This window comes from Parasteatoda tepidariorum, chromosome 8 (assembly GCF_982258835.1).
Source record: "Parasteatoda tepidariorum strain Cologne lab strain chromosome 8, Ptep-v5.0, whole genome shotgun sequence".
Lineage (NCBI taxonomy): Eukaryota > Metazoa > Arthropoda > Arachnida > Araneae > Theridiidae > Parasteatoda > Parasteatoda tepidariorum.
Genome location: NC_141762.1, coordinates 9,890,661 through 10,034,839, shown reverse-complemented (window position 1 = coordinate 10,034,839; position 144,179 = coordinate 9,890,661). Strand labels below are relative to the sequence as shown.

The 144,179-nt window shown below is 29.9% G+C and overlaps 2 protein-coding genes and 5 long non-coding RNA genes across 12 annotated transcripts; 4 read left to right on the top strand and 3 right to left on the bottom strand.

Moving 5' to 3' along the window:
* Positions 1–24,517: 24,517 nt before the first annotated feature.
* LOC107436672 (uncharacterized) lies at positions 24,518–29,234 on the top strand. The gene is made up of 4 exons (XR_015428534.1): positions 24,518–24,646; positions 26,826–26,840; positions 26,941–26,964; positions 29,053–29,234. It is a non-coding gene; the product is annotated as an uncharacterized LOC107436672 (long non-coding RNA).
* A 9,743-nt stretch (positions 29,235–38,977) lies between these two features.
* Positions 38,978–43,542, top strand: LOC147805280 (uncharacterized). Its single transcript, XR_015428639.1, has 4 exons — positions 38,978–39,122; positions 42,119–42,133; positions 42,234–42,257; positions 43,365–43,542. It is a non-coding gene; the product is annotated as an uncharacterized LOC147805280 (long non-coding RNA).
* Positions 43,543–52,652: 9,110 nt separating this feature from the next.
* On the bottom strand, positions 52,653–53,507 carry LOC147805279 (uncharacterized). The gene has a single exon (XM_087149405.1). It carries the CDS (start codon positions 53,505–53,507, stop codon positions 52,653–52,655), a length of 855 nt encoding a protein of 284 aa, XP_087005531.1.
* A 6-nt stretch (positions 53,508–53,513) lies between these two features.
* On the bottom strand, positions 53,514–54,359 carry LOC147805278 (uncharacterized). Its single transcript, XM_087149404.1, has one exon. It carries the CDS (start codon positions 54,357–54,359, stop codon positions 53,514–53,516), a length of 846 nt encoding a protein of 281 aa, XP_087005530.1.
* Positions 54,360–55,920: 1,561 nt separating this feature from the next.
* Positions 55,921–67,712, top strand: LOC107447837 (uncharacterized). Its single transcript, XR_001584574.4, has 4 exons — positions 55,921–56,063; positions 64,097–64,111; positions 64,252–64,275; positions 67,524–67,712. It is a non-coding gene; the product is annotated as an uncharacterized LOC107447837 (long non-coding RNA).
* A 2,021-nt stretch (positions 67,713–69,733) lies between these two features.
* On the bottom strand, positions 69,734–132,452 carry LOC139425548 (uncharacterized). Its single transcript, XR_015428638.1, has 2 exons — positions 131,933–132,452; positions 69,734–70,094 (listed from the first exon to the last, which is right to left on the bottom strand). It is a non-coding gene; the product is annotated as an uncharacterized LOC139425548 (long non-coding RNA).
* LOC107436673 (uncharacterized) lies at positions 88,180–139,947 on the top strand. 6 transcript variants are annotated; one of them, XR_001583132.5, is made up of 3 exons: positions 88,180–88,336; positions 91,063–91,131; positions 93,000–93,294. It is a non-coding gene; the product is annotated as an uncharacterized LOC107436673 (long non-coding RNA). The 6 variants fall into 6 exon arrangements; XR_015428636.1 differs by lacking the exons at positions 91,063–91,131; positions 93,000–93,294 and adding exons at positions 106,428–106,496; positions 107,753–107,915 and having other exon boundaries at positions 88,211–88,336; XR_015428635.1 differs by lacking the exons at positions 91,063–91,131; positions 93,000–93,294 and adding exons at positions 136,738–136,815; positions 139,777–139,947 and having other exon boundaries at positions 88,255–88,336.
* Positions 139,948–144,179: the final 4,232 nt, after the last annotated feature.

The window sequence follows — 144,179 nt, the reverse complement described above, 5'->3', positions numbered from 1 at the left end:
GAAAACGTTTCTAGCGTAACAGAATCTGATGAATGTGAAAGCGGCCCTCAAAGTGTTACTTCCCACCCATATGACGTTGGACTTTTTTCAGAAGATAATACATGCGAGGATAAAAAACTGGATATACTTAAAAATGTTTGGGAACCCAATCCAGCATTTGTTTTTCCTGAAAAAGGAAAAAGAAAATTGAAATTTCAGTACAAATGGCTTTATCGCTGGAAATGGCTTGCATATTCAGAGGTTAAGGGTGGTGCTTTTTGCAAATTTTGTGTACTTTTCGCCCCAAGTGGTGCCGGTTCTGGAAAGCAACCTTTAGGCCAACTGTGCAATGTAAAATTTGACAACTGGAAAAATGCTGTAGAGCGATTTTCTGAACACGAGAAATGTCTTTATCACAAAAAATCGATCGAAACTGCTGGGACATTAAACGATATTTTACTTGGAAAGATGAAACCTGTGGATGAACAAGTTGACAGTGCAGCAAGCAGAAGAAAATTAGAAAATAGAAAAAACATTACTCCAATCATTGAAACCATCCTATTTTGTGGAAATCAAGGTCTCGCTCTAAGAGGACATAAGGATTCGGGAATAATTGCTGAACAACCAGGTGAAGAGAACGACGGAAATTTTCGGGCATTGCTTCGTTTCCGGAGTAAGAACGATTCGACTCTTAAGAACATTTTAGAGTCAAGCAGAAAAAATGCTCAGTATACCAGCCCTCGATTTCAGAACGAAGTTATTGAGGTTTGCAATATTTTAATCCTGCGAAAACTAGTCAGCAAGATTAATGATGCAACTTGCTTTTCCATTCTTGCAGATGAAACAACTGATATTGCAGGTATAGAGCAATTATCGTTATGCGTTCGATATGTCGATAAAGAAAATTTTAACATCACCGAACAGTTTTTGCAATTCATTCCGGTGCATGACTTAACCGGAAAAGCAATAGCAACAACAATATTAGACCAATTACAGTCTATGAAAGTTGATATAAAAAAGTTACGTGGACAGGGGTACGATGGTGCTGCATCAATGAGTGGAAAAATTAATGGTGTACAAGCCCACGTAAGAAGTATTGTCCCATCAGCACTCTATGTACATTGCTCTGCTCATAGCCTCAATTTGGCTGTATCAAATGCATGCGAAATAACTGGCATTAGAAATTGCTTAGGGACAATTAAAACATTATACGACTTTTTAAATATGCCAAAAAGACAGTATGTCCTATCTTCAGCAATAGAGGAGATGGAAACCAGCTCTAAGAGGGAGAAAATTAAACAGCTATGTGCAACCCGTTGGATGGAAAGATACGACTCAGTAACGGCTGTGGTGGATCTTTTCGAGCCTATCGCCGAAACACTACAAAAAATATCAGAATGGAAGGATAAGGAATCAGCTACCCAGGCTAATTCTTTACTGTGCACAGTATCTAATTGCCAGTTCGAAATTTCTCTTTTGTGCATTTACAAAGTTTTCACCATAACAATCCATCTCTGTAGATACCTACAAAAAACAAGCATAGATTGGATAGAGGCAGTCAGTCTTGCAGAAGATGTCATTAAAGATCTAAAATTAATGCGTGAAAATGCCACTGAAGCATTCTCTGAAATATTCAGCTCTTCTTCTCTTATGCTAACAAGCATTGGATCTTCCACTTCCATGCAAATCCCTAGAATAACAGGAAGACAGAAAAATCGCGATAATTTTCCCTCATCGACACCGGAAACATATTTCAGAGTTAGTGTTTTTATTCCATTTATAGAAAATTTTATAGCACAATTAAACTTAAGATTTGTATCGCATCGTGATATTTTGAAAGGATTTCAGTGTCTTCTACCTGCCGATCCTTTCATTTGCCAACCTTCAAACATAAAGTCTTTTGAAGCATTAGTGGAATTTTACGCTGGAGATTTGAATACCTGTAAAGAAAGCCTTAAGTCTGAACTAAAACTTTGGTATAAAAGATTAAAAAGGATTAGTGAAGACGGAGGTAGTGTTCCGAAAACTGCGGTGGATGCTCTTGGAATGTGCAATAAAGATATAACACCCAACATTTTCAAACTCCTAGAAATATTGGTCGTTCTACCTGTTTCAACGAGTGCAAACGAAAGATCCTTTTCGACTTTACGTCGTTTGAAGACTTATTTACGCAACTCAACGGGAAATAATAGAATGAATGGATTGGCGCTCTTAAGCATTCATAGAAAATTTACCCCAGCTGTAGAAGACATTTTAAACCAACTTGCAAAAAAACCCCGTCGTTTGGATATTACTGTATAAATCAATAAATTTTTAGCGTGTTTGTATACTGGTTTAATTCCCTATATGTTGGTAAGTTATTTTTTGGTTAAATTCATTGGTTTTCTATGGAATATTCACATTTATACGGTTATTATTTAGGTAGCTGTTACAATATGAGTAGTTTTTTCTGGCTTGATTTATTCCTACTTTTTAATAAAAATAAAATATTTTATCTCTTATTATAAAAAAAATTATATTCTTAAACTTAAAAAATAAAAACAAAATTTAACTAAACAATGTTGTCTAAATAAAAAGTCAAAATTGTCTAGCTGTCTAAATTAGGGAAATAATAGTGCTTTATTACATACTTGAATTTCTTTTAGTAATTTCTGAAAATTATGAAACCCCCTTGAAAAAATTCTGCGTACGCCACTGACTGCCCGGTAAATCTTCGCCCTGGTGTGGTGTTTATTTAGGTTAAGTGCCACTGTCCGGTATACCCTGCACTGTTTTTGCTAAATTAAGTGCCTCAAAAAAGCAAAAAAATTTAAAAAAAAAGAAGAAACGAAACTTTCTGACGCAAAGTATTCGTACAACAAATTAACAATACACACAAAGAGGGTGTCCAAAGTATATCAGAAACTATAATTGTCTATCTATATGCACTGGAAATTACCATTATGCATGAGTATAAAAAACGAGAGTGGAATTGAAAGAATTAATTTTAAGATTTAAAGTTTATTTAATGGAAATTTAAAAACTAATTAAAAATGTAATTTGTGCAAAACAAAGTAGTTTGCATAAAATAAGGAAATGCGGGGGCCTTAGACACAGAACAGTCAGGGGCCGAACACCTGTTGCTCCTTCTCCACAAACTAATGATTTTGAATAGAGTTACAAGTTAGGACTTTCCCCCTTTCCTGTCTCTTAACTGTGGACGAGTTCAAGTTAAAAAACGACATTCTGAAAAGTCCTGTAATGACAGGGAACAAATTCTACGATACTATCGGAATCATAGGGTTAAAAAGAGTATAACCATATATGGCAGTACTTTTACTATCATTACTTGTACCGCCGGTACAAGTAAAAAGTACGTACTTTTACTTGTACTTCGTTACTTTTTAAATTTAGTACTTTTACTTGTACTTTCGTTACTTTTTTAGGGAAAAAGTACAAGTATTTGTAACGGAAATGTCGAATGAAATCGTTACTTTTTTCTGAAACTCGGTAAGCTTTCTAAAAAAAATCCAATCGATATCCAATCGTAAAAAAATTATATGTGAAATATAATACTGCAGTACCTTCCAGTGCTCCCGTTGAGCGCTTATTCAGCGAGGCTAAGCATGATCTGAGAAATTCCCGCAGCAGACTCAGTGACACCACTTTCGAAATGCAATTATTTTGCAAAATGAATAAAAACATTAATTAGAAAGTTATTTTAATTCATTTTCGAGTTTTATGCATTTATTTAATACATTTTAAATAAAAAATGTTGGATTTTGTTATTACGTTTTTTAATTTTCTTTTTGAACTCACTAATAATAAATTTTTATCTTAATAAATTTTTTACTAAATAAATTTTTATCTAGTACATTTTTTACTAAAATTATGTTTATGCCCGACCTTGTCAAACAACGCCAGTCAAATCTCTAAGAACTTCAGAACTATTTGTGCTCTTGAAAAATATTATAATTAAATTACAATTTTAACTCTTGAAAACTCGAAGGTATTAATTTAGTCGCTGATACTAGTAGTAGATAGGGGGGGGGGGCTACAGGACACACCTAAATCACATCATTTACTATCATTTTATATACTTTTTTCAATTTTAACATCAAAAAATGACATAAAATCCTTAAAAATAACAACTTTTGAAAATCAAAAACACTAAGTGTTTTCTATTGAAAAACCTCTTATTTTAGGTTAAAAAACACTAAAAACTATTTATTTACAATCATTTTATACACTTTTTTCAATTTTAACATCAAAAAACAACATAAAATCATTGAAAATAATAACTTTTGAAAATCAAAAACAATAAAAATGTCTGTTTAGAATTAAAAAATAAGCATTGAAAGAGGTAGGGGAGAGTATTTCCCCCACTAATAATTTAACTAAAATAAGCATTGAAAGATGAAAAAATCATTGGATTAACGTCAATACGTATGTTTTTTAAAAATAAAAATTAAAAATACACAACACCAATACGTATGTTTTTTAAAGATCAAAATTAAGAGGTTCCTTTTCTAACTTATAATCGTAATATTTATTTTTAATCATTCCTTCAAAATTAAAAATATATTTACCACCATTAATTTTTCTTAAAGCCTCAGTCAGATAATTCACCTTGACATTTTGAGAGTCTTTCTCATCGTTATCTACTTCTAATTTTGCAATGACTGAATCACCATATTTCGTATTTATTTTTTTCAAAGATATCAAATTATATTTACATACATCAAGTTCACTTAATTTGTATGTTTCTGGAAATCTCTTGAGATTATTAAATTCTTCCATTTATTATATTTCATTTTTATAAACACATATTCATTTTCTCAAGATTATTTTTTTAATATATTTATTTATAATTTCATAAGATGCTTCCTTTACAATTTCTATAGCTTTCTCTTTTATTTCATCATTTTCGATTTTATTCACTAAATCTTCTAATATATCAATATAGGTCATGATCAAATCATCAATTCCAAATCTATCGTGTGTTTCATTCATTTCCATTAAATCACAAATCAAACATACTAAATCATATATTTCATCATTGGTTTCCAAGTACTTTAATTCTTCCATTTATTAAGAACTATTTTTTGAAATACAATTCTTATAGTACATACATTTACGTAATGAACATCCAGGACCTAAAATTTTTGCACATTTTGGTACTTCAATATCTAAATCTTTGGATGGTATATTTAATTCATTTAGAATCTCTTTTTCCATAATTCCTCCTTTATATGCAAACGTACCACCATATAAGTCATAAAGATTTTGAATATATAATTTTACATCATTATTACTAATCCAGAGCTCTTTGTTATTGGGAGTCCTTTTAAATCTTAGGCCATGTAACTCTGTAGCACATTTGCGTACTATACTCAGTTCTTGGTCATCGAGTTCACAGTCGGGTGTAAATACGCTAATTGTTTCACCAAAAGGTATTTTTAAATGCATCCATCCTATTTCTCTTGCTATCTTACGATTTGGAAGTACAAATCCTTGAATGTTGATAATCAGAGTAATGTCATCCATATTTAATAGAAAACGTTTTTTATAAATACTTTTTAACAGCATTTGTTATCTATATTTTATTAGAAAACTTTTTTTCATAAATGGATATAGAAGATATAAAAACAGAAGAGATAAAATATAGAAGATATAAAAACAAAAGAGATAAAATATAAAAGATGTAAAATATAGAAGATATAAAATTAATATCCAAAGGGTACAGTATCATAACTACCTAAAATTCTACGTTTATCAAATCCGAATGTATGCCTTTTATTTGTTTTAATACTTGAAATATTTCTATCTTTTTCGATTTTAAATTGATTGATTTCTACGTCTAAACAATCAGTTTCACCAGTTATTATTTTCATTCTATTATCAAAATCTAATACTGTTTCAGTTTGATATGACATTTTAAATCCTTTAACTTTTCCATGTACAGAATTATCATTCAATATATAGCCATAATCTTTACTAGCAATCCAAGATTTTATATATTTATCATTCTCTAATTCATCAGTCCATTCACCTAACATACAACCAGTTTCAATTTTATTGGTTCCATCATCTATATACACTATACTATCTGTATCATAATATAATACTTTATTATCTAATCTATCTAACATTTCATACAGTCTAATTCTAGCAGAACTTGTTGTAAAAGCTGCAATATATACATTTGTATTGAAGTTATTTTTCTCATATTTATCTTTCATTTTATAAGTCATTTCAACGCAGTCATCGTTTAAGAATACCATATTGAGATCCTTTATAGTATCATCCAAAATAACTCTATAAAAATCTTCAATTTCCATCACATATTCAGTTTGTTTCATATTATTTCTCTGACCAAATTTACCCCATAAAGAATTTAAACATATCTTGGCTATAAATCTTAAACCAGGATTTTCTTCAATTTTATCTAGTTTTATATCTAATTTTTCTTTAACTATTTGTATGTATTCTTCTTCATTTTTGAAATTGTTTTTCCATTTATCGCATGTTTCTAGTTTAATCTTTAAAAACGTTTTAACATATTCTTTAAACAATTCATTTGTTTTATTTTCAAAATTTTAAACCTCATGTTTATTTAATATCTTATATCCTTTTTTCAGAGTCAATTTCATCTCATCAGTTGTCCATGTACCAATTATACATCTATCAATATCATTATGTTTACATTCTGAATTTCTCCTATCATAACATATTTTAAATTTTTTCTTCTCTAAAGCTGTTTTGAAATGAATACATTTAATTGTTTTAGAACAAACTTTACATAGCGAAAATATCAATTTTTCTTCTTTATAAGGTAATACAGGATGATACAATTTTCTAGGTGGAATCACTTTACATTTGATTAATCCATACCATTTTTTATCATACTTTTTAGGATTATATATCTTTTCAGGATGACCAATTGAATAGTTATCAAAGTAATTGACTGTAGGATATAATGAACATACATCAATATATCTACCTTTTTCATTATCTTACATTTCATATTTCAATTTCGTAGGTTCACATCTTCCTCCATAAAATGCATCTCTAGGGTTCAAAGGTTCTACAAAATCTCTATTCCATTCTTTTTTCATGTATTTTTTCATATCCTTATTATTATCGAAATCACATTCCCAAACATTAATTAATTCATATCCTGCTTTAATTATCTTTTTATTTATCTTTTTAGTTCTTTTATATAAATCTTTCATAAGCATTTGATTCACAGTATTTATTTATGTTTTAGTGAAACATTTAGGACATCCATGCCAAAAACATCCTTGAAATTGAAATACTGTATTATCATAAAATCCATCAACCTTATAATATTTTTTACCTAATTTTAATTTTTTCTCTTTACCATTCAAAGCATGTTGTATATTAATATTTTCTTTTTGAGATATATAATCTAACCAAGCAATTGATTTTTTACTATATTGATCCTTTTGAATTACATCATCATCTATGGCAATTGTATTCCTTTTCAAGAATTTATCTCTAAAAATTGTCATACATAAACCAGCTAAAGTTACATATTTAAAAGGATCAACATTCAAAATTTGTAAAAATAATCTTCTCAATTCCAAACAACCTTTTCTCAAAATATCTACATCAGACCTGCAATATTTTATGAATTCTTTTTTAAAATCAAACGTTTCATCTTTCACAGATTCATACCATTTATCAAAGTTTTTCCTTTCTTCTTCAATCATATAATTATATCCATAGTAATATTTTTTTGGATATTTACCTACATATTTCTGATTTTTTTCTTTATTAAAAAGATGAGGAAAATAACCTTTTGCTAATTCATTTAAACCAAATGTTTTGGGAAATTTTTTAAGTGGACACATTGTAAAATTAATCGAATCAATAAATCTTATATTATAACCACCAGCTTTCATATATATTAGTTTATTTCCTTGGTAAATTGTAAATACTTTAATATGATTTTTGAAACAATTTTTAGCTAAAAATTGAAAATCAAATCCTTTTCCATAATGAGCTATAACTGTATATCCATAATGATTATCTCTAAATAACCATTCACAAAACTCATTTTCATTCTTGAATTTTGTTTCACATCCATTAAAATTATGACATACAACAAGATTAACTTCATGAATTCCTGTATCTTGCATAGTTTCAACATCAAAAAAATAAGTATTTTTCTGTATAATCATATTTACATTTATCACACCAATCCTTCTTATTACGAATCGTTTTAAACACAATTTTTTTCACACACACCTCCTCTACATTCTTGTTTTATCATAAAACATTCATGACCTTTTATGACCCATTTCACCCAACAATTTTTACAAAAATATTCACCACATATATGTTCATGACGTTTTCGTTCATAACTCTTAATATTTTTCTTACATTTTAAACATTTCCATAGAATATTACAAACACTTCTAAAACCTTTATTCTTATCTTTTTTATGATTTCTAAGACATTTTTGACCTTTAAATTTTCGATTGCAATATTTACAAAATATGTCATCTCCTTTACAATCAGATTCTTTAACAAAACATCTATCACATTTCAAAGGACATCGGTGTTCATTAGATCTTTTGTATCCAATTTTACAATAATTACAATAATTGTTTTTACCTAAAAATCCAGTCATAGATGTAATAACATCAAAATGATTTCTACTCTTATATATAAAAAGGCATGTAGATTTATATTCACCACTATATATAATTTCATTACCATTTTCTCGACAGACAATATTAATTTGAATACCTAAAAAATTTTCAAATATTTTAACCTCTTCCAAAGTATATACTTCTAATGGAATATTACATAATTCATGCAATTTTATAGCTAAAGGTTTTTGTAATACACGACCTTTTTTGATACATAATATTTCATTATCTGTTAACTTTTCAATCATTAATTTCTCACTTAATAATTCAATATTTTGAACAGTTAAAGCTACTACAATTGATCTAGCTAAACATATATTATCATTATTTTTTATTTGTAAAATACTTTTCTTTTTAACAGGATCTGTTTCAGAATACAATTTTAAAGCCTTATGTCTACCACCTTGAGGTAATTCAATAACATTAAAATCAAATATACACTCTGTTTTATCCAAATCTTTATATTCAATTTGGTCTGATAATTTATCAATATAATCCTCAAAAGCTGTTTTAGTTGACATCATTTTATCGTGAAAAGGTTTATTTAATTTAGGATTATATGTAATTACATCTACTTTACCTACAATATTTCCTATAGCTCTTTCAAATACATTTTTCAAAATATTATGATATTATTCAGGTAAAATTTTAGATCCAATAATTTTATGTTGTTTTCTATACACTTTATATTTTTTAATATATATACCTTTAGATTCAATAATTTTATAATCAGGTTTAAAAAAGTGTTTAAGATTTACCTCTCTTTTAATTTTATTTTTTTCTTCTTTAGGTATAAATTTACCATCTTTATATTTTAAATTATAAGAATCAAAAAGGTTTCTAATTTCATTTCTTTTAACAGGATATTTTTTTAATGTTTTAGTTTTTCTTTTCAAATATTTAGAAGCATCTAAGCCTAAATAATCAGTTAAAATTGGTTTATAATTTCCAGTTGTTCTGATATATGAAATGATAGAATCAATAATATTTGATTTTAATTTCTTATCAGAAACAGGAATTTTGAATTTTTTAATTAAATCTTTTAGCTTTTTCACATTAAAATTTGAAATTGCATCAACTAGGTGTTTAAACTCCGTAGTTGTGCTCATTTATAGGGAAACAAATTTTTAAATACAAAAATTTTAAGATATGAAAATATATTATGTAAAAGATAAAAAATATATAAGTGAAAAGATATAAAGTTATATTCAAGGATTAGATAAAATTTGTTTTCGTAATTCTAATTCTTTAATAGTTTTTATATGATAATTACTTTTAAAATGTCTCTGTTTATGTGTATAAGTATAATATACTCCACATTCACATTTATAATATATAAATTTTCTTTTAAGATCACAATCTATACACCTTTTAAACAAATATTTCTTAAATTTATAAAATTCTTCAGCTGGTTTTATAGTTTTACAATCACAGCAGCAATATTTCTCTTCCATTTATTAGATGGAGTTTTTATAAATTATTTTCCAATTGCTATCCATTGAAAATAATCTTCATGATTAGTGATTAAATTATCATCAGATTTTAAACATTTAAATCTAAATCCATATCTATCTACTTCTGAAATTTTTACAATAAACAACTCTCCATATTTTACAATCGGAGTTACAAAAATTGAAGGATGAATATTAAAAGGTTCATTAAATGAAACATTTGTTCTATTTGTAGAACAATTACCTTTCAATACTCTAGCTTGATTATTTCCCATTTATATAGATTCTAAAAATGAATTCCAGATAGTTTCATAGTTTTTATTTACTTTTTGAATTTTTAAATTATTTTCAATCTTAAAATAATCACATATTTTTTTAATAAAATATTTATATTTTATACTTTTTTTTATAATATAAAAAATCCAATAATTTATAAAACATTTCATCTGCTTCAGTTGTTAAATTTATATTATGTTTTCTTTTAAAATCATTAAAGAAAAAGATGCGAGAATTATAACGTTGCTTTAAATATTTAGGTATACTAATATCATAATAATATTCGTCTCCAGATGAGTCATAAATTATTTGTTTATTTTTAATAGAATTAAAAACTTGATTATATTCATCTGGTATTTTATTATATTCCTGAGATATTTCATCATCAGAAAAAGATAAATATTCAGCTTGAATATTGTTATCAGAAAATGGTTCCATTTATATACATTGATAATAATTCAAAGCAAAAATTTTTTTTCAGTCAATTCGTTCTTGAAAAAAGTTTGAGTTCCGAAAAATCTTTGAATTAGTGCTACCTGTTCGTACCGTTCTACCCGTCCGTCCGTTCCATTCTAATGTTCTAGAAAGGAGATAAGGACTAAAATATAAATATTATCAAGTCATTCTCTCTTCTAATTATTTTTTTCATTTTAAATATTTCTTTTAATCTATAAATCCATATATCTTTCAAGTCTGTATTTTCTTCAAATTCAGAAAATATTTCAGTAAAAATTACTTTTCTAAAATAGTGTAATTTTAATATTCTTTTAAAATGATTTTCTATTATTCTCATATTATCATACGATTCTAATTTAAAATCATCTCTTGCAAAAAATACAATATTGTGATGGGTTTTTCTTCTCAATGAATCATATTCTAATTCGATTCGATATGTAAATAGATTGATATTTAAATTTAAAACTTTAGCTATATTTTTTTCAAACATATTTATTTGTATTTATAAAAATGTTTTACTTTTAAATAATGAGTTCATTAAATGATATTTGTTATGAACAGATCGAAGGTAATTATTGGTATGGTTTATTTGGAGATTTTAAACTAATTATAGATAAAGAAACTGGATATTTCAATGCTACTAAGTTATGTAAATCTGGAGGTAAAAATTTCAAAGATTGGCTAAGAAATAAAGAATATAAAGCATTAATTAATTATTATTCTCGAAAAGTGGTTGGCGAGAATTCTCTCCAAGCATTTTTTCTATTTAAAACAGTTAAAGGTGAAAATCAATATACTGAAAATATATCAGGTACATATGTATGTAGAGATTTTATTACTTCAATTGCTTGTTGGATTTCACTTGAATTTACTTTTAAAGTTAACAGTATTGTATCTGATTATTATGTTAATAAATTCAATGAAAAATATAAAAATGATAACGATAAAATGAAAAAGAAATTAGACAAGATAAAAAATAAAATAAGAGAATTAAAAATTCAAAATGAACAATATAAAGATGATATAGCTCCAAAACTTCACAACCAAGAAGATTAAATATGTTTGTTATAATTCAAAAAAATAATGAAGATTCTAACTATCCATATTATGCAATTCGTTGTCAAAGAGGTATATATAATAAAACTGCAAAAGATTTAAAAATTAGATATCCTAATATGACAATAAAACTTGAGATTTCATATAATCCAAATACTATAAATCTGTTTAATAGAATGAAAGAAAATATTACATATATAGATACTTATTTTAATCATTTGAAATTAAAAGATTATGATATGGAAAGATTTAAAAATGATATAATTCAATTGATTCCTAAATTTGCATAATATTTTTTTCATCTATCCAACTATTAAATTCTTCAGGGTAACCTACCCATTTTACTAATACTTTATTTCCTTTTTTTCTTATTATTTTTTCAACCTTATATGTTTCATTTTTCTTATTATATTTTACTAATTCTTTTTCATAATAAGTTCCTTTAATTTCTTCACCATTTAAATCTTTTACTCTATAAGTAATAGGATCTGTTTTCAATATTTCAGATATGATAAAAATTTCTTCTGTAAAAGTAGGATGATAACCCCTTGTAAATGTTTCTTTATATTTTGAAATTTTAACTTTATCACCTATTTTAAATTTTGGTTTTTTTATATCTTTTTTAGTATATAAATCTTTATATACAATACTTTCATTTTCTTTCTGACTGGCTTCAAAAGGTGTCATTTTTATAGATCTATGATAAGAATGATTATAATTATAAACTAATTGATTTAATACATCTATATATTTTTTCGTATTATTTGCAGCCATATATTTTCTAATTTTACTATTAATTGTTCGATTAAATCTTTCAACTATAGAACATTTAATTTCAACATTTTCAGTTGTAAACCAATGTATATTATTATCTTTAAAAAATTTTTGAGTATCTTTATTTATAAATTCAGTACCTTTATCAGTTTGTAATTTTTCAGGAATTCGTTCTTTAAATATTAATTTGAAAGCATTTGAAACTTCTTGTCCTGTTTTTCTTTTTATTGGAATAGTCCAAGCATATTTACTAAACATATCAATCACAGTTAAAATATAATTAACTCCATTATTATATTTACTAAATGGTTTTATAAATAATAAATCTGCTTGAAATTGATCATCAATATGTGAAACATAACATCTTCTTCTTTTAAATTTTCGAGTAATTGGTTTATATCTTGTATACACATCTTGTTCATGTAAAAAATCAGTTATTTCTTTTTGGGATAATCCTGTTTTTCTTTTCAATTCATTAATTCCACAATATTCAGTTTCAGGATCATAATATATATTTTTCAAGTCTCTTTTTTCTCGTTTAGTTTTTTTGATGATAAAAAAGAAAACTTATTAGTTCCACAAATTTTACAAGTTCCTTTCATTGCAGGTTTATTATTATTAGTTGTTACCATTTGAATATTTTTTGTATCTGTTTTATTTTTACATTTTAAGCAATATATCAAATTAGAACATCCCATTCCAAATCTCTTTTTTGTTTTAATTATGGGTTTAATTATAGCTCTAGCTTGTCGTTCACCTAAAGGATATATACCATTTGTAAGATTTTCAATCGACTCTAATTCATTTAAAAATTCTTGATCTGCTACATGTCTTTGTTTTGTATCTTTAGTTTTACTATATTTTATATCGTGTGATTTGCAAGCTTTATCAACTCTATTAATTCCAGGATCTCCTCTTTTTAATCTTTTGTCTAATTTAGTAAAAGCTCCACAAAATTGATAACCTGGTATATGCATTTCAGGAGGATTTATTTTATCTTGTAAAAAAGAAACTATATCACCTCCACATTTACAATTCTTTTTATTACACATTTATTTACATTTAAAATTTAATTCACATATTTATAACCATTTAATTTTGATTTTTTAATATATTTTTCAAGAGGTAAATGTTTTAAATTTTCGATAACTTCAGCTTCTCGTTGATAAATTTCTTCTTCTGTTAATTTACCATCTTTATATAAATTTAATAAATGTTTGTAAAATTTATAACCCTGCTTATATTGTTCTTTTCTTTCTGATATATTTAAAGACTTGTCAATCACTTCGATAATTCCAGCTCCTAAACTTAGAGCTGATAAGGGTAAAAAAACGAAACCAGATAAGCCTGACGCACTAAATAGAAACTTACTTACAGATAAGAAAATGCTAATAATTTGAAATGTATTATGACTTTTTCTATGAATATAATTTCTTTTTTCTAAATACTCTTCCATTTATAAAGGTTGAAATTTACATCTATATCTCATTTCAGGATTTACTAAATCTAGCATAAAAAAATCATATAACTTTCTTATACAATTTTTATATATTTTTCTAAATTCATCTCTTGTTAATTGACCATCTATTTCACTTATAATTTGATCAATTTCTTTTTGTTTCATATTAAAAAATATAAAGTAATCACAGTTACTTCTTATTGTTATAGGTATTTTATAATAATATTGAGATAGATAAATAATCGATGCATTTTTCTTTCTACCTCGTATAAAAAATTCCTCAATGAAATGTTGATCTTTTTCAACTATACAATCGTCAAATACAACCAAATTTAAATAAGAAGGATCTAAATCATCAACAGTTATAAATTCTTCTAAACATGAAATAAAAACAACTTCATCTTTTTTAAATTTTTTATATTCTTTTATAATTTCTTTTTTATTTTTTAATCCTTTACAATTTTTAATATCTTCTAATTCTATATCATCAAACTGTGTATATTTTTCTCTTAATGTTTCTTATTTAGATTCAAAGATATCTTTAGCACATATATATAATCTATCGAAATTTAAATAATTATATATTAAATTAACTAATAGATTAGTTTTTCCTGACCTTGAAGCTCCATTAATTGCGAGTCTAAAAGGGTGAATAGGCATTAAAGAATGTTGGTTTGGATCTTGAAATTCATTAGGTTCATTATAATCATGAATTATAATTTTAGGATGCATTTATTTACTTTGAAATAATCTACTGCGAGTAGAAAATAATCTGCTGCGAGTAAAAAATAATCTACTCGGAGTAGAAAATAATCTACTCGGAGTAGAAAAGTTTTATTGCTTATAAATGAATACGATTGAAAAAGAGAGAAATAAAAAGTTAGGAGAGAAAATTCAAAATGATATAAAGCTTATTAAATTACGAAAAGAAATTCGTAAAAATAATGAAAAACAACTTGAAGAAGAATTAGGTATTAAACAAACTATGTATGAATTTCATAAACCTGTGATTGATACTATAAATAAAAATCAATTGAAAGCTATAAATGATATTATCATAGAGCCACAGCCTTTATTACCTCAGATTGAAGAGGATTACGGTATAAATAATATGATAGAGACAGCTGAAGGATTTTTAAAATATCATCTAAACAAAGATTTTGAAAATGAATCTGATAGAAAATCATTAAATCTTTTAGGTTTTGAATTACCTACAGAATTAGTAAATAAAGCTGAAGAAGAACTGGATGATATGATTGAAAGAGCAAAAAATCAAAGAGATAAATTTAAGAGAGAAAAAGGAACCGAAATCAAAAATCGAAATCTAACAAAAGATAAAGATATGAGAATAGTAAAGCAAAAAATTATTGATCAAGCTGACTATTTAATGAATTTAATGAAAAAATATGTAAAAGCTTTAAATTTGATAAAAGAGGGGGATTATTATCGTGGAAAAGGTTTAGAAAATAAATGAGATATTTTAGAAAAAATTACAGATAAGATTTGCAAAGGATCAAAATCTAAAAAAATTTCAAATCAAATAGTAATATTATTAGATTTACTTTTAAAAAATAAAACATTAACAAATGGGCAAGTAAAAGAGTACTATAAAAAATATTTCTAATGTAAATAAATGAGTAATTATTTTAAAAAGAAAGTTCACTTAAGTGATAATCAAATTTACAAATTGAAATCTGTTTATAAAAATGATGAAGAAATTTCATTACAAATTAATAAAAGTAAATCTCCTAACTATGATATGTTTTTAACTAAAACACAAATAAATAAAGTTGGTAAAGGAGAAAGAATTAAATTATCTTTCAATCAAGTAAAGAAAAATGATACAAAACATGGAGGGTTTTTTCCATTTTTAGCAGCAATAGTTCCTGCATTGATAGCTGGTGCAAAAGCTTTAGGAATTGGAGCAGCTACAGGTGCTGCAACTTGGGGAACTAAAAAAGTTTTAGATAAAATATCTGGCTCTGGATATCTTCCTGGTATGACTTTAAATGATATAGCAAATTATCATAAAAAGAAGAAAATATTTTGTGGCTCTGGTAAAAAAAAAAACCTCGTGGTTCTATCAACCATGGGAATATCCAACAAAATGATTGAAAATAATATGAAAAATGAAAAAGGATTTAGAGGTGTATTTACTTCAGATTTATTACCTAAAAAGATTAAAAAATTTGAAAATGGAATTATAAATTTAGATATATCTACAGGTCATGGAACTCATTGGGTTTGTTATTATAATGATCCAAAATATAATTTTGTTGAATATTTTGATCCTTTTGGTGAATACAAATATAAAGACATTGAATTTAAGAAAGATTATATTCCAAATAATATTGTTAAATATTTAAAATCATCTAATAAAGAAATTAGATATAATAATAATTTTTTACAAAATCCTTCCTCTGTAAAATGTGGATATTATTGTATGAAATATATAAGTGAACGAAATAAAAATAAATCACCTGTAGAAGTGTTATATTCATTTACTCAAGAACCTAGCGATTATAATGAAAAAATTGTTTTATCTAAATAAATGAAGTATTTAATATTAGATTCTAAAAATTCTGAAAAATCAGAAGATTTCACAATTGAATATTCAATTCCTTTTCAATGTAAAGAAATAGCTCTTCAATCATTTTCAATGTATATTTCTTGGAATAATATAACCGAAAAAAATAATACTTTTTCATTTAGTTCTGATAATGGAAAAACTTGGACTGATTAATTTATACCTGTAGGTAATTATAGTATTAGAGGTTTAAATCGTTATATGTTGAAATATTTTAAAAAAGATCCTCCTATACTTTTTGGAATTGTAGAAGAAAGACAAAGAACATCTATAAAATTAGCTGAAAATTATGAAATTGATTTAACTAAAAGTAAATTATATAAAATTTTAGGATTTGAAAAACATATACCGTAAACCGGGGCGAGTCTACCCATTTTTTCAGTTTGCCAACTTTCAAGTGGTCAAACTTTTTTAAATATTAAAGAAAAAAGGCTTTTAATAGGTGTTTCGGAATCGCTATTTATCCCTCTTTAAAGCTGTGAAATCGATTTTAGAAAATATCAACAGTTACGCTGTTACTGTATATTTTTATAGAACTGCTGACAAATCTCTCGTATGGGGCGAGTCTACCCATTCGACTAAAATGAATGTTAACATTGTAAATAATCAAATTTTACTATTAAATAGTTATTTTAGTTACTATATAGGATATTTATGAAGTAAAATTCATAACTTTATTATATATTACATTTTTTTATTCATAAAATAACACAAATTGAATATTTGATCGATTATCACATTTTGATCACAGTTTTGTTTTTATAATTATTAACATTATAAAATAACATTTTTTTCTGATTATTGTTGATAAAAATAAATTAAAATTAATATTGTTATTGTTTGGCTTTTATCCTTTGGAAAGCTTTTTCCATCTCAGGTGACATTTTTTTGTAACATTTAAATCCATTTGTTTTGCGAATATAATTTCGAACCATCTCTAATAATAAATAATAATTTATTTAACTTGCATTAAATAAAAAAAGTTAATTTTGTAATATAAAAATTGAAAAAAATAGGTATAATAAACATATTTTATATTTACATTTATATTTAACCTATAAATTTTCTTATTAATGATATATTTATCAATGCAGAATTAAAATAATATACTCAAATTCATTTAAAATGACTTAATTTTAATATAAACAAAGTTCTAAATTATATTATTATGCTTTATTAAAACTAAATACGAATGGGTAGACTCGCCCCGCGAATTCTGGCTTTTTGTTTACAACAGCAAAACTTACATTCTTTTTGTTTTTTTTTCATATAAAATTAATGTAATCTTAGTCTTAGATAAGTTTATCACTTAACCAAAGTGAAAATAGTAATAATAATAATATACTTACGGAGCACCAACTAAAAGTTTGCTGATTTTTAATACAAATCTCTCAAAAGACGTTTGAACAGGTCGGTTAAAAAGACACCAAATAAATAAAAACGGATCAAACTACTACAGCGCCATCATCCATAGAGTCAGAACTAAGTCCTCCGTCGGTAAAATTTTTTTTATTTGCAATTTAAAATAGTGAAAATTAAATAAAACTAAAATGGGTAGACTCGCCCCGATTTACGGTATATAAGAATGAAGAACAAGAAGGTAAATATATAGCAGATATAGCAAATGGAAATGATAATATTTATATTCATTGTAATGTAATATATGGTGCTTATATAAATGAATATCAATCTGAAGCTATTTATTCTTTTACGACTTCTAATCCTCCAGGTAGTCAAATTTCTAAAGAATTTGATGAACCTATTTTCTTCCCAACAAAGAATAATTTTATTCAACGAATAAGAATGAAAATTACAAATCATAGAGATGAATTAATTAACTTAAATAATCAAATAGTTCAATGTAGATTAATATTAAATGAATAAAATTTTTTTAAAGTAAATAAATGAATAAACACAGATTATATCGCAAATCCAAAAAAATGTATGAACGTGGATTTTTTCAAGATTTAATAAGTGCAATCGGTAAAGAAATAAAACCTATTGTTGAAGATAAATCGAAAGAATTTGTAAAAAATAAATTAGATAAAATATTTTCAAAAAAGAAACAAAATGGAAAAGGTTTGAAAATTTTTAGTTCTAAATAAATGGAAAGAATTTATGCGTTAAATGATGTTCCTTATTATTATAATGATGATATTGAAAGTTATGAAGAAAGAGAAATAAAATTAGAAAGTCAGGATAGAAATAACTCTAAAGAAAATGCAACTTTTAATTTCAGAATAGATGATACTAATGCAAATATCTTGTATTCTAGAGGATATTTAGTTCAAAAATTAAAAATTGTAAAACCTGATGGAACTGATATCATTGATGATAACGTTACTTTTGTTAATGGAGGAGGATTTATTGATTCTTGTAATGGAGGAGGATGGATTGATTATTGGAAGTACCGAAATTGAATCCACTTTGAATTATAAATCTCTTATGTCTATAGTTTTACAAATGATTAATTTTACACCTGATTATTCAACATCTGAAGCTACAAATATGTTTTTTTATATGGATACAACTAAATATGGAGATAAAAATAAAATAAAATATGATGGAACTTTAGCTGATACTACTAAATTGACAGAGTTTTTTAATAATTTAAAAGTAAATGAAAAATTTAATGAGGGATTTTTAAAAAGATGGGAATTTTCAAAAAATAGTAAAACTGTAACAATAAGATTGCCTTTAAGATATTTACTTGATTTTTTTAATGATTATAATCGTGTTATTACTGGATTTAAAGTTCAAATAGAAATTCAAAGGAATAAAAGTTCAGATATGTTATTTACAACCGAAAATAAAGAATATAAAGTAGTTGTAGATGATTTATCTTTATGGCTTCCTTATGTTAGATTTAAAAATAATGCAGCTGTAAGTTTTGATAATTTGAAATTATCTAACAGTATAATTGATATATATTTTAATAACTATAGAATTATAAAATCAAATATAATTAATAAACATTCGAGTGGTTCTAATACTATACCTTCTACATCTGATGAAGTTTTAAGTCTTTATGTCATTCCTCAATATATTAATAAAAGTGAAAATATAAAGAAAAATAATTTCCAATTTGATAATTTGGACATGATTGAATGTTGGTTAATTGTAAATAATATACCAGTACCATCTATAAGATATGAAATGGATTTTGAAAAAAAGGAATACAATAGAATATATTCAGCTCTATTAAATGAAGGATTAAATGATATAAATTCAGAAACAGGTTGTATGATAAATTATGATGATTTTGGAAAATTATATCCTATTTTTTGTTTCAACTTATCTCGTCATGAAGATTATACAACCGTACAGAATTTAAAAATTTAATTTAATTGGAAATTAAGAAATAATACTTCTCATGACTATGTATTTTATTTCATTTTGAAAGAAAGAAAATTATGTAAGATGAATTTAGAAACGAATGATATTAATATGATAAAAACTTTGAATAAATAAATGGCTGCATATTATCAATTACATGATGATAAAAATGAAGGACCTCCTGGACCTCCAGGTATCGGATTTAAATTAACAAATACAGGGGATTATGATATGGAAAGAAAACATTTAAAAAATGTAGCAGATCCTGATGATTTAACTGATTCAGCAACTAAAAATTATGTAGATAGTAATTATGATAAATTGAAAATTAATATTCGAACTTTAACAGATAAGAGTATGATTCATGATAAAGAATTTTTCAATGCTAAAGATAAATTTATAAAAAATGTTAAATCTCCTATTGAAGAATCTCATGCTGTAAATAAACAATATGTAGATGATAAATGTCTAACACATAATGAACTATTTTTTGATGCTAAAAATAAAAATATATCAAACGTAAAAGCTCCTGTAAATAAAACAGATGTTGTAAATAGAGAACATATTGAATATTATTGTATATTGTGGGATGTAAAAAATAGGCATTATAATGGACACAACGAAAGAATTTCGAATCTTAAAGCTCCTAATTTTAATATGGATGCTGCAAATAAATTTTATGTAGATAGTAAATTAAAAATTAATGATAAAAAAACTGATAATATTTTAGTAAGAGATGAAAATGGTTTATATGTTCCTTCTCTTAAAAAAAATGGTATGTATAATTTTGGAAATGAAAGAATTACAAATGTTGCAAATCCTATCATTTCTAAAGATGCAGCAACAAAAGAATATGTAGATTCTTTAAATTTTTATGCAACTGTAAAAGAAAGATATGTTGAATATACTCCTGCAAGTTTTAAGCCTGTTGTTTTTAATTTATTCAGTTCAAACCTTTTAGACAATACATTAAAATTATCTTCAAATATGTATTTAAAAATAGTTTTATATTTTTTTAGTGAATCTTTACGTTATTCGTTTAAAGTAAAATTAGTATTAAATAATACAGTTATTATTGAAAATTATTTACCTATTCAAGGTTCGCATACTTCTGAAATAATATTTGTACAAGGTAAAATAAATGATGTCTTAAAATTATCAATATATCCAGATGGAATAGTTAAACTGAAACCTTATATACATATTCAAAAAATAGAATTTTTATAATTAAATAAATGTTGACAAATGTTAGCAAAATCAAATCTGAATATGCTGAAGTTCATAAAAATTTAAATTTATTTAATAAAATTAATATCGATGTAACTTGTAATATAAAATGTGAAAACAATATAAAAATAAATGATAACATGATTGCAACTAATAATTATGTCAATGATAAAATATTACAATTGAAAGAAACAAGTTTAATCAATTATGATGCTAAAAATAAAATAATTTCTAATGTTGGATATCCTCAAAATAATAATGATGCTGTTAATAAAAAATATGCAGATGATAAAATACCTAATAGATTAGTTTATCAAACAATACCTACTTATGACGCAGTTTTGGATATTAGAAGGCTGAAACCAGATAGGAATTATAATATGTTAGTAATTTGTTTTCAAAATGATACAGATCATATCATTGGAACAGCTAATATTGTGTTAACTCTAATTGAAAAAAATAATTTAGGAATTAAAGAAGATATGGCATTTATCATGTTTCTTCAGAGAGAAGGGGTATTCATTGAATCTATTTTAAATTCCTATAAATCTAACAAAAAAATCATTTTTAGGGTTACAAATTCTAAGGTTGAACCTAATTGGGTTTTCATTGTTAATTAAATTTTAAATCTAAATAATAGGCTGAAATTAATTGGTACGAATTTTCAAAGAATAAACTTTCTGAACAGGTAATTAGAAGTGTATCTGATCATTTAATATGGAATTATGTATTTCAATATTCCGAATTATCTGAAGTTTTAATTGAAGAATTTGCAGAACCTGATGATTGGCCTACTATTTCTCATTTTCAAAAATTAGAGGAAGATTTTGTAGATATTCATCAGATGTAGACTGGGAAAAAATTTCTCAACATCAAAAATTAGAGGAAGAATTTATCGACAAACATTCCCTTAATGTAAATTGGGAAAAAATTTGCAGATATCAAACTTTGTCTTCTGATTTCATTAAAAGTCATTTAGATAAAGTAAGTTGGTATGAAATATCTAGATTTCAAAAATTAGATTTAGAATTTATTGAAACATACCATGATAAATTGATTATGCATATTGTATCTAAATATCAAATATTATCACTGGATTTAACTAGAAAATTACAAAATGAAGTATACTGGGATTATATGATTATGAAACAAGAATTTGATGAAGACTTCATATCAGAATTTAAAGATAAAATGAATTTTTGTCTCTTAATAGAACATAAAGGTCATACTTTATCCAGTTCATTTTATAAATTAAATTTTGAAAAAATAGCTTGTTTACTTTTAACAGATATTTGTAAAAATATAAAAGGACCATTTTATGAACCCTTGACAAATTAATTTTATATTATCTTTATATTTTATAATTTTTATTTTTAAAAAACATACGTATTGGCGTTAATCCAATGATTTTTTCATCTTTCAATGCTTATTTTTTAATTCTAAACAGACATTTTTATTGTTTTTGATTTTCAAAAGTTATTATTTTTAATGATTTTATGTTGTTTTTTGATGTTAAAATTGAAAAAAGTGTATAAAATGATTGTAAATAAGCAGTTTTTAGTGTTTTTTACCCTAAAATAAGAGGTTTTTCAATAGAAAATACTTAGTGTTTTTGATTTTCAAAAGTTGTTATTTTTAAAGATTTTATGTCATTTTTTGATGTTAAAATTGGCAAAAAGTGTTTAAAATGATGGTAAATGATGTGATTTAGGTGTGTCCTGTAGCCCCCCCTATATACTACTGATACTAAAATTCGTTTGCAAATTTTAATTATTCCGTTAGGCAGAAATGTTCGGAAAATTATTTTCTCGCATGACTTCAGCATTAGCTATTGTTACAAATAAAACTGTAGACTGTTCTGTTTCAACTTATACTGCACATTCACTTATTTTTTACTAGTTCAAAGACCACAAAGCTATCTGAAACCCCGTGTTTGCTTTGTTTATGTTTGTGCTTTTAAAACGCGTTTCTATAGAGTAAAACAATTTTAAATCAATGGTAACTTAAATAAATAAAAATAATAAACTAAAAATTAAAATCAATAGATAAAATTTCTTTTTCGTTCAAATCAATAAAAAAATTGATATTAAAATTATATTTGATTTTAAAATTATATTAGATTTTAAAATTATATTATACGATTATATTATAAAATTATATTATAATATTCTTCTGAATTTAAAAATAAATTAATGTCCATAACTTTCAAAATTAAAAATAATTAAATAAATAACAACAATTTTGCAAAAACATTAAAGAACATAAGAATATTATTCAATAAAATTTTAGGTTACTTTGAAATTTCGATTTCCTAGAAATGTACTTATAAATCGTTACTTTTTTTGTTAGTACTTGTACTTTTACTTGTACTTTTTACTCGTTACTTTTTAAAATAAAAACTTTTTACTTTTGACTTTACTTTTTTTAAAAATACTTGTACTTTTACTCGTTACTTTTTAAAAGTAACGTTGCCATATATGAGTATAACATATATACAAAGCTAGACTAAAAATCAATAGCGAACAAAGCAAACTTAAATTGTGATGGCGGAACAATCCAGCAGTATGAGGCTTGACTACCAAGTTTTAAGCAATATATGCTATCTCTTGAAAATACGTATTGTTTTGGGAAAAAAAATGCCTTATAAAATATACTACCACCCGAGTTCGCCATGCATTGGAGAAATTGTAATAAATTAAATATTAAATTATAATAAAATAATTATATTAAAAAATACATTATAGTTTTGTTTAATTATCGTATTAAACAAAATTTTATCTTCATAATTTTTTTTTAATTCTTTAAACTGAAGCTAAACTTCAAATTAATTTTACGCTTTGAAAAAAGGAAATAAAGTTTTAACAAATAACAAATCTTAGATTTGAGATTTATTTCATATGACTAAGATATTATAGATAAAAGAGAACATAAAAATTCTAATTCCTGGGAACGTCTAAATGTTTAATTATTTTTTATATTGTAATAAAAAATGAATAAATTCCTACTGTTACAGAATTGTTCTAGATTTAATTATGTGTTTTCAATTGATCATTACGTGCTTTTAATACCAACATAAAATATAATTTCTTTTTAGAAATATACAATAGTAGATAAAAAAGTTTTATGCTTTTAGCGTTGATGTAGAATCATAGCATATTTTTTTACAGCTGACAATAAAAAAATACGCTAACATAAAAAAAGAATATTAGAATAATTAACGTACAAAAATCAATTAGGTTTTATTATTTTTCTTTTAACAGTTTCAGTATAAATAGGCAGGTTTTTACTCGAAAAAAACACACTCGTTCAAATAGTAACGATATTAGCAAGATGAATTCTAAACTTTGCATTGTCCTTGTTGTATTTGCCCTTTTGGCAATATTGGGTAAGTTCATTCTTTTAAAAGATTATATCTAGTATTATACTGTCAATGTAAAATGCATTAATTTAATCAGTATGTACCAGTTATTTATAAAAAAAGCTGAATTCATAAAATAGATAATGTACCTAGTTATAAAAAAATTCTTCAATTTCTTATAATAATTGTTTTTTTCAATGGCGGGCACTTGGGACATTGACCCATTGGTCTCAGGAATGCCAGAACTGCTACTCTCTTCTCGTTACCCAGGGGGCACCTGTGGCGAGGCCAAGGCGGTGGAGCAGCGTCGCTCACGTCACACAACCACAAACCCCTTTATAGGGTGGGTCACATTCACACAATCACACACACAAAGGACATAGAACGCACAGAGAGAGAAAGAAACATCCATGCTCTGAGCGGGATTCGAACCCGCAACCATCGGCTCCGCCGTCAGGCACGCTAACCACTCGGCCACCTGGTCAGCTCTTATAGTAAACAATAACTTCATAAATTTTACTACTTTCGAAAATTACCAATATTCTCACATTAGCAGATAATATTTTAAAAGAAATATATTAACAACCAGTTTATTTTTTACTACTATGCTAACAATCACCCAGAAGTTATATCTCCTTCAAGACCTGATGTATACATTAAATAAGCACCGTCGAAGAAAAAACAATTGAATAGAGTTACTAATTTTTTAAGAAAAGAACATAACCTGGTGAGTACTAGGATGGTCATAAGCAACATAAGTTCGAATTTCTATGACGGCATCTCTAAACCGGCGCCATGAAACTAATATTCTGAAATTTACAGCCCAAAAAAAATTTTTTTAGATCCCTCCCCCAGAAAGTAAAGTTTTTGTAATAACTTATGTTGAACAGACGATCCAATTTTTGGGTTTACGACAACTAATCTTCAACTCCGTAGCACTGTAATTTTGAACCCAATCCAGAAGGCAAGGGAACTCCTGAATCAAGTATTGAGAAAAATCTGCTTTCATAGAGGACTTTTTGATGGAACTAACCCTCATTTGCGTTACATGGAGAGGAAAACAATGAGAACCTCCAGCGGCTGGCCGATGGCAAGGAGACTCTAACCCATAATCCGTCTACTACTGATGATATTTTACGTAAGCACCGTGTTTGGTGCGAGACGGGTGCCAAATTCGTCTCGACCAACCATCTCTGGGATTCGAACCCTGTTAACCAGGAGGTAAAGTTTGAAGAAATCGTGGTTTTTCTAAAATCAAGGGATTTTTGTCCACTATAAAATCTGAAGAGGTAGATGATGCTATCGGCTGAAACTTTCACAAATGAAACGTCTTTGTCAATGGAACAGATCAGAAGATAATTGGACAGATCAGGGGCTCAAGAAATAATCCTTGGACCCATACTATTTACTTTGTTCATCTACGACTTTCCTATGTACATACAGGAATTTAACAGTATTACTGCATTTTACGCTGATAAAACTGGAATCGTCTTCTTTTGGCATGATTAATTAAAAAATTTTTTTTGCATTATTCTTTTAGATTTTACACCGAAAGAAACTATTCGCTAATTAGGTATCTCAAGAAGACAGTAGCACTAATGTAAGCGTTTTTCAAAAGTTACAGCTACAGAAATTACTATACTGCCATTTGTCTTCATATGGAAATCAGAAATAATTTTCAAAATAAAATGAGGAAGAATACTCAAAAATTGGATCTGCCTTTCAACGAAGGATAAAAATAAGTATCAAATAATTTTTAAAGATAAAGTAACAAATTGTTTACTATTTATTTTACTTGAGAGATTTACGTTAGATAACAAATTGTACGAATTTGTTTCAACACTCTTTTAAAGAATTCATTTTACTGGGAAGATTATCAATAACTCCTTGTAGTTTTTAGTTTATTTGTATTAGAAACGGGGTTCAATTATAAAAGATGAAATTAAAATTATTGTCTGCAAAACGAGTCCAGACAAAACGACTTTAATTAAACAACAAACTTAGTATCGATTCCTGATATTTTATTGAATCATATATGTTTTAGGGAACAAGGAGTTAAATAAACGCTTAATGTGAATTCTTTTGAGATACTTGGCGAATTTTATTATACATAGGTGAATTTTATTATACATAGGTGAATTTTATTAAAACATAGAATAAGCTTTTTCTTTATTATGTGTAACCGGTAATTTTCTTTTTATCGTAGGTTCCGCAATGGCTGGTAAGAAATTCTAAATTATAAATATTCATTTCTTAATTTCTGAACATAATATTTATTATATATTAAATGATATTATGATGTATTAATGATTTTTTTTCAGATCCCCAATTGGGAGTTTTGGGACGTAAGTATAATTGTTGAAGAGCATTTTGATGAATAATTTATCAGTTTAATTACATCTTATTTATTTTATTAAGAATCTTAATTTGATTAATTTTTTAACATTTTACTTAAAGCAAGTTAATCTAATAATTAATTTATAATTCGTTTATAACAATAATACATTAAGTTTAATTTAACTAAATTCTTTTTTGAATTTTAACGAAGTTTTTAAAGCTCTATATTCAATATTCGGAGATGCGTGACTTTTAACAAATTCAATTTTAGAACGTGTTATTTTGCGTAAAAAATACTCAGGTACCAATACCTCACTTGTCTTGATAGCAAATTTATAGCATTGTCAAAAGTGCAAATACGCTCGAGCGGAAAGTAGTAAATTAAAACTTTCGATAAAGTGGAATCATAAAAGAATTTACTGAATTGCGACAATCAGAGGAAAAAATATGAAACTGGTAGTCAAAGTTTTTCTTAACAGTTTATTTGTGAGTTGGCTAATAATAGTTTGATTTTTTTAAGTCGCCACTGCGTAGTTGTTCAAAATACAAAATAGCTGTAGTTACATTTTGAACGAATATTTATTAGATATTCACTGCTACCAACTTGTTAGGCCGTTGAGAAATAATTTTCTAAGTGGTAGCAGCATTAGCGTTATGGTGTATTAAATCTTGAAGTTTAGAGTTTAAAAAACAATTTAAACAACCACGATGAATCAATAATTTAATTATATATATATATATATATTTATATATATATATATATATATATATATATATATATATATATATATATATATATATATATATATATATATATATATATATATATATATATATATATATATATATATATATATATATATATATATATATATATATATATATATATATATATATATATATATAATGGAAATATCGATTTGTTAACTGATTATACTTTTAAATGTCTTAATAGTTTTGTTTCTGCAAAATGCTTCCAAACGTAATTGTTGCTTTACTACCACTTTATAAAATTTCTTTCACTGACCATACAAGTTAGCAAGTACAAGAATACCACATGTGACTAAAAATGTAAAAAGTGGTAAAAATTCAATTCATTTTTGCTTATTAATAGTATCTTAAATTGATAAGACGCAACTACCACTATGACTTACATTTCAACTTATTCATATTTCAAGCATAAAAATTCTTTACATAAATTACAATCATGGCGTTCCCTCATGTTGATTCTTTACCATCATACACAATCAAAAATTTTTGAGTTTGAAATTTGATAATGGAATAAAACGGAACTATTTGCAGTCGCGGATGATTGCTTAAATCTTTTCTTAACTTGTAAACGAAATATAGACACATCAATGCAGTAAAACAATTATAGGAAGAAAAAAAATTACTGACTCCAGATGGAAGACTGCATCCCCACAAACGTTCCCAACATAATGACAGTTAGTTTTCAATATATAATAAGACGAAAGGACCCAAAATACCAGATGTAAGTTGTATAATCAAAATACTAAACCATCTAAAGGCGCCAAATACTTCTGTATTGCAATTACTTCTATCACAACTTGGAACACTCATATCAACCAATAGTATTAAAAAAGTCAATGGTGCCTACTGGACATTGAACTCAATTTTAAACACGAAAACACAACACGATCTTAGATGCAAAAGAACTGTATTGTATCTCATGGTAATAACGCCCTACATTAACTTATGGACTACGTTGATGATTCAGATATAACGTCTCTAGAAGAATTCCCAGAATAATAGAGTTTTCTATCCATTTATAAGAACAATCCTAACATACGTTTCCCCTGCCTGATGGTGCAATAGGTCAGCTGCTCTTCTTGAAAAACTAATAAGATGACAGAATAAGATTATACCAAATCTGACTAAAACCAAATAGCTTATGAATTATTAAATAAAAATATGACTTCCTAATTCTAAATTTTCCTATTATGAAATTTTTGTTAAGTAAAGTTTTCTAACTGAAATTATTACTTGAAAGTTGTTCACTTAAAACCAATAAATGTTATATTACAGACATCTTGATATTTTTTCTTTCAACAAATATGTATTGTTTATAATTACAGAGGTGAAAGAATTGGGTGACAAAATTCTCAGCACTGCCGGAGCACACAACAACGATGCTGAGGATGTACAAACACTCCACGCTCATCGTGGATAAGAACTGCTATTATGTTTGCATTATATTTGCTTTGTATTATTTTGAATCTCCAATTTAATGGCATTGCAATAAAAACTGTTTGTTGAAGTTCTTTAAAATTATTTTTATTACAATAACTTTTGCTTTTGTAGATTTAAGTCCATTTAATATTTCCCTCATATTTTAGATGACGGTAGGTGTCTGAAAAATATCAGTTAAGTTTATATATATACATTGACTTAACTGAGATTTTTAATTTATAAATATAGTGTTTCAGGCATAATCATAATTTTTTTTATCTCCAAGAGAAATGGAATTAATCAGGAATGCCACGCGTGCCCTAAAGTGTAAAAACATGGTTGCTAATTATTCTATAGTCTATTAAAATAAGTAATCTATTAAAATAAATAATCTATTGAAAGAGATTAAAGATAAAAACTTTTTCTATAATATTTATTTCAGCTCAGTTCAGAAAGGGAATATTAGGATTATGATAATAGGATTTCTCGGCTTATTGAATTTACTGACAGATTTCCGCTCTCAATTTAGGCTTAAATGCCCTTGTCGAATAGAAGGTAGGCACTATATATATATATATATATATATATATATATATATATATATATATATATATATATATATATATATATATATATATATATATATATATATACAGGGTGATTCTAAAAAGATGGGCAAAATTTTAGGAAGTGATAGTACACATCCAAGCAAACAATTTTTATCAACGAATGCATGGTCGAAAACAAAACGCAAAATCGCTAGAGGGCGTCAAAGTTTATATTCTTATATGAGGCAAAAACACACAAAGAACAATGAAGTTAAGTTATAAAAGCAAATTTAATGGCATGTGATTACAATGAGTGTTCAAAACAGTGGCCGGCAGCGGCTATGCACGCAGTACAACGGCGAAGAAAAGGTACGCGAACATTCTGAAACACACCAGGCATATCACGAACTTTCCCTGCAGCGGCCGAATGCTTGGCGACAAGTGACGCAGCGCAGTAACTCGCAACAGGAATGGAGCTTTCACGTTTGCTTCAAACAATTTTCCAAATGCGCGAGAACCTTGGCGTTTTGTTTTTGACCATGCATTTTTTGATTAAAATTGTTTGCTTGGGTGTGTACTTTTTAGAATCACCCTGCATATATATATACTAGAGGTCTCCGCCCCCTGCTCGCTACCGCTCGCTAACCCCGATAATTGCTACGCAATTACATTTTTGTTTGCTTCGCTGACAAAATTAAAGTAGTTTTCCTGGAGATTAGCTGGTAATTTTTCTGCACCAGCATCACATAGAGAGAATATGATAGGATTGTAAAATGTCAGAGGCGCTTATTATCAGCATTATAAACTTATATAAAGCAATTTTAATACAAACAATATTATAAACTTATATAAAGTTGAGCAAATTTGTGATTTTGATTATTATGAGGGATCAAGCTTGTTGTCGCGGTAACATTGACATCAACTTTAAAAGTAAGACAACTGGTCCCTTTAAAATAAATTTCATGAGATGGGCAAAAAGCTGCCATCGCAAATGCAGAGTTGTACAATCGAACATTCTATTTGAAGTTAATTGCATCAGAATGGCTGCCAAGTAAAAGATCTTTTAATACTTCTGGATATTCCAGAATGGCGAGCTCAACTTTGCCATGATGGCAGCAATTAAATTTCGTTCTGCCATGCTCTGCCGGAAACGAAAGAGCACCACAGTTTATACATTCATCACTAAATGTTCCAACGGAAAAAGGCGGTATAATGTCTGATAAAGACTCGCCAAGGTATTCGTTTTCATTTAAACGTCTTGACTCTTCAACATCTCTTTGCCGCGCATTCCGCCGTCGCGTATTGATAGCACTACGATTATTTTCCAGATAATTTTGTGCTGCTAAATTATGTTCAGCTCTATGTCGCTGTTGATATCGCCTAAGATATTCACAGCGATCCATTTTTTATAAAAGATATAAGTCTTTTAAAGTAAACTCTGTTCAATATATTTTGATAATTTGGAATGTAAAAAGTTTTTTGAGAGAGTGTTGATTCGTGCTTCCAATAACTAACTCTACCCGATTTATCAGAGCTATTAAAATATATTGGAATTCTAAAATAAATAACTGAGTTCTATCAAAACAAACATTTGATTATAAAACTTTAGAATAACTATGTTTTTATAATGCCACTCAAAATTATTAATAAACACTGGATAATATTGCGTTAATAACACTTTTATCTAATGACGTCATAAACAATCGTTTGCATAAAATTTATTTCGTAATAATCATATATAATCGTTTGCATAAATAATCGTTCAGTCTTTTTATAGCTTTACGTAACAAGAGTGAGATTTTTTTTTTTTTTTTTTTTTGGAATGGCGATGTTATAATTTTGTTGTTGAGTTAATAAATCTTCCTTTTTGTAATAGTAGAGTTTTCTTAATTCGCGATGGCAACGAACTATAGGGGGCGTTGTTGTATGTGACTAATACCAGCTATTTCTATGTGAACAGTCATTCAGTTACTCTAGAGACGCCGTTAATGTAGCACGCAGCATTGCAACGTTCCTTCTTTATTGTGGCTAATTAAATTTAAAAAAGAAAAATGCTTGATATTCTTTCTTATGCAAACGAAAACAAAATGGTATCTCTTTTTATTAGAGAAGGAATATCCAAAACACATCGGAAAAATATTTGTACATTAACAGAAAAAAATATGTATATTCTTATAAGAGTTAAAACCTAATGCCCGAGAAATAGTTTTACTAAATTTAATGATATAACATGAAAGGCTTATTTAAACTTTACATTCCATAGTTTTAAGAATCATATTACTTCAAAAATTAAAATGAACAAAAAGTATACATAAGCCTCATAATTTTATGAAATTTAATTTTGTAAACAAAGTTTTTTGACAAAAATTTTTATCAAAAAATTTCAAGTTTCAATAAAAATCATTATTTAGAAACTAAGAAACGTAAAATAAAGAATGCTGACGAAACAAAAAAAAAAAAAATAATTCTTTTTTGTCGCCATTTTTAGTGCTACGAAAATTCGTCTTTGGGATTCGCCAAAAACAAAACAAGATGCAATTTTATTTTTTCAGGAAGGAAATATTTTACCGAAAAAACGAAAATGTACCAATTCCCACAACATGAAACTTTATCTTGGTAAACGTACGTTTTGGAAATGTTATTTCATTTGGAATCTTATTTATCAGAGTTCATATGGCGATATGATTGTTTTGAATCTATGGTAAACTCTCTATCTCGGTTCATTTTCCAATGAAATCCGATTGACTATTTTGATTTTAAATAAAGTGTTTTATTTTATGAATTGTCGCAAAAATTTCAAGTGTAGATTGGCGGCACTTAAAAACCGCCAAATCTGTAGCGGCGGTGGCGTTAATACGTTAAGTACCGAATTTTTATTCCATACTTTTCTGAATCATATTACTTCAAACATTGGAATATACAAGAAGTATACATAAACACATAATGTTATACCATTTAATTTTTCAAAAAAAGTATTTTGAGAACAATTTTTATCAAAAAATTATAAACTTAAAAAACGGAAAATAAAGAATTCTTAGGATAAAAAAACGATTTTAAGAATTCTTTACATTGAAATAAAAACTTTCATATTGTTTCTTTTTTTATTATTCTTATAGTTCTTAATCAGACGTAAAAAACCATTCTGTAGAGAACCATCATCAAATGAAAAAAAAATATTTACAAACAAATTTTTTATTGTAAAAATCATTGCACTTACCTGATTTATAATTCCCGGAGAATTCCAAAATGATAAGTTCCTTGTTTGAAAACTTTATTCTCAAATAATAGATACATAGTTTATCCCTTCATTACTTTTAGATTACATACTACACAGCAAAATTTTATAATTGATATGAATTTGAATATGTAGCTAAAAACAGAATAGCTGAATTCTAGTTGAACTTATTCTTTCAAAACTAAAAAATACTTACCATTAAAACGATTAAAATTAATTAAGAATCAGCACAAATGGCACTATTTCAAGTAACTTGGATAATTTTTTATTGTTGTTTTCCGAATTATATGGATACAGAAATACGTATATACTATTCTATAACGAAGAAGAATATGCTATAACTATTACAATTCTGTATGTTCTGAATTCATATTTATTCACTGGAATGACGAAAGCAATGTTGACTTCACTTTAATTCGTAATGAATTGAAGACAGAAGAAATGCATTTTACCTCAATACACACATCTGTAACAGTATCCGATATCGGAAGTCATCAGTTGCAAGTTTGTTGATAATAGAAATTAAAAATTATTGAGGAACTTTTGTTCAAATGTTTGACGTGTTCTGTTCCTGAAAGATTTACTAATATTCTGGAGATTTTTTTCAAGTTCTTCGGCCTTTTCCTTAGGGAAATTTTGTTTCTTATTTGCTGCTAAAAAATGGCGTCTGATTCTGTCAACGATTTTGATGGAACTAAATGAAAACGTGATAAATTAATGTCTGATATTTACAGGCTCCCGCTAGACGGCGTACTCGAGCGTTGCGATCGCGAATTATTTGATTCGAAGTCCTCTGAATTTTATTTGAGGTCAGTTTGTATTTTGTATTTTTTGACAGCATTATTAAAAACTATTACCTTTTCACACACATGCGTTCTCAATTTTGATTGGCTGTTTTGTGCGTTACTAACCAGAAGTCTTCTGTGATTGGCTATGTGTTATCATTCCATTCTCTTCTTATATATATATATATATATATATATATATATATATATATATATATATATATATATATATATATATATATATATATATATATATATATATATATATATATATATATAGTGCCTAACTTCTATTTGACAAGGGCTTTTAAGCCTAAATTGAGAGCGGAAATCTATCAGTAAATTCCATAAGCTGAAGTCCCGCAGTGGACTGATCGTTAAGACACGGTTCCCAGCAGATCACCGAAGTTAAGCATCACTGGCTGCGGTCAGTGTGCGGGTGGGTGACCACTTGGATCAGTCTGTGTAGGGACCGAGGGTGTGCGGTATTGGTCCTCGTTAAACTGTGCTACCGTAAAGTGCTCGACTTCGCGTTCAGGTCGTTGGGCTACCGAAGCAGGGCTGCCATCCCCTCTGCTGAGGATCAAAATTGTGATGGCATGTCTTCGGATCATCCTCAGGGATGTTTCCCAGACCGTCGCCAATAGCCCATTGTGCAGCTCTAGTGCGACGTAAATGAACTACAACAACAACAATAAGCCGAAAAATGATATTATCATAATCCTAATATTCTTTTTCTGAACTGAGCTGAAATAAATATTATAGAAAAAGTTCTTATCTTTAATCTCTTTCAATAGATTATTTATTTTAATAGATTATTTATTTTAATAGACTATAGAATAACTAGCAACCACGTTTTTACACTTTAGGGCTGGCGTGGAATTCCTGATTAATTCCATGTCTCTTGGAGATAAAAAAAGTTATGATTATGCCTCAAATACTATATTTATAAATTAAAAATCTGTATAAGGAACCAAATCAATAACTTTAACCATTATAAGAAATATTTAGAATCTAGTTAAGAATTATTTTGATTAAACAGCAAATTGCGTGCCTTTTCGAAATCTACAAATTATTAGCAAAAATTCTGATAACGAAAACAGAATTTCTAATTATTTGGAAATATTAAAATTAATAATTTTATATGCAAACATGGAATTTTGGATTTCTCGATAGTTTCAACGTTTACAAGGCGAGCGCCAGCGAGTGGCGGTTGGCGAGCGCCAGCGAGCAGGGGGCGAAGCCTCCTAATATATATATATAAATGAATGTGTGTCTGTCTGTCTTTTATAGACTCCTAAGCCAACCTACCAAATACTATGAAACTTGACATACAGATAGTTCAAAGCACGAGGAAGGTCACTGTCGACATTAGAACATTCTGCGAAAAGCCGTTCCAGCGGCATAAGCGAAAATCGAAATGGAATTTTCTGATTGGTTAAAAGTTAGTCATTGTTTTAAATTTTGCTACGACGATTCAGTTTTCAATTATCTTGAAGATAACAACAGTTATATTTTCTATCCTTTTGTTTAAAATTTTATCATTTTTATATTTGAATTTTCGATTTAGCAAATTTGAGACCATTGTCAACTTTTACATTTCTTTTTGTTTGAGAGAGAATATTTGCAAAAATATGCCGCCTAAACGAATCGCTCTTAGTCGATCGACATCTCAAGCACGCAAAAAGAGAACTACCCGTGTTTCAGAAGAATCGGAGCAACGGGAAAAAAGACTTATTCACCGCAGGTGGCCAGCCGACCCGCGAAGCGGGTTTGAGGCTTTTCGCGGGCCCGACGTAATTCCATCCCCCTCACACTCTGGAGGTCGTCAGGACCGAGGCCCGTCGGACGCGGAAAGCACACAGCCGTCACCCAGAAGCGTCGTGTACGGACCCGCGCACCTAATGCCCAATCCTACAACCCTACAGACCCAATAAAGCCCGTCTGTCCAGGCTCCTGCAAGGGAAGGAGGTTAGTACATACACAATACAATTTTAAGTTTAAAAGTGCTATTTTGATTAAAATTAATGTTAAAATTACTCTTGAGAAACTAATTACAATTATGTTAATATTACTCTAACGACTCTTATACAAAGGATTACGAATTAATAGCACTTGGTTAAGTTCTAAAGATTAATAGTACTATTAAATAAGGATAATTATGCTAATTAAGTCATTAATAGGTTATGATTTAAAACAATTACGTAGAAATTAATGAGGTTAAAGTTACTTGTAAATTAAACTAATTAATGACACATTGTTGGGGTTACTATCGAGGGTTATGCATTATGTTTGAAACATTGACTGATCGTTTAAGTGCATTAGTTTCGGTTTAGATACTGAGCTTGTTTATGAAAGACGTTTATCCATCAGAAGATGGTGCTGCAATGGTACATTATTTAACATTAATTATGGTGAATTATAACCTTGCCCCTGCATCAGTATCATCCGGAAGAGACATAAAGACTAGCGGCATTACAAAAAAAACACTGTCACATCAAACACGTTACAATATTTACTAGCTAGTCACAACACATTTTTTTTTTTAAAATTTAAACACATTTAACATCAATGACCTCCACGGGTAGCTGAAGAGCTCCGGGCAAACTGCCTATATGGTCAGTGGTGAAGGCGTGTGTGGTGATCAACCACGTTGGCTGCTATTGTGAGCCAGTCCGTGGTTGATTGTGTGTGTTTGTGTGTGGTTAACATTTAGACTAGCGGTATTATTTAGACATTTATACAATAAGCACAATTATAAGCTAGTTACATCACAGTAATTATTTTTGTGGGAGTGGTATTTGGGTCAGCCTTGTTTAGTTTTGGTTTTAGCTTGCAATGCGGCTGGGGAAAAAAAAAAGAATCTTGTTAAGAAACGTGGTTTCCGGAAAAGCAAAGCAGCGCCTTACTTTCGTCTTCCCGCAGTACCGACGACCGGATCCATGAAAAATGGTCCATATCACCTCCAGGGTGGCATTGTACTAATGTTTCACCCAACTCTTGTCTCGCGGAGATTTGGTGATTCCGACACGAAAATATTTAAAAGTATAAAAAATTGAAAAGTTAGGTTGTTCTGAGTTGTGTGTTGAAAGGTTGATAGCACTTTGGAGGGGTGTCCTATGTGCCCTGGGGCAACTGACTGTCCTCCGGTGTGCTACCTTTTATCCAACGCACCCTCTTCCCTCCCTATTTGAAAACTGGCCCACCTCCTCCAGGAAGGTCCTGTCGGTTATTCCTTCCAACTCATTCGTGAAGTATTCGGAGGTGTTCACTAAATAATGAGAAAAGTATCTTTATTACCTGTTTTCCAGTTCCCATCGCTTTGGTCGGTGTTTAGCCTATTATTACTATTGTCTTTGGTATGTGAATTATTGCAATTAACTTAGGTTGGTAGTCATAAACCAGGGTATGGGGAGGGAAAAAAGACTTGAAACTAATCGAGAACTCAATGCTTTAGCCCGCTCCTTAGAGGCGTCTGAGCAGCAGGAAAGAAGACTGTTAACGAATCAACTACGCACAACTCAAGCCCGTTCGTTGGAAACATCAGAGCAACGGGAAGCAAGAATGAAAATCCTATTCAGACGCTCAGAAGAATACATTCATTTAAGGGATGCATTAATTAATGATGGTAACGTTAATCCTAATGATGTGGGGTAAATGATTATACTGCAGGCTACATTTACTGGGAGTCCAAGGCACATGTATGAATACTCACAGGATGCAATGACATATATTCGCGCATATGGGGGCCCGGATTTATTTATTACATTTGCATGCAATCTTTCTTGTGTTGAAATTAAAGAGTTTTTGTTACCAGGACAATCATCATCGGATCGTTATAATATTACCGCACGTGTGTTCAAACAAAAATTAAAATCTTTACATGATTTCATTGTGAAGCGTCATGTTTTTGGAGAGACACGGTGTTGGAATGGCAAAAAAGAGGATTGTCACATGCACACATTCTGATTTGGCTTATTGAAAAAATCACACCATGCCAAATTGGTCTGCTCTTATCAGCAGAAATATCAGATGTCGCCATTGATCCAGACTTATTTCAGATCATCATCCAAAATATGTTTCATGGTTCGTATGCATACATGTCTGTTTTAAAATGCACTAACGATATCATAGAGAATTAACTGCAGAGACTATCACTGGTTTTTTCACCATTAAATAAAATTCTCATTTCAAATCATAATCGCAAATCTCATTTACACACTTAAATACAAAATTAAAATACAAAATTAAAATTCAAACTGAAAGTGTTGCAACGTACGCGGGGTACAGCTAGTTAATTATATTGATACATTTCCTCTGTTAACATTAGGGAAGGTATTTTTTAAGGTAAATGACTATCTTTTTAAAGCCACTTTTGACCAAAATATATATTTTCTTTTTTTATATATTGCTTTTATTGATTTATATTGCTTTTATTGATTTTTTAAATAAATTGATTAAATTAAAAAAATCAATAATTGCCTCTTTATTGATTTATTTAATCTCATATTTATCATTGATTATTCCACTAATTAGAGCTAGGTTCTTGTCAAATTTTTTCTCTCCTCCTCCATTTTATCTCTAACTAAATCTACATTAGTTTTTATAATTCACGACTAATAATTCCGACGAATCAGTTCATGCCGACATCGGCGGCAGGTACTAAGTCCCATAATTCTACGTAACTCTTAATATAGCACAATCCTCAGATTATGCAATACGAAATCTAAATATAATATTCGAATACGCAATATAATAAATGAATCCTCTAAAACTGTTTTTAGTACAGTCATAAAAATTTTCATAGGCGTTTAATTTTAATGTTCCTCAAATAAAAATGGTTTTAATGTTTTAAAAAAAATATTTATAATTGTTTTGCTTATAACGTATCAAAAATAAAAGAAGAGACATAAAATATTCTATTTATAATGGAAATGACATAAAATATTTCCATAAAATCCAAGTCTATCATGAAATTAGACATTTTATTAAAGTATCGTAAAAATATTAAGATTTGAACTGCTGTCATATTATATCGATTTATAACGTGAATGGGATATCGAAAATTCCTAGATTTTAATGTCAATATGAAAATTAGAGTTTTTTTATAAACATACAATGCATAAACAGTTTCATTATGCAAAAAATAGTTATTATGTAATGTATTTTTCAAAATCCTTACGTAGATCTGAATAATCAATAAAAAGATTTATGATTGTTTTGTAAATTTTACCATTATACATGTTCAACAAATACAGAAATGTTTTTTTTTTCAATTTAAAAATTCCGGTATAAATAGTGAGTTTAAAAGTGGAAATATGTTACACGTTCATTTGTTAACGAAACTAGCATCATGAATTCCAAACTTTGCTTAGTCTTTGTTGTCATAGCCATTTTGGCAGTTTTAGGTAAGTGAAATTGCTATTAAAATAATACAATGCTGCCAACTACTGAGCTTTTAAAAAAATTCTTTATAGAGACAAATAAAAATTAAAGCTTCCAGAATTTTTGTTAATTTTTCTAACATCGTGAAACATTGCTAACATTGCTTCACCGCGAGGGAATTGACGCGCAAAGGTCTTAAGTATGATCTTTTGAATCCCTTGCATGTAGTGATGGGGAAATTATATTTAAATCAAATTCATAAAATAAAGAATCATACGCTAAAACAAAACGTAAACTTAGCTATCACTAGAAGAAATTTTTCCAAAAAGCGAAGAAAGTCGGCAGTCCTGAGTAACCGGCAGTGTGTAATATTTAATGTTTATGACCGAAATCAAGAAAATGTCGATTTTCACCGGTGAATGTCATCAATCACATAGTCGCTTTGGTGAATGCCCGAAATATTTGTTAAATCTGATTGGATATTAATTTATTCGTTGATATTATTATATTGATTCGATTTTTTAATATAAGCTGAGGATAGATTAGGAGAGTTTGGAGTGCCGGGGAAATGTATACCAGACAGCGGCACAAAACCTTAGAAAACCGTTTGCGTAGGGTATACCGGACAAATGTAAACCGAACAGTGTTATTGAACCTTAAAAAAACATCAGTGTAGGCTATACCTACACTGATGGATGATATATTTTGTGGTATAGTATATTTTGTGCCGTGAAATCTCCATTTAGTTCAAAAACATGCCGTGTCTTGGACCTGTTCTCAGAATAATCTTGGAAATATACCACTAAGTGGTTGATGTTGTTACTTATGAAATTGTTAGCATAACCTATTAATTAACTACTTAGTTTAGGCTTGTTATATTGTTGAAGTTTTTATCATACAATGAGTGATTCAGAGAGTAGTTTCAAGAAAATAAAGACCGTTTTTTATTATGAAAAAATAAAACTTTTTTATTATGAAAAAAAAAATACTTAACCCTACTTGGCAGTACATTTACTTTCGCTGCTTTGAAACGAAAGTAAAATTAAAAAGAACCTACTTTTGCTTGTACAACATAACTGTTTAAATTTAGTACTTTAATTGTTTTCTCGTGGGAAAAGTACAAGTATTTGTAACTAGAATGTCGAAAAAAAATCGCTACTTTTCTCCTGAAATTCTTTAAAAACTTTTTTTTTTCAAAAAGTTTTTTTTTAATATTTATAAATTGAATGTATTATACATTCTTTAACTGCTAACGTCCTTTTCCAAACATCTCTAAGGATTGCAATTTACTGAAAGGGAGAGGGTGACTAGTGGGAGGGAACGTCAAACCTTTACTGAAATGGATTATAAATGTGTATGAATACAATATTCTTTTTAAATTTATTTCCTTGAACAAGAATTATAATGTTATTGACTATGCTCAACAAAATAATTTATTACTAAAAATTCTGAAAGTAAAAACAAGATTTCGAAAAATTGAATAGTTTCAAAATGAGCTTAATTTAAAATTCTTTTTTATATGGTAAACTTTGAATTTTGATTTCTTGTTTGCTTTCTGTCAACGCTCACTATTTCAATAGAATTGAGTAACATTTTCTTCATTTTAATGAAATTTACGGCTACTTTGAATTAATGATTTCCTAGAAATGTACTTTAAAATATTTATTTAGTATTTTTTAGATTACTTTTTTGTTTTATATTTGTACTGTTTACTCCTTACATTTTAAAATCAAAACTTTTCACTTTTTACTCGTTACTCCTGCTTATAGTACTTGTAGTTTTACTCGTTACCCTTTAAAAGTATCGTTTCCATGTATGCACGTATTCAGTCAGTTTTTTTAGTTTTTGTTGTGAAATTAGTTTTGTTAGAGATGATCGGTTTCCGAACTCATTGATTCAATTTATTGATGGGGATGGAGTCAATAAAGAGAAACACTTAAATTTTATCATCTAAAAGCAGTGAAACTAAGTTTTCAGTGTAAATAATATTTTTCTGTATTTTAAACTAAATCAAATTATATCAAAAACAAGTTGATTGATATTCTGAGTAATATCATGTTTTCAATTCAATTTTTACACTGAATTAAATGAAAGCAGAATTAATGTCAATAGAACTAATGGAGGAGAATTTGGAAAATTTATAATGCTATTTGAAGTATGAGCAGTTTTTATGCGTTTGGTATTGCTAATTAGGCAGCTAAAGTATATGCGTTATTTATAACTAAAAATTACATATTTGGAATTGAAAATAACTTTTTGTTAATTAAATTGCTTTTAACAAAAACAAAATAGTTAAAAAAATAGATTAATCAATAAACTATCACTTTATTCCTGCTCAAAATTTATTACTTTACCATATAAACTGCTATAGGCCAGGCATACATAAAATAGGCCAGGGTAAAAAAAAAACAAAAAAACAATGAATAATGTTAAAATACTAAAGAACGAAATAATAAATCATTCAAGAATATAATAAGCAACGCTGACTGAAAAAACGAAAATCTATTTTAAAAAAAGGGCATTAAAGAACAAAGTAAGGAATAGTATATTTTTCTTTTAAATACATTGAGCTGTGGTGGCTCAGGAAATAGAGCTCTCGTCTAACAATAAGGTAACCCGGTTTCGATCCCAACGATAGTTGGTCTATTCGAATTCCGCACCCGAGACACACCGATCACAGTGACGTAAACTATCCTCAGTGGTAGACGGCTCATGGGTTAGAGTCTCTTTACCTTCAGGCTACCAGTGGAAGGTTTCAGTGGCTTTCCTCTTTATGCAACGCAAATGCGGGTTAGTTCCATCAAAAAGTCCTCCCCGAAGGCTAAATTCTCCCAATGCTTGATCCAGAAGTTCCCTTGTCTTATGGATTGGGTTCAAAACTATACGGCTACAGAGCTGAACATTATGTAAACCCTAAATTGGGTCATCTGTTGAACGACAGTAATATAATATAATGTAAATATATATTTTAAATAAGCATTTTTATCGTGTCTGACCTATTATTATTTTTTCATTTCAGCCCCAGCGATGGCAGGTAAGAAAATCTGAACAATAAATATTCATTTCTTAATTTATGACCACATTATTATTATCACACATTAAATGATGTTATATATTATAATTTTTTTTTATAGATCCGCAATTGGGAATTTTAGGACGTAAGTATAAATGTCATATAGCGTTTTGAAGAATAATTTAATTTCTTTTTTAACTATTTTACTCGAAAAAAAACCCCATGTAATTTAACCCTTTGCACTCCGATGTTCCCACTGAGGCACCATCAACACTTACCACTTTAAAATTTAGAAATTTTTATACTTTATGTATTATTAACCACATTATTTTAAGAATTTTAAAATTATATAATAATAGTATATTGTGTATTTTAAATGCTATAGTGCTGGCAATTATATCAAAAAGTGTTTAAAAGTACTCGGAGTTTAAAGGGTTAGTATAATATTGATAAAATATTTTCCCCAAGAATAGTTTTTATTGCATAAATACAATAAAATAACAGGATTATTTTTTTTAAAAAAATTAAAAAGGAAACCTCTTTTTAAAGAAATAGACAAATCTTTAAGGATTCAAATTCTCTCTAAGAAGAAGTTTAATTTTAGGTGACCCAATTGTGGAAATATTTTAAAATTAGTGGCAAATGCTTTAAAAATTTGTTTGAAAGTTTAGAAATTTTTATTTTCCGCCATTTTAATAGGTTTAATTTATAAGTTTTAACATAATTTTAATTTAATTAATTTCTTTTACATCTAATAGGTTTGAAAGAATTTTTTAAAAACAAAACTATTAAGACATCTGTAAGGATACGAGCCAACGAATAGATCTTATCTACATAATTTTTTAAATTATTGATTCGTCGGGGTAATTTAAAGTTTTTTTGAAACTTCAAGATTTAATACGCCAAAACATTACCACTAAGAAAATTATTTCTTAACGGACGTACAAGTAGACAGCTTTGCGTTCATCTACTGGTCATTGCCATATCTCTATCGTTGAGGGTCAATGTGATCTCTTTATTCGAATTTTTAATCTTCTGAAATTTTTGAACAGTTTAGTTTTTGCTGAATTTATAATTTGAATGTTGATGATTAATAAATAATAAATGTAGTATTATTAAATATTTGATAATTATATGACATATATCAAGATTTCTTTTCTAAAAAAAATGATAATATATATATATATATATATATATATATATATATATATATATATATATATATATATATATGTGTCGTTTATAATTTCAGAGATCAAAGAATTAGGTGACCAAATACTTAGTATTGCTGGAGCCCACAATAACGATGCTGAAGATGTTCAGACTCTCCGTGCTCGTCGTGGATAAGAACTGTATACATCATTTATTGCTTTGTAATATTTTGAAACTCTCATTTAATTTCAATGCAATAAAAACAGTTTGTTAAAGTTCTTGAAAATTATTTTTTATCGACGAAATATCTTTTGTGACACGAAATAAGTTTAATATTTTCCAGTTATTTCAAAAGTCTCACTCCTGAAAAGTATGAGGAAAATACAAAATAGCACAAACTTATAAATTCTAACCACAAAATGCGTGAAATATTTCATATTCATTGAAAAAAGAGAAAAAAAGAAGAAACAAGTAAAAAAAAAAGACTATTAGGACACCTCGGAATTGTTGTATCATTATTTATGCGTAGAAGGTAGACCTTCGGAAAGTAATTGATTTTCGTTTTATTAAATTATAAAAGAAAAAAAAGAAGTAAGCAATGTATTTAATAAAATGGCGTTTGATTGTAGTCAAAATGACGAGAAAATATTTCTGTAAAAATTGACACATGTTTCAAATGCATAGTACATTCACTGACAAAGAACATAAATAAAAGCAACATACTTTTCCTTCAATCTAGAATTTTGCGTGATTTCAAAAGTGCATTTTTAACACGTTGAATGCCATGAAGGTCGCCGGTGACCGGCACTGAGTTTGCTCGTAGCTACACGGGAGTCACCGGTGACCGGCAAAGCCAAGATTATTTGAAAGACATAATTCGAGTACATTTTAAATTTTTTTACATTATTATCGTTACTAAAATGGTTTGAAGATATTAATGCAATATAGAACACGCGAAGTTAGTTTTATTTATATGCACAGAGATGCCAACTTGCTCCGGACAACGAATAAATATTTTTCAAGTGGTAGTTTATTAATTGCGATTCTTGGTTTAATATATTTTTATCCACCACTATTTCTAAACAATTCGTAGGCTTATACAATTCACCATTTTTCAGATATATCATGCCACCTGCCTGGACTACTATACCCGAACACCTAATGAAAAACCTCAACCAATGTCAAAATAAAATACTCAGAAAAATTACCCGTGCTAGATGGCTCATACGCATTTCAAATATACGTGAAGATCTCAAAATTCCGTCTCTATCCGAATATACAAAGAAATTAAATGCATAAAATCTTTAACTTCGAAAACTATAAAAAAGACGAAAAACTAAGACCAATAGGCGCTCACTTCACCTCCGATGCCTCATACTACAACTAACAGCATAAATAATAGTCTTCAATTCCAGCATGCATAGCCTACAGAAATTATCCAAAGCATCCATTGTCTATAGCATGAAATACAATGCCAATGCTGAAATCCTGGCCTACGTTACCCTCACGTTGACAACCAAACTACTGCCAATTCACAATTTACAGCAAGTTGCTACTTATTATTTTCCTTTTTCTTTCAGTTATTCAAGCAAAGGTGCTTGATATCCAATACCAGCCACCCCATAAAATGCTGAACGCAAGCTGTTTATTATAATAATTTTTCCGTAACATTACATGATGTAGGGGATATGGGCGTTCTGCGCGGCCCAGGTGCTCAATTTTTGTAAATAAAGTAAAGTAAAGTATATATGTCATGTAAACCTTTTAAAAAACTAGCAAAATCTGTCTGAAATTGGAAATTTAGTTTGTAGTTATTTACCGTTTGGCCAGACGGGCAACCTATGTAAAATTAGCGTGGCATTTAACGTATTAAAGAAAATGCATTTATCCGACTAGTTTGCATTACGTAAAAAAATAATAATTAAACCATTTCATTTATGTATTTTTTTCTTGAGAAACAAATGAACGTGATTACCACGACTGAGTTTGCTTGATTTTATAACTGCCGTTAAACAGCCGACAAACTTTTGAACAATGCTCAACACCGTAACCTTGTAATTTTAAACCCAATATAGAAGACGAGGGAACTCCTGGATCAAGTACAGGAAGAAATTTGTCGTCGTGGAGGTCTTTTTGATGGAACTAACTCACACTTGAGTTACATGGAGAGGAAAACCACAAAACCTTCCTCGGATAGCCAAGGTGCGAGGAGACTCTAACGCGTCTATCACGGGGATATATTGCGTCTGCCTTGTGATCGCTGCAAGCGGGATGCGGAATTTGTATTGACCAGCCATAGCTGAAATTCGAAGCAGGTTCACCTCATTGGAAGGCGAACTCTCTATCCTGTCAGATTAAAAATTGCAACCATAATTTGCTGTTCTGGAAAGCACCTTTTAAAATCAGACATCATTTTGCCACCTTAACTCTAATCAAATTTCGCCAATTAACAATAGCACCTAACTACTACTCCTTCCCTGGCAAACCCCATTGCCATGTAATGTGATCGTCTTCCCGAGTGTGTTCCGTTTAAAAATAATTCAAAAACAGTTGATAGATGCAAAAAATAATAATAAATAAAAATCACCAGGGATAAAGTTGACCAGATAGCAACATCATCTTTCTTAAACAAGAGATTTGATCGGTTTAAGAAAAAGAACTGATATTTGAAACTATTTAAGCGCATTTAAACAGATATTATAACGTTTCTTAAGGGACTCATTCTACTTAGAAATAAATAGAATGGATTTATTTTGTATTTTAAATGTACCATTGAACTCGAAATTTTAATTATAGAGTATGCAGAGCCATCAAGGTGATATTCAAAAAATTTTTTTAAATAATTAGAAAATTTCATTTTCTTTTTAAAACTGCGCATTATTGATAATTGTCAACTTTCTTTACTTTGTAAAAAGATCATTTTCTGGGGACAATGAAATTTAAATCATTATTAGTTTGGTATATTTAATTGTAAGCAATCGTTCCACCACTACATACGTGTTGTATGAAAGGCTTATTGCTTTATTGCAGAAAACAGAGCAGTTGGCATAACAAGAGAAAATGCAATTTTTGGACAGGAAAGCTCTGAAGTTAAACTAATTTCTGTGTTTAAAGTTATCTGTTTGTGAAACCTGGGCTTATTTTGCTCGATAACAAACTCAATTTTCTCTATTAGAAAAACAGCGTTTGCAAAAAGAACTATTTATAGCTCAGTTTGCAATAAAAAAAAATCCACCATTTCTTATTAATGTTAGTGATAAGGGATCAACAGGGTTGACCCTTAACCCTTTCGCGCCGACTGTCACAAATACGTGACAGCATAAAATCGTATCAATCAGGGTAAGAAGATAAAACTGGTAATCAAAGTATTTCTTTAGCAGTTTATTTGTAGGCGGAGTTATAATTTTTAGATATATTTAATTCACCATTACTTTGTTCAAAATAAAACTATTTAGTTATACTTTGAATTAACATTGATTATATATATGATTGAACTAACAATAATTAAAATAAAAGCAAAGTAAGTCTGTCAAATTAGTAACGACTACATTTAAGTTACCGTTTTTTATTTAATTGCAACTTGATTCTGATTTTGTACGAATGCTTTTCTGAATCACCCGTCCCCAAGGGGTTAAGACAGAGATGCCAACTTGCTCCGGACAGCAAATATATATTTTGAAGTGGTAGTTTATTAATTGTGATTCTTGGTTTAATAAATTCAATTTAGTAGATTTTTATCCACCACTATTTCTAAATAATTCGCAGGCTTATATAATTCACCACTTTTTGTACCAGTACTTATGTCAAGCGATACCTTTTAAAATGCAAGCAAAAATAATCAAATACGTATTTGCAAAATTTACTTAGTAGTTATTTACCGTTTCTTTTAATTATTTTGGCGTGTCCGGAGCAATTGGCATCTCTGCTAAGAAATGGGAGCCTGCTAAATACTATTCTTTCTGTAAGACCTGAAGTGGTAGACCTTTCATAACCAAAAGTTTTTGGCAATTTTGCCAACATTTTAAAAGCCTCACCAGGAAAGATTAGAAAACAAAATGCTATTACATATCAGCTTTTAAATCATCTGTAGTGGTGTGGAAAATTAGTTTTAATCAATAAAAAATAATACAGTAAAACATAAACATAGCTACCACTAGATAAATTTTTACAGAAAGATTAAAATGTTCAAAGTTTTTGGCAATTTTGCCAACATTTTAAAAGCCTCACCAGGAAAGATTAGAAAACAAAATGCTATTACATATCAGCTTTTAAATCATCTGTAGTGGTGTGGAAAATTAGTTTTAATCAATAAAAAATAATACAGTAAAACATAAACATAGATAAATAGATAAATTTTTACAAAAAGCTTGAAATGTTGGCAGCACAGGAAAAACGCAGGAGATACATCGAGGGTAATTAACAATGCTCGTAATCATAACCTCTACGAGACGGGCGAGTCATACATGCATACCTGCCAACTTTTACGCAATTGGCGTAAAATTTTATTTCTATATTTAAAGTGGTAGTAAAATGTATGCTTTCTATATATTCCTTCCATTTAGAGACTTAATTTAAAATCTTTTTGACTGACCACCACTATTTTTAAAAAAATTTAAGCATATATATTAATATGAAATACCGTTCACATATGTTTTATCCAAAAACAGCATATGTTACAGCCTAGAAGTGTAAATTCGAATTTACCAATCCATACCCTCCAACTGCTACGGAATTTCCGTAGTTTCAGAAATCTTCTTTTCAGACGGTAGCAAAATTAATGTCTTAATATTCAAAAAAATTTAATTTTAACGTAACTTGTCCACTATTACTTATAAAAGTGCAGGCCATATGGCTAGATTCTTAAGTTCTGATAAAAGTTTTATGAGAGATCCATTTGCTTTAAAAATTTCGACTTTGGTTCGCTACCACTAGAAAGAGATTATTTTCAAAATCCTCAGAAGTTGGAGGGTATGCTACCACTGGGGAAAATCATCCTCGAGAGTATTAAAAGCTTGCAGGGTGTCGTTATGCATTCTCAGGGTGTCGATAATCAGGGCAAAAAAATATATAGCTAGTAGCTATTTTTTAGAGGACGGGGTAATGATAGCTTGTTTTATTTAATTCACCACTACTTAGTTCGAATTAAAAATTGCATAGTTACAGTTTTCACACGTATCGATTGGACGCGTTAGAATTAAAGTGAAAGCAAAAATAAGTCTGTCACATTGAGTTATGCCCAAACTTTAGCTACGCATTTTATTTTTTACTATCTTGATTCCGTTCGAATACATTTATGAGTCGCCCGTCCCGAAAAGGTTAAAAAACATATAACCAGGGCTGTTTGTATACCGGATATCAAACCGGTTATAAAGTCATGTTCATTTTCAATCATTATCACAAGGAACATATATCGGCAATTCTCAAGAATAAGAATCGTTATTTTCCATAACAGGAAATACAAAGATGCCAAATCGCTACGTACAGCGGATAAATATTATCGAGTGGTATTCTTTTAATGTATGACTCGTAATTTAATAAATTCGATTTATAGGGTTTTTTACTCAACACTACTTCCAAATAATTCAAAGCCTTATGTGGTGTGCCACTTTGTTGCAGTTACCGGAATGCAAACTGCTCCGCTTTCGGCAGAAGGTTTAATATAAAACTTGTAAAATAAGGATGTTTACGCTCACTCCTTATAGGACAAGGTTCCCACAGTCTTTGAAAAATATAGTAGTGGTAGTAAATTAAGGTTAAAGCTGGACGATATTTCTTATTTTAACATACTACTTCGTCGTTAAGTGGTTTACAAGTTGGATTTTTCATGCATACATACTTTCTTCGGTGGTTACACAAAAATTATATTATAGACATTTCTTTAATTTCCGTTACCACTTTTTGCAATTTACAAGGCACGTGGTAGAGTAACCACAAGATAACTTCTTTCTTTCTTTATTTAAATCAAGCTGGGTGCCTGGGCCCCTAACCCATTCATCATGAAATAATTTACATTGTTTGAAAACATTTTATATTATGCAACATTGTGGTGGCAAGATTAAAAAGACAGGAAATAAGAAAAAAGAAAATATAAAAAGAACAGATATTACAGGCATTGTTTGTAGATTACATATTTGTCAGTTTTATTGGAATATGTTATTTAATGATTTATACAGTAGGTTTCTAGATTTTAATAATAATGGATTTTTTAAAGTACTGTTAAATGTTCACAGTTTGAGTTTTTGATTTTTATTTTCAGCTGCTCAGAATAGACTGCAAGATGACACATGAGATTGATGTAGCTCCGGATGCATTGGAAAGTTGATGATTTTTTCTGCGATCGATGATGCTGTGCACTATGCTGTTTCTAATGAGTTGACGATATGCTGAAAGGATGGATGATTCTGATGACATGTAGAAAAAGTGATATCAGTTGGGGTCGAACCTGGGATCTTTGTGGTACAAGATAACTTCAATAACAATGCATTCAATATGATACTTCGAATTTTCAATATGTAGTGGTGGAAAAATTACTTAAAATGAAAATCACTAAACTAAAAATAACTTAATTTCGCTACCACTGGAAAATATTTTTTTAAAGGGGATCAAGTTGGCAGCTCTGCCGTTAAGCCGCGTTGAACCCTTTACAAAGTTGGTATTAAGTATGGTAAACAAGCATGCTAATATTACTGTGCTGGCCGTACTGGTAGCTGGTGTATAATATTTCATCTTTTGAGAAGTACAAGTAAAACATTCGTTAATATTGATGTTCAGTGCGCAAAATTAAAAAATAGACCATTCTGAATAATGTTTGATATAATGATCGGATCGACACGTTCTAAGACTCCATCATAAAGGTTAGAGGGGATGAAATCAAATATGCTAATTATTTGGTACAGACCATATTTTAAGTTACAAAATCAGACACAAGACCTGTGTATGTGAATGAATTTTTTTTTACTTATTTCTTTAAACAAAAATTACATATTTATCGAATTTGCTTTACAAATTATTTTATTACACTAAATTCCGATAATGAAAAAAAAAATTCTAATTACTAGGAAGTATTAAATTTAATAATTTTATATGCAGACATGGAATTTTGATTTCTGGATATTTTCAACGTTTACTATTCCAAAAAAGTTGGTAATATTTTCTTGTATTTTAAAGTTTTATACGTTTTAAGGAAAATGTAAAATAGTTTAAATTAAAATCGTATCTTTTTCTGACACTTGTTTCATGAAATTTAAGGTTATTTTGAATTTTTGATTTCCTTGAAATGTACTTACTCGATGCTTTTTTTTATGTTGTACTTGTACATTTACTTGTACTTTTCACTCGTTAGTTTTAAAAATCAAAATTTTTTACTATTTACCCTTTAATTTTGCTTAAAGTAATTGTATTTTTACTCGATACATTTTAAAAGTAACGTTCCCATGTGTGGTCTGCACAAATTAATTAGCATATTTGAGGCCTTCGAACTATTAAGAGCATTCGAAGAGCCTTTTAGCTTTCGAACTATTAAGATTGCGCCCTAGAACGTGATGATCTAATCATTAGATCAAAAGTTATTTAGAGAGGTTCGTTTAATTTTATGCACTGCACATATTTTTAAATTGCCTTTTTCAGTCTGTCTTATATTTAACCCAGCTTCTACTTCTACTATAATATTTCCGTGAGCCGTGGTTGCTCAAGGGATAGAGCGTTCGCCTTCTAATGAGGTGGATCGGGTTCAAATCCCAGCGATGATTGGTTGATACTAATTCCGCATCCAGCTTGCACCAATCACATAGCTGACATAAAATATCCTCAGTGGTAGACGGATCATGCGTTAGACTCCCCATGCCGTCATGCTAACCGTGGGAGTTTCTTGTGGTTTTCCTCTCCATGTAACGCAAATGCAGGTTAGTACCATCAAAAGTAAATTTCTCCTAATACTTGATCCAGGAGTTCCCTTGTCCTCTGAATTGGGTTCAAAACTACAAGGCTACGGAGTAAAGCCAAAAAATTGGGTCGGCTGTTCAACGACGGTTATAAAATGAAATATAATACTACCATTATATATTAATTCGATTTATTTCGATGATTATTTTTATTGATTTATTTTATTTACCTAGTTATTTTATATCGATTTATTCCGTTTTATTTTATTGATTTATTTAATCTCGCATTCTTGCTCTCTTTATTCGACTAATCAGAACTGGGTGTTTGCCAAATTTTTTCCTCTAACTAAATCTAAATTAGTTTTTATAATTCATGCCTAATAATTCTGACGAATCAATTGATGCCGACTTCGACGGCAGGTACTAAATTCCACAACTATAATACATATTCCACACGTAATCTGCTATATATATATATATATATATATATATATATATATATATATATATATATATATATATATATATATATATATATATATATATATATATATATATATATATATATATATATATATATATATATATATATATATATATATATATATATATATATATATATATATATATATATATATATATATATATATACTAGCTGTACCCGTTCACACGTTGCTGTGATTAATGATCAAATGTATACAATACATCAAAATGGAAATTAATAATAAAATTATCCTTACTTATATGTCATTTGAATATAATGAAACGTAGATATACATAGTTGATGGTAGAATAAACATGTTTCTTCACTTGTGATATTAAACAATATTGCAAACGATATCATCATGAAATGAATGATATTTGATGATTGATGGTGAACTTTATCTTAGTAGTGCTTGTATATATACAAAATTTTTTGTTTTCCCATCTGGTGCAAGAACAAATAAATTTGATGGTTTTCCAACTCGTGAACACGCAACGTACAGCTGTCCATGTGAGAAGCATGGATTTATCAAGTTTAATCCACATACTTGCAATGATTGTCCCTGTGCTTTGTTAATGGTCATTGCAATGGCTAGTCGCACTGGAAACTGTAGACGTTTGAATTCAAATGGAGTATTCGTTGGTATCATGGGAATGCGTGGTATTAGTTCATGTTGTCCATGGTGTTTTCCATTTAAAATGATTGCCTCAATTATGTTATTCATTAATTTTTTTAATGATAGCCTATTCCCATTGCATAGTCGCGGTGGATTTATATTTCGTAGAAGGATGATTGGGGAACCAATTTTCAAACATAAAATATGCGGTGGCATTCCTGGTAGATCCAATAAATTTAAAAATTCTTTTGGATAATTAACTGATTCATCTTGATTGACAACAGTATCTATGGATTTACATGTTGTTTCTTCATCACGTATTTCATTTTGAATTTTTCAGTTTATTAAATTCACATCAATGTTTTTGGCTGCCAATATAGCACGCTCACTAACCCATTGATTATTTTTTTAATTCTGCGATAAATTTGGAAACACTTTCGCAATCAATTCATCAGTGGATTTTACAATATGACAAAAGTTTTCTGGTAATGCTATACAGTGTGTGGATTGGTCCACTTCTATTGTACCATTCCCAATATCTAACAATTGTTTTGTAAATCGTTCAGAAGATTCATCTTGTTGTAATTGAATACGCATATTGGTCTTTAAAGATATTTTCTCCACATACCGCCATAACACTGATGATTTGAGACATGCATTCAATTCATCTGCTGGTGTTGAACGGGGTATGACTGGTAGAGTTTGTCTAAAATCACTAGCTAGCAAAATGACTGCACCACCAAAGAGCTGCTCATTTCCTCTCAAATCTTTTAACGTGCGATTGAGTGCTTCTAATGATTTCTTGTGTGCCATGGTGCATTCATCCCATATTATAAACTGACATGATCTTAGTACTTTTCCCATCCCAGAATCTTTGCTAATATTACATGTTGGAGTTTCAATTACCTGCACATTCAATGGCAATTTCAATGCTGAATGTGCTGTTTGACCACCGTCCAAAAGAGTTGCTGCAATACCAGATGATGCAATAGCAAGTGTAATATTATTTTGTGATCTTATAGTTGCCAGAATAATTGAAATAAGAAAAGTTTTGCCAGTACCTGCAGGTGCATCTAAGAAATATAAGCCACAACTCTTGTTAGATATTGCATTTATAATTGTTTCATATGCTGTTCGTTGTTCTAATACCAATATCGGAAGATTAATTCGAACAAATGTTTGTAATTCATTAACATCGAAGTGCGTTTCTCGTTGTATATCACGATCGAAAATGTCATTACCAGATCTATTTGGAGCAATCATTCCCAATTATGTCCGTGATTTGTTGGCTATTGTCAAACATACATTCTCAATTAAAATCAATGCTTCATTGTGTATATTTGATGTAAATTGAATGTTGGGATTAGCATTTATTCTACGCATGCGATGTAAAATGTCTTCACTCATATAGTCTTTATATTTTTCCCAAAGATCCTTTGGATTAGCCGAAAAACATGTAGTTAGTATGAGGAAAAATAGTGTACGTATCTGTGGTGGTTGAGCTGTGTTAGAAGCATCAGCGAGTGAAATATCCCAATGAGCATCGTTTTCTAAGAGACTTAATTTCTGGCAAGCCTCACGAAATGTAGCACACACATGGCCATTGACTGTTTTTAATTCTTGGAAAGATGTTGGTCCACGAACATTGATTAATAATAATCTCAGGTAAAAGCATTCTGCGTTATTTGGATGTACAGTGTACAGACGACCCAATGCATCTGTGGAATATAAATTTAGATGACCATGTACTGCTCTACCTTGTTTACGACGCTGAAATTTTCTTGATGATGTATTCCACGTAAAATAAGTTGGTACTTCAGAGTACGGTAGTGTCCTTGCAAAGGTATCATTTCTACATACGAGTAATGTGAAAAATTCAGTTAATGTTGTTGGCGGTGGAGACATTGCTCTTGCACGTACATTTTCTGATGTACAATACACACGCTGTCCATTTTCAAGATGTACTGCTAAATGAACAACGGTTGGATATCGCTCATGAATGGAAAATGATAAAATACGCCATACAGCCTCATTGCTACTTATGTAGCGTCCCAGTTGATATTGGGTGACTTCATCGTTAGAAGCAGTTGTATTTTCCAGTGCATACACTGCCATATCGCTTCCTTTGTTCACATATTTGCAAATATATTTTATAGCTTTCACTGAATTGCAGTACTCAACATTTATGTGCGCGTTATACGTTTTTAGTAGTAATGGAGAATATGGTACTACAAAACGATTATCAACATCAATAGTATTGTTGAGTACTTTTAGTTTTATGGATTTTCCACCATCTTCGGTAGATCATCGTCGATAGAGTGGATATCCATCATTGCCTGTAATAGTTTCAGCAAGTAAGTCTCTAGGATACCGCTTTGTGCACTTTCCACCTGACATGCATGGTGAATTATTATTTAGTGAGCCACATGGACCGTGAATCATATTGTATAAATTGTATAAATTAATAAAGAAATTTTCAGCAAACAATTTTACCCACGGATTTGCACATGGAAAAACTGTATAGATTAACAAAGGAAATTATTTAGTAAAGGAATTTTTAGTAAATAATTCTAACCACGGATTTACCCGAAATGGATTTGCACATGGAAAAATTATACAAATTAACAAAGAAATTATTTAGTAAATAATTTTGGCTATGGATTTACCTGAAATATATTTTGCTTCGGCTTTATTGATACAATATCAGAAAGCACTCTGTTTTGCGGATATAATCGTGTGGGCTGAAGAAAAGATTATATCTTTTTTTTCCCCGGTTTTTTTAAATAAAATTTCACTTTTTTTTTCCTTAAACTATTGTTTGTTATTTTTTTACTTATTATTTCCCCCCCTTTTTTTTAATTTGTCTATTATTTTTCCTTGTTTTATTCTTCATTTTGATATATATATATATATATATATATATATATATATATATATATATATATATATATATATATATATATATATATATATATATATATATATATATATATATATATATATATATATATATATATATATATATATATATATATATATATATATATATATATATATATATATATATATATATATATATATATATATATATATTTAACACGCAACTCTTAATATAGCGCAATCCTAAGATTATGCTATACGAAATCTAAATACAATAATCGAATACGCAATGTAATAATTGAATGCTCCAAAATGTTTTTATCACAATCATAAACATTTTCATAACTCTTTAAATTTAACATTCCTCAAACAGATATGTCTCTAATGTTTAAAAAAATAACTACAAATGTTTTGCACATAACTTATCAAAAATAATAAAATATTCCACTTATCATAAAATATTCCACTTATCATAAAATATTTCCGTAAAATACGAGTCTCACATTAAATTGGAAAATTTATTAAAGTAAAGCATCGTAAAAATATTTAGATTTCAACTGATGTCGGATTATATCAATATGTAGCATGAGTTACATATCGAAAATTTATAGATTTTATTGTCAATATTAAAATTAGATTTTTTTTATAAACAAACAATGCAGTAACAGTTTTATTATGCAAAAAATAGTTATTATGCAATTTAGTTTTCAAAATCCTTTTGTAGATCTGAGCAATCAATAAAAAGATTTACGATTGTTTAGTAAATTTTACCATTACACATGTTCAATAAATACAGAAATATTTTTTTCAAATTTAAAAATTCTGGTATAAATAGTGAGTTTATAAGTGAAAATACACGTTCATTTGTTAACGAAACTAGCATCATGAATTCCAAACTTTGCTTAGTCTTTGTTGTCATAGCCCTTTTGGCAGTTTTAGGTAAGTGAAATTGCTATTAAAAGAATATAGTGCTGCCAACTACTACGCTTTTATAAAAATTCTTTATAGAGACAAATGAAAATTAAAGCTTCATAAATTGTTGGTAATTTTGCCAACATTGTAAAAACCTCACCGAGAGAGAACTGACGCGCAAAGGTCTTTCGTACGATCTTGTGAATCCTTTAGATGTTGGGGAAATGTTGGAAGTGTTGGGGAAATTAAATTTAAATCAAACTCATAAAATAAAGAATCATTCATTAATAACAAATAAACTTTCACTCGAAGATATTTTTTAAAAAATCATAGAAAGTTGGCAGTTCCGAGTAACCTGCAGTATCTATATTATATAAAACGCTAATACGTATGTATCAATAAAACCGATGATATTTCTTTTCTCGACAACAGTTTTCTTGGCAACAGTTTTCATTTTTAATTGATGGGCTTCGGCGCGCAAGAGCACGTAGTGAGCATCATATGGCTAATCTACGTTATATAAAACGCTAATACGTTTTAATCGATAGGCTTCGGCGCGCAAGAGCACGTAGTGAGAATCATATGTCTAATCGGGTGAATTCTCATCAAATTATCAAAAAATTTCTCACGAAATTATCTTCATCGAAGCCGATGCTTTACATCCGGCGTTCAGTACTATTTCATATTGTTTTACAACACATGGCTTTAGCCCTCTGGTGGGAAAGACTTTAAAACAAAACTTACAACAGTCACTTTTCTCAACAACTGAAATTTAGAATAGTGTTATTAAGAAAAATATGTGAACTGTTTGCAATTTCAAATTAATATTGAAATGCACAGGTTTGGAATTTTCTACAGTGAAAAGTTTTTGGAACTTCAGTGTTCAAAAAAGTATACAAAAGCTAGACGTTAAGAACGTATCCAATGAGCGAGCATCGAATTGCGAAGCAATCCGAAATGAACTGCGAAAGCAGTTCCGAGGGTTGGAGAGCGCCTGCGAGCAGGGGGCGAAGCCTCCTAGTTTAATATATTATGTTTATGTTACCTTGAACGACCGAAATCAAGAGAATGTCGACAATCAAACACTGAGTCGCTTTGGTGAATGCCCGAAATATTTTTTATATCCGATTTGATATTAACTTATTCGGTGATATTATTATATTAATTCGATATTTTAATGTCTGCTGAGGATAGATTAGGAGAAACATCAGTGATCGGAGTACCGGTTAAATGCATACTGGGCACTTGACCTGAGAAAAACATCAGCGTAGGGTATACCGGGTAGTGGCACTGGATCTTAAATAATCATTCATGTAGGATATACCTGGAAAATGTATACCGGACAGTGGAACTTAACTAGACCTAGTATATATTTTGGATATTTACCAAAGCAACTATGAGATTGTCAACATTCTCCGGTGGAAGTTACCGATTTCGGTCATTCACAGTAACATATACTTTCGATCAGAGGGAATAATTGTTTATTAAAAACTTCATAGATGGAATAGTTTATATAGTTTAAACATCAGATGTGTAAGTTGTTAACTCATAAACTGTCTTCAATCTCGTACACTTTTTCAAAAGGATACAAACTGGAATCTCAATTATTTTGCTTTTTTAAATTTGTTTTAGCGAGAAAAAAAAATTTTTCATTGATATATATTAATAATATTTATACAGTCGAATCTCCATCGATTTTTCCTGGGCTGCAAACTATTAACGCTTTTTGTGAAAAGTTATTCCAGTGATTGTTAAGTTTATGTTTTAATGCATTATTTTTTAGCCATTTAAACTTAATTTCCACGCCACTAAATATAAATGATTTTAAAGTTCATATGAAGCACTACCTTGTTCGAGCTCATTCGAGGGGATTCTTTTCAGAAATCCAGCTGTGCGTGTTAGTTTTAAAAAGTGTTAACGAAAATTAAAGAAAAGTCAATAATTTAATTTATGGGTAACCACCACTTAAAACTTTTTCCGAAGAAAGTATATATTCATGAAAATTCTGGATCCTGAACCAGTTAACGACCAGTAAGCCAGGTATCCCGTTTTGTCCCAACTTTATATATTGAAATGATACAAGAAGTGGTTTTATGGAAAAGGTGGTATAATATATTATCGAAATTAATTGATTTTTTTTACTGTTAGAGCATTCAAAAAGTCTTTGATAGATCAAAAAGTACTTGCTCCTTTTTATTCTAGATCTAGTCAGAAATAAGTAAATCATTGTGGTATCTGAGAATCTTTTAATTAACCCAGATAAATGAAAATTCTGAAAAAAGTTTCACGCCACTGTGACTGTCTTTGAAAAAAGGAACTGTCCTAAATATATGACGCTGGGCGTTAACCGGTTAAAGTAAGAAATAAATTTCAGTAGTAATCTTAATCTGCAACCACTTCTAAAACTTTACGTGGACAACGGGAACCCTGTTTTTGGCAAAGATTTGTTTTTTAAATGTTCACCTCTCAAAAAATATTTTGCAAAAAGCTTAGTAGTTGACAGTTCTTGTATTACAGCCGTTTTTTCGTATGAATTCATTTGTTTAAACACGCTGTTTCACGCTTTTAATTTTACGTTCAAAAACGCGTTTTTTTCCCAATTGTTTGTGTCTGCCTTATGTAATTAAGTCGTAAGTTTGGAAGTGAAAATTATTATATTTGTCACAGTTTTTCTATGAAAATTCTCGACGGATGTAACCGTTATTTGCACATTTTTTTCTCTACCTCCAAAAAATAGAAAATAATATTTTATCTGTCATACTATCTCTTTTTTCAATGCATAACTGAATAATTTAAACATAAATACATTAGTTCACTTCGTACTTATGTATTAATTTAAATGTATGCAAAATAATACATTAAAACATAAACTTAGCTACCACTAGAATAAATTTTTATAAAAAGCGTAGAAAGTCGGCTGCTCTGTATCTATCGGAATCCTCAGCTATGCAGCCCCTGCATGGAGCACAACCTCTGCTACTCAGGAAACGAAACTAGAGAGTATTCAAAATAAATTTCTTAGATACATCACTGGAGCTCCCAGATCCATGAGAATGAAAAATCTAAGAAAAGATTTAAAAATTGACAAAACAGATGAACGCATAGCTGAACTATGTGCAAATTTCTTCAAAGATGCACTATCCTGTCAAACGTGCAACTACTTTAAAAACTTTGATTTTGAGCTCATCAAAGACAACATAAATTATAGCCCGGCAACCGCCTTTTTCCTATCCGATGGGGTATTGTCCCATAAATTTTGTAAATAGTTGTATATACTTGTATATATCTTTGCTCATTTATTATTTTTCCTATTTCTCTGAGGCTATGTGGCTACTGTGCACCTGCTCGGGGAGAGGCGAGAAAGTCTGCCACAAAAACCTCTTCACTCTCTTAAATTTGTTTGTTGCTATTTTATTTTAATTTTCACTCAGTAAATGTTACTGAATTCCAAGCTTCACCATTCAATTACGCTTTGGAGATTTATCATATTATTCCCACTCAGATGAATTAGTTAGAGCCCTTCGCGGGGCTGATGCTGCGATAACTACAACTTATGAGTATGAGTATCTATTGGAATCGAAAAGTCACGTGACCTATATTCAAAATTCGATGATTTTTGAGTCAACTTATTTTTAGATTTAATCTCTTTCTAACAAATCTGATATTGAATAATAGGAATTAGTTTTTAAACATAAATGGTAATTAACAAATCTATTAAAGGAGAGTTTGTCTCAGACGATAGACGCTCTGAGCACATATTACCGAAAATAGGACGACTGAAACCATTGTTTTCGGCAACGTGTTCACGCTCACGTCACCTTATGTCATTTTTACTATAATAACAACCGTTGAGGTCACTTTTGAAACCAGTTTCTCGTTTATCGTTCACATTTTACCGACATTTCGAGAATAAGATATTAAATTTATTTCGTTTTGAGAAGAAAAATAGTGACTTCTGATGCTACTGACGACGAAGAAAATGAACATTTGTTACAGTTTGGGAAAAAACATGTTTTATGTTTACGCATCAGTTCATGAAAATGTTAAATATTGTGGAGCTGTTGGTTTCAGAAATTGTCGAGGACGACGAAATGGAGCCACAACCAGAGCCAGCATTTGCTTTTTTTTAAATAACCATTGTTGAACAGCAGACCAAACTTCTGGGTTTACGACTACTAATGTTCAAATTCGTAGAATTGTAATTTTGTACACAATACAGAAGGCAGGGGAACTCCTGCATCAAGTATTGGGAGAAATCTGCTGTCCCAGAGGGCTTTTTGATGTAACTAACCCCCATTTGCGTTTCATGGAGGCTAGCCTGACGGCAAGGGGACTCTAACCCATGATGCGTACACAACTGAGGATATTTTACGTCAGCACTGTGGTCATTGCGCTCTTATCAGAAGGAGAACGCTCTATTCCCTGAGGCACGACGCTTCTCGTCCTCTTATTTGAGAGAATGAGAAGCTTCATTATGCACCCGAACTTGCAGAAAATGCACAGCAGTCTGTTAGAAATGTCGAAAATTGTATTATTTTCGCTGATGAGAAAAGAGTATGTTCATACTAAAATTTTCAAATACTTTATATAAATAGATGCATTTATTCATCTTTTTTATTGCATCCTGAGTATTTTTAATATTGAATCAAGAGACATAAACTTTTACTTAGTTTAAACCCTTAACCCTTTCGCGCCGACTGTCACAAATACGTGACAGCATGAAACTGTATCAATCAGGATAAAAAGATAAAACTGGTAATAAAAGTAATTCTTCAGCAGTTTATTTGTGGGCGGAGTTATAATTGTTTGATTTATTTAATTCACCATTACTTTGTTCAAAATAAAAGTATTTAGTTATACTTTGAACTAACATTGATTATATATATGATTAAACGAACAATAATTAAAGAAAAAGCAAAGTAAGTCTGTCAAATTAGCAACGACTACATTTAAGTTACCGCTTTTTATTTAATTGCAACTTGATTCTGATTTTGTACAAATGCTTTTCTGAATCACCCGTCCCCAAGGGGTTAACGCATAGATTTTTCTGAAAAAAAGGCCAAAAAATTAAAAATAAATTTAATGTAAAAAGACACACTTTAGATACATTGTCTTTTATTTTGGTGGACAATTTTGATATACAGCGTTTTTACTGTCGTTACTGCACTGTCGTTCCATGGAAAAAGGCTATATATAGGGTTGCCAACAGCTCCGGGCACGCCAAAGTAATTAAAAAAACGGTAAATAACTAAAAAGTAAATTTTGCAAACATTTGACTATTTTTGTTTGCATTTTAAAAGGTATAGCATCACATAAGTATTAGTAAGTGGAGAATTATATAAGCCTACGACTTATTTAGAAATAGTGGTGGATAAAAATCTACTAAATTAAATTTATTAAACCAAGAATCACAATTGATAAACTACCACTTTAAAATATATATTTGCTGTCCGGAGCAAGTTGGCATCTCTGTATATTTTATTCTTGAATAAATAAATGTTATAGCTTACAATCCTATGTCAATGATAGATATCAATAAAACGATTTTTTTCTTAGCTGTCACATTGTTATTTTCAATTCTCGATTATATTCGAGTGTGAAAAATTATAGCAGCATAAAATACAACGCCGCTCGAATGTGCACAGTTTAACCTGCTAAGCGAGCTCGAATTAACTCGAGGGCGCAAGTTAAAGAGTCAAACTTCGTTTAAAATGATTATATTACCGCTATAAAATATACGGGAAATACTTAAACCGTACAATCCAGTCCAGTCAATTATTAAAAATAGTTACAAAAATTAGGGTAGTTTTGATTTTATGATTTGTTGTATTAGTTTGTACAGTGAGGAAAAGTTTGAAGAATGAATTTTTAAAATCTTCCTACCACCGCGTGCGGAGCCATATTGAAAAAAAGTGTTCAACCTTTTTCTCGTTTTTTTAAATTTTTTAAATATCTCATAAAATAGGTGGATAGAGCGTTCGCCTTCCAACGAGGTGAATCGAGTTTAAATACCAGCGATAGCTGTTCGATACAAATTCCGCACCCGGTTCGTACCGAACACCGGTTATAAAATCAAGTCATTCCAGCAAGAGCCGCGGGGGAATCTATGGTGGTAGAATACTCACCTCTCAATGAGATGACCCGGGTTTCAAATCCAGCGATAGCTGGTCGCTGGAACTTATAACGAAAGTAAAAGTAAAAAGCACGTACTTTTGCTTATACTTCATTATTTTTTAAACGTAGAACTTTATTTGTTTTCTCCTTACTTTTTCGAGGAAAAAGTACATGTATTTGTAACAAATATCGTTATTTTTTTTCTGAAATTTTTTAAAATTTTTCTTTTTAAAAAATTATTTTTTAAATTTATTATTTTTAACTTATACATTTCATATATTACATATTTTTTAACAGCTAACGTCCTTTTCCAAACATCTTTAAGGATTGCAATTTACAGAAAGGGAGAGGGTGGCTGGTGGGAGGGAACGTGAAACTCTTACTTTAATGGATTATAAATGTATATGAATACAACATTCTTTTTAAACTTATTTTTTAAAGCAAAAATTATATTGTTATCGAAAATGTTCAACAAATTAATTTGTTGCTAAAAAACCTTCTTGTTTAATATTTGTACTGTTTACTCCTTACTTTTTAAAATCAAAACTTTTTACTTTTTAATCGTTACTCTTGCTTATTGTACTCGTAGTTTTACTCGTTACTTTTTAAAAATATCGTTTCCATGTATGCACTTAACTATTCAGTTTTTTTTTTGTCTTTGTTGTGAAATTAGTTTTGTTAGAGATGACCGGTTTCCGAACTCATTGATTCAATTTATTGATGGGGATGGAGTCAATAAAGAGAAACACTTAAATTTTATCATCTAAAAGCAGTGAAACTAAGTTTTCAGAGTAAATAATGTTTTTCCGTATTTTTTAAACTAAATCAAATGAAGTCCAAAACAAGTTGAATGACCTTCTGAGTAATATCATGTTTTCAATTCAATTTTTACACTGAATTAAATGAAAGCAGAATGTCAATAGGGCTAATGGAGGAGAATTTAGACAATTTATAATGCTGTTATGCATAATATGCGCAGTTTTTTTGCTTTTGATATTGCTAATTAGACAGGTATACTTTATTTATAATTAAAAATTACATATTTGGAATTGAAAATAACTGTTTGTTAATTAAATTGCTTTTAACAAAAACAAAATTATTAAAAGTAGATCAATCAATAAACTACTACTTTATTCCTGCTCGAAATCTATTACTTTATCATATAAAGTGCTATAGACCACATACATAAAATAAGCCCGGGACAAACAAACAAAAATATAAATAATGCTAGAATACTAAAAAACGAAATAATTAATCATTCGAGAATTTAATAAGTAACGCTGAATTGTAAAGCCAAAATCTATTTTAAAATGGGCAATAAAGAACAAAATAGTTACAAGAACAAAATATGAATAAGATTTACACAAAGACTTCGTAGGCCACAAATAAGTGCTGGTGGGCCGCATCCTACCCGTGAACCGTATGTTACGCAAGCCTGCTGTAATTCTAATGTAAACAAATATCAAGAAACGTAGTGATTTTTTTCCATATATATAGATTTCTTTTATATACTTTGAGCTGTGGTGGCTCAGGAAATCCTAATGAGGTAACCCGGCTTCGATCCCAACGATAGCTCATCGATTCGAATTCCGCACCCGAGACACACCGATCATAGTGCTAACGTAAAATATCCTCAGTGGTAGACGGCTCATGGGCTAGACACCTTTTACCGTCAGACTAACAGTGGAAGGTTTTAGTGGTTTTCCTCTCCATGTAACACAAATGCGGGTTAGTTCCATCAAAAAGTCCTCCACGAAGGCGAATTTTACCCAATACTTGATCCAGGATCCCTTGTCTTCTGGATTGGGTTCAAAATTACGAGACTACGAACTTGAACATTACGTAAACCCTAAATTGGGTCAGCTGTTGAACGACGGTTCTTTTATATAATATAAATATATAAGCATTTTTATCATGTCTAATCTATAATTATTTTTTCATTGTAGCCCCAGCAATGGCGGGTAAGAAAATCTGAATTATAAATATTCATTTCTTCATCATTGTAAATTTTAATTATTTAGAAACATAATATTATTCAACATTAAATGATATCATATTTGAATCATTAAATGATATTATATTTCACTTTTATTTATTTCAGATCCGCAATTGGGAATTTTAGGACGTAAGTATAGCGTCGTCATTTTAAACAATTCATTCATTCTTATATACTCTTAACCCTAACCCTTAAACTAAAACCCTTGAAATACTTAATCCTTTGAGCCCTTTATCACAAATCTTAGATCCTTTGTTCCTTACAAAACCCTTTTATTCAAACCTGTCACAGAATTTTAAATTTGTTTTTGTTCAATTATGGGTGGACGCTCAAGACTCATGTCGGTTGGTTACGGAGTTCAGGCAATGGAGACTCAAATTGATTTAACTGAATCGAACTCTTAAAACAAAAACAAAAAACTAAACAGTTACATTCAGTTTTCATAGATACCAATCCAGAAATTCTAGCACCCCACAATGTTCAAGGTGGTATAAAAATATTCATAAGAAGCAACATAATTAAAAATAAGCAATATAATTATAAAAATAAACTTAATGTGCTTAGTTTTGCCAGTGCTTAAAAACTTCACTGTCCAAGTCGCAGGTCTTACAGAGTCAGGCCTGCCAACTACTACGTTTTTTGTAAAATATTTTTTAGAGAAGAGAGAATTTCGCAACCGCCTCTCACCGACCACAGTGCTGACGTAAAATATCCTCAGAGGTAGACGGATCAAGGTCCCCTTGCCGTGGAGCTAACCATGAGAGGTGTTAGTGGTTTTCCTCTCCAAGTAACGCAAATGAGGATGCCATCAAAAAGCTCTATACAAAGGCAAACTTCTCCATATGCTCGATCAACTTCCCTTGTCCAATTGGGATTGGGTTCAAAATTACTAGGCTACGTAGTTGAGCTTTGGTAATCGTAAACCTGAAATTGGGAGACAGTTTTAACAATGCTTCTTTTCCGTTATGATAATATTCGTTCTCTAAATAACATTCGATCGTAACTAAAAATTATTTCGGCTGTTTAACGATGGTTATAAAATAAAATAATACGTACTAACCGAATTTTTTCAGTCTCTTGCTGCTCCTTACGTCGAAGTACTTTGATTTCACTTTTAACTATTTCCAGGAGATATTCGCGATATTGTCATAGAACTCTATGTCTCGAATTTTAACAATAATTTAAAATCCTCCGACAGTCAATAAATCACAAAATCCATCAAAAGTGTGAGTTCGGATATATATATATATATATATATATATATATATATATATATATATACAGTCAAAAACCGCTATAGTGAACCTTCAAGGGACTGCAATTTCGGTTCACTATAACCGGGAGTTCACTATATCCATTACGCAGGCAATTTAACTAATGGTTCCCAAACTCCTCCCTTTTATTTCACATTATTCAAATAAATGACTGAAAAATATTATATAGTAACAAAAAAATGTGTTATTTTTTATTACTCTTCGTCTTGCGCACAAAATAAAATTAGTAATTCTTATCTGATGAGCAGTCCTCAACATCACATACGGAAACACTTCCCGACTCTCAGATTATTTTTCCCGAATTTCTGTTATTCCACTTTTTAAACTGTCTAACCTGCCATTCGAGCACATAAAAGTAGTCTCACGAAATCGCTTAGCAAATTCATCGACAAATGTCCAGATACTGGAAGATTGCGGCTTCTTTGAATTCTGAACCACTTCAGTAATGCTTCTTCAGCATCCTTGTGATCTGTTTTTCTCAACTTTTTTCTGAAATCGAAATTTTTTTTTCATGAGAAGAATTTGTAATTGCCTTTTTTTCCACATGTTACAAACTGTAAATTTGGATAGTTTACATTTGGATAGTCCTCTGACAGAAAATGCATATTGATCCCACTGACACCTTACAGGTGCATCATCTGCCTGGGTTGGAAACATCTGCTTGGTTTGTTTAGGAATGGGAAAGTGAAATAAAAGAAGCAAACAATAAAAAATGCTTATCGCTACATTCCCTTCTATAACTGGTTTTATAAATCAGTATATGTATTTATTTTGAAGTAGAAATTTCGAAATTATTACAAAAAAATTTAGAAAAAAAATCAGTCGAAAGACAGAAAAAAGTTCATTATATCCAACTTCCTCACTTTTTCGGTCCACTATATCCACATAAAATAACATTATTCATGTATAGCAAGGCAAGGGACCGAACATTTCGTTCACTATATCCGGGAGTTCACTATAAACCGTGTTCACTATAGCGGGGTTTGACTGTATGTATATACATATATATATATAAGTTCAAAATGAAGAATAAAACAAAGAAAAATTATAGACATATGAAAAAAAGGGGGGTGGGAAATAATAAGTAAAAAAATAACAAACAACAGTTTAGTAAAAAAAAAAAAAAAAAATTAAATGTTAATTAAAAAACCGGAAAAAAAAGATATAATCTTTTCTTCAGCCCACACGATTATATCCGCAAAACAGAGTGCTTTCTGATATTGTATCAATAAAGCCACTCAATTTGCGCTTTTGTTTTCATCTTTTGTTTTCATATTTTGTAATCTGGCAATCTTTCTGCGAAAACATTTTTAAATCATTTTTGAAAAATATCCGTCCTTGTAAGTTGTTCTGATTTTGCTACTCGCTTTATAGTCCCCCCTTTTTAATGTTTTTTTATTTTATTATCTGTTTTTACATGTTATTTTTACTTATTTTTGTGATCTATTTTATTTGTTGTTATTTTTATAAAAAAAAATTTTGAGTGCTCCTCACACTATTGTATTAATATATTTTGCTTTGGCTTTATTGATACAATATCAGAAAGCACTCTGTTTTACGGATATAATCGTGTGGGCTGAAGAAAAGATTATATCTTTTTTTTCCGGTTTTTTAATTAGCATTTAAATTTATTTTTTTTGTTTTTCTTTTTTTTTTTTTTTTTACTAAACTGTTGTTTGTTATTTTTTTACTTATTAATTCCCACCCCCCTTTCTTTCATATGTCTATAATTTTTCTTTGTTTTATTCTTCATTTTGAACTTATCTAATGAGTGCTGTTTACTTCCAGCTTAAGCGCAATAAATGATACTTATTGTTTTTCTTAACTTTCTTAGTGTTTTCTTGTATTTATTTATTATATATATATATATATATATATATATATATATATATATATATATATATATATATATATATATATATATATATATATATATATATATATATATATATATATATATATATATATATATATATATACATACATATATATATATATATATATATATATATATATATATATATATATATATATATATATATATATATATTATAGATGTCGAGATATCTTCATAAAACAAACGTGTATCTCTTATAATTTCAGAGGTAAAAGAATTGGCCGATCAAATTCTTAGTATTGCCGGAGCTCACAATGATGATGAAAACGATGTACAAACAGCTACAGCTCGTCGTGGATAGAACTCTTACAATATATACAATCTTTTTTGCTTTGTATTATTTTAAAATTCCAATTTGAAGCAAGTGTTGGATATAAATTGATACTTAGATCTTTCGGTACATTGTATTATTTTAAAACTAATGCCAATGCAATAAAAGTAGTTTATTAAGTTTTTGCAATGATTTTGAAATTAGGAATACTTTTAAATCTTACTTCGGAGTCAAATTGTTCGAAAATATCCAAGTATGGACATAAATGTTTGGAAAACATGTTGAGGTCCTAATGTTCATGTCCAAAACATGTTGAGGGCAAGTGATATATAGCTAATAAAAAGGTGCCCGATTTCCAAATTTTTAATACATTTTTGAAAGGCGAAATTCATTTGAAACCTGTTTCATATTAGAAATCAAATACCGATTTGTGTAAAATAAATTACTCTTAAAAATCCAAAAATGTTTGTGAAAAATTTTAAAAATAAAACTTGTTTATTCCGAAATATTTATTCCGATCCATATATCGCCAATATAGATTGAGAGTTATTTCATACTTTTTTGAAACGTAGAGCTCTTTTGAAGTTTGTTTCATAAATTCATAGCATACATACAGTTTGTGTATATTTTGCATTGCATTATAGACTTGTTTCATACTGAAAAAGAGAACGCCAATTTATTTGAAATTTCCCATGTATGCCAAGAAATATTTGGAAAAAATTTTAAAATTAAACTTGTTTACTCCTTAGTTTGCTAAGTTCAAAACATGTATGCAGAGCTGCCAACAAATATGCGTTTTGCAAACTATATTATATTGTAAAAAGCAATAAAATACTAAAAATTTCAAACATTTTTAAGGTCTTACCATGAGAGTGCTGGAACGCAGTGGTGTTTTATATGAATTTTTGAATCATTTAAATGTAATGGGGAGAAAAATTACTTTGAATCAAATTTTCGAAACAACGAATCATTCATTAAAACCGAAACTTATATACCACTAGAAGAAATTTCCCACCAAAAGGGTAAAAAGTTGGCAGCCCTGTACCCACAGTTTTCAGCATTTAAATAATCTTTTGGAAAATTATACACGGCGAAACATTTGCATAGATGCCAACTGCTCCGGACGCGCCTAAATAATTTAAAAAATGGTAAATAATTACAAAGTAAATTTACAATTATTTGACTAATTTTGCTTACTTTTTGAACGGTCTAGCATGGCATAACTATAACAAAGTGGCGAATTATATAACTCCTCGAATTATTTAGAAATAGTGGTTGATGCAAAACCAATAAATTGAATTTATTAAAGGAAGAATCACAATAAATAAACTACCACTCGAAAATATTTATTCGCTGTCCGGAGCAAGTTGGCATCTCTGCATTTGGTACAATTTGAAGAGTTTTGAAATGGATTTGCGAATGGAATGGAATCCCTATGCAAAATATACATCGACTAAAATGAGCCTAAAAAAATAAAAGTTTCTTTTTATCAGACCACTATTATTGAATAACGCATTCTTTAATATAAAATTGCAAATTTATTAAAAAATGTTAGTGTTGCAGTTAAAATGAATTCATAAAATTTCCCGTCTTTGAATTGTCGATCCAAGTTTTACATGAATAAAAATGATGTCATTTCCAGAAGCTTCAAGCCTGATCACCAAGTCAACAGTTTTGTTACATAAAATGTTCCAAGACTTTTACTACTTAACTTTTTCGAAGGCTGTGAGAAGTATACTTCCCACCACTTCTAATTTAGGTTTCCATTTGTTAATAACTTCAGCTTTCTTGAAGTGCGTTTGAATAAAATTGGCAACCATCATTTAGCTTAAAAAAAAACGTATAAAAGTTATAAAATGCATAATTCCTTTTGAAGTTTATAGCATTTATAAAATTTATTTTATAAATAGTTGAAAAATAAAAGTCAGTTAGTTCCTAATGGGTCGTGTTAAACATATTTACCACCAAAAAAATGGCATTTTTATAAACTAAATGAGTTTTCTTTCTTATATCAATTACTATTCTTAAAATAATTTCAATTCCAAAAATACTTTAATTTACCTTTACTAGAAATAAATGGCCCTTTAAAGGGTTAATTAAATATTGTTTCCATAGAGTTAAAAGTGTTAATATTTTTCAAAAACATTAGTATTAAAAAAATTTATTCCTCCATAAAGCACAAGTAATTTAAACAGATACAGGGATATATATGTACACAAATTTTTAAATTCTAAAATTGCTTTTAAAAAATCTATCTATATTGGAAAATTCTGATTTAATCCACTACCAATGAAAAAAATAATTTGCAAAAGCCTCAAGTCTTTAAGTAGCACAATTGCTGATTCGGTGGAGTCTGGCTTTCTAGCAATTAATGAAAAGACTTGGAGTTCAAAGATAAATCGGAAGTCGTTCTACAGAAATATTCAGAGGAAGGCACTGGCCCACAATGGGTTGTCTGGTCAACTATGATGATGATGAATTGTAATTATGTAAATTTCGGAACCACCTATGGTAAAAAAGAAATATATATATATTCCAATAACTGGACAAGAAATTAATGAACTATAATTACATAGAATAAAAATTAATATAAAGTATGGCAAACTCGAAGCATTGAAAAGCATTTAAATCTATTTTTTTAATCGAAAGAAAATTTTTTATTTTCGATTTCATAATTCGGAAATTCTGATGTCGTCTGTTATATTTGTTACAGAAAAACGCCAGCATGCACTCTCCAAGATTTGAAAAAGACAATTGACAGCAAATTTTAGTTAGGCAGCGCATTCGCAAGTAAACCAAATTGCTTCAGCTTTTTATTGTTTAAAGAATAGTGGTTGATAAATGTTTAAAAGCAGTTATTATTACATTTCTAGGAGTTTGTCCTATTAGTTAAATTAGCATTGCCAGAGTGGTTAAAATGCAACGGATATAGGTTAAAAATACATCTTGGAATTGGAGGGCTGTGCTGCCTGTTTCTTGTTTTGTAATATTGCGAAAAGATAGAGAGATTTGGTCGTTTAGTCACCGCAGGTGGCCAGCCAACCCGCGAAACTTGTTTGCGGCTTTTCATGGCCACTGCTTAAATCGTAATGAAAACAAAAAAGCACGAAAAAAATAGGGAAACACTTTTATACTAAATCTATGTAAAGAATCTTTCTTTTTGGAAGATTTTAAATGGCAAAACTATTCTGAAGATCATGCTTGTAGCTTTCAGAAATTGTGTCATTTTTTATCATTCAAAATTTTCATCGACCAAAATGAGCACAAGAAATTAATAGCTTTGTTCCTTTTTTAATACCACCATATTTCAAAAAGTATTCTTACATAAATAGTAAAGCTAGAAAAAATGCACACTTCCTGTCCTCGCTGTGGTCGATCCAAAGTTTTCATGAGGTAAAAATGACATTTAATGAAAATGTAAAAACGACGAATTTCAAATTGTACCCACAGTTTTACAACGTAAAATCGAACGATTGTTAACCTAGAATTAGTATAGAAGTATTTCTTTTAATTAACACGTTGAGAGCCGCGTCAGCCATCGGTGGCTGACGCTGGACTTTCCATTTAGGCCGCGTCAACCACCGGTGGCTAACACTAAAATTGCATTTAGGTCGTGCTAACCACCGGTGACTGACACTGAAATTACATTTAGGCTGCGTCTGACACCGATTGCATTCTTGATTTAATAAATTCAATTTAGCAGCTTCTTATCCACCACTATTTTTAAACAATTCGTAGGCATATATAATTCACCACTTTTTTCAGATGTGTCATGAATCAATCATGTCTTTCATTTTTCAAAAATCAATTATTGTTCATATCAAATCATGTTTTATCTATATTTTTAATATAAGTCAGCAATCAATATTTCTAGTGTTACGAAAAAACGTCAATTTGTCATATTGAATTTTTTTCATTGTTTTATTATTTCAAAAGCAAACGGCTTGATTTTTCTTATGGCTACCACAATGTTTGCCAAATCAATGTATTTTACCTTATTGTATGTTATTTAATGATGAATGGGATAGGGGCCGTTTCGGGGCCCAGTTTATGTAAATAAAAAAGAAGAGCAGATATGTCATGCTAAACCTTTTATAAACTAGAAAAATCTGTCTAATATTTGCAAATTTAGTTTGTAGTTATTTACCGTGTGGCCTAATTTTTTACGAGGATTCGGCCTTCTGACCCCCAAAATATAAGGGACAGCTGCTATTTAGGAAATAGGGACCCCATAGTTCGGTCAGGAGAGCGATTCAAAGATTTTTTTTTGCGTATTTCGCCATATATCACTACAACTTTTTAAGTGAATTGAAAGAATTTGCTCACTATTATAAGGTTTGCTTATCTGAAGATATTTCCATACAAAAAATAAATTTTAGTAAATATTTATTATTTTTTTATTATTTTATTTAAAAATAGTCTAAAAATTTTGAATCGTATGATATACAATTTTACAATTATATTTTAAAGTACGTAATTTTATGTGGCAAACTACAACATCTGAGCGAAATCTGTCGAACGGTTTTTGAGAAATCGAATCTTAATTATACTACTTTTTATAATACCATTGAAAAAAAAGATATGTTTATTCAGAGAAGGTACGTTTTTGTAACTTATTTCGTAACTCAAATTATCGTCTGCACTAATTAATTCTCATATTTGAGGTCACCCTCTTAAACCCTCCCACCTCTGAGGTCCGATCATTAAATCAAAAGATATTCAGGGTGGTCCATTTTTTGGTACATTCTGCAATAAGTTTCCAAATCTTTGTGGAGATGAAGAAAAACGTAATTATCAATTTTTAAAAACTAGGAATGTATTTTATAGAATAAATTTTGCTACCAGCTTAAAAGGTTTGGTTGGATCCCATTTTCTTCTAAAGCAAAATTTGAAGTGTTCATTTACAGAGGATGTTCATTTTGTTCTTAACCCCTTCGGGACGGGAGATTCAGAAAAGCATTCGTACAAAATCAGAATCAGGACGTAATTAAATAAAAAACGGTAACTTAAATGTAATCGTTTCTAATTTGACAGACTTACTTTGCTTTTATTTTAATTATTGTTAGTTTAACCATATATATAATCAATGTTAATTCAAAGTATAACTAAATAGTTTTATTTTGAACAAAGTAATGGTGAATTAAATAAATCAAAAAATTATAACTCCGCCCACAAATAAACTGCTAAAGAAATACTTTGATTACCAGTTTTATCTTCTTACCCTGATTGATACGGTTTTTTGCTGTCACGTATTTGTGACAGTCGGCGCGAAAGGGTTATAAATATGATTCGAAAATTACATTATTCTTTTTTGAAATCACTAATTTTCTCAATCTTATTAATTTCGTCAAAGACAAATATTAACATAATATATGAATGATGCACTCATTATTGTAATATATTAATGATACACTTTCCGAATGATACACTCATGTTTGTGAAAATTGCCGAAACTTGAATGAATTTTGCAAATTCAATAAAATTTTACATTAAATGTATAAGTGAGATAAGACACGTAAATGATTAAACTTACAAAGATATTGCGTATATACTAATGTTGTGCATGTTTATTTGTACCACTATCAGTAATATTAGGAATAAATTTCATTAATTTTACACAATTGCTTCGTGAAATTGGCAATTTTCGCAAGCGTTAGTGTAAGAGCCGTGATGGCTCAGTCCACTTTCCAATAAGGTGAACCGGGTTCGAATTTCAGCGATGATTGGTCGATGCGAATTCCGCATCTGGCTTGCACAGCTCACAGCGCTAATGAAAAACATTCTCAGTGGTAGGCGGATCTTGGGTTAGAGTCCCCTTGCCGTCAGGATAATCATGAAAGGTTTTCGCTGTTTTCCTCTTCATCTAACGCAATCGCTGGTTAGTTCCATCAAAAAAAAAAAAAAAACCTCCACGGAGGTAAGCTTCTCCCAATATTTGATCCAGGAGTTCCCTTGTCCTCTGAATTGGGTTCAAAATGACAAGTTGAACACTTGTAATCGTAAACCCAAAATTGGGTCAGCTGTTTAACGGCGGTTATAAAATCAAACAAAATCAGTTGTGGTGATCACGTTCGTTTGTTTCTCACGAAAATAATCTATACATGAAGCGGTTTAATTATTATTATTTTTTCCATAATGTGAATTGCCCCATCCAAATGAATTTTCTTTAAAAATGCACTTTTGAAATCACGCGAAACTGTAGATTGTAGGAAAAGTATGTTGTTTTTATTTATGTTTTTTGTCAATGAATGTATTATGTATTTGAAACATGTATCTATTTGTATAGAAGTATTTTTACGTGATTTTGACTGCAGACAAATGGTATTTTATCATAAATATTATTTGTCTCTTTTACTTTTAAAATTTAATGAAACTAAAATCAATCATTTTCCGAGGGCTTACCTGCTGTTCATATTTAATGATACAATGATTTTGAGTTGCCATAATCACCTTTTTTTTTCTTTCTTTTTTCTCTCTATCTCTTCTTTATTTGGTTTTGAACCAAGCATAGTTTTTAATATCGATTATAGATTTGTTGCTGAGATGCCAACTTGATACGATTTTCAGGGAAGGTTTAAATTTAGTTGGTATTGAATTATTATAATTATCTCTTAGTTTTTTAATTACTGGTTCAAACACGTCGTAATTTGTGTTTCCTATACGTAGGTGCCATCTTGTACCTTTATGGAGAGAATTATGTCATAAGTTTTAAAGTTTTGAAAAATAAAAAAACCCTCGAACTAGAAAACTGTGAGAGTTGGACAATCGTTTTTTTTAATACATCATTGTGAGGGCATTTATATATATTTGCATCACTGGTTTAGGTCAGTAAGAGCGGGTGTGTGACCACTTTGATCAGCCTGCGTAGGAACCGAGGGTGAGTGGTATCGATCCTAGTTCTGTTCTACCGTAAAAGTGCTCGACTTCGTCTCAAGTCGTCTGGCTACCAAAGCAGGGAGCCATCCCATCTGCAGAGGATCGAAATTGAGATGGCATGTCTTCGGATCATTCTCAGGGATGTTTCCCAGACCGTCGCCAATAGCCCATTGTGCAGTTCTAGTGCGAGGTAAATAAAGTACCTACCTATATACATTTGAGTTTTTTTTAAAAAGTATTTGTATTGAATTACTGTCTTTGCTAAAAGTTCAGTACATTTCGAAATTTTCAGCATTAAAAAATTTATTGAATTTATTATTTGAACATCAATGACTTAAAACAAATTATTGTATTTTCTATAAAAATTTGATGACCCTATTACTGGTATAAAATTATGTCTTAAAAATGTGTATTGCATATAATTTCAGAAATAAAAGAATTGGATGATAAAATACTGAGTACTGCGGGGAGTTCACAATGACATACATGCCAACTTTTACGCATTTGGCATTAAATTTTATTTCTAAAAAAATTATGCATAAATATAAATATGTAAACCTGCTGCAGTAATCCGCACAAACTTTTTCGAAATTCAGCATATATGTATGCCAAAAATTGTAATTTATATTCTATTTTATTACCACTTTGAAAAATAATCCTCGAAAGGGTTAAAAGTTGGCAAGTATGCTATGACGATGCTAATGATGTACAAACACTCGAGGCAAGACGTGGCTTAAATTTCTATTATGAATATATTGTTTAGTGCTTCGTATGCAACATCAATTTAATACCAATGCATTAAAAAGCAAATTAATATATGTTTTAAAAGCCCATGATATTTTATTGTTAATGATTTATTTACATAATAAAAAAAATTTATTTTCTTTGAATGTCGGATGCGTCATATATTATTTGCACAAACTATTAAATTCTATCTGCAAAACCTCATAAAATATGTCAAATGAAGTTTTATGTTTATTTAAATAATATTTTTAATTTTTACTACCTATTACTACAAATATGATTATAAAGTAAAATTTAAAAATTATCTCAAAGTAAGAAATCCTTAAATTTCAAAATAAGAAATCGTTAAAAGAATTTTGTATTAACTCTTTGCAAACCCCGACGTCGCCTCTGAGGCGCCATCTACAGTCATCACTCTAAAATAAAATATATGATAGCCTAATAAATAGTAACCACATTATTTTAAGAATTTCAAAAATTATATAAAAAATAAGGTTATAGGTATTTAAATGATTTAGTGCTTTCAATGATTTAGTGCTTACTTTAGTGAGTGCAAAGGGTTAAGTTATCAAATTTTAAGCCCATTATTGTTTTCTGAACACAAACTCAATTTTTCCTGATAGAAACTAAATAGTTTAGTACCTAGTTTTGAAATTGAAATCTAAACAAGATAATTATTTTTCATACATGTTAGTGATGAGGGATAATCAAGATTGAGATTCAAGAACTAAAATACAGTTCCGAAAAAAAAAGACTGGGAAAAAAGGTTTATCAAAGCTTGCTATAATCTGGAAGGCTGAATTATACTCGTTATTTTAAAGTCCATAAACGTAGGCAGATATTATTCTTTTGGGAATTAAGTCAGGAAGGTGCGCCTTTCGTTTGACAAGAGAGCACCGCAAGGGTGAGCATACGTCTAGGCTCAGAATCCTACGGAAGGATGATAGCACTACTCATTCGAGAAGCTATTTTCTCAATCTATACATGTAACTGAAGGGAAGGAATTTATTTTCCTGAGCTCTGCACGGTACAGCTTAGCGACCTCCCACAGTACTTTCGATTACACAGATTTTACGAGTAGGTATATCTATGTACTGGATGGGTCTTAGCGGAGTCGAGGATCGAACTTCGGCCCTTCCTGACCGGAGTTCGATTCTCTAACCGCTGGGCTAGAACGGTCTAGGACAATTCTTCTTCCCTAAAGTTATATCGAAAGGTGAAATTTAAGTATTCCTTCCAACATTTGAGGTTTTTAAAAATACTTTTTTCAGTAATAATGATAGTGAGCTAAAAGTGGAATTACTGAAAAGAAATAGAATTTTAAATCTGTTATCAAAATTAATAACAAATTACTTGACAGACATTTTAAAAATAGACATCAAATGCCACCAAAGTTGAAAGTTTAAACTTTTCGTGTCTTAATATTTCGTTACCACATTATGTCATGATTATAAGTTGATATTTTAAAATTGCCTCATACGTGATTACGAATTTTCTACCCTTTGAGAAAACATTTCTTCTCGTCATTTATGTGTAATGCGAGATTTTTCGATTAGTAAATTTTATTTCAAGTTCTTTTTCCACACCTCTATAGTATGTGAATGATTCCAAATTTCGTATCGAAAACTACTTTGTTTCAACTTCTTTGTTGCGCAGATTTTAAATTAGTGGTGAAATTAATCAAAATTTTGAAAGCTTTAGTAATCGATTGTATACCATTCTATAAAATCTTTTGGCAAAAAGCTTACTAGTTGGTAACCCTACATTATATGTTTTGAATAAACTAGTGCTTACATTTGCATAAATAGTATTTTAAAGTGCTCTTGGTACAACAAAAGCTTAACCCTTTCGTGCCGACTGTCACAAATACGTGCCAGCATAAAACCGTATCAATCAGGGTAAAAAGAGAAAATATGTAATCAAAGTATTTCTTTAGCAGTTTATTAGTGGGCGGAGTTATAATTGTTTGATTTATTTAATTCACCATTACTTTGTTCAAAATAAAAATATTTAGTTATGCTTTGAATTAACATTGATTATATACCAGCGGGTGACCGAGCTCCGCTCGGAGAAAACATGTATCGAAGCTAACTCGAAGACTTAAATTTTCAATTGTGATTTATCAAAACAATACATGCCATAAGAAAATTTGTGAAACCATTGGTGAAAAGATAACCGGTTAAAGTGCACCATTGTAAACTATCTAAACAAAGTTAGAGTTTGGAAAGGGAACTATTCTATACAAACGTAAAGTTTGAAAAGTCATAGGAAATAAAATGTAATTGATAACAAAAAATTATACAATTAAAGAAATGGTACAAAGTGAGCAGTGTAAAGATTGAAGTGTGTTAAAGTTCAATATTTTTGACAAACTTATTTAGAAAAACCAAACATATATACATACATAAGAAACATATTATAAACCTATAACAGCATAAACATAATAAACATTAATCATTGATTGCGAAGTCTTCCATGTTGTCCAGGTAGTTTCTTGTCGGAGAGGCAGGTGCGGCTGGTGAGTTTCTCTTGTTCAGGACTTCCTTCCATACGACGTTTCGGGTGTGGGTTGGATTCTCAGGAGGCAGCAGGACCTTCAACGCACTTTGACGCTTGACTCTTGAAAACGCGACGTAGAGCATTCCGTGCACGAAGACCGTCGTGAGGAGAAGCACGCCGACGAATTCGAATGTTTGGCCTTGTGACTTGTGTATTGTAATGGCGAATGCTGGAGTAACTGGGAATTGGTGCCGTTGCATAGTTGCGCCAAGCTGTGATTTGCTGGAGTCGAGCGAGATCCTTGGAAGGTGTACTTGTCGGCCTGCGTGTTCACCGGTGATGATCTTAGCCTTGATGATGTTGTTGCAAAGTTCGGTGACAATCAATCGTGTTCCGTTGCACATTCCTTCAGAGACGTCCAAGTTTCGGAGAAGCATGATGATGGCGTTCTTCTTGAGCTTCAGATTGTGTGGAGGCAAGTCGGCGATGTTGATCGAGTTCAGAAATTCAGGCGCGAATTGAATTCCCCCTTCATGTTGATCCTTTACCGAGTCGAAACTTGTGTATGTCTTCTCTTCGCCTGGAAGCATAGCGATAATCTGCTCGTTGATCTTGTCCTTATCGTCGTTCAATGGTGCAAGAATAGCGCGATTCTTCATTGCTTCGTAGTTCCCACTTCTGAGGCATGGTCCGAAGATTTCATCGATGAGGTTACCACCAGAGCGAATTTCTTCTTGGACTTCTATTTCGCCGAGTTCATTCACTTCGAGTTCCCCGTCGCCGACCTTTAGCAGGTATTTCGCGAATTCTTCTTCTTCTGGATCAACGCGCATGTTCTTTTCGAGCGAATAAGTCTTGAAGTGTTGCCACAGATGGCTTCTCTTGATCAAAAGGTCGAATATTTCGCTTTTGTTGGCACGTTGTTGAACTGGACAGCACTGTCGGTAGTCGCCACCAAGCACCATGACTTTGCCTCCAAACGGAATGTTGTTGCAAATCGCGCGTAGGAGTTCGTCGATGTTGTGCAACCCGTATTTTGACATCATCGGAGCTTCGTCCATCAGACACATGTGGGCTTTTTTGAGTGCGTTCGCCTTCGGTGATCCTGGTTTGATGGATGATCTTGAGTCGGATGTAAGCGGGACTTTCAAGCCAAAGGTACGGTGCGTTGCTTGACCACTCGGTAGAAGAATCGCTGCTATCCCGGTGTAAGCCATGCATTTCACTTTCTTAAGCCTTCCTGTAACGATGCGATACAGCGTGCTGTAGACGAATGTCTTCCCGGTTCCTCCTGGTCCATCTATGAAGAAGCATTTCGCAGCAGAAGTCGGGTCTTCAAGTGCTTGGATTATGGTGTCGACGATTTCACGCTGCTTTTCGTTGAGTTGCTGGTACATGCGGTCTCCGATTGCTGTTGATTCGTCGACGTTGATCATATCGTGTTCCAAATCTTGCTCATAGTTGTCGATGTTTTCCATGCCATGTGTCTGCACCCAGTATCGGAAGTTGCGGCCTTCGATAGCTTCGGTGTTCAGCTTATGCGCGATGATTCGGTAGGCACGCTTTATCGCTTCTTCTATGGAACCACCAGTGCGTCTTGCTTCTCGAATGAAATCTTCCGCGAGGTCCTCTTTGAACAGTTCCCATAATCTCTTCGGGTTTTCTGGCGCACCAAGTATCAGGATTTGAGCGAAGAGTATGCGCATAACACTTGGCATTTTCGATGAAGCAGATTCGCGGAGTCCTTCTACGTACTGTTGGTCGTCGTATGTGAGGCCTCTGGCAAGACAGGCTTGCTTGTAGGTTGCGTGCTGGACACCGTCGACAATGTAGAGGTCTCTGAAGTTCGTTGGTTCTTTGACGTGGAACAAAAGCGTGCGCAGGAAGAAAAGTTCTGGCTGGGAAACGAAGTTGACTGGATGTACGCGACCAATTCTGCTGCAAGCATTCACGTTCTTCTGCCAAGTGCTCGTCTGGCCAATCCATCGGTAGTGCTCCGGCATTTCATGGTAATAGTGGTAGGTGACTGCCTTTCCGTTCGCTTCGTCTTCTTTCAGCGCGGTGTTATGGCGGAAGTAAGCCCTTTAGGTTGATCCCTTCTGTCCAATATCGGCAAGGTCAACTGGCGTTTGGTCCAAGTTAATGCCATCTTGTCCGGGTAGGTGAATGTCAAGTCGAACGACGGTGTGGCTTTTCGCTCGGATCTCGAAATCCTTGAATAGGCGCCAACATGCTTCAACTGGTGAGATATAGCGAGCTTCCACGTACTTCTCCGGCTCGTTGTAGATGATCGTCTGCTGGTTTTCGATGGCCTTTATCGTAGCCCAATCATGGCCCTTGTAGATGTACTTGTAGAGGTATTTGACCGGTCCGATGCTGCCTACGAATTCGACATTGATGTGGCATTGATACTTCTTGAGCAGGTAGGGGTTGTACGGGACGACGTGGCCGTTGCAGCCTTTCCTGTAGATGGCTTGCTCATGCGAGAATTCTGGGTTCATTGTATCCAACAACGGATTGTAGCGTCGGCGATACCTCGGCTTTTCATCGTCCACCAGCGATGTCATGTCTTGATGTTCCATTGGAAATCCCCATCTGCACTGGTCTCTTCCATGTTTGCTGACCATGCACGGAGCGCTTGGGTTCATATCACCACACGGGTTATGGATCATCCATTTCGAGATCAGTTCCTTGAGTTCTGGATCATCTTCTGGAATTTCCGCCGAGATAAAATCGTCAAGTTGGTCAGCGCTGTGAATCTTGTCCGCTGGCGACATAATCACTAATAGGTGCATGTGCGGTAAACCTCGCTTTTGGAACTCGATGGTGAAGACGTACGCGGATGCTCTTCCAAAGATTTGATGTGTCATGATGTCTTCGACGATTTGGCGGAACTTGAGACGTGCGACTCTTGCAACGATATCTGGACGGGTTAGAACCAACAGGTTTTCCGGAATTGCGGCGTTGAATTCATTGCGTATCGCTGACAGGAGTTCTGGCCACTGCGGATTGCAGGTAACGGTGATAAAAAATTCGGGCGATCCAAATCTTCGCACTAATGCCATGGAGTCCTCGAAATTCTCGGTGTACCAGCGCGTTGATCCGGGAAAAGATGATGGTAAGATGGTTGTTTCGCCAATTGCAGCATCTTTTTGCGCAGCCAAGCTTCTGAGCATGTTGTGAACTCCGGCGTATTTCTCGGCTTGAATTTCACGCTGATGGCTCTTTATCCACTGTATGCGATCTCTTTCGACGCGAATGTAGGTGTCGACCACGTATTGCTGGAGTAAGCGTCCGCCAAAGTGAAGTGCATTAAACTCGACCAATCGTTGATCTATTCCTGCATTTGTGCAATCGATCGGGAGTGGCTTGGCATGATTCGGACGGTAGGCGAGTCGGTAACAGGCTAATTCTGCGCGTGTAACATGATTTCTGGATGGATAAGGCGTGTGCAGCGGCATTCCAACATAGAATCCAAAAGTTCCTCTCGGGTAGAAAAGCGGGTTGGTAAAAAGCTCGACGCGACCATCGATATTGCTTAGCTGCGTGATTTTTTTCCCGCGTTCTCGCATGACCATTTCATTCTCTGGGATGCTTTAATCGGCGTTGAGAGTCAAGACTGCGGCTATTTCGTTTACAACTGGTGCGTTGAATCGTCGAGGATCATCGCCTTCACGGTTTGTAAAGACGAGGTGGACATTGGGCGGTTGTACTCCGGCTGCGATTGCGCGTTGGTTGGTTTCTTCGATCACTTCTCTCATCATCATAAACGATTGGGCGCATGATCTCCTCGAGTAGTTGCAATAGTTCTTGACTTAACTCTCGGTTGAGCTCAGATCGCGCAGCTGTAGCCTCGTCCGGGTCCATGAAGTACATTTGGGCAAACTTCGGCTGTTCAAATTCACCTTGCGGGTCTTGAGTCGGGCGCGTTGCCAGGTTGATCTTGTGATGGACTTGTCCGCCGGCGATAAACGCGTAGATTCCATGTTGATTGACGGTTCTGTCGTCGTCGACTTTGAATGAGGCAAGTGCAAAGCAGGCGTCCATGTTGCGGATCCTTCTGTGGAATTCCTCCGATAGGCGGTGTTGTCGTGCAAATAGAAGCGCTAATTCGTTTGGAAATTCGGGCATTGGTCGTTTGATTCTTCCATGTAAGCAGCAGTCGCCAAAAGAATCTACGTGTATTTTGTTCATCACTCTTTCTTCTGGGAAATGCAAAGCGCCATCGTGGATGCAAGCGACGTTAAATGGACCAAGACTTTGATATTCCACGTCGGAAGTTGCAGCATTTTTGTAGGTTGACGCAGGCCGAGATTTCGCAGCTCTACGAAGTATTTCATTACGGCGGCGTTGTTCCTCTAGGCGAATGTTGCGGCCCCTCATTGTTTCATTTTTTCATCTGCGTCTTTCATAATCGCGGTATTTTTCTCGTTGAGATGCATTAAGTTCCATCAATATATCCGAGATTCGTTCCTTGCTACGCTGCTTGACTGCTCTTGTCGGGCGCAACGGCGTTATCATCGGGTCTTGGATATTCAAAGCGTGCATATTGGTCGAAGATGTGAAAGATGCGGCTTCAGATGGTCCCGACTTGTTCAATTGGTCACTGTTCACAATGAATTCGTAAATTTGCTTCCGTTCATCCGCTTCTTGAAAATTCTTGTCCAGGAAAAAGCGTCGATGAGAGAGGTATTGTCGAGCATAAAAGACGATGTTAACTCCACAGGAAGACGCGTCATCTTGGTGGTTGTAAGCGTTGCGAGGTTTCACGATGCATCCTTTCAGCTTTTCATTCGTAACAACGGTATTCAAAACGTGTCGCAGTATTTTTCTCAAAACAGCATCGATGGGCAGCGGGTTGTCGACTGGATCGCAGACTAATAGTTGACGTTCTCCATAGCTCGCTTCGTAAATTCCTAGCATCCAGTGCTCGCCTCTATCCACTTGAGCTCTCTTGTGAATGGGAATGAGTAGCACGTCGAATCCTTGTTGAACGCCGTATAGATAGTTGGAAGCCTTGTTCTGGTCGCTGATATCGTTGAGAAGAGCCATTCCTTCATAAGCGCCATCCGCTGTTGTAACGTAGAAGCGTGCGACAAATTCAGGGTGAAGTTCGGCAACTTTGACGGTCGGGTAAGCTTGTTCGGCGTAATGGAGAAGCATTCTGACAATGACGGTATCTTCTAGTTGTCCATTTGCGGGTAGAATTGAGTTGATCGCTTGCTGTTCCAAAATTCCGGCTCCTTGAAGAATTTCATGTAAAGGTGCGTTCTGCATGTTGAAAATGTAGCTTGAAATCTGATGAATGTTGAAATGTCGGACTTTGTTGACGGTGATTTTAACACAAAAGTTAAACTTTTCTCCACTTTGATAAATGTAAACTAATGCGAACCTTACAATTAAATTATTAATTCCTTCGAATATTATTGGTTTAAGTTGTCGAAAATTAATATTTCAATTGTAAGGTTCGCATTAGCATACATTTATAAGAGTGGAGAAAAGTATCTATAGCCATTATGGCGAACTAATAAAGTTTGAAAATATCCTGTCTGTAACTTCGAACTGCTCGACCGTAGCGCTTCTAAACCGGCGCCAATCGATTCCTCGTGGCCAAAAACCCCAGACCCCCAAGTTTACCAGAGTTTATTAATTCTGGGGCGATTTTCGACTTGGCAACCATTCCTCGTATTATAGTATAAGATATATGATTAAATTAACAATAATTAAAGTAAAAGCAAAGTAAGCCTGTCAACTCAGCAACGACTACATTTAAGTTCCCGTTTTTTATTTAATTACAACTTGATTCTGATTTTGTACGAATGCTTTTCTGAATCAACCGTCCACAAGGGGTTCAAGTTGTTTTTCGAAGGATTCGTCGTAATATGAATTGATGCTTTTTTGCTGATAACATGCTATTTTCATAACTACTGTGAGTTTACAACAGTGATTCATGACTATCCAGGTGAAGTTCAGCTAATCAAAAGCTGGCGCAGTCTATGCTTATTCTGAAAATGGCGCAAAACGTCAATATGAAGAAAAGTCACAGTTTTGTGAAAATGAAAAGCATTCTAATCTAATTTTTTCAATATCTGAAAACTTACTTTCATGCTACATTATCTGGACTCTTTAAAATCAGCAAAAGTTGAGAATCACTGAGCTAGATAATTTTCTACTAGGTGAGAAAAAACCTCTACATTGGAGATTTTTTTAAAAAAAAAGTTTAATAACTTTTGAAATAATTAAGTAGTTCGTCCGTTCTAAAGAACAGATAATTTTTCACAGCAAGATGATATACATAGCTTAACTTAATCATTTTGCTCTTCAAGCGTAAGGCACTTAAACTGTGGCTTTGTATTATTTTCCTTGGAGGCAGAACTTTAAAAATCCACTTTAACGTTATGATGTGCTCCTTCACAAAAAACTTAATTAAGTAGTTGTTTCAAAGCCTCACCTTTTCTCTAATCGTTCTTTCAATTCGTCTTCCAATTTATCGGAACAGTTTTATCTAACTATTAGAAGTGGTAGCAAACTTTATGATTTAACATCTAATTAATGATGTTATGTTTTTTCCCACACTGCATACAATATACGAACAACTTTTATATATATATATATATATATATATATATATATATATATATATATATATATATATATATATATATATATATATATATATATATATATATATATATATATATATATATATATATATATATATATATATATATATATATATATATATATATATATATACAGTACCGGTCAAAAGTTTAGACTCACTCTTGAATTTTTAAAAATAGACAAATAACAAGGTTTTTAAACTGAAAATTAGATCAAATTAATTTTATTTTGTCAAATAAAGGTAGCTTTTACGGTAAGAACTATAATTTTATGCATAACTTATGAATTTCGTCCAATCTTGGATTCTTCGAAATATCCTCCTTTAACCTTTATCACCTTTGGCACTCTTTCTATTAGTTTTTGTAATGTTCTAACTGAGATCTAGATCCAGCAACTAAGTAAAGATTCCCAAAGCTTGTTTTGATTGGCACGTCTCATTTTTCTAACATTTCTAACGAGTTCATCCCACAATAGCTCAAAAGGATTAATATCAGGGGATTGAGGGGGCCAATCCATGTATTTCAGTACTTTTTTCTTCTCTTTTGATGCAATGTAGTTTCAACACAATTTCGATGAATGTTTTAGATCGTTATCTTACTGAAAAACAAATCCTTGACCAATCTCTGTCCACATGGAAAAGCGTAACGCTGCAATATTCTGTGATAATATTTTTTTATCCATAATACCCTCTATTCTTACAAGATGTCCTACTTTGTCACCGGCAAAACATCCCCAAAATCATGACTGATCATCCACCATGCTTTACAGTTTGTAGTAAACATTGACTTGTCATACGTTCACCAACTAAACGACGAACATACTGCCGTCGTTTGCTTCCAAACAATTCAAATTTTGATTTGTCCGTAAACAAAACCTTTGACCACTGTTCTAAAGACCAAGTAACATGTTTTTCAGCCCATTGCAGTCGTTCTACTTTATTTTGTTTCTTCAAAAGATGTTTTCTAGCAGCTACACAACCTTTTAAACCATAGTCAAGAAGTCGATGTTGTACAGGAGATACCGGCACAATTTTCTGCAGAGTAGCATTCAATTCCCCACGGATTTCTGGTGCTGTTCGAGTCCGCTGTTGCTTACTTTGAATGCAGATAAACTTATTCTCACTTTTGGATGTTATTCTAGGTCTCCCTGATCGCTGACGGCTCTTATTTTGGCCAGTTTACTTCTTCCTTTCCAAAGATCTGACATCAGTGGTCTGAGAAACATTATTTTTAGAGGCAATTTGTCTACTTGAATAGCCTTCTGAATGAAGTGAGTGCAATAATAACTACACGTGCTTCCACACTTATTTCTCATTTTTGACCCATATTTCTGTAATAAAGTGCATAAAAAAATTTTAACTTTTGTTTTTAATATATACCAGTTATTATGACTAATTAAGGCTATTATATCAATATCTAAAATTTGCATAACTTATAATTAAACTTATAACTTATAACATAACTTATAATTAAACCCCATGAAAGAAGATCAAAAGCAAATTGTTTATAAACTAAGCATTAATTAATATATATATCCTATTAATTGGGTAGAGAGGTTACCAAGTGCGGGCAAAATTAGCATATTAAGTTTAACTTAAGCCGACTGGACTGTGTAGCGGTCAGGGAGCTGGCTGGACATCGGAAGAAAAGTCCTGGGCTTGAATCCCAGACAAGGCATGGATGTTCTTTCATTCTCCGTTTCTACTATGGGAGCAACATTGGCCCACCTAATATGGTGCGCTTTAAAGAGTGGCCAACAAATCGGCTCTATTGATACATGTATGATGAGTGTTGATCGAGTGGGCAGTAAAAAGAAAATAAAAGCTTAACTTAAATTGTTATTTGGCTACTGCTTTTTGGAAGCTAGGGAATGTAATTTTTTTTCTTGGAAGCTAGGACTTCTGGGTGGGATGACAATGGTGACGAATGTGAGATGCGAATCTCGATCATTTAACATATTTGCAACAACCATTATGCATTATTTTGTAAGGAAAATTTACCTCTTCTCAAACTTATCCCTTAAACGTTAAAATGGTATCTTGAAAAAGCAAATTCTTGCTGGCAACGTCGATTTACTTCCATTACTGATTTTTTCTAGGAACTATGGAACGCTGAACATGTTCACATTAGCCTCGCATATTCATTAGTTCTTTTAAACTCATTATTCATTAATTAAGGAAAGATATATCGAAAGTAATATGTTAAATATAAATAAAATAATAATGGTCTATAAATGAAAAAAATAGTCTATAGTTGCAATAAAGCAAAAAATTAAGCAGATACTTTTTTACCATAAAAACTATCTTATTATATAAAACGCTAATACGTACGTATGTATGTATGTATGTATGTATGTATCAATAAAACCAATGATATTTCTTTTCTCGCGCTGGCAACAGTTTTCATTTTTAATTGATTGGATTCGGCGCGCAAGAGCACGTAGTGAGCAACTAGATAACAATAACCAGAGTGAGCATTATCAGGTTGTTCAATTCAGATTCATGCACTAAAAACATGACAATATTTAATTTAAACTCAATTAGGAATTAATTAATTAATTGAAGTGAGAATGCTTTAAAAGGCCGCTGTTGAATTGATACTTTTCTACTGGGAGCTACCTAAACGTCTAAAAAACGTTTAAGTGTTTGTATTGAATGCATTGAATTTTTTTTATATTTCGCGTTTATTTATGCATTGAATTTTTACGCTTTAAAATGCAGAATATTAGTGAAGCAATATTTGATAATTTATTTTGCTAATATGTTTCTTATTTAGCTAATGTTTTGATTTTTTCACCATGTACAATCTAAATAGCTAATATACTTTTTTAAAAGCCAATAAGAACATTGGTAGAAATCTTCTACATAAGTACAATACTATGTCTTTGATGATAAAATACTATGTCTTTGATGATAAAATACTATGTCTTTGATGATAAAATACTATGTCTTTGATGATAATATATTATGTCGTTGTGCTAGAACATTGTGTTCATCGGCGAGCGAGCGCAGCGAGCCATGGTTCACGGCGTGAACCACATAGGATTGCGTAGCAATTCTCGGGGGTTGGCGAGCGTTAGCGAGAAGGGGCGGAGCCTCCTAGTTTTCATTAATTTACTACACAACAATTTATAGTCTTGTCTTGCTATTATGTATGAAAGTTAAGCACAGTTCTGCCAATTTACCAAATTATACGAGGAATTTTCTAGTGTTAACAGAAATATTGTATTATTTGAATTTCATTTGTAAACACTAGCCGCCCCTTATTCGCTACATAGCACAAAGAGGCATGGCAGAAAATTAAAAAAAAAATTAATTCTTTGTTAAACATTTTTTAAAAGAACAGTAAGGTAATAAAGTTGCGTAAAACATTATAAGTGCAACTAATACATATTGATATACGTTTTTATTTCTAGTTTGCGTAACTACCGGATTTTAAATGCGGTGGGATACGACACATATGAGCAAATTACATTAAATCGTAACAAAATTCTCTTTTTTTTATTTTAAGACATAAAATCTCAATATATAAGAAATTGTTCATTTTATATTTCTGCAATATATTAGAAGTAAAATAATAACTTGTACCTACACCTGTTGCTTCATGGAGTATTTTATTCTTAAACAAATAGTTTTTATACTCAATATTCCATAAAAACATGATCAAAAATAAATTATAAGCGTAAGATTATTATACTGCTTTATACGAGTATCTTACTAAAAATAAAGCGGACAAATTAATTCGAGTAATAAAATGATAAATTTTTTCAATTAATATTTTTTATAATGCAATCGGTAAGATAAATAGCATAAAAATAATTTCATGTGATAGTATGTTCATAAGTGGATATGCAAACAAAGTTTTTTATTTACCGATTAGTTTTTTCTTAATATAAATACGGTATAATCATGGCACAGTTAGATAGGTTCATACAATTGCCTGAGTTTCGAAATGTTTCCTAAACTCTTCACTCTCCTCTTCGTAGTTTTGGCTCTTATGGCTACTGGTAAGTTTACGTCTTTTAAGTATTTTAAGTAAGTTAAATACGTATATGGTTGTCTAACTTCGAAACTAGAATTAATGTGCTAATGCGAGCATGTAAAGAACATTTTTACTAATGATCGGATTCTTTAATGCTATAATCGGATTTTTTCAAGCTATGATCGGAATTTTTCATACTATATCGGATTTTTTCATAATATTATAGAATTTTTTTCATGTAAAGTTCGGAATTTATCATGCTATATCGGATTTTTGATGCTATAATCGGAATTCTTATTGCTATGATCGTTTTCTTTCATGCTATCGTCGGGTATTTTCACGCTATGATCGGAATTTTTCATGCTAAGGTCGGATTTTTTTATGTTATGATCGGAGTTCTACATACTATTAATTTCATGAACCATTGACGACATGTAATAAGAACATGTAAATTAATTTTAAATTGATTTCGGCAAGCAATGCTAATTTTATGAATGCAACGACGCCAATTGTTTCGGATTCTGCAAAATATTCTAAAAAACGGAAGTAAAAATAAATTTAAATTCGAAAATTTTTGGTTAACTTAGCAAATTTTTAAAAGGCATAACACGAAATGTCTGTAGGAAATCGGGCTTTCATATATGCCTTTGAATTATTTAGAAGCTTTTGGTTGTAAGAACCCTGTAAATCGAATTGACAGGGTTCTTACAACCAAACTTCGCAAGAAACATAAAACATAAATGCTGCTACCACTAGAAAATATTAATCAGCTATCTGGTGCCAGTTGAGATCTATGAAAATGTGTCGATGTATAGTGCACAAAAAAAAAACACCTTAAAAAAATCCCACGTTAAAACAGATTTTAGAAACCAATGCTAATTTCGTAAATGTCTTGACAGTGCATAAAATAATAATAAGAAGAAAAAACGAAATATTTTAACAACTTTCTAATGATCAGATTTTTTGATGGTTTCCGAACGTACGCACAAATGGTCGAGGTGAGGGCCGGGATAGCCTGGTCGGTAGGGCGCTGGGCCCATATCCAAGAGGTCGTGGGTTCGATCCTCGCCGGCCGAAGACTCCCCGTGTAGTAAATGGTGACTGATGCACGTTAAATCTGTCGAGTCTCAAAGTCCTCCATGTTCCCACAACAAATCAATACCTCTGAGGGTACTGATCCAGGAGTTTCCTTGTCTTCTGGATTGGTTCAAAATTACAAGGCTACGGAGTTGAACGTAAGTAGTCGTAAACCCATGAAATTGGGTGTGATGAATCCCTTTGGTTGGATGATTTGGTGGGATCCCTTTGGTGGGAATTGGGTGGGATGAATCCCTTTAAAGTGCGTATAAAAGCTGGATTCGTTACTAATTTGACACATTTTTTACAGCGTAAGAATCGTCTTTGGTTCTTGGTGTAGTTAGACAAAAAGAACCGAAAATTATCGGTGATGTTTCACTGCGCCAGTTTGATGCAAAGCAGTGGCCACCGTTTTTGATGTAAAGATATACTCAAATTTTTTACAGTGCATGCTTAACGTTATTTTTCGAAGCTCTATCGCCAAGCAAAATAAAAAAAAGTCTCAGTTTAAGTGCCTTGAAGCAATGCGATGATTTTAAACTATATGTATCTTCTTGCCGTTAGGTATTATCTGGTCTTCAGAATGGAACTGTAACTTATGTATTTAAAAAGTAATTAAATTTTTTAAAAAATTGCCAATTTGGAGACATTTTTCCACCTAGACGAAGATTATCAAAAACACCGTCTTATTCTCAGTTTTGACAATTTTTTTTGAGCCCAGGTAATGCAGCATTGGAGTAAGTTTTTAAATATTAAAAAATTAGACCACAAATTCTTTAAGTTTTCACAAAACTGTGGGTGTTCTTCATAGTAGCGCTTTGCGCCATTTTCAAAATAAACATAGAGGGCGCTGGCTAAAGATAGGTTAAACGTGACCTGACGGTCGTGAGTAACTGCTGCAAACTCACAGCAGTTGTGAAAATAACATATTATTCTAAAAAAAACATCGTTTTATTTAATAATGGAGTCCTCTTAAAACAGCTCTAAGATGTTTTACAATTTGGAAAAAGGGAATGAGGTTTCACGATATTGAGAACGGGGGATAGATAATTAAATGAGTCGCTCAGAAGCCAATGCGGTTAAGTCCAAAACACAAAAATTGAGAGAATTAATGTTTTTTGATACATTAGTTTTTAAAATTCTTGGTTTATTAATTTAATTAAAAACGTGTATAAAGTCTTTTTTCGAGGTGTAAACTCTGCAAAAAAAACAAGATATGTACAGGATGTGTAAATAAAAACGTAAGTATTTATTGAAATAATGACAGCATCTTAAAAATTTTAGGACTTATACCTTTTGGCTGCTGAAAAAGATAAGAAATTTATGTAAAAATAAACTGTTGGATTATTTAAAAAATTGTTTTTTACTTCAAAACTAGAGTGGCACTTTTCTTTGTTTTAGGAAATGAAAATAATAAAAAAAAAAATAAATAAATAAAAAACTAAAAATACCACATTTTAAAAAAATACTAATGTTGGTGAACATTGGTTAAAGGATTTTAACGATGTAATGTTTAGCTTTTTCTCTTTTAGCACATTTTTTCAGCATTCTTTTTATATAATTCTCAAAAAAAAAATCATTTGCATTTCTAATTACTGAAACTTTCCGAACATATGTTCGAATAAATTTAAAAGCTTCGAATAAACCTTTTTACTTATAATTTTTTCTCACTAGCCATGGCTGGAGTCCACAAAGTACGATATGACCAAGAACCTCAAGAGAAACGAATGGGAATTTTGGGTGGTAAGTGAAGTGTTTGAGCAACTTAATAGTGATCAGATGAAAATGAAATTTTTTTATTTAAAATGAAATTAAGTATTTTAAATTTAATTTGCATTTAATCTTAATATGGAATTCAGTACATTAGGAGATCTGATATAAATCTTTCACAGCCTGATTATCTTTGAATATTTTATATGAAAGTTCCAACCCTTTCCGGCAGTGTTGCCAGTCTGCCAACACTAATTTAGCAAATGCTACAAACAACTAGAAATGCAATTAGAAAATTGCTGAACTAGAATTACTGGAAATTTGTTGGCTGCAGATGAGGATGAGATTCATGCGTTTTTCTCGAGAAAATAATATAGGTAAAAGTAAAGAAGCAATTTGCTCAAACCTTTAGTTTTTTGTTTGCAGACCAGAGTATCAACATGAGGAAACGCTGTGAATTCTTTCTGCAGGATGAATAGTCGCAGCAGTTGAATTTTTTTTCTCTGTAGAATTAGAATTGAAATTTGAATTAAGATTTTTATCAATCGATTAAAATCTTAATCGGTTGATGAAATTATTTATTTATTTTGATAGTTATAATATGAGGCGACGGAAGTGCAAAGTGTTGCTATTGATCTCTTCTGTAGTCTTCTAAGTTGTACAGAGATGCCAGCTGCTCCGGACACGCAAAATAATTAAAAAAAAACGGTAAATAACAACTAAGTAAATTTTGCAAATATTTGACTATCAAGCTTGCTTTTTAAAATTTATAGCATGACCTATGTAATAGAAAGCATACCTGCCAACTCTTCCGGAAGATTTTAGTTTCATATTTAAAGTGGTAGCAATACTCAGGTTATTCCAATTAACTTTTTGAATTATAATGATAATTATAAATGAGTTTGACCACCACTACATATAAATAATTACAATAAATATATGAAAGCACAATAATCCTTGCGCAAGCGAATTTCAACGGGATTAAAATACAAATTTGTTTTTGAGTCAGATTGTTTTTCGTTTATTGTCTTACAACCACTCTAAAAATCCATTCTCTGAAAGAGTGAGAGTTGGCAGGTATGAGAAAGTGATGAATTATATAAGCCCACGAATTATTTAGAAATAGTGGTGGATAAAAATCTACTATATTGAATTTATTAAACCAAGAATCACTGCTGATGAACTACCACTTTAAAATATATATTTGCTGTCCGGAGCAAGTTGGCATCTCTGAATATTTTATTCTTGAATAAATAAGTGGACTTGAATAATAAGGACAAAATAGGCCTTTCATATTCTTTTTTTTTTTTAATTTCCATCTATTTTATTTTCCAGTGAAAAGAAATAATTGTTTTAACTGGAAACAACCCTATATCGTAATTTTATTAATATAATATCATACCTGCCAACCTTTACGCATTTGGCGTAAAATTTTATTTTCATATTTAAAGTGGTAGTAAATATATACTATATTTTCTATTAAAAACTTAATTTTTAAATTATTTTGATCACCACTATTCTTAAAAAAACTAAGCATATATATTAATAAGCTTCACAACCCATGCCAATAGTCACAACTACTATCATTATGACCAGATGAAGAAGTGAGATGCCCGCTCCGCGGGCAGGTACTTCGCTCCAATTCCTATCAAGTCAAGTCAAGTCATGGCTGTCAGCTGATGTTTTATCAAATACAACATATTTTATTTGCTTACAATTGAAATTTTAATTCCATTTTACTACCACTTGGAAAAATCATAATGGAAGGGATTAGAAGTTGGCAGGTATGTAATATTCGTATATTTTTGGCTGTTTTCATTATTTACCTGATGGGTTTTTGCTGCTCTTTTTTTTCAGTGATTACAGATTTTTTAACGCACAATAATTTCCTTTTTTTTTAGGTATCAAGGAAATGGCTGATGATGTACTCAGTACTGCTGGAGTTCACAACCAATAATTTGATTGCTAATTGTTGGAATTTAAGCCGTAAAAATGGGCTTCACAAAAAAAAAAAAAAAAAAAAAAAAAAAAAAAAAAAAAAAATCAACGTAATGTAATCAAAAAAGCTTAAAATTAAAACTAATTCAAGTCCTTTTGTTTAATGCTTGTCCAGCTTGCATTATACTTACCACTCATAATATAAACCATTATTTTGGATAATATTGTGAAAATAAATAAAGTATATTTATTTGTAAAGATTGTATTATGTTTATTTAGAAATTCGCTATTATATAAAATTGTAGGAGAATCATAAAATATTTCAAGTGTAATCTGCCTACTTTAATTGAAAAACAAATTCAATGATAAAACACCAAACACCGAATGATCATCATGAGCTGCAGCTACATCGTATTTCAGATTTTCAGGACATATTCAAGGACAACAATTTTTTTCACTGTTATTGTTGCGAAAAAAAAAAGAAATTTCCTTTTTCATCTTTAGAGACTAAATGATTAGTTCTAATTAAAAAAAATACTTGGCTATATTTTTTATAGTTTTTACCATGTATTCCGCTTTGAGAGCAAATTTTTTTTCAGTGTCAGCAAAATTTATAATTTAACCTTTTGCATTCCAAGCTGTTTGAAGTAATGTCTACACCAAATAGTTTAAACAGCAACCTGGAATATTTTAAAATAATTTCTGTGACATGCACTAATACACGTTAAATCGTTAAAAAAAACTGTCGCAACGTTGCTTTGGGTGTTTAAATTAAAGTTACATTTCGTTTTGCTGCACAAACACTATAAGAAGATTATGTGTAAAAAGGTTTTCAAAGGTTACGATGAACTTGAAGAGATTAACATTCTGTAATAATTAATGTGAGAATAATTAACTATTAAACTTGTTTAAAAAACCCATACAGAACGCACTTCAGGCAGTAGGAATACAACTGCAGAGGAAATAATTGTTTATGAACTTAACACAAAACTTTCTATTCAAAATTTGAATTTGTTTGAAAGTAATTTAAATTTTAAGCTCCTTTTGCATTTTTTCACCCTTTTTTTTCTTCTTTTTGCTATATTTTACAATTTCCTTTGTTACTCAAATTCCATAAGAATTAGAAACTTTAAATCACGAAGGTGCGTCGTGAGAATAAAAAAAAAAATCAATTTTAGTTATCTGATACTGCGTATTTATTTTGCTCATGGTTTTTAAAACGCGCTTCGATAAAATTTATCTTAAATAATTTAAAAACAAAAGAAATTGAAATGAAAAAAAAAATAACTATGTATTCAAAGGTAAAATAAATGAAAAAGTGGCAATAATTCATATAGGAGATAAATAAAAAACCGCCACATTATTATTGACGCCAATGACGCTTAATTGATTTAATGTAATGTATGCATATGGAAATAAAAGAAATAAGCTATGTACAAGAAAACATAAGCAATGGAGTACAGATATTTATTTGTCTATAAGAAACGCAATAAATCGTCTTGGTATCACTGTTCTAAATTGTATATTGTATCTTATATACTAAAAAGAAAAAAAAAATAATGCAGAAAAGATGCTTTTTCATTTTTGGGAGCGATATTATTATTCACACTAATGCTTTAATAAAATTTATAAAGTGTATTAAACTGCTGTTTGTAGAAAATGCAACACCATGAAGGAATCATCAGAATCAAATGAAATTCGCAGCAAATGTCAATTATAGGATATTATGCAAATTAATAAAGTTTCAGAGCCATCGCGAGTGCGTGGCGCGCGCAGCGCCCTCTGAATTGATGCTGAAAGCGTATAAATAAAGTGCTGTAGCGGGACGTTGAAAATAGTCTATGATTATTTGTTAGTGGCAAACGTTTAGTGAGACCTGAGTATGCCTCCACGACGGAAGAATAAGAAATTCAAGCAACTTACGGAGTTTGAACGAGGGAGGATAATCGGCCTTCGAGAAGGAGGATTTTCCTATCGCGCAATAGCAGCTCGTATGCAGCGGAACAGTTCCACAGTGATGCGAGTTTGGAAGCAGTGGACCGACGAGCACCGAACAACTCGAAAAACAGGCACTGGACGACAGAAGGTGACGTCAGAGCGCGATGATCGACACCTGCTCCGCATGGCGGTGAATGATCGCACAGCTTCCTCCAGGCAGCTGGCAGCACATTGGTCTACTGCTACAGGTGTACAATTGTCGGCTTCGTCAATTTTTCGTCGTCTGCTGCGCCGTGGATTGCGTGCAAGGGTGCCATTATACAGGATTCCCCTCACGGCGGATCATCGACGGCTGCGTCGGCAGTGGGCTCTTGAGCACAGAGACTGGCGAGCTGATTGGCACCAAGTTGTCTTTTCAGATGAATCACGCTTCAATTTGTGGACCCATGATGGCCGTGTTCGTGTTAGACGTTATGCCGGTCAACGCTGCCTTCCTGAGTGTATTATTGAACGACATAGTGGTCGAACACCCGGAGTTATGGTCTCGGGTGCGATTTCGTATCATGGACGATCCAATTTGATACGAATTGAGGGTAATCTCAATAGCAACAGATACGTCCGTGAAGTGCTACAGCCCGAAGTCGTTCCTTTCCTTCAAGGCATCCCTGGAGCTATCTTTCAGCAGGATAATGCACGCCCACATGTTGCGCGGACTGTTAGAGACTTCTGTTCAGCACAACGCATGCAACTTCTTCCTTGGCCTGCTTATTCGCCGGATATGTCGCCTATTGAGCACGTGTGGGATATGGTTGGTCGGCGTCTCACTCGTGATCCGCGTCCTGCAGTTTCCAAAGACGAACTTTGGTTGCGCATACAAGCGATATGGAATTCTCTTCCTCAAGCAGATATTCAACATCTGTTTGACTCCATGCCACGTCGTATAGCAGCACTTATTGCAGCGCGTGGTGGCTGCACCAAATACTGATTTCGGACGCTTAATTTGTTTCTTTTGTTTTGAAAATTTCATCATTTATTTGTATCAGTACAAGTCGTTTCTGCATTAAATTTCATTTGATTCTGATGATTCTTTCATGGTGTTGCATTTTCTACAAACAGCAGTTTAATTTTATTTTATAACCGTCGTTGAACAGCCTACCCAATTTTTGGTTTACGGCCATTAATGTTCAACTGCTTAAGCCTTGTAATTCTGAATTCGATCTAGAAGACAAAGGAACTCTAGGATCAAGTATTGGGAGAAATTTGCATCCGTGGAGGACTTTTCGAGGGAGCTTATACCCGCATTTGGGGTACATGGAGAGGAAAACTACGAAAGCCCCTCACGGTTAGCCTAACGGCAAGGGGACTCCAGCTCATGATCAGCCTACCACTGAGGATATTTTACGCCAGCACTGTGGTTGGTACAAGCCGGATTCGGAATTATTATCGACCAGCCATCGCTGGGATTCGAAATTGGTTCACCTTAGTGGAATGCGAACGCTCTATCCCATGAGTCACCATGGCCTGTTAACAACAATTATTAGCTGAATAAAAATGTATTTTACCTTACTGTATGTAATTTAATGATGAATGGTGCATAGGTGCCCAGTTTATTTAAATGGCTATGCTAATGATGTGAAAACACTGGAGGCAAGACGTAGCTTAAATTGCTATTATGAATATATTGTTTAGTGCTTCGAATCAATATCAATTTAATACCAATGCAATAAAAAGCAAAATAATACATGTTATGAAAGCCTAACATATTTTATTGTTTATTTAGTATTTATGAAATAAAATAAATTTATTTTCGTTGTATGTCGGATGCGTCATATATTATATGCACAAACTATTAAATAACTAACTGCAAACCTCCATAAAATGTGTCAGATGTAGTTTCATGTTTATTTAAATAATATTTTACAATTTTTACTACCTATTACTACAAATATGATTTTAAAGTAAAATTACAATTTCAAAATAAGAAATCATTAAAGGAAGTTTGTATTAACTCTTTGCACTCCGACGTCACCTCAGAGGCGCCATCTACAGTCATCACTTTAAAATAAAATATGTTAATAGCTCAATGATTAGCAAGAACATTATTTTAAGAATTCCAAAAATGATATAAAAAAAACAGTAATAAGTATATAAATGATTCAGTACTTTTATTAGTACAAAGAGCATTTTAAATTATTCAGAGTGCAAAGGGTCAAGTTATCAAAATTTGAGACCGTTATTTTTTTTCTGAACTAAAACTCAATTTTTCTTGATACAAACTAAACAGTTTAGTACCTAGTTTTGAAATTGAAATCTAAACAAGATAGTTGTTTTTCATAGACGTTAGGGATGAGGGATAATCAAGATTGAGATTCAAAAACTAAAATACAGTTCCAAAAAAAAAAAAAGACTGGGAAAAAATGCTTCCCAAGGCTTACTATGATCTGGGGAGCTGAATTATACTCGTTATTTTAAAGTCCATAAACGTAGGCAAATTGGTAAATCGTGTTGTTGATTCTTTTGAGACTTAAGAAATCTAAGCTGACCAGATATATTGTTCTTTTGTGAATTAAGTCAGGAAGGTGCGCCTTTCGTTTGACAAGTGATCACCGCAAGGATGAAAGTACGTCTAGGCTCACAACGCTACGGATGGATGGTAGCACTACTCATTCGCGAAGCTATTTTCTCAATCTAAACATATATCTGAAAGGAAAGAAATATTATTTCCTGTATCCATGGTACAGTTTAGCGACCGACCACAGTACTTTCGATTACACAAATTTTACGAGTAGGTATATCTATGTTCCCTACCCTTCATAAATTAGTGCTTACATTTGCATAAATAGTATTTTAAAGTACTTAGTGCAAAAGGTTAAAGTTGTTTTTCGAAGGCTTCGTCGTAATATGAAATGCTGCTTTTTTGCAAGTAACATGCTATTTTCATAACTGCTGTGAGTTTACAACATTAATTTATGACTATCCAACAAGTTCAGCCAATCAAAAGCTGTCGCATTTTGTGCTTATTCTGAAAATGGCGCATAACGTCACAAGTCACGCTAAAGTCACAGTTTCCAGCAAATGAAAAGCGGTTTAATTTTTTTAATTTCTAAAAACTTACTTTCATGCTACAATATCTGTTTTCTTAAGAATTAGCAAAAACTGAGAATCACTGAGTTAGATAATTATCTTCTAAGTCAGAAAAAGCCTCTGCATTTGATATTTTCGGTAAAAGTTTAATAACTTTTGAAATAATTAAGTTGTTAGTCAGTTCTAAAGAACAAATAATTTTTCACAGCAAGATGACACAGCTAAAAATAATCATTTCGCTCTTCTAGTGTAAGGCACATAAACTGCCATGTATATCTATCTATCTATCTTATATCCTATAAATTATACTTAATATTTAAATTAATTAATTTTTGAATAATTAATTTATAATTAATCAACTTATAATAATTAATAAATAAAATAATTAATTTAATAAATAAATTAATAATTTAATAAATTGATTTATTAATTTTCTAATTTATTTTTCAAATTAATTAATAAGTAAAATAATTACTTTCACTATTTAAAAAGTGTGGGAATGACACTAACAGTGAGGGAATGATATTTTATTTTAATACATGTTTTTATCTAAGTTACATCTACTTAAAGTTTGAAAATGATAGCATACTAAGTATATCTAATATTTATTATAATTTAGACTAGTGAGGGAATGACGAATTCAATAAAATTTAAAAATAACAGTTAGGCCTAATTAATTTATGAAGTCAATCCCATACAATTATATTCATACAAGAAAGCAACATATAATTATCCACTTTCTCGATGAAGTTGTATTTTATTTTTCACTAAAAAATGACATGAGGGAATGACAAATGTAAAAAATTTTACCTGGTTTGATTCATTCAAATTTATTACACAGCAAAGCTTCTTTAAGTTGAAGATGGAAGCATACTGCAACTTTGTTCTATGATGCCAGTTGTTAACTTCTGAAGCTTTTATTAAAATATTTTTATTCTAAGAAGATTGCAGGTGATAAGAACATTGTTGTGAGGGAATGACGCGAAACACTGGGGACAAAGTTTAAAATAGTGCTGTGTTAATATTTTTATCAGAAATTAAATTTAAAATTGATTTTCTGTATTCTGTATTTCAGTATTCTGAAATAAAAAACACGAATATGCCAAAAAAAAAATTTTATTTCAGAAACAATTTTTTTCTTTTTTTAAATCAGCAGTGGGGACAAGTGAGGGAATGACTGTTTTTGTGAGAATGACCCTTATATATATATATATATATATATATATATATATATATATATATATATATATATATATATATATATATATATATATATATATATATATATATACATATATATATATACATATATATATATATATATATATATATATATATATATATATATATATATATATATATATATATATATATATATATATATATATATATATATATATATATATATATATACTGAAGAGCCATTACATTATGACCACCCTGCTGATAACACGTTGAACCACCTTTAGCCCTCAAAATTGCTAGCACTCTCCGTGGCATTGATTCCACAAGGTGCTGATAGGTAGTCTGAGGTATCTGGTACCAAGTGTTCACCAACTGGTCTTGCAATTCCCTCAAATTGCGAGAGGGTAGCGTGGCAGCACGAATTTGGATTTTTACGTAGGACCACAAATTCTATATTGGATTAAGTTCAGGTAAATTTGGGGGCCAAGACATGTCTTGAAAGTCACTGGAATGTTCCTCGAACCAATCCATGACTGCACGTCAGAAGAAAAGTTCTGGGTTTGAAACCCAGACAAGGCATGGATGTACTTTCATTCTCCGTTTCTACTATGGGAGCAATATTGGAGCACCTAATATGGTGCCTTTGAAACAGTGGTCAATAAGTCTGCCCTATTGATACATGGATGACGAGTGTCGATCTAGTGGGCATTAGAAAATTTAATTAACTTAATTATTATTAACTTAATTAATTAGGGACTTAAATTATTATTTGGCTACTGCTTTTTGGAAGCTTGGGAATGTAATTTTTTCTTGGAAATTAGGACTTCAAGGCGGGATGACAATGGTGACGAATGTGAGATGCGAATCTCGATCATTTAACTGATTTGCACCAACCGTTATGCATTATTTTGTAAGGAAAATTTATCTGCTCGAAAATTTCCCCCTACCAGAACGCTGACCTTTAAAGTGGTATCTAGAAAAAGTAAATTCCTGCTGGCATCAACGTCAATTTACTTCCATTATAGAATTTTTCTAAGAGATATGGAACACTGAACATGTCTTCATTAACCTCGTATAGTCATTAGTTCCTTTAAACTCATTATTCATTAGTTAAAGAAAGATATATCGAAGGTGACTATATATATATATATATATATATATATATATATATATATATATATATATATATATATATATATATATATATATATATATATATATATATATATATATATATATATATATATATATATATATATATATATATATATATATATATATATATATATATATATATATATATATATATATATATATATATATATATATATATTCGAATGTTAAATAACAGAAATAATGTATTATTTGCATTTCTTTTGTAATCACTGGCCCCTCTCCGCTACAAGGCACAAATAGGTTTATCAAAAATTTAAAGGAAAACCAACTCTTTTTTCAACATTTTCTAAAAGAACAATAAGGTAATAAAATTACGTAAAGCATTATAAGTGCGATTTATACATATTTATATACGTTTTTATTTTTACTTTATGTAATAACTAGATTTTAAATACATTTTTGGAAGGATACGACACACATGAGCAAATTTCATTAAATCATAACAAAATTAATTTTTTTTATTTAGAGACATAAAATCCCCATATATAAGAAATTAATTGTTTATTTTATATTTCTGCAATATATTAAAAGTAAAAGAATAGCTTGTACCTACACCTGTTGCTTTATGGAGTATTTTGTATTTAAACAAATAGTTTTTTATACTCAATATTCCATAAAAACCTAATCAAAATAAATTATAAGCATAAAATTATTATATTGTTTGATACGAGTATCTTACTGAAAATAAAGCGGAAAAATTAATTCGAGCAATAAAATGATGAATTTTTGCAATTAATATTTTTCATAATGCAATCGGTAAAATAAATAGCATATTAATAATTTAATGTGATAGTATGTTCATATGTGGATATGTAAACAAAGTTTTTTATTTACCGATTATTTTTTTAATATAAATACGGTATATTTGAGGCTCAGTCAGATAGGTTCTTACAATATTCTGTGTTTCGAAATGTCTCCTAAACTCTTCTCTCTCCTCTTCGTAGTTTTGGCTCTTATGGCTACAGGTAAACTTACATCTTTTAAGTATTTTAAGTAAGTTAAATACGGACATCGCAAATAGAATTAGAGTATCAATATGAGCATACAAAGAGCATTTTTGCCAATGATCGGATTTTTTCACACTATAATCGTATTTTTTCATGCTATGATCGGAAGTTTCATGATATATTGGATTGTTTCATGTCATTATCGCATTTTTTCATGCTAAGGTCGAAATTTATTATGCTATTTTGGGACATTTTCATGCTATAATCGGAATTCTTCCTGCTATGGTCGATTTTTTCATGCTATCGTCGAATAATTTAATGCCATGATCGGAATTTTTCATGCTAAGGTCCAATTTTTATCATGCTATGATCGAAGTGTTACATACTATTAACTTTATGAATAATTTACAATATGATAGTAACTGTAGATGATAATTTAGTTGTATAAAATCAAAAATCTGACACATTACCATTGGACGAAGGTGACATAGATATCATATCATGAAATATAGATGACATAACCATATGTCTATTCTTCTTCGCCTTGGAACTTCCGTCTTGGAATATATGGGAGATAAACGCCATATGGTTTCAACTGATGACGACATGTTACCTTAAAATTGATTTCGACTAACAATGCTGATTTTATAACTGCGGGGATGCCAATCGCTTCAGATTCTACAAAATATTTTGAAGAGCAAAAGTTAAAATAAATTGAAATTAAAAAAATTTCGGTTAATTTTGCAAACTTTTCAAACCTTCTGTCTTAACACAAAATGACTGTAACAAAGTGGGGTTTCATATAAGCATTTAAATTATTTAGAAGTTGCGGAGATAAGAATCCTGCAAATCGAATTTACTAATCAAAGTAACCTAAAGTGAAACATAACTGCTACTACTACTAGAAAATGATTATCCGCTATCCGAAACAATTTGATATATCTGAAAATCCGTTTATAGTGCACAAATGAAAAAAAAATGCAGAGTCCCTTAAGAACTTACATGTTAAAACAGATTTTAGCAATTAATGCTTATTTCGTTAATTATTAATGTGTATATTATTAAAGTGCTTATTGCGTTAATTATTAAAGCAATGAATGTGTTGCTGTACAGTGCATAAAATAATAATGAAATATTTTAAAAATTTTCTGATAATCAGATTTTTTACGCACAAAAATAAAATCTCAATGACTTGAGAGACGATTCTTAATTACGCTAAAATATTTGTGCATACAAACCTAAAAGACAAAAATAGTTTTTCTCTGAATATATTGTTCTCTTCCATGCCGCTGAACATCTAGAGAAACACCGTTTCGAAATAAATACATGTTTTCAGCTGCGTAATAAGGATAATCATATTTAAAATTATAAAAATTTGTCAATTATATTGAATAATTTTGTTGCATTTAGTTTCTATTCCCTTCTGTTTTGTTAAGCCTAGTTTGAATTCCACGTAGTGTTCTCTCTGTGCTCTATCTTTGATTAACAAACTAGTCTTATTTTTTAAAATTAGTGTATACATATGAATCCTAAATTATTTATCCTTTACGAATTGCTGTTTATACACTGCATTGTAAAAAAAATCCCAGTGTATAGCAGCGTCAAGCGTGCTTGCAACTTCTCTTCCCCAAAGTTGTAAAGTGAAACGCCAATCATTACTCTCGGATCTATACTCTGTTGCAAGTTAAGGCAACCCCTATGAAGAGAGCCTGTTTGCATCTTATGTGTACGCCAAATAGACGCATATCAAAATAGCTAACTCTTGAAATGACGTTGCACAGCTTCCTTTTTGCTTTCCTTCTTATTAACGACAATAATCAAGTAACAAGAAATTAGAATTAATAAAAATGATATCTGAAAATCGTTACAAATATATCTATTCGCAATGCCAGATAACAAATATATACTCTCGATTCGCATTTAACGAAACTGATGAAAGAATAATAAATTTTGTTTCTTGCAAACGATTTTCTTCTACCGTGAAACAAAAGTAAAAAATTCTTTATCTGACACTTGATTTGTTAAGGGCGTGTCAGCATTAGACGCGTCATTTTTAATGGCCCAATTAAATCCATTGCTCTTACAACGCCATATAATAATTTCTTTTATCAAAAACGAATGTTCTCCTTATTTATCGATATATGTCGTCAAGCCTATAAGTCCAATATGATTTTACGAAATCATAACCCTCTTATGATAATTCTATGATAAATATCGTAAAAGAACGAATAACGAATATATATCGTAAAACGAATATATACCGTAAAGTGAATTAAATTTCAGTCAGACGTGCGCAACTTTTAAAAGTTTTTATATTATTTTGAAAGCATATTTGTTTAATTTGATAAAGAAGTAAATTAAAACTATATGCAGTCGCGAATCTATATTATATAAAACGCTAATACGTACGTATGTATCAATAAAACCGATGATATTTCTTTTCTCACGTTGGCAACAGTTTTCATTTTTAATTGATGAGCTTCGGTGCGCAAGTAGATGCGTAGTGAGCATCATATGGCTAATCGGGTGAATTCTCACCGAATTATCAAAAAAATTCTCACAAAATTATCTTCATCGAAGCCGATGCTTTTCATCCAGCGTTCAGTACTATTTCATATTGTTTTACAACACATGGTTTTAGCCCTCTGGTGGGAAAGACTTTAAAACAAAACTCACAACAGTTACTTTTCTCAACAACTGAAATTTAGAACAGTTTGTTTAAGAAAAATATGTGAACTGTTTGCAATTTCAAATTAATATTGAAATGCACAGGTTTAGAATTTTCTACAGTGAAAAGTTTTCGGAACTTCAGTGTTCAAAAAAGTAAACAAAAGCTAGACGTTAAGAACGTATCCAATGAGCGAGCAAAGCGAGCAATTTCGAACTGCGAAAGCAGTTTCGGGGGTTCGCGAGCGCCAGCGAGCAGGGGGCGAAGCCTCCTAGTGATTACTTAAAATTCAATGACCTTTTCTTAACTCGCAACGCAGTGTAGGTGCTTCACTAGAACAAGAATATTATTTAACACCACTTGGTTTAAAGTACCCATCACCAGTTTTTTTTTATTCAGCAGCACTAAAATTTATAGCAAAGTAAGTTATGATACGCCGTATCATCTACTTAAGAGTCAGTCAATTCATTTTTACGATACAGCATTGAAAAAAATCATTAATTTAGGATGTATAAATACAATATTTCTTAAAATAATGATATCATGAAAATCATTAATTTAGGATGTATAAATATAATATTTGTTAAAATAAAATTAACTTATTAAATAAACCTTCACACGGCTGAAAGAAACTATTAACATGATTTCGAAACTGAGGTGAGTAGGAATTAAATATTATGAAATTATTTAATACAATTGAAAGATTTACTTAAGTCTTCTCATTAGAACATAATTATCCTCGTTTCTTAACAAAAATCATGCATGGCTTTTCATAATAATTCTGTTTTTTCTGTCCAACAATTCGCGTCCAACCTCATATGAGGCAAAATCAAACTAATTTATGCAAAGAGTACATGCAACTGAACTCGGTGTAAGCTAGTTTTTTGCAGCCTTTTAAAGTGAGTATAAACGCAGGATTCGTTATTAACTGGAAATAACTAGAGTTTTTCAACACCAAATTCGGATAGGTTTTTACAGAGTAAGAACTGTCTTTGGTTCTTGGTGTAATTAGACAAAGGAACCAAAAGTTATCAGTGATGTTTCACTGTGCCACTTTGACGCAAAGCAGATGCCACCGTTTTTGATGTAAAGATACATTTAAATTTTTTACAGTGTCACTTAACGCTATTTTTCGAAGATCGGTCGCCAAGCAAAATAAAAAAGCCACGGTTTAAGAGTCATGCACTTGAAGAAATGCGATGATTTTAAACTATATCATACCTGCCAACTATCACTCTTTCCGAGAATTGATTTTCAGAGTGGTTGTAAAACAATGAACGAAAAACAATCTGACTATTTTGACCCCATTGAAATTCGCTTGTGCATGGATTATTATGCTTTTATATATTTATTGTAATTATTTATATGTAGTGGTGATCAAACTCATTTATAATTATCATTATAATTCAAAAAGTTAATTGGAATAACATGAGTATTGCTACCACTTTAAATATGAAAATAAAATCTTCCGGAAAATCCGGAAGAGTTGGCAGGTATGTGTCTTCTTGCCGTGAGGAATTATCTGGATCTTAGAACGGGCATATAACTTAAATATTTTAAAAGTTATTAAATATTCCTAAAAAACGACAATTTGGTGGCATTTTCCCACTTAGACCAAAATTATCAATATCACCGTTAAATCTGTCGAGTCTCAAAGTCCTCCATGTTCCCATAACAAATCAATACCTCTGGGGGTACCGATCCAGGAGTTTCCTTGTCTTCTGGATTGGTTCAAAATTACAAGGCTACGGCGTTGAAAATTTGTAGTCGTAAACCCAAAAATTGGGTCAACTGTTCAACGGCGGTCATAAAATAAAATATCACCGTCTTATTCTCCGTTTTGATATTTTTTTTGACCCAGGTAATGAAGTATTGGAGTAAGTTTTTAAATATTAAGAAATTCAACCTCAAATTCTTTTAATTTTCGCAAAACTGTGGCTTTTCTTCATATTGACGTTTCAGATCATTTTCAAAGTAAGCACAGACAACGTTGGCTAAACGTGACCTAACAGTTATGAGAAACTGTTTCATACTCACAGCAGTTATGAAAATAGCATATTATTTTCAAAAAAACATCGTTTTATTTAATAACGGAGGCTTCTTAAAACAGCTTTAAGATGTTTTACAGTTTGGAAAAGAGGAATGAGGTTTCACGATATTGAAAACGGGGGATAGATAATAAAATATTGGTGACCATTGGTTAAAGGATTTTAACGATGTAATGTTTAGTTTTTCTCTTTTAGCACATTTTTTTCAGCATTCTTTTTATGCAGTTTTCAAAAAATAAATCACTTATTTTTTTAGTTACTAAACCTTTCTGAAGATATGTTCGTATAAATATAAAAACTTCGAATAAACCTTTTTACCTATTATTTTTAATTTTTTTTCGACAGCCATGGCAGGAGTCCACAAAGTGCGATATGAACAAGAACCACCGGAAAGACGAATGGGAATTTTGGGTGGTAAGTAAAGTGTTTGTGCAACTTAACAGTTATCAAATGAAAATAGAATTTTTCGTATTTCAAATAAAATAAAGTATTTTAAATTTTATTTCCACTTAATCATTAGATTGAACTTAGTACAGTAAGAGATCTGATATAAATCTCTAACCCGAATTCCGCATCAAGCAGTTTCGTATTTATCAGATGTGTTATTGTCTTACATGCATAATATCAAATTGTTTAATTTACGAATAAATTAAAATATAGCAAAAATGAAAATTTAACATTGCTTTTAAAAATTTGCTAACCTTTTTAAAATTTATGATAATTATATAATAGTGTTTTCTGTACCACCTCGACTGTTACAAACAAATGTAGGCCAATCGCTAACGCCCCTTTTTTACTTCAAGCGAGTTTTTTATTAATATTTATTTTTTCTCCAAATGTTTTAATATTTTTGTAATTTACACGTGATGTTGCTGATATTTAGTTTTTCACGTAAGCATTATTTATACTCCCCATTTCCTTTGTCAAAACAAATAGGTAATTCAATTAGTTAGGCGATCCGAAATAGTTTCCGGATGTCTAAAAAGTCCCCGAAGGTATGAAAAATCAATTACAAAAATAGAAGAAGACAGAAATACAAATTAAGTCATATTCTGCTTACGAAACTGGGACTTTTAAGCAAATTTCAAGCCTAGTTATGAAGTTTGTCAACAGATGGCAGGAAACATGACTGGATGGATGGTAACAGTATATTCCTGCACGAGGAGGCTGTTAATTTTGTCCTACTGCACTGCATCATTGCTTCAAATGGTATCTTTTTTAAAAACATTGTTTCATAGTTTTACTGAATTAGGAGTGCCATTTAGTAACGAACTTTGTATTTTTTTAAACAGTTTCCCGCAGAAAATACGAAAGATTGAATCGAACATTTCACTCCTTTTCATCTTTTGATTTTTGAATAATTTGAACTGATTTTTCAAATGGTTAAATCGGTAAAATTAAGTAAACTTCCAACCACCGCAATTGATTAAAACACTAGATGTATTATGGTACAAAATAGGCTTTTCATATTTTTTTTTTAAAATTTCTATCTATTTTACTTTTCAGTGAAAAGAAATAAATGTTTTAACTGGAAACAACCCTATCCTTATTTTATTAATATAATATTCGTATATTTTTGGATGTGTTCATTATTTACCTGATGGATTATTGCTGCTCTTTTTTTAAGTTATTACAAATTTTTTAATGCACTATCATTTCCTTTTTTTTAGGTATCAAAGAAATGGCTGATGATATACTCAGTACTGCCGGAGTTCACAACCAATAATTTGATTGCTAATTGTTGGAATTTTAGCCGTAAAAAATGGGATTTCCAAAAAAAATTAAAAACATAGTGTAATCTAAAAAGTTTAAAATAAAGACTAATTCAAACTCTTTTGTTTAATGTTTGTCAAGTATGCATTATACAGGGTCTTTATAATTAAAGTTCCACTTTGAAATGGCTATAAAAATAAAACTACCCGACCAAATGTCATCAAACTTGGTAAATGTCTATAAGAGGTCATGGGATTTTAGTTCCCGCAAAAAAAAAAAATAAAAATAAAATTTACCACCAGCGAAGAAAGGCGCTGTAGGCAACAGTGTTAAACAAATGTGAAATATGCAAATTTGCTTTACACGTCTTTTACCGTAAATTTGCCGTAAACCTTGCTGTGTCATTGGACCTCGCCGTTTTCCTCATACAGTACGGAACTTTTGTAAAGCCCTCCGTTCATTGCTGTCGCATTCATAGCGACGTTTCACGAGCAAAGCACGGTCTTGCATGGTATCAAACATTGTCGACTCAGAACAGTGACAGCTCAGACAAGGCGCGTCACCTTTATAACTGCAAAGTCACATGACGTGTAAAATAAATTTGCATATTTCACATTTGTTTAACACTATTGCATACAGCGCCGTTCTCCGCTGGTGGTGAATTTTTGAACTTTTTTTTTGTTGCGGGAACTAAAATCCCATGACCCCTTATAGACATTTACCAAATGTTATGACATTTGGTCGGGTAGTTTTATTTTTATAGCCATTTCAAAGTGGATCTTTAATTATAAAGACCCTGTACTTACCACCATAGTAACATTTATTTCTAAAGTACATTTATTATGTTTATTAAGAAATTCACTATTACATAAAATTCTAAGAGAATAATGGTATACTTCAAGTGTAATCTGCCTACTTTAATTGAAAAACAAATTCAAAGACAAAACACCAAACACTAGACGTCAGAACAATGATCATCAGCTGTAGCTACATGTAGTCTAGCTACGTATTTCAGTTTTTCGGGTCATAATCAAGGACAACAAACAATTTTTTTCTCGGTTATTGCTGCGGAAAAAAGAAAAGTCTTTTTTTTTTACTTTTAGAGATTAAACGATTAATTCTAATTAAAAAAAATACTTCGTAGTATTTTTTTATAGTTTCTATCACAGATGTCCATGCACTCCGATTTGAGAGTAATTTTTTTTTTTCAGTGACAGCAAAATTTACAATTTAACCTTTTGCATTCCGAGCTGTTTGAACAAATGTTGACACCAAATAATTTAAACTACAACCTAGAATATTTTTAAATAATTTCTACTATATGTACTACCACACATTAAGTCATTAAATCATTAAAAAAAACTGTCGCAACGTTGCTTTGGGTGTTTAAATTAAAGTTACATTTTGTTTTGCTGCACAAAAACTATAAGAAGATTATATGTGTAGATGAGTTTTCAAGGGTCACGATGAATTTAATAAGATTAACAATCATTAATAATTAATGCGACAATAATTAACTATTAAACTTGGTAGAAAAAACCCATACAGAACGCACAGCAGGCAGCAGAAATACAACTACAGAGGAAAAATTTGTTAAGATGTTTATGAACTTGACGCAGAGTTTTCTTTTCGAACTTCGAAAGTTAATGCCATTTTAATCGCTTTTTTGCAATTTTTCTCCCACCACTTTTTTAAATTTTTTTTTGTTTTGCTTTCAGTTACATTTTGTTTCGTTGTTCTAATTCAATAAGAATTCGAAAGTTTAAATCAAGAAAGTGTGTCGAAAAAGATACAGGAAGTACGATAGAATAAAAAAAATTCCTACTTGAAAATTAATTCGAATTTAGTTATCTGATACTACGTGCTTATTTTGTTCATACTTTTTAAAACGTGTTTCTATAAATTTAACCCCTTGGGGACGGTTGATTCAGAAAAGCATTCGTACAAAATCAGAATCAAGTTGTAATTAAATAAAAAACGGTAACTTAAATGTAGTCGTTGCTAATTTGACAGACTTACTTTGCTTTTACTTTAATTATTGTTAGTTTAATCATATATATAATCAATATTAATTCAAAGTATAACTAAATAGTTTTAGTTTGAACAAAGTAATGGTGAATTAAATAAATCAAATAATTATAACTCCACCCACAAATAAACTGCTAAAGAATTACTTTGATTACCAGTTTTATCTTTTTACCCTGATTGATACGGTTTTATGCTGGCACGTATTTGTGACAGTCGGCCCGAAAGGGTTAATATAAAATAGTTTAAAAAGAATGGTAATTGAAATGAAAAAAAAATTGTTATATATTCAAAGGCAAAACTATTGGAAAAGTGGTAATAATTCGTTAAGGAGAAATATAAAAAATCACCATATTATTATTGACGCGTAATTAATTGAATGTAATATATGTATATTGAAATACAAGAAATAAACTATGTGCAAAAAAGCTTAAGTAATGGATTAAAGATATTTAATTCTCTATAAGAACCGAAAGAAATCGTCATAGTATCTACAGTCACTAAATCTTATACACTGTATCTTATGTACGAAAAAGCAAAAATAATCCAGAAAAGATGCTTTTTCATTTTTGAGAGCCATATTATTATTAGCACTAATGCTTTAATAATATTGATAATATGTATTAATTTTATTGTATAACCATCGTTGAACAGTCGACCCAATTTTTGGGCATACGACTATTAATGTTCAACTACAAGAAATAAGCTACCTTGTAATTTTGAACCCGATCCAGAAGACAAGGGAATTCCTGGATCAAGTATTGGGAGAAATTTTGCCTTCATGGAGGACTTTTTGATGGAACTAACCCGCGTTTGCGTTAGATGGAGCGGAAAACTTCCCACGGTTAACCTGATGGCAAGGGAACTCTAACCCATGTTCCGACTACCACGTTAGAGGATATTTCTTGTTAGCACTGTGGTCTGCGCAAGCTAAATGTGAAATTCATATCGACCAGCCATCGTCAGGATTCGAACCCGATTCTCCTCATTGGAAGGCAAACTATCTATCCCCTGAGCGATCGCGACATCATTATATATATATATATATATATTATATATATATATATATTCAAAATGAAGAATAAAACAAAGAAAAATTATAGACATATGAAAAAAAGGGAGTGGGAAATAATAAGTAAAAAAAATAACAAACAACATATTATTTAAAAAAAAAAAAAAAAAAAAAATTTAATTAAAAAACCGGAAAAAAAGCCGAAAAAAAAAGATATAATCTTTTCTTCAGCCCACACGATTATATCCGCAAAACAGAGTGCTTTCTGATATTGTATCAATAAAGCCAAAGCAAAATATATTAATACAATAGTGTTAGGAGCACTCAAAAAATTTTTTATAAAATAACTACATAAAAATAGATCATAAAAAGTAAAAATAACATGTAAAAACAGATAATAAAATAAAATAAAAAGAAAAAACATTAAAAAGAGGGGACTATAAAGCGAGTAGCAAAATCATAACAACTTACATGGACAGATATTTTTCAAGAATGATTTAAAAATGTTTTCGCAGAAAGATTGCCAGATTACAAAATATGAAAACAAAAGATGAAAGCAAAAGCGCAAATTGAGTGTAACAAGAGGGTTTTAAAGTGTCGTTCTTACTTCACTGCTGAAGTGATTTGTTATGCTGAGTTTTGATTTGTTAGTTACCAAGGATGGTCCCGAAATGGATGTGCGCAAGGTAATATTATACTGGATAAATTTAAAAATTGATCATAAATAGTTTTAGAAGATAGATGTTTATTTAAGAAAAAATATAAAATAGAAAAGAGAAACATAAATTGCCTGCTTTGCAAATAATTTTAGCCGCGGATTTGCACGATATGGATTAGCACATAGAAAAATTATTTAAATTATCAAAGAAAGAATTTTAATAGATAATTTTAACATGGATGTGCCCGAAATGGATTTGCACATGGAGAAATAAACAAAGAAAAAATTTTAGCAGATAATTTTAACCACGGATTTGCCCGAAATGGATTTGCACATGGAAAATTGTATAAATTAATAAAGAAATTTTTAGCAAACAATTTTATCCACGGATTTGCCCGAAATGGATTTGCACATGGAAAAACTGTATAGATTAAAGGGAAATTATTTAGCAAAGGAATTTTTAGTAAATAATTCTAACCACGGATTTGCCCGAAATGGATTTGCACATGGAAAGATTAACAAAGAAAAAATTTTAGTACATAATTTTAGCCACGGATTTGCCCGAAATGGATTTGCACATGGAAAATTGTATAAATTAATAAAGAAATTTTTAGCAAACAATTTTATCCACGGATTTGCTCGAAATGGATTTGTACATGGAAAAACTGTATAGATTAACAAAGGAAATTATTTAGTAAAGGAATTTTTGGTAAGTAATTCTAACCACGGATTTGCCCGAAATGGATTTGCACATGGAAAAATTATATAAATTAACAAAGAAATTATTTAGTAAATAATTTTGGCAATGAATTTTGGCCTGAAATGGATTTGCACATGGGAAAATCATAAAAATTAACAAAAAAAAATGTTTAGAAAATATATCCACCAAAATATACGATTAATTCAATGATTTTATATAAAATTTTATTACATTAGTTGGGTATCCATTGTTTTTTATCAGATTTTGAAAGAGTTTATCGATTTGTTTTTTGGATAAATAAATATTACTACATATTCTTTTAATTTTGTCATTTCATTAAAAGTGGTATTTAAATAGATGCTCCTAGAAACATTAGAATTCCAAGTAACTCGTTTATTATTATTAAAATTAAAATCATTTCTTTTATCGTATAAATCAACAAAGCAGATATTTTCAACTTTCATAATACCCAAATCCAAAAAATTGAAATTAATATTATCATCATGATTACGAAGTAAGATTAGTTCCTCAGGGTATATATCACTCAATAAAACAGTAAAATCTTGGAAATTAAAGATAATTAAGTCATCAATATATCTAAAAACAAATTTAATACTCAGAGTATAATTTTTTTCATAATAATGCAAAAATAAGTTAGCTAAGAGAGATGAATAATTAGATCCCTGTGGTATTCCATTAATTTGAAGAAAGATATCCCTTCCATTGTAAAGATAATTACTAAAAAGACAAAAATTAATCAGAATTTCCCAATAATCAAAATCGCTACAAAGGATATTTTTAAAATCATAGTAATAATTCAAAAGGACATCTTTTAGTTTAGAAAGGGGAATGCTATTGAAAAGATCCTGGAAATCAAAAGTCGCAATAGAATTAATTTTATTATGTTTAATGAAATCTAAAATCGGTTGATTATTAGTGATTATCCAAGAGAAACCTTCTTTAGTAATCTAGTTAATAATCTTATTTAAGTAGTTAGAGAAAATGGTGCCAGGTTTAGTTAAATAAGTATTAGACCCACATGTAATAGTTCAAAATTTAACTGGAATTTTATGAAATTTAGGACTGATAATTAAGTAAGGAAATTGTATATTGCTAATTTTAATTTTTAATCTCTTGTAAAAAGCTAAAATTTTTTTAATGGCAATATTATTATTGAAATTACTAAGTTCAAAATTTTTACTATTTTTTAATTCCGTATTTAAAAGTTCAACATAGAATTTTTTACAGAATATAGCATAATTATTGTTAGCTTTGTCTATGGGAGTAATTACAAAATTTTTTTGAAGTTGCTATATTGATTGAACAATATCAGAAAAATTTGTTGAATTGTTATTCTTATTTAAATCATCCTTATTATTGAAAATAAAGTTTTTAATGTAATAATAAACTCCCCATTTCCATTCTGTTAGCATACCTAAAGGTAAAGAGAATCTATTTGATATCTTTAAACAAAAACTATTGAGATCATTAAGAAAGAATTTTAGAATCTTATTGATTGATATATGGTAAATGGGTCTAAATTTTGTGCCTTTTATCATTAAATTCCTAAGTTCCAAGTTTTCTATAATATTTAAATTACCAGTGATAATATGTTTATGATGTTTATCAACAAAATCAAAATATTTATCCTCCTCACAGTGACATTCATAATCGGATATATTAATACTCCCTAAATTTTTGCTTATATCATTATAGTTAAAAATGGTTCTACCAAGAGATTTGTTATATTTAAAACTTTTAATTATGTTAAAATCTTTTAATGGAAATAAAGCTTTAAAATTTTCAAAAATGTTGTGAAATTTGATCTTATCGAAAATAGGATTTTGAAAGTTAATAACGAAATATAAATTATCTAAACTTTTCTTATTATTAGGCAAAATTTTGCTCATTTTGGCTTTTATAAGATCGAAACAAAGAATTTTGAAATGTAAATTAATGAAAGAAAAGTTAATAATAAGATCGTAGAACTTATATGTTTCATAATTCTTAAGGGAGAAGACAAAATCTTTAATTGGTTTAATGCTATATTGTTTATTAATGTCTTTTTCCATATTAGAAAGAAATTTTATATTTAATTTGTCACTATTAAGAGAGTTTCTATTACTTCTTGAACCCCGTTTACCTCTATTTGTACGCTTATCTTTAATATGAAAAAGTGAATAAGTTGATGAGTTATTGTAGTTAATCTGTGTATGTTGGAAGGTATCGTTTAGCCCATACGGCAGAATTGTTTTGTATAGAAGCATGTTGTAATTTTCTTTCTGTAGTCTTAAATCTAAGTCCTCTATAATATCTAAGATATTAATTTTAACTCTGTTTAATTTATGTACTCTAAAATGATTCAATTCCAGGTTATTGATAGTCTTATTACTGTTAATATCAGAACGGTGTTGATTAATTCGAATGTTAAGAGAGTTACTAGTTTGTCCAACATAGTTCATATTACAGAAACCACAGGTTAACATATAAATAACATTTTTAATTTTACAAAAAGATTTGGAGCTAACGTTATAAGGAACAGAATGTTTTTTGTCAATATTAGGTCATATATATTGTCAATTAATATATATATATTGTCAATTAATATCCAGTATAATATTACCTTGCGCACATCCATTTCGGGACCATCCTTGGTAACTAACAAATCAAAACTCAGAATAACAAATCACTTCAGCAGTGCAGTAAGAACGACACTTTAAAACCCTCTTGTTACACTCAATTTGCGCTTTTGCTTTCATCTTTTGTTTTCATATTTTGTAATCTGGCAATCTTTCTGCGAAAACATTTTTAAATCATTCTTGAAAAATATCTGTCCATGTAAGTTGTTATGATTTTGCTACTCGCTTTATAGTCCCCCCTTTTTAATGTTTTTTCTTTTTATTTTATTTTATTATCTGTTTTTACATGTTATTTTTACTTTTTATGATCTATTTTTATGTAGTTCTTTTATAAAAAATTTTTTGAGTGCTCCTCACACTATTGTATTAATATATTTTGCTTTGGCTTTATTGATACAATATCAGAAAGCACTCTGTTTTGCGGATATAATCGTGTGGGCTGAAGAAAAGATTATATCTTTCTTTTCCGGCTTTTTTTCCAGTTTTTTAATTAATTTTTTTTTTTTTTTAAATAATATGTTGTTTGTTATTTTTTTACTTATTATTTCCCAACTCCTTTTTTTCATATGTCTATAATTTTTCTTTGTTTTACTCTTCATTTTGAACTTATCTAATGAGTGCTGTTTACTTGCAGCTTAAGCGCAATAAATGATTCTTATTGTTTTTCTTAACTTTCTTAGTGTTTTCTTGTATTTATTTTATTATATATATATATATATATATATATATATATATATATATATATATATATATATATATATATATATATATATATATATATATATATATATATATATATATATATATATATATATATATATTACTTGAATTAATAATATATGTATTAACTGGAATAAAGTAAGATGTGTTCTAAAAAGCAAAGTTAAAGGATAAAAGGTTAATAGGAACCGTGGAAAATCAAATATTACGCTTACTTAATGTGTAAGTGATGGTAATATGCACTACTGGTATCATGTTAATAGGTGCTGTATTGATAAGAACTCTATTACGGGTTTTCCGTAGTTTCAGAAAATATTTTTTTCAGTGATAGCAAAGATAGTGTATTATCTTCGCTTTGACACTGGTGTATGAAATTAAGAGAATTTGCAGACTTGGTCTATTATCTCCAGAACTACTGGCCCGCTTTCTATGAAATTTGATATGTACATATATTGCAATACGATACAAAACAAATAACCGTTCAACAATTGTAATACGCATGCATGATCGTGCGTAACACTGGTTGGAGTCGGTTCATACCGACTGCAGCTGTTCATACCTTTCGAACATAAAAAATGGGTTAATAGGGAGTATGGTCCCTTCTTACAGATATACAGGCCCTGCAGTCCGATTTCATACTTGAAATAAGGCAGTTTATCCTTTCTTGTGGTAATTGGCCTGAATTGTTCTGTGGCAATTTCATACCTTCCTACTCCAACGAGTGCTACGCACGATTATGCGTGCGTATTATAATTGTTGAATAGTTGTTTTGTATTGTATCAATATACGTATATATCAAGTTTCATTAAAATTGGTCCAGTAGTTCTGGAGATAACGTAGAGACCCAGTCTGCAAATTCTCTTAATTTCTTACACCAGTGTATTTTAATAAATAAGAATTAAAAGAACTTAGTTCCATCACTACTTATAAATACACCAGTGTATTTTAATAAATAAGAATTAAAAGAACTTAGTTCCATCACTACTTATAAATACACCAGTGTATTTTAATAAATAAGAATTAAAAGAACTTAGTTCCATCACTACTTATAAATACACCAGTGTATTTTAATAAATAAGAATTAAAAGAACTTAGTTCCATCACTACTTATAAATACACCAGTGTATTTTAATAAATAAGAATTAAAAGAACTTAGTTCCATCACTACTTATAAATACACCAGTGTATTTTAATAAATAAGAATTAAAAGAACTTAGTTCCATCACTACTTATAAATACACCAGTGTATTTTAATAAATAAGAATTAAAAGAACTTAGTTCCATCACTACTTATAAATACACCAGTGTATTTTAATAAATAAGAATTAAAAGAACTTAGTTCCATCACTACTTATAAATACACCAGTGTATTTTAATAAATAAGAATTAAAAGAACTTAGTTCCATCACTACTTATAAATACACCAGTGTATTTTAATAAATAAGAATTAAAAGAACTTAGTTCCATCACTACTTATAAATACACCAGTGTATTTTAATAAATAAGAATTAAAAGAACTTAGTTCCATCACTACTTATAAATACACCAGTGTATTTTAATAAATAAGAATTAAGAGAACTTAGTTCCATCACTACTTATAAATACACCAGTGTATTTTAATAAATAAGAATTAAGAGAACTTAGTTCCATCACTACTTATAAATACACCAGTGTATTTTAATAAATAAGAATTAAGAGAACTTAGTTCCATCACTACTTATAAATACACCAGTGTATTTTAATAAATAAGAATTAAAAGAACTTAGTTCCATCACTACTTATAAATACACCAGTGTATTTTAATAAATAAGAATTAAAAGAACTTAGTTCCATCACTACTTATAAATACACCAGTGTATTTTAATAAATAAGAATTAAAAGAACTTAGTTCCATCACTACTTATAAATACACCAGTGTATTTTAATAAATAAGAATTAAAAGAACTTAGTTCCATCACTACTTATAAATACACCAGTGTATTTTAATAAATAAGAATTAAAAGAACTTAGTTCCATCACTACTTATAAATACACCAGTGTATTTTAATAAATAAGAATTAAAAGAACTTAGTTCCATCACTACTTATAAATACACCAGTGTATTTTAATAAATAAGAATTAAAAGAACTTAGTTCCATCACTACTTATAAATACACCAGTGTATTTTAATAAATAAGAATTAAAAGAACTTAGTTCCATCACTACTTATAAATACACCAGTGTATTTTAATAAATAAGAATTAAGAGAACTTAGTTCCATCACTACTTATAAATACACCAGTGTATTTTAATAAATAAGAATTAAAAGAACTTAGTTCCATCACTACTTATAAATACACCAGTGTATTTTAATAAATAAGAATTAAGAGAACTTAGTTCCATCACTACTTATAAATACACCAGTGTATTTTAATAAATAAGAATTAAAAGAACTTAGTTCCATCACTACTTATAAATACACCAGTGTATTTTAATAAATAAGAATTAAGAGAACTTAGTTCCATCACTACTTATAAATACACCAGTGTATTTTAATAAATAAGAATTAAAAGAACTTAGTTCCATCACTACTTATAAATACACCAGTGTATTTTAATAAATAAGAATTAAGAGAACTTAGTTCCATCACTACTTATAAATACACCAGTGTATTTTAATAAATAAGAATTAAAAGAACTTAGTTCCATCACTACTTATAAATACACCAGTGTATTTTAATAAATAAGAATTAAGAGAACTTAGTTCCATCACTACTTATAAATACACCAGTGTATTTTAATAAATAAGAATTAAAAGAACTTAGTTCCATCACTACTTATAAATACACCAGTGTATTTTAATAAATAAGAATTAAGAGAACTTAGTTCCATCACAACTTATAAATACACCAGTGTATTTTAATAAATAAGAATTAAGAGAACTTAGTTCCATCACTACTTATAAATACACCAGTGTATTTTAATAAATAAGAATTAAGAGAACTTAGTTCCATCACTACTTATAAATACACCAGTGTATTTTAATAAATAAGAATTAAGAGAACTTAGTTCCATCACTACTTATAAATACACCAGTGTATTTTAATAAATAAGAATTAAGAGAACTTAGTTCCATCACTACTTATAAATACACCAGTGTATTTTAATAAATAAGAATTAAGAGAACTTAGTTCCATCACTACTTATAAATACACCAGTGTATTTTAATAAATAAGAATTAAGAGAACTTAGTTCCATCACTACTTATAAATACACCAGTGTATTTTAATAAATAAGAATTAAAAGAACTTAGTTCCATCACTACTTATAAATACACCAGTGTATTTTAATAAATAAGAATTAAGAGAACTTAGTTCCATCACTACTTATAAATACACCAGTGTATTTTAATAAATAAGAATTAAGAGAACTTAGTTCCATCACTACTTATAAATACACCAGTGTATTTTAATAAATAAGAATTAAAAGAACTTAGTTCCATCACTACTTATAAATACACCAGTGTATTTTAATAAATAAGAATTAAGAGAACTTAGTTCCATCACTACTTATAAATACACCAGTGTATTTTAATAAATAAGAATTAAGAGAAGTTAGTTCCATCACTTCTTATAAATACACCAGTGTATTTTAATAAATAAGAATTAAAAGAAGTTAGTTCCATCACTACTTATAAATACACCAGTGTATTTTAATAAATAAGAATTAAGAGAAGTTAGTTCCATCACTACTTATAAATACACCAGTGTATTTTAATAAATAAGAATTAAGAGAACTTAGTTCCATCACTACTTATAAATACACCAGTGTATTTTAATAAATAAGAATTAAGAGAACTTAGTTCCATCACTACTTATAAATACACCAGTGTATTTTAATAAATAAGAATTAAGAGAACTTAGTTCCATCACTACTTATAAATACACCAGTGTATTTTAATAAATAAGAATTAAGAGAACTTAGTTCCATCACTACTTATAAATACACCAGTGTATTTTAATAAATAAGAATTAAGAGAACTTAGTTCCATCACTACTTATAAATACACCAGTGTATTTTAATAAATAAGAATTAAGAGAACTTAGTTCCATCACTACTTATAAATACACCAGTGTATTTTAATAAATAAGAATTAAGAGAAGTTAGTTCCATCACTACTTATAAATACACCAGTGTATTTTAATAAATAAGAATTAAGAGAACTTAGTTCCATCACTACCTATAAATACACCAGTGTATTTTAATAAATAAGAATTAAGAGAACTTAGTTCCATCACTACTTATAAATAAACCAGTGTATTTCAATAAATAAGAATTAAGAGAACTTAGTTCCATCACTACTTATAAATACACCAGTGTATTTTAATAAATAAGACTTAAGAGAACTTAGTTCCACCACTACTTATAAATACACCAGTGTATTTTAATAAATAAGAATTAAGAGAACTTAGTTCCATCACTACTTATAAATACACCAGTGTATTTTAATAAATAAGAATTAAGAGAACTTAGTTCCACCACTACTTAAAAATACACCAGTGTATTTTAATAAATAAGAATTAAAAGAAGTTAGTTCCACCACTTCTTATAAATACACCAGTGTATTTTAATAAATAAGAATTAAGAGAACGTAGTTCCATCACTACTTATAAATACACCAGTGTATTTTAATAAATAAGAATTAAGAGAAGTTAGTTCCATCACTTCTTATAAATACACCAGTGTATTTTAATAAATAAGAATTAAGAGAACGTAGTTCCATCACTACTTATAAATACACCAGTGTATAAGAATTAAGAGAACTTAGTTCCACCACTACTTATAAATACACCAGTGTATTTTAATAAATAAGAATTAAAAGAACTTAGTTCCATCACTACTTATAAATACACCAGTGTATTTTAATAAATAAGAATTAAAAGAACTTAGTTCCATCACTACTTATAAATACACCAGTGTATTTTAATAAATAAGAATTAAGAGAACTTAGTTCCATCACTACTTATAAATACACCAGTGTATTTTAATAAATAAGAATTAAAAGAACTTAGTTCCATCACTACTTATAAATACACCAGTGTATTTTAATAAATAAGAATTAAGAGAACTTAGTTCCATCACTACTTATAAATACACCAGTGTATTTTAATAAATAAGAATTAAAAGAACTTAGTTCCATCACTACTTATAAATACACCAGTGTATTTTAATAAATAAGAATTAAGAGAACTTAGTTCCATCACTACTTATAAATACACCAGTGTATTTTAATAAATAAGAATTAAAAGAACTTAGTTCCATCACTACTTATAAATACACCAGTGTATTTTAATAAATAAGAATTAAGAGAACTTAGTTCCATCACTACTTATAAATACACCAGTGTATTTTAATAAATAAGAATTAAAAGAACTTAGTTCCATCACTACTTATAAATACACCAGTGTATTTTAATAAATAAGAATTAAGAGAACTTAGTTCCATCACTACTTATAAATACACCAGTGTATTTTAATAAATAAGAATTAAAAGAACTTAGTTCCATCACTACTTATAAATACACCAGTGTATTTTAATAAATAAGAATTAAGAGAACTTAGTTCCATCACTACTTATAAATACACCAGTGTATTTTAATAAATAAGAATTAAGAGAACTTAGTTCCATCACTACTTATAAATACACCAGTGTATTTTAATAAATAAGAATTAAGAGAACTTAGTTCCATCACTACTTATAAATACACCAGTGTATTTTAATAAATAAGAATTAAGAGAACTTAGTTCCATCACTACTTATAAATACACCAGTGTATTTTAATAAATAAGAATTAAGAGAACTTAGTTCCATCACTACTTATAAATACACCAGTGTATTTTAATAAATAAGAATTAAGAGAACTTAGTTCCATCACTACTTATAAATACACCAGTGTATTTTAATAAATAAGAATTAAAAGAACTTAGTTCCATCACTACTTATAAATACACCAGTGTATTTTAATAAATAAGAATTAAGAGAACTTAGTTCCATCACTACTTATAAATACACCAGTGTATTTTAATAAATAAGAATTAAGAGAACTTAGTTCCATCACTACTTATAAATACACCAGTGTATTTTAATAAATAAGAATTAAAAGAACTTAGTTCCATCACTACTTATAAATACACCAGTGTATTTTAATAAATAAGAATTAAGAGAACTTAGTTCCATCACTACTTATAAATACACCAGTGTATTTTAATAAATAAGAATTAAGAGAAGTTAGTTCCATCACTTCTTATAAATACACCAGTGTATTTTAATAAATAAGAATTAAAAGAAGTTAGTTCCATCACTACTTATAAATACACCAGTGTATTTTAATAAATAAGAATTAAGAGAAGTTAGTTCCATCACTACTTATAAATACACCAGTGTATTTTAATAAATAAGAATTAAGAGAACTTAGTTCCATCACTACTTATAAATACACCAGTGTATTTTAATAAATAAGAATTAAGAGAACTTAGTTCCATCACTACTTATAAATACACCAGTGTATTTTAATAAATAAGAATTAAGAGAACTTAGTTCCATCACTACTTATAAATACACCAGTGTATTTTAATAAATAAGAATTAAGAGAACTTAGTTCCATCACTACTTATAAATACACCAGTGTATTTTAATAAATAAGAATTAAGAGAACTTAGTTCCATCACTACTTATAAATACACCAGTGTATTTTAATAAATAAGAATTAAGAGAACTTAGTTCCATCACTACTTATAAATACACCAGTGTATTTTAATAAATAAGAATTAAGAGAAGTTAGTTCCATCACTACTTATAAATACACCAGTGTATTTTAATAAATAAGAATTAAGAGAACTTAGTTCCATCACTACCTATAAATACACCAGTGTATTTTAATAAATAAGAATTAAGAGAACTTAGTTCCATCACTACTTATAAATAAACCAGTGTATTTCAATAAATAAGAATTAAGAGAACTTAGTTCCATCACTACTTATAAATACACCAGTGTATTTTAATAAATAAGACTTAAGAGAACTTAGTTCCACCACTACTTATAAATACACCAGTGTATTTTAATAAATAAGAATTAAGAGAACTTAGTTCCATCACTACTTATAAATACACCAGTGTATAAGAATTAAGAGAACTTAGTTCCACCACTACTTATAAATACACCAGTGTATAAGAATTAAGAGAACTTAGTTCCACCACTACTTATAAATACACCAGTGTATTTTAATAAATAAGAATTAAGAGAACTTAGTTCCACCACTACTTATAAATACACCAGTGTATTTTAATAAATAAGAATTAAAAGAAGTTAGTTCCACCACTTCTTATAAATACACCAGTGTATTTTAATAAATAAGAATTAAGAGAACGTAGTTCCATCACTACTTATAAATACACCAGTGTATTTTAATAAATAAGAATTAAGAGAACTTAGTTCCATCACTTCTTATAAATACACCAGTGTATTTTAATAAATAAGAATTAAGAGAACGTAGTTCCATCACTTCTTATAAATACACCAGTGTATTTTAATAAATAAGAATTAAGAGAACTTAGTTCCATCACTACTTATAAATACACCAGTGTATTTTAATAAATAAGAATTAAGAGAACGTAGTTCCATCACTTCTTATAAATACACCAGTGTATTTTAATAAATAAGAATTAAGAGAACTTAGTTCCATCACTACTTATAAATACACCAGTGTATTTTAATAAATAAGAATTAAGAGAACTTAGTTCCATCACTACTTATAAATACACCAGTGTATTTTAATAAATAAGAATTAAGAGAACTTAGTTCCATCACTACTTATAAATACACCAGTGTATTTTAATAAATAAGAATTAAGAGAACTTAGTTCCATCACTACTTATAAATACACCAGTGTATTTTAATAAATAAGAATTAAGAGAACTTAGTTCCATCACTACTTATAAATACACCAGTGTATAAGAATTAAGAGAACTTAGTTCCACCACTACTTATAAATACACCAGTGTATTTTAATAAATAAGAATTAAGAGAACTTAGTTCCACCACTACTTATAAATACACCAGTGTATTTTAATAAATAAGAATTAAGAGAACTTAGTTCCACCACTACTTATAAATACACCAGTGTATTTTAATAAATAAGAATTAAAAGAAGTTAGTTCCACCACTTCTTATAAATACACCAGTGTATTTTAATAAATAAGAATTAAGAGAACGTAGTTCCATCACTACTTATAAATACACCAGTGTATTTTAATAAATAAGAATTAAGAGAAGTTAGTTCCATCACTTCTTATAAATACACCAGTGTATTTTAATAAATAAGAATTAAGAGAACGTAGTTCCATCACTACTTATAAATACACCAGTGTATAAGAATTAAGAGAACTTAGTTCCACCACTACTTATAAATACACCAGTGTATTTTAATAAATAAGAATTAAAAGAACTTAGTTCCATCACTACTTATAAATACACCAGTGTATTTTAATAAATAAGAATTAAAAGAACTTAGTTCCATCACTACTTATAAATACACCAGTGTATTTTAATAAATAAGAATTAAAAGAACTTAGTTCCATCACTACTTATAAATACACCAGTGTATTTTAATAAATAAGAATTAAGAGAACTTAGTTCCATCACTACTTATAAATACACCAGTGTATTTTAATAAATAAGAATTAAAAGAACTTAGTTCCATCACTACTTATAAATACACCAGTGTATTTTAATAAATAAGAATTAAGAGAACTTAGTTCCATCACTACTTATAAATACACCAGTGTATTTTAATAAATAAGAATTAAAAGAACTTAGTTCCATCACTACTTATAAATACACCAGTGTATTTTAATAAATAAGAATTAAGAGAACTTAGTTCCATCACTACTTATAAATACACCAGTGTATTTTAATAAATAAGAATTAAAAGAACTTAGTTCCATCACTACTTATAAATACACCAGTGTATTTTAATAAATAAGAATTAAGAGAACTTAGTTCCATCACTACTTATAAATACACCAGTGTATTTTAATAAATAAGAATTAAAAGAACTTAGTTCCATCACTACTTATAAATACACCAGTGTATTTTAATAAATAAGAATTAAGAGAACTTAGTTCCATCACTACTTATAAATACACCAGTGTATTTTAATAAATAAGAATTAAAAGAACTTAGTTCCATCACTACTTATAAATACACCAGTGTATTTTAATAAATAAGAATTAAGAGAACTTAGTTCCATCACTACTTATAAATACACCAGTGTATTTTAATAAATAAGAATTAAGAGAACTTAGTTCCATCACTACTTATAAATACACCAGTGTATTTTAATAAATAAGAATTAAGAGAACTTAGTTCCATCACTACTTATAAATACACCAGTGTATTTTAATAAATAAGAATTAAGAGAACTTAGTTCCATCACTACTTATAAATACACCAGTGTATTTTAATAAATAAGAATTAAGAGAACTTAGTTCCATCACTACTTATAAATACACCAGTGTATTTTAATAAATAAGAATTAAGAGAACTTAGTTCCATCACTACTTATAAATACACCAGTGTATTTTAATAAATAAGAATTAAAAGAACTTAGTTCCATCACTACTTATAAATACACCAGTGTATTTTAATAAATAAGAATTAAGAGAACTTAGTTCCATCACTACTTATAAATACACCAGTGTATTTTAATAAATAAGAATTAAGAGAACTTAGTTCCATCACTACTTATAAATACACCAGTGTATTTTAATAAATAAGAATTAAAAGAACTTAGTTCCATCACTACTTATAAATACACCAGTGTATTTTAATAAATAAGAATTAAGAGAACTTAGTTCCATCACTACTTATAAATACACCAGTGTATTTTAATAAATAAGAATTAAGAGAAGTTAGTTCCATCACTTCTTATAAATACACCAGTGTATTTTAATAAATAAGAATTAAAAGAAGTTAGTTCCATCACTACTTATAAATACACCAGTGTATTTTAATAAATAAGAATTAAGAGAAGTTAGTTCCATCACTACTTATAAATACACCAGTGTATTTTAATAAATAAGAATTAAGAGAACTTAGTTCCATCACTACTTATAAATACACCAGTGTATTTTAATAAATAAGAATTAAGAGAACTTAGTTCCATCACTACTTATAAATACACCAGTGTATTTTAATAAATAAGAATTAAGAGAACTTAGTTCCATCACTACTTATAAATACACCAGTGTATTTTAATAAATAAGAATTAAGAGAACTTAGTTCCATCACTACTTATAAATACACCAGTGTATTTTAATAAATAAGAATTAAGAGAACTTAGTTCCATCACTACTTATAAATACACCAGTGTATTTTAATAAATAAGAATTAAGAGAACTTAGTTCCATCTCTACTTATAAATACACCAGTGTATTTTAATAAATAAGAATTAAGAGAAGTTAGTTCCATCACTACTTATAAATACACCAGTGTATTTTAATAAATAAGAATTAAGAGAACTTAGTTCCATCACTACCTATAAATACACCAGTGTATTTTAATAAATAAGAATTAAGAGAACTTAGTTCCATCACTACTTATAAATAAACCAGTGTATTTCAATAAATAAGAATTAAGAGAACTTAGTTCCATCACTACTTATAAATACACCAGTGTATTTTAATAAATAAGACTTAAGAGAACTTAGTTCCACCACTACTTATAAATACACCAGTGTATTTTAATAAATAAGAATTAAGAGAACTTAGTTCCATCACTACTTATAAATACACCAGTGTATAAGAATTAAGAGAACTTAGTTCCACCACTACTTATAAATACACCAGTGTATTTTAATAAATAAGAATTAAGAGAACTTAGTTCCACCACTACTTATAAATACACCAGTGTATTTTAATAAATAAGAATTAAGAGAACTTAGTTCCACCACTACTTATAAATACACCAGTGTATTTTAATAAATAAGAATTAAAAGAAGTTAGTTCCACCACTTCTTATAAATACACCAGTGTATTTTAATAAATAAGAATTAAGAGAACGTAGTTCCATCACTACTTATAAATACACCAGTGTATTTTAATAAATAAGAATTAAGAGAACTTAGTTCCATCACTTCTTATAAATACACCAGTGTATTTTAATAAATAAGAATTAAGAGAACGTAGTTCCATCACTTCTTATAAATACACCAGTGTATTTTAATAAATAAGAATTAAGAGAACTTAGTTCCATCACTACTTATAAATACACCAGTGTATTTTAATAAATAAGAATTAAGAGAACGTAGTTCCATCACTTCTTATAAATACACCAGTGTATTTTAATAAATAAGAATTAAGAGAACTTAGTTCCATCACTACTTATAAATACACCAGTGTATTTTAATAAATAAGAATTAAGAGAACTTAGTTCCATCACTACTTATAAATACACCAGTGTATTTTAATAAATAAGAATTAAGAGAACTTAGTTCCATCACTACTTATAAATACACCAGTGTATTTTAATAAATAAGAATTAAGAGAACTTAGTTCCATCACTACTTATAAATACACCAGTGTATTTTAATAAATAAGAATTAAGAGAACTTAGTTCCATCACTACTTATAAATACACCAGTGTATTTTAATAAATAAGAACTAAGAGAACTTAGTTCCATCACTACTTATAAATACACCAGTGTATTTTAATAAATAAGAATTAAGAGAACTTAGTTCCATCACTACTTATAAATACACCAGTGTATTTTAATAAATAAGAACTAAGAGAACTTAGTTCCATCACTACTTATAAATACACCAGTGTATTTTAATAAATAAGAATTAAGAGAACTTAGTTCCATCACTTCTTATAAATACACCAGTGTATTTTAATAAATAAGAATTAAGAGAACGTAGTTCCATCACTACTTATAAATACACCAGTGTATTTTAATAAATAAGAATTAAGAGAACTTAGTTCCATCACTACTTATAAATACACCAGTGTATTTTAATAAATAAGAATTAAGAGAACTTAGTTCCATCACTACTTATAAATACACCAGTGTATTTTAATAAATAAGAACTAAGAGAACTTAGTTCCATCACTACTTATAAATACACCAGTGTATTTTAATAAATAAGAATTAAGAGAACTTAGTTCCATCACTACTTATAAATACACCAGTGTATTTTAATAAATAAGAATTAAGAGAACTTAGTTCCATCACTACTTATAAATACACCAGTGTATTTTAATAAATAAGAATTAAGAGAACTTAGTTCCATCACTACTTATAAATACACCAGTGTATTTTAATAAATAAGAACTAAGAGAACTTAGTTCCATCACTACTTATAAATACACCAGTGTATTTTAATAAATAAGAATTAAGAGAACTTAGTTCCATCACTACTTATAAATACACCAGTGTATTTTAATAAATAAGAACTAAGAGAACTTAGTTCCATCACTACTTATAAATACACCAGTGTATTTTAATAAATAAGAATTAAGAGAACTTAGTTCCATCACTTCTTATAAATACACCAGTGTATTTTAATAAATAAGAATTAAGAGAACGTAGTTCCATCACTACTTATAAATACACCAGTGTATTTTAATAAATAAGAATTAAGAGAACTTAGTTCCATCACTACTTATAAATACACCAGTGTATTTTAATAAATAAGAATTAAGAGAACTTAGTTCCATCACTACTTATAAATACACCAGTGTATTTTAATAAATAAGAACTAAGAGAACGTAGTTCCATCACTACTTATAAATACACCAGTGTATTTTAATAAATAAGAATTAAGAGAACTTAGTTCCATCACTACTTATAAATACACCAGTGTATTTTAATAAATAAGAATTAAGAGAACTTAGTTCCATCACTACTTATAAATACACCAGTGTATTTTAATAAATAAGAATTAAGAGAACTTAGTTCCATCACTACTTATAAATACACCAGTGTATTTTAATAAATAAGAATTAAGAGAACTTAGTTCCATCACTACTTATAAATACACCAGTGTATTTTAATAAATAAGAACTAAGAGAACGTAGTTCCATCACTACTTATAAATACACCAGTGTATTTTAATAAATAAGAATTAAGAGAACTTAGTTCCATCACTACTTATAAATACACCAGTGTATTTTAATAAATAAGAATTAAGAGAACTTAGTTCCATCACTACTTATAAATACACCAGTGTATTTTAATAAATAAGAATTAAGAGAACTTAGTTCCATCACTACTTATAAATACACCAGTGTATTTTAATAAATAAGAACTAAGAGAACGTAGTTCCATCACTACTTATAAATACACCAGTGTATTTTAATAAATAAGAATTAAGAGAACTTAGTTCCATCACTACTTATAAATACACCAGTGTATTTTAATAAATAAGAATTAAGAGAACTTAGTTCCATCACTACTTATAAATACACCAGTGTATTTTAATAAATAAGAATTAAGAGAACTTAGTTCCATCACTACTTATAAATACACCAGTGTATTTTAATAAATAAGAACTAAGAGAACGTAGTTCCATCACTACTTATAAATACACCAGTATATTTTAATAAATAAGAATTAAGAGAACTTAGTTCCATCACTACTTATAAATACACCAGTGTATTTTAATAAATAAGAATTAAGAGAACTTAGTTCCATCACTACTTATAAATACACCAGTGTATTTTAATAAATAAGAATTAAGAGAACTTAGTTCCATCACTACTTATAAATACACCAGTGTATTTTAATAAATAAGAATTAAGAGAACTTAGTTCCATCACTACTTATAAATACACCAGTGTATTTTAATAAATAAGAACTAAGAGAACGTAGTTCCATCACTACTTATAAATACACCAGTGTATTTTAATAAATAAGAATTAAGAGAACTTAGTTCCATCACTACTTATAAATACACCAGTGTATTTTAATAAATAAGAACTAAGAGAACGTAGTTCCATCACTACTTATAAATACACCAGTGTATTTTAATAAATAAGAATTAAGAGAACTTAGTTCCATCACTACTTATAAATACACCAGTGTATTTTAATAAATAAGAATTAAGAGAACTTAGTTCCATCACTACTTATAAATACACCAGTGTATTTTAATAAATAAGAATTAAGAGAACTTAGTTCCATCACTACTTATAAATACACCAGTGTATTTTAATAAATAAGAACTAAGAGAACGTAGTTCCATCACTACTTATAAATACACCAGTGTATTTTAATAAATAAGAATTAAGAGAACTTAGTTCCATCACTACTTATAAATACACCAGTGTATTTTAATAAATAAGAATTAAGAGAACTTAGTTCCATCACTACTTATAAATACACCAGTGTATTTTAATAAATAAGAATTAAGAGAACTTAGTTCCATCACTACTTATAAATACACCAGTGTATTTTAATAAATAAGAACTAAGAGAACGTAGTTCCATCACTACTTATAAATACACCAGTGTATTTTAATAAATAAGAATTAAGAGAACTTAGTTCCATCACTACTTATAAATACACCAGTGTATTTTAATAAATAAGAATTAAGAGAACTTAGTTCCATCACTACTTATAAATACACCAGTGTATTTTAATAAATAAGAATTAAGAGAACTTAGTTCCATCACTACTTATAAATACACCAGTGTATTTTAATAAATAAGAATTAAGAGAACTTAGTTCCATCACTACTTATAAATACACCAGTGTATTTTAATAAATAAGAACTAAGAGAACGTAGTTCCATCACTACTTATAAATACACCAGTGTATTTTAATAAATAAGAATTAAGAGAACTTAGTTCCATCACTACTTATAAATACACCAGTGTATTTTAATAAATAAGAACTAAGAGAACGTAGTTCCATCACTACTTATAAATACACCAGTGTATTTTAATAAATAAGAATTAAGAGAACTTAGTTCCATCACTACTTATAAATACACCAGTGTATTTTAATAAATAAGAATTAAGAGAACTTAGTTCCATCACTACTTATAAATACACCAGTGTATTTTAATAAATAAGAATTAAGAGAACTTAGTTCCATCACTACTTATAAATACACCAGTGTATTTTAATAAATAAGAACTAAGAGAACGTAGTTCCATCACTACTTATAAATACACCAGTGTATTTTAATAAATAAGAATTAAGAGAACTTAGTTCCATCACTACTTATAAATACACCAGTGTATTTTAATAAATAAGAATTAAGAGAACTTAGTTCCATCACTACTTATAAATACACCAGTGTATTTTAATAAATAAGAATTAAGAGAACTTAGTTCCATCACTACTTATAAATACACCAGTGTATTTTAATAAATAAGAACTAAGAGAACGTAGTTCCATCACTACTTATAAATACACCAGTGTATTTTAATAAATAAGAATTAAGAGAACTTAGTTCCATCACTACTTATAAATACACCAGTGTATTTTAATAAATAAGAATTAAGAGAACTTAGTTCCATCACTACTTATAAATACACCAGTGTATTTTAATAAATAAGAATTAAGAGAACTTAGTTCCATCACTACTTATAAATACACCAGTGTATTTTAATAAATAAGAATTAAGAGAACTTAGTTCCATCACTACTTATAAATACACCAGTGTATTTTAATAAATAAGAACTAAGAGAACGTAGTTCCATCACTACTTATAAATACACCAGTGTATTTTAATAAATAAGAATTAAGAGAACTTAGTTCCATCACTACTTATAAATACACCAGTGTATTTTAATAAATAAGAACTAAGAGAACTTAGTTCCATCACTACTTATAAATACACCAGTGTATTTTAATAAATAAGAATTAAAAGAACTTAGTTCCATCACTACTTATAAATATTTTAACAGTAAATTAAAAGTCGGATAGAGAAAGTCATGCTCCGAAACCCTCATCAAATTCTAATAAGAATTCTATTTTTTTTAAAAAAATTTCGGTCTTAGTATGCTGTCACTGACATATGCATTTTCCAATACACTTACTTGTTGAAGGGCTATGCAATAAGTACCAAATATACTGATATAAGTATAAAATATTATATTGATAAATTTGGGGATTATTAAAATAGCACCAATACTAGGTAGTTTTAATACAGTTACTTTGGAAATAAGTGTTTTACGGTCCCTTGAAAGGGAAATCTCCCTTAAAATTACTTGATATTGGTAAATGTTGACTATTTTGAGTTGGGTGCGAGAGTTAGCATCATGCCAAATGATAATAGTAAATACACTTTATTTTTATTCTAATGGGATAAACTACAAAAAAAAAAACGAGTTTTGCTTACTTCAATAACGCAAAGTAGAATCTTTCAGCTTCAACTTTCACCAATGCCAGTTTACTGAATTTAAAAACTTAAATTACGGAGTTGGCGAGCATCAGAGATAAGTGGTGCCCCCTTTTTCTCAATGCTCACTAACCCCCAATGGATTACTACTCCAACCAAACCTCTTTGAAATTATTTCCGTTTTTAATGTGTCCTTGTATTTTGAAACATGAATAATTCCAAAAACGACATTAAGCAAATAAACTTAAAATAAATTGATAGGAATTAAATTCATCGGTCACTAATACCTGTTTATAGAGCAATTCAATTCCAATCAAATCTTTAAAGCATTAGTATTACTTATAACAATAAAGAATAAATTGAGCAAATAAGAACCATTAGATAACTGCACAGTGGAGGACAGGCTATAAATGATATTTATAGGCAATTTTAAGTACATAGCATTATTCAACTTTATGAATTCAGTTATGTAAATTCGTTTAATAAAAGAGATATAATTTAGAAATTCAATTTACTGAAGAATATAACCAATAAATAATCAGCATAATAAAAATGATATATTTGCTTACTAGTATAGCATATATTAAATATTTTTATTTTCTTTCACTAGTATTAGTGTATATAAATACAGTATAATCATTGCAGAGTTAGATAGGTTCATACAATAGCCTGTGTTTCAAAATGTTTCCAAAACTCTTCACTCTCCTCTTCGTAGTTTTGGCTCTTATGGCTACTGGTAAGTTTACGTCTCTTAAGTATTTTAAGTAAGTTAAATACGGATAAGGCTGACTAAATAATATCACAAATGGAATGAATGTGCAGTAAGAGAAAAAATGAGTTTCCCTTAAAACGTTTGAACGTCTGGTCAGAATTTCATTCTGTAAAGTGCTTTGGAAATATCTCATAGAAATCTCTTTAAATATATGAAAACAGCTAACTGTAACTATGGCGTAATATGTGTATTTTGAACAAAAAACGCACCTTTTTAAAAAAACATCCATTTTTTAAAAACTAAATCGACTTATCACCCCCTGAAGACAAAGTTTGGAATATCTGGCTTTTATATTTTAACCGCTATAACGGTTCAAAAATTTTAACGTTATTTTAAAATGTCACGATTTCCATCATAACTTCAGAATGATTGGTTAAACTTCAATTAATTCTTACACAAAAAGTGTTTAGCTCTCGGAGAAAAGACAAATATGTAATATAAAAGGGCATTTAGAAGAATTGAATATATTTTTTGGTGAAACACATTCAGAGTCGTGAGCTATAAAAATATTTATATATTCAGATTTTCTTAGAATTTTTTAAGCTCATAGTTTTTCAAGCCATTTGATCAATAAAAAAGTGCTTAAAAACTAATTAAAAAAGCTAATTATAGAATGGTATTGAAATGATATCCCATTACGAGATTAAATCACCAAATTGCAGTACTTTGTATTATACATGGTATAAGTTAATCTATAAATGGAGGAGATAATCCTTTCTTTAATTATTTACTCACTGACGGTTTAGCGAAGGGGCAAGATTAGGATATTGTTTCTACCCTGTATGCTATTATCCTCTCTTATAAGATCCCGGTTTTGCTGTGCGGAGAAAACTATAAATTAAAGTACTACTTTTTTCGAGCAGAGTGGTTAATTATCGTAAAATGAAGAAATACCCATTTTTTTTTAAATGTTATACCTAGAAAACAGGCAGATAGTAATTTTTTTATTTGTTATTTTTCATTTTCTTGATGTGTTTTAGAATTTATTTCGAATCGTCTTCATTCGCAGTCTAATAACAGATTCATTTAAACGCTTTTTCCCCACAATAGTGCTACTGCTTTTAAATTTTGAAGGATTGCGTTTTTAAGAGTCTAGATCACGTAAAATTGTGCATCAATAGACAAATTACATAAAATGCAACAAATAGTGGCACACGTTAAGGCAGAGAAAAAATGAATGGCACTTCGCCATGGTAATAAGTAACAAATAATTGAATGTGTAGAAAAGTTCACGACATATTTACAAGTAGAGAAACGAAAATTGCACGAAGGAAAAATATTGACAAAAAATGGGAAGAATTAACAAATATTCATAATTAATAACGTTAAGATCATAAAAAACTTCATTCGAAAAAAAAGTGTACCTCTGTTAAAGTAGAGACCTGGCTGTCCAGGTAATTATCACTCGTGTCGGGTTGCTCTCTACACTAAAAATTACTCGGATTTATCTCGTCCTGATCAAACCCACAGCGGGTTGCTAATGTGAAATAGCTGGATAGCTCAGTGTTAGCGTGAAGCGCCACAGACTGATTCGTCGAATCTATGTTGTCCTATGTTCTCAGGTCATAAGGGAAAAAGCTTATGCTAGTACTAAAATGAAATAGATTCGCTTAATACATATATATATATATATATATATATATATATATATATATATATATATATATATATATATATATATATATATATATATATATATATAAAATTTACTGTGCAAGTTATGATGGTAATTACGAATTAATTATTAAATATATCAAATTATTCAATTTGAATTAAGTTTTTACCACTTCATACATACGCAAGAGACAATCCTGCTTCTATAAATATGCATGCATTTCCCCCTCTATTTAATTGAGTTTTTGTCCTCGAATATATGTAATAACCATATGGTTCGAAAAACCAGTCAACCTACTAACTTTAACTTGCCAACCTCGTAAAAAACATTTTGCCTACCAGTGTTACTTTTGCAAATGCATTGCTGCCAACTTGTAAAGTCGTTGAGAAATATTTTTCTTAGTGGTAGCAAAATTAGCTTTTTGGCGTATGAAATCTTGAATTATAGCTGTCTTAATAGATTTGTTTTCGGAAATTTCTTCTAAAAATAATTATTGCTTTGCTACCGTTTTGTAAAATTTTTTTCCAACGAAGGTACAAGTTGGCTGGTATGCAAATGTGTCTGTGTGCACGAAGGGTAAAAACAGAATACTTCACAGGAAATTTTCGAATGATCAGGTTTTTCACCCTCTCACAAAGAAACGTTCCCAAGTTAAACTCATAGAATTCATTGAAAATTTTACAAGTGTAAGATTTTATAAAAAACAATATCCGAAAAATAGATTCGAGAGAGGAGTCAAATGATATTGAAAATCAAGGTATGGCTCCCAAAATCATACAATGCTGGGCGAAATTTTATTTTAGACTACTTCAAAAAGAAGAGTTTTGAAAAAATTAAAGTTTGAGTAAAATTTATTTATTATAATTTAGTTATGTCGAACAAGCGCAGTTTTTCAAGTTTTAATCATGGACATTTATATTCTTGTTCCTAGGATCGTCAAACTTTTAAAAAACACATTTTTTGAATCTCATTTACTTATTTTGAAAATGGCGCAAATCTTCTTTGTGGTGAAAAGCCATTTCTTCTTTGCAAATCTTCTTTGTGGTGTTTGTGAAATTAAAAAGTGTTTGAGGTCTAATTTTTCAATATTTAAAAACTTACTCCATTACTTGCTGCATTACTAGGGCTCATAAGAATTTTCAAGAACTGAGAATAAGGCAGTGATTTTGACAATTTCCATCTAGGTGGAAAATTATCGATTTTTAAAAAAATTGAAGTTCCGTGAAAAAGTTAAAGAAGTTTCGAAAGTCAAAATTTTTCTGAAGCGCAGTTATTTTTAACATTTCTGAAACCTGTAATTACATTTAGATGCAATCAATAATCTATTATTTACTTAAAATTTCGTTTGCTTTTAGAAAGTAAAATGCCAATAAAAAAGAAATGGAAAATATATTTAAAAGAAAATATAATTTTTTTTAATAAATATGTATTAATTAAATTACGAAAAGGCAGGCTATAAAAATTCTTTTCGATAGAACTTCACATCGTCCTTTTCAAATCAAGATAAAATAACGAAATTCGCTAATAAAGAAAAATGCCTCTCTAATTACCACTTCCGATGTTTAAGTCATATTTCGGCTCATTTACTTCATTTTCAGTTTATGCACAGACAAATTCCTAATTCCTTTTTTTAAAGTTCAGCTCCAACTGTCGGACATAAACATAATTTAAGATTATTAATGATTAAACAAAGAAAAAATGTCCTTTGCTTAATAAATACTTTTAAAATAAAGTAGTATTTTTTGTTTATGCTTGCACAATTGTCGTCATATATTTTGTTGATAAAGTCGGGGGTTCCATCAAAAGATGGTTGGGTTCCACTTAGGATTACATAGCCGAAAAATATTAGGAGTCACTGTTCTAGATCATCGTTAAGAGTTTTGCAAATAGAGTCAGGTTTTATCATTATTCTTTCAAAAACTTATTTTCGCATCTGTAACATCACTTAGTTTCATGTCTTAAATCGAAAATTTATTCTTTAATATTCACACTATGCTCAAAATATTGACCTGCTGTAAGAATATTTTTTAAAGCTCACTAATGTTTAGAATAGACTTTTAACGAAAATTGAATTCTGACAAAAATGAAGTTTTGAAAAATCCATCAACAATACCTTTCCACATTAAAGAAAAATAACATCTAGCTAATTTGATTAACTTGTATATAAAAAAAAATAAGTACACGATTAAACTTAAAAATATATACAGACGATTTTTCAGTATCAAATAAAATAACAAAAAATTACAGCCTCTGACTAATTCATTTCACTTCATGTAAAGAATAATAGAAAATGCAAAATGTATATTTTGATTCGATTTCAAATGCCTTCGAATGCTACAATTCTCTAACAAATTTATAATCGCACATTGAATCGACAGGGAATAAATCTTTTAATTAATATTCAATTTTCTTTTACAGCCATGGCAGGAGTCCACAAGGTGCGCTATGAAACTAAACCAGCACCACAACCAAAAAGAGGATTAGGCATTTTGGGTGGTAAGTAGAGGAATAAGAGTAAAAAACTGTAATTGGGAATTTGCACTTTAAAAAGTAGATCACGGATACCCACACATGTAGCCTATGACGTGCTAAAGTTGAGCTAAATATCTCAGCATTAGTTAGAATATTCATTAACGTGAAGTTAATTGAATACACAGCCGTGTGTCGCACATTGAATTTGCTGAAATATAATTCTTTCTCGTCTACATCTTTAACTTAACTGTAGACTTTTCATTTGTTTATATATTTTATTGCGACCGAGGTATATTTTTGTTTCGTGTACCTGGCAACTTCGATGCATAATTAGTTTGTTTACATTCTGCATGGCTTCGTGTCTGTCTTAATTATTAAGAATTTATTGAATTGTAAATGGTCAAGTAAGAAATATATAATGAAAAAATTGAAATAATTGCAGAAAGAATATATAATGTGTCACTTAAAAAAATTGATGCTTGGCGGGTTTGGTTTACTCGAAATAGAATGGAAAGAACAGGTGCTAACGTAAACAAACGCCACGTTTCAACAACTAATCAGGGTCAAGATACCCACACTACCTCACTTGCAGGCATCCCATTTCAAATTTTTTTTAAAAAATGAAAATTTTATGTTTTTATTTAATTTTGTGGTAGAATTCGGACCAATAATGCCTAGCAACAAAAAGTGATTTTAATATTGACAAAAAAAAAAAAACACTCATGTAAAAAAAGTGGTTCAACTCCAAATATAAATGTTATTATACATAGTATTATATAGTATATAGAACTAGCTGGTTTCTTTAAAATTAATTATAATATTATTACGCATGAGCTATTATTGGCAAACATTGGCAAACCATCGTAAATTATCTTTATTAAAGCAAAAATAAAATATTAAATCTTAACAATTGTTGCCACTTTAAATATTCAAGAAAAATATCGCTCTTAACCCGGAAAGGTTAAAATTAATATGTTTATTAGTGTTTATCAATAATTATGATCAGTTAAGAAAGCTTAATTTAGTTAATACTGGCATTTTGTAATAGTTACTGAATGTTTCAGAATTTAACCGCAGATTTGAAAAATGAGTGTCAAAAATTGAAACAGTTAGAAATGCGAAGTCTGCTTCGGAAACTAATTATATTTTTTAATTCAATTTCAAACTTAATTGCAAAGTTTTTCAACAGAAGGCGCTGCTGACTGGAAACACTGTATAAAAATGTTTTCAGCATGGGGGATCTGTTAAGAAGATTCTACTCCAAGGGAGGAACTATCTATCGCAAATTCTCTTTTACCTATATCAGTAATTTAAAATTTATAAAATGAAGAAAGTGAGTTTGGAAAAACCTAAAATAAGCCTCGAGGTTTCAAATACTGAAAAGAAATTTTCAAAATATGAAAACGAAATAATTATGAGAAGATAAATTAGGGTTACGCTATGGGAAAGTTCTCTTCTAATAATTCGTTGGCATTTTGTTATTTTCCAAATTCTCTTTTAGTAACTTATATTCCATGACTTACTCAAGGTCTATCAGAACTCACTTTTTCTACAGTTTTAATTTTAAATTATTTATGGAATTGAAATTGAATTTGCGAAGAAATGTTTCTAATTTTGTCCTCAAACTGCTGATTCAATTGGTGATTAATTAGAAAGCATTATTTTATAGCATTTCTGAGTTCAGAGCGCCATCTGTTCACGAACTTCTGGAACACTTTCCTAAGAAAATTGCAATAGTCTGCAAATCGCTAGCTTTTCTTTTATTAAATTTTTGAATCGTCAAATCGAAGAGAATTAATTAAAATACTGCATGTATTATTAAAGGCATATTGGCTATTTTGTTTCCTATTTTTTTCGGAAAGAAATAATGCATTTATCTATTTAATCAGTTAAAATAACCGCTTTAACTGGAAACTACCCTATATCATTATTTTGAGCCGCGATGGCTCAGGGGATAAAGCGCTCGCCTGCCAATGAGCTGAACCGGGTTCGAATCACAGTGATGGCTGGTCGATACGAATTCCGCATCCAGCTTTCACCGGCAACAGTGCTGGCATAAAATATCCTCTGTGGTAGGCGGATCATGGGTTAGAGTCTCCTAGTCATCAGGCTAACCATGGGAGGTCCTGAACCTGACGTCTTGAGTCTCATCTTGCACACAGTCAGAATTAAATGCTTCGCCTGGTCTTCGGTGCACTGGACGACATACGTCTTTTGAATAAAGGCAAAAACATGATTTGTCAGACCATATTACATTTCGCCAGTCAGCAGCTGTCTACGTTCGGTGACTTCCAGTCCACTGAAGTCGCGCAGCTTTATGTTTCTGTGTGAAGAATTGCCTCTTACGAGATGTTCGACTCCAAACGTTCATTCCATGTAGCTCCCGTCGCAATGTTCCCTCCTTAACAGGTTGGGATGGACCTTCTTTCACAAACTGAAGCAATTCCTGCCAGGTTCGGAAGCGATTGAAGTGATTGGCAAGTCGTGAAACACGTCTCTGGTCCCTTTCAGGTAGGATCTTTTTCCGACCACAATTCTGACGTCGTCTTCTGTGACCACGGGAATTACAACACTGCTTGTAGACACGTTAAACAGTTCGCATCAAAACACCAAAAAATCCAGCAACTTCATTCACCGCTTGACCATGGGCACATCCAAACACAATTGCCCCTTTTTGCCATTTTGTCACATCCTCACACTTATCCATATTTACACACAATTTCTGCTTAAAACTAAAATATCTCACTGATGGCTAGTTGTCTTCGATCACGTTGAGGCAGTGCACACTCAATTGAGCACGCTACTTGACCACTGCATCATCTAATGAAACCTAATGATTCATCGGTGCTTGAGCACTAGGGTGACTAATTTTTTGTCCGGTGAGCTTATAATATTAGTATATTTTTGACTGTTTCCATTATTTACCTGATGGGTTTTTGTTGCTTTTGTTTCAGTGATTAATGCACTATCATTTCCTTTTTTTAGGCCTCAAGGAAATGGCTGATGATATACTCAGTACTGCCGGAGTTCACAACCAATAATTCGATTGCTAACTGTCGGAATTTTTGCCATAAAAAATGGGCTTTGCAAAAGAAAAAAGAAAAATACTACATAGTGTAATCTAAAAAGCTTAAAATAAAAACTAATTCAAACCCCTTTTGTTTAATGTTTGTCAAGTATCCATTATACTTACCAAGAACCATTATTACATAAACCATTATTTTGGGTAATGATGTGAAATTAAATGAAGTACATTTATTTGTAAAGAGTGTATTATGTTTATTAAGAAATCCGCTTTTATATAAAATTGTAAGAGAAGCGTAAAATACTTCAAGTGTCACCGGTCTACTTTAATTGAAAAACAAATTCAATGATAAAACACCAAACACCAGACGTCAGAACAATGATCTTCCGCTGCAGCTACATGTAGTCTAGCTACGTATTTCAGTTTTTCGGGTCATAATCAAGGAAAACAAACAATTTTTTCTCGGTTATTGCTGCGGGAAAAAAAAAGAAAAGTCTTTTTTTTTATTTTTAGAGATTCCACGATTAATTCTAATTTAAAAAAATACTTTGGAGTATTTTTTATAGTTTCCACCATAGACGTCCATGTATTCCGCTTTGAAAGCAAATTTTTTTTTTCAGTGACAGTCAAATTTACAATTTAACCTTTAGCATTCCGAGCTGTTTGAATTAATGTTGACACCAAATAATTTAAACTACAACCTAGAATATTTTGAAATAATTTCTGCACTATGTACTTACACACATTAAGTCATTAAATCATTAAAAAAACTGTCGCAACGTTGCTTTGGGTGTTTAAATTAAAGTTACATCTTGTTTTGCTGCACAAAAACTATAAGAAGATTATGTGTAGAAGAGTTTTCAAGGGTTACGATGAATTTAAAAAGATTAACATTCATTAGTAACTAATGCGACAATAATTAACAATTAAACTTGTTAGAAAAAACCCATACAGAACGCACAGGAGGCAGCAGAAATACAACTACAGAGGAAAAAAATTGTTAAGATGTTTATGAACTTCACGGACAGTTTTCTTTTCAAAATTTGGATTTGTTCGAAAGTTATTGCCGTTTTAAGTGCTTTTATGCAATTTTTCTCCCACCACCTTTTTTTAAATTTTTGTTTCCTTTGCGTTACATTTTGCTTTGTTGTTCAAATTCTATAAAAATTAAAAACTTTAAATCATAAAGGTGTGTCGAAAAAGGTACAGGAAGTACGATGGAATAAAAAAAATAATTCCGATTTGAAGATTAATTAGAAGTTAGTTATATGAAACTTCGTGTTTATTTTGTTCATACTTTTTAAAACGTGTTTTTATAAAATTAATATTAAATAACATAGAATCAATGGTAATTAAAATTAAAAAAAAGTATTTATCTATTCAAAAGAAAAATTAATTGAAAAGTGGTAATATTTCGCTTAGGAGAAATATAAAAATCACCATATTATTGTTGGGATCTTCCATGTAATTCCAGTGGCGCTAGTATCGCGGTTGTGATGTAACTGCAACTGTGTTTACATTGTATGTTTCAGTTTCGGTTTCCAGTATGTTCTATTGTTGATGTGTTCTATGTACGTATTGTGAATAAAGTTATTGTTATGTTATAAGTTATCAATATGAGTGCTATCATTGTCAATCATCCTAAATACATATCCCATGCCTTATAATAAACGGTCACAACAGTTTTGGCGACGAGGAGAAAAATAAGAAGAAATAATGAATAGAATTTCAAGATCGTTCAAAAACGAAACTTCAAAATGGATGAAATTTCAAAACGGAAATGTTTCAAGTAATTGAATCCAGGTACTGTAATTAATTTAAATTTTCAACTATTTTTTCAAACTTTCAATAAATAAATAATGAATGCTGAACAATTCCAAACATTTATTGCTGCATTTAATCAGCAACAACAAGCAATGATAGCACAAATCGAAAAACATTTTTCAAAAGAACAGTCTATTGATTCATCAGTAAATCTTGTTAATGTGCATCCTTTTGAAAATTATGATTCAAAACGTGAAAAATTTTCATGCTATTTAGAACGATTTGAAAATTATTGTTCTATGAAGGGTGTTATTGATAAAGATAAAATTGCTCAACTTCTATGTGTATCTATTGGTTCATCACACTATAATAATTTGGCAGCTTTTCTTGGACCAGAGAAACCAGTCAAACAATTATCACATGATAATCTTGTGAAAGCTTTCAAGCAAATGCTAATTCCTAGAAAAAATGTAGTTGTTTCCCAACATTATTTTTTAAATATATATCAAAAAGAACATGAATCAATTTCAGAATTTGTAGCTGCTTTGCAACGTGATATAGTTGAATGCGAATTTTCTGTGAAATGTGACTGTGATAAATCAGTAACAATTGCAGATGTTTTTCTCCGGGCTCAGTTCATTCGAGGATTGCGTGATGACTGGTTGCGCGAACAGGTGCTACAATCAGATTTAATAACTTTCGATGATGTCTTATCAAAGTCGATTGCTCTGGAGGCGTCCAAAATCGAAAGTAAAGAACTCACTCAAAAAGGTTCTCCACGCTCTACTTCTTACGCTTTAAGTGACAATAATAAAGTTTCAAATTTCTCAGCACGTCATAGAAATCGTTCCAGTTCACGATCGAGTTCTCAACGCCAGAAACCAGATTATAGAGCCCTTGGTATTGAAAATCTATGCATCAGATGTGGCAGAAATAATCACCAAGTCAAAGATTGTCGAATTAATAAAACTAAACTAAAATGTGATTCATGCAAAAAAATAGGTCATGTTAGTAAAGTCTGCATTTCAACTTTAATTAAGATGCCACGAAAGTCAATGAATTCCAGTCCCAGACCATCTCTTCATGCTGTTTCAACTGAAGTACATGATCAAAATATTACATTTGGTGTCAACTCTATTCACAGCTCTTCATCATGCTATAAAGTTATAGATTTATTTGAAGTTTGCCATGACTCTGACAAATATATCGTCTCTGTATACCTCAATGGGAAGCTACAACACTTCGAAGTAGATTCTGGAGCAAAGTTTTCCCTACTTTCAGAAACTGATTTTGAACGTTTAAATTTAAATGTGCCCTTGGAAAAATCAAACATTGCTTTTCGTACTTATTCTGGAGATATTATTCAACCCAAGGGGAAAGTGCATGTAAATGTTGCATTTCAAAACAAAAACATTACAGGTGAACTTCATATTGTTCCAGCTGGATGTGCAGCTATTCTAGGCCGTCAATGGATTCGAGCCTTAGAAATCGAACTTTTACAAATAGATGCTAATATATCAAACACTTCAATTCATAAATCACCAGTGTATCAAATCAATCCTCTCAATTCACTTTTGGAAAAATTTTCACACCTCTTTGAAGAACGAGTTGGTTGCGTCCCTCATTTTCAAGTATCACTTCAACTTAGGGATGGAGCAAAAGCCATTTTTACTAGGGAGCGTGACGTTCCTTATGCTCTCCGGGACCGCGTCAATAAAGAATTGGACTCTCTTGAGGCAGATGGAATAATATCCTTAGTGCCTGCGAGTGATTGGGGGTCACCATTGGTTGTCATTCCAAAACCAAACGGTGGCGTCCGATTATGTGTTGATTACAAATGTGGAGTCAATGAACGATTAATTCAATCAAATCATCCAGTAAGAAGGATAGATGATGTGCTTCATAGTCTTCGAAATTCAAGATATTTTTGTAAACTTGATTTATTTAAAGCCTACCTACATTTAAAAGTTGATGAAGATAGTAGCATGATACAGACCATTTCAACACATCGTGGTACGTATCGCATGCATAGGCTTAGTTTTGGAATCAAGACAGCACCATCAGAATTCAATCGCATTCTTTCGCAAATTCTCAAAGGGTTACCAAAAACAGAATCTTACTTTGACGATATTATTATACATGGTGAAACACTTCAAGAATGTACTGAAAATTTAGAAGCTTGCTTACAAAGACTTTCTGACTATGATCTGCACATAAATAAACAAAAATGTTCCTTCTTTCAAGAGAAAATCGAATATCTCGGACATGTTATTGAATATAATAAGATAAGTAAATCGCCAACGAAAATTCAAGCTGTTCAAGAAATGCCAAGACCATCAAATATTGAAGAAATCAAACGATTTTTGGGACTTGTAACTTACTACTCCCGTTTTATGCCAAATTTTTCAACTATATCATACCCACTTCGACGGTTGCTAAGAAAAAACCAGCCATGGTTATGGACTGCAAGTTGTGAATCGGCATTCCTGAAACTGAAAAATGAACTTACCAGTGATAGAGTTCTTGTTCCTTTTGATCCTAGTTTACCAATTGTCCTGACCACAGATGCCAGCCCTACGGGAATTGCAGCAGTATTGAG

What these genes read in the sequence shown, in the direction of transcription:
- LOC147805279 (XM_087149405.1), bottom strand. Translation starts at nt 53,507, where the DNA reads ATGATTGCTCCAAATAGATCTGGTAATGACATTTTCGATCGTGATATA.
- LOC147805278 (XM_087149404.1), bottom strand. Translation starts at nt 54,359, where the DNA reads ATGGCAGTGTATGCACTGGAAAATACAACTGCTTCTAACGATGAAGTC.